This window comes from Fringilla coelebs, assembly GCF_963513975.1.
Source record: "Fringilla coelebs genome assembly, chromosome: 30".
Classification (NCBI taxonomy): Eukaryota; Metazoa; Chordata; class Aves; order Passeriformes; family Fringillidae; genus Fringilla; species Fringilla coelebs.
The window spans coordinates 2,946,853-3,051,996 of NC_140056.1; the positions used below are offsets into that span (position 1 = coordinate 2,946,853).

Below are 105,144 nucleotides of genomic sequence, written 5' to 3' on the forward strand. Positions count from 1 at the left end.
CCGCTGCAGATTGGTGATGTAGGACTGGAAGAAGTTGTTGATGTTTCTGCTCTCCTCCGGGCCAGAGCTTTGCTGCTGCAGAAGTTCCCACTTGGCCAAGAGTGCCTGATTCTGCCGCTCCAGACACTGAACCTGGAAGATGAAGCAGATCGAGAGGGGCTGCACGTCTCCAGTTGGCATCTCTGCCATGGAGATGGGCCAGGAGAGCTGGGGGTGCTCACCTGGAGAGGAGAAGGGAACGGCGACCCTGGACCCCCTTCCAGGGCTCCAGGAGAGCTGGGGACAAGGGATGGAGGGACAGGACACAGGGAATGGCCTCCCATTTCCAGAGGGCAGGGATAGATGCAATATGGGGAAGAAATTCCTGTCAGAAAGGGTGGTAAGGTCCTGGAATGGATTTCCCAGGATAAGCTCCATTCCTGGAAGTGTCCAAGGCCAGGCTGGATGGGGCATGGAGCAGAGTGGTCTAGTAGAACGTGTTCCTGCCCATGGCAGGAATTGGATGAGCTTTAAGGTCCCTCTCAACCCAAATCACTCCACAATTTCTATATATTGACCAGGTGATAACCTGGTCAATATATAGAACGCAAAAGTTTAGGAGGGAAAGAAGAGTCACAGACATGCTAATTTTCAGGACTACAGAATCTTAAACCTCCTCAGTGTAACCAGCACCTCCTGTCCAGTGAAACAGGAAACCCTGAAGACCCCACATGTAAAAGAGAGAAGCAGAGACAGAGAGACGTCCCAGATAACAGCAGGGTGGAAGAGCTTTTGTGGCTGGTTTGAGTAGAAGCAGAAGAGAAGACAAAGCTGGAGAGATGGAAAGTAATGAAAAGCTGAAGATGGACCACCTAGTAGAGGGCAGGGCTTCCAAACCAAGAAGTGATTTGTTTAAAAATTCAGAGAAATTGAATTCACTTGCAATTTCTGGTAAGTGCAAACCCCTGCAAGAAGAGGCACTAAAACAGCCTGTTCTTGCAAGGCTTGGCTTTGCTTGAGAAAAAAATACTAACTCATCAAGATGTCCAAGTCCCTCACCCATTTTTCCTGCTGGCATCAACAACCTCCACACATCAGAATATAGGAATATATATTCCCAGAAACCCCTTTCCTCAAAAGAGGAGTGAATCTACATGCTGGCGACATCTCATCATTTCACTGTCCCGCCACAAAAGACAGCTCTGAGATCCTTACCCCAAGGCAAAAAGTGATTCACCCAGTTTGCAGGGACCCATTGTGAGCTTCACAGCAGCCTGTGGGAATTCAGCCAATGCTGGGATTTTTGGGGAAGAAGATGGGACAGGAAGGTGTCCCCATGACTCACACCTACCTTATACCTCCCCCTTCCCAGATAACAGCACAGAGACCAGGACTCACCTTCTCGATGAATGATGCAAATTTGTCGTTGAGAGCTCTGATCTGCTCCCTCTCATCTGAGCGCACTCGCTGGAACTCGGGGTCCACCTGGAGCCGTATTGGCCTCAGCAGGTTGGTGTCCACATGGACTTCCTCAATGCCTCGGAGAACTCCAGCCTGTCCCAATCCCTGCCCAGTCCCTTGTTCCCCTATGCCTCCTCTGGGTACCTCCCTGCCTGAACCTCCTCTGTAGGTGCCACCAAGCCCTGTTCTACCACTTTGAAAACCTCCCACAAAATATCCTCTTCCGCCAAAGCCCCTCTCAGGTTGTCTCCAGCCACCAAACCCAAGGCATCTCCCATATCTTACTCCTTCACCTCCATAGCCTCCACCAGTATAGACATTCCTGAACCCTCCGAAGTTGTGGAGGCTCCTGCTGCCATACCCATGCCCAAACCCTCCGAAGCCCCCATCTCCACCACCCAAGGTCCCGCAGTGAGCAGAAGAAGAACTGAAACTCCTGTCCCCATATCCAGAGAAATATCGTCTCATGGCAGCACTTCCTGGTGGGAGAGCTGGTGGAGGAGGTGGTGAAACACGAGGAGAAATGAGAATGAAGGATCCTCAGCTACTCCAGAGGAGTATGGAAGTTCTCCTTTATACGTTCTGGAGGAGCTCATCTCCATTCCGTAGTAATTAGCAGGTCTCTAATGTTGTTATTGGGTTTGGTTCATCAGGCAGCAATTAATGGCTGCCCAGAGAGGTCAGATAAACACCAACACCAGCGGGGCAATTGTGAAATTCCCCAAATCCTGCCTGACTCATGAGCTTTGCTGACAGATCTCCTTATCTCGTTAACCTCCATCCGTAATTACAGTTACCCCTGCTCATCCTCACAGCTCATTCTCTCCCATATTTCCCCACCTCTTTTGGTATTTCAAGGGGCACAAGGCCTTGATGGTCCTTGGGGGTGTCTGACCCTTCACTGCATCACCAGGAGCACCTACTGCACCCTTTGTTTCCCATTCCTGTTCCTCTCTCATTCCCAGAATATCCCAGGAGCAACTTTTGCCTCTCACAGGGAGGATCCATCCCTCTCCCCATCTCTGTGCCAGACTCCACCTTTCCAATATTCAGTGGCTATGGACATATGGAAAAGCATTTGGGAGCCAAACCCCACTGCTGGCAGCACCACTCAGAGGCTCCAGCCTGGGTTAATTTCTTGAGAAGTCACCGAGATGTGGTTCCTCCAAAACCACCTCTGGAACCACATCCCCATGGGAAGAACCTCCTCTTTGACCCTTACATGACTTTAGGAGGAGCTGGACTTCACCTGGCAGGACTCTCTTCCTCCCAAAGGAGCTGGATGAAGCCAGAGTAAGAATTCACCTCACACTGAGGTTCTGTGGTCTGGGCTGTGCAATCCTGGCTCCATTTGGAAAGTGCCTCATAAATTCCCTAAATTAGGGGTTTGTAGCTAGAGGTTATTAAACAGCTGCAATATCTCAAGGTGGGCAAGATTTTGGATGCTCAAAGAGACTTTTCTCACCTGGATACAGTGTTTTTGCAGGAAAACAGCTGAGAAATCTACTTTTCTCTACCAAAATCCCCTACCTCACCTTACACAAGGAAAAGCCAAACAGGTATCTCAGATCTTCCTTCTGTGCAAATTTTGTAATTAAATTTTACTCATTATCAACATTTCCTGAAAAAATTCAACCAGATTTCCTGCTGATTTCGGCCTTTTTATAAACCTGTATGGAAATCTGACTTGGATTGAGAATTCTGTCTCCTGTCTCCTGCGGGAATTAATTACAGTGAACATTAAAAAATGGTGCAATTACCAGTATTTTAAAAACAGGGGATAGGGGAGGGAATACCCAAAGGACACTGGAAAGTTGGAGCCAGGTGGGGGTCTGACTCTTCTCCCGTGTTATGAGTGACAGAGTGAGAGGAAATGGCCTCAAATTGTGCCAGGTTTAGGTTGGAAATTGGGGAAAATTCCTTCCTGGAAAGGGTTGTCCGGCCCCAGCACAGCTACCCAGGACAGGGGTGGAGTCTTCATCCCTGGAAGTGTCCAAGAAATGTGTGGATGTGGCACCTGGGGACACAGTCCGTGGTGGCCTTGGCAGTGCCAAGGAAATCACTGGACCTGATGATCCCCACCTAAATGATTCTGTGATTCAGAAGGGCTGGTGCTGGCTCCAGTGCGATTCCCCCTCCACCCCTCCTCTTCCCACTTTGCAAGTGCCTCATCCGAGATCTGCACTGGGCAACACTCCAGGTAATCCCTATGGATCATGGAGGGAAGTGTTGTGACCCCAGACAGTGAGCAGCCACAGCTCCCTGTGGAACACCTGTGAGAGAGTGCCCATCCCAAAATCCTGCCCTGTGCAGCAGCTGAAGTGAACCAGGTGTGAATTGTGAGCTTTCTGTGGCAGCTGGAGCCCAGAGCCGAGTAAAGAGAGCAGCCATCCCACCCCACGTGCCATAAATCCAGAGTGTGGGCAGCTGTTGTGATCAGAGCTGACACCGGATCAGCCTTGGCAGCACATCCCAACCACACCTGGACCTGTCAAGCTGGCTCCAGAAACAGGGATGCATCCCAAGAGATGTCCACGCATCCTGTGGATGAAAGGGGAGCTTCCTGTCATTCCCTCCTCTTTCTGAGAGAGCTGGGACAAAGGGATCACAGGTTCATCCATCATCCTTCCCAGGGAGATGGATTTTCATGGGACCAGGGGGTTACAACCACAGGGTCAACCTGGCTCTTTGTCTTGGGATTTTAAGGGTAAGTTTAAATTGCATCCCAAAACTTGATCCATTAAAATTGCCCGCCTGGGCCACTTGTGCAGCTGTTGGAGCAGGCACTGAGGGCGCCTGTGATGTTCTGTCCACCCAAAGAAGTCTCTGGGGCAGGTGGGGAAGGTGGGGAAGTTCCTCCTACCTGGAAAAGCCTCTGAGACAGTGACATGAGTGTGCCTTTTTGTGGACAACAAGGGAACCAGAAGAGCACTGGGATGGACATGTTGGAAACATCCAGAAATTTAGAGACAGACCCAAACTGGAGATTTTTGAGTTGTGCCCCAGCACAACTGGGGCAGAAACCTGCCAAACTCCATCGCCCTCATCCACTTCTGTCCACGTTCAACTCAAACCCTAAATAGGACTAATAAATCCCAGTTCTCAGGCTGATGCTCAAGGAAATGCCTCAACATTCCCAGAGGATCATCTTAATCAGCTCAAAATAAGGTCATAGATTGGTCTGGGTTGGAGGGACCTTAAAGCTCATCCAGTTCTGCAATGGGCAGGGACAACTTCCACTGTCCCAGGGGGATCCAAGCCCTGTCCAGCCTGGCCTTGGATGCTTCCAGGAATGGAGCATCCCCTGGGAAATCCATTCCAGGGCCTCACCACCCTCTCTGAGAGGAATTTCTGCCCAATATTGCATCTATCCCTGCCCTCTGGAAGTGGGAAGCCATTCCCTCTTGTCTTTTCTCTCCAGGCTCTTGTCCCCAGTCCCTCTCCAGCTCTCCTGGAGCCCCTTTAGGCACTGGAAGGTGCTCCAGCGTCTCCCTTCCACCAGACCCGGTCTGTCCAAGGCCCATCCAACCTGTTCTTGAGCACCTCCAGAGATGAGGCAGCCATAAACTCTTCAGAAAATAGAAATAATAAGAACAAATAGAAGAGGGGGGAAAAAATATCTATGGAAAACACAAAACCTAAAATTACTAAAATCCTGAGGGTGTTTTGGAAAATTAGATCCTAAATACAAATGAAGGATCTTTGCAAGCCCCACTGGCAGAACAGTGTGAATATATAAGGATATCGATGCACTTCTGACTATTCAAGTAGTACTGCCAAGAGCCATACAGTAGCACATGAAGAAATACAGTCTTTAAATTTAATAACTGCCCCAATGAAGGAGATAAATGAGCACAAGAGAGATCTTGATCTCCAGCTGTCAAAGTTCCTGCATAATTAGGGCCCTCAGTCACTTGGAACTGGGGCTGGGATGACACAGACACACTCGTAAAAATGCCTGTAGCCCGCAGACTTTCCTTTTCTCCCCCCTCCCTCCCTGGAATAACCACAACCTCTCCCTGTGGTCAGCAAAGGCAGCAAGGACTTGGAGAAGAAAAAGAAAAGAGAGAAATGTCAAAAACCTTGTGTTTTTTGCAGAACAAGAGGTGAAACGTTGGTGCTCTCTCAAAGTTTATCTTATTTTAAGCCTGAGGTTTCCCAGCTGCAAGAATATATATATTGTCCTAATGATACAGATAATCCAAAGTGGATGCCACATTCGTCATTTAGGGGACAGGGAGACCAGATGAAGCTTCCCTCACACAGTCCTAGAGCTGGGTGAGACTGGAAGTTGCTAATAAACCACAGGACAAAATCCCTCTATCAGGGAATTTTTAGAATTCTATGAATTCTCAACACTTTGTGGTAAATAGTGAAGTTTTCTGGTGAGAAAACTGTAACTGGAGGGGGTCTGGGAAGGCTCTAAATAGGAGAGATTTATCCTGTGCAGAGCTCAGGGGGTTGGGAATGACTTTGGTGGGGGATATCTTCCTTTGCCTTTGTTGAACAGCAGTGTTTTATGGAAAAGCTGTTGGAACTGGTGGGATCCAGGGCAGGGAGTGCAGGGAGGGGAAGGAGCAGTGCTGGGTGCTCCAGACAGCGCAGGTAAGGAGGAACAGGACCCATCACTGGGCTACTCCATCAGGAGCTGCCCCCAAACACAAATGGAAGGAAGCGGCTGGGGAATTCCAGAGCAGGAGGAACAACTCTGCTACCACAGAGGAATTTTATTTGGAGAGGAAGGAGGACACGAGGAGATGAAGTGGAGATCAGGATCTCTGGGGCAGCACAGAATAACCTGGTAGAGGTTGGAATCAAGTCCAAGATCCAATGAGAGCGAGGGAAGCAAAGGAGATCAATCTGGGAAGGGCTGGAAAGCCCCCAAAGAGCAGGAAGAGCTTCCCCAGAGCCAGAAACATCCATGCAGGGAATGGCCACAACCGCTCCCTGTGCTCAGCAAAGGCAGGAAGGGAAATGTCAGAAACATGGTAATTTTTGCAGAAAAAAAAGGTGAAATGCCCTGGTGAGAACTTAGAATTGGAATTTTGACTTTGAGAAAGCTAGAGGGAGCTTGCAGGGTGGATTCCACCCAGAGATGGGAGGGAGATCACCACCTGCGGGGTCGGACAGTCCTGGCATTGTCCCTGAGGGAGGGGGTCTTTGGCAAGGGTCATTTAGGGACCGACGACCCAAACCCTGACTTTAATTTGCAATCCTGTTAACAAGGGTCAGATGGCTCTTTTAATCTCTTTTAATAAATGGTTCATGATTTGGGGTTGACAGGAAGGTAAGACAATAATGTCCTCAATAACACCCTTGATATTAAATCATCAATTTAGAAAATAACAACATAATTATGATATCATTTTTATGATTCAGTTAATCTCCTCTTTCCCTGACAATAATGTGAAAGTTTATTAATTAAATTTAATATGATTTGTGAATACACTGAAGTCAGTTTTCTATTGCTGTTATTATTAACAATGGTGGCGAGTGGACGAAGGACAAGCTCATTAATTTTTTTGCTTAACTGGTGAATGCCAAGTATCAGCCTCTGATCCCTGAGATCTCCAACAGGCTGAGCATGTCCGGGTGCCTGCACACACAGCTGATTCCCTTGGGCTCGGGCGGGAGGTGCTGGAACAAGGCAGAGATAAAATCTCCAAAGGGTTTCAGAAGGAGGAGGTGGAGGAGGAAAGTACAACCTGCAAAAAAAAAAAAAAAGATTAAAATAAGGGAAAATAAAAAGAGGAGGAAACTGGGTTGAACTCCAGGTTAAAAACACAGGGAGACATGAGATTTTTTTTATATGTGCACATGTTTCTCAGCAGAAAAATGGTCCACAGACATGGCAGGCATTATATAAATTTATTTTCATTTCTATTAGGGCAGGATTTTGAAGAGGATCTCCAGGTGACCCAACAATCAGGAATGGCCTCTCCAGGCATTTGAAACCTCGGGAACCTCTTCACTTGGTCCCCAAGGTAAAGAAGAGTCCGAGAGTGTTCAGCAGCTTCAGAAGCTGCTATGTGAGTTGAGGATGATTTTAATCACATCCTGTCCCACAGGAAGCTGAAGCAGCTGGAGTTAATTCTGGAAGATGTTCCAAATCCGGTAAACAAAGCGATTACCGACCTCCCAGCCAAGTGGGTCTGATGCTGCTCTCTGAGGGCAGCATCAGCAGCAGGAGGGTGACTACACCCAGCTCCACCTGGGCTGGAGTCCTAGCTCATAATTAGCCCAATCAAGGTCAGACTTTGCGATCAATTGAGTAAATCCCTCTATTGATGGATCCGAATGGCTGGGATTGCCTCTTCAGCAGCAGAAGGAGCAGCCACAGGACAATGAGGCTGGCACAGAAAAGGTAAAGCTGCACAAAAAGCACCAAAACCATGATGGTTCCAGAGGAAATCTCCTGCCTGCGGAGGGAAAGGCCTGAGGGTGGTCTGGGGAAGGCCAGTTTAAGAGCTTTGACAGGTATAGAATCCTGGAATATCTAGAGTTCCTGAAGGGACAGACAGGGATCATCAAGTCCAACTCCTGGCCTTGATCAGGAGAATCCCTACAAGCCTGAGAGTGTTGTTCAAATAGAGAGGATGAGGAGCTGCTGGAATGAGTCCAGAGGAGGCCAGGGAGATGCTCCAAAAGCTGAAGTCCCTCTGGAGCCAGGCTGGGAGAGCTGGGGGTGCTCACCTGGAGAGGAGAAGGGAAAGGAGACCTTGGAGCACCTTCCAGTGCCCCAAGGGACTGGAAGGTCAGCTGGAGAGGGACTGGGGACAAGGCCTGGAGTGCCAGAACAAGGGGAAATGGCTTTCCACTGCCAGAGGGCAGGGTTAGGTGGGGTATTGGGAAGAAATTCCTCTCTGTGAGGGCAGTGAGGCCCTCAAATGGATTTCCCAGAGAATACCCCATGGAAAGTAATTCTGGGTGAAGGGCTTGACTCCTTGGCTACCAGTCCAACCTTTACTCCAGGGGGTCACAAACACCTGCAGATCCCCCCCAAAAATGGAAGAATTCATTCAGTGAGAAGTTTTGTGGGGGTGGAGGGAGGCGGCTCCAAGGCCCCCAGGGCCAGAAGAGGTCCTTGTCCAAGGCTGACACACAGAACACTTCCCATTTCAGCTGATTCTGGCCCCAGATCAAATCCTGAATGGATCAGACTCAGCAGAGACCCCCCCCCCCCAGCCCAGAGATACCAACCACAAACATGGGCACAACCCACTTCTTCTCCTGTCACTTTCTTCCTGATTGTCAGCTGGAGTCATGACCTGGAACGGTGGTGGGTTTGTACCCAACCCGAAATTCCTGTCTCAGCCTGACCCATAACTTATGGGAAAGTTAATTTGTCATTGGCCTGGAGGACAGGGACAGGTTCTGGTGTCAGAGCAGCACCTGGAGGTCACTGTCAGGTTCAGTTGTCAGAGCAGGATGGAGGACAGTAACAGATTCAGGTATGTCAGAAGGTCTGGAGAACAATGGCAGGTTCAAATGTTTCACAGCAGGACCTGGAGGACAGTGACAGGTTCAGGTGTGTGAGAGGGGTCTTGAGGTCACTGACAGGTTTGGGTGTCACAGCAGCACCTGGAGGTCACCAGCAGATTCAGCTGTGTCAGAGAACTTGCCCTTGCACAGGCTCCAAACCTTCCAGTGACATTTTGTGACATTTTGTGGCTGTGTCCACCCCCACTAGACCAGCTGAGTCCCCAGGCCACGGGACAGGTAGAATTGATTCTACCACGCTCCGACAAAATTGGTCAGATAATGTGAGTTTTGGGGTCCTGCCTATAAACGCTGTGGATTATCATTCCACTCCAAGGACAGAACTAGGGAGTGTGGAAGGAGGATGAAGCTCAGGAAGCACCACCATCCCAAGGGTGGGAGGAGGAAGAGGAGGAATAGTCTCTGTCAGCAGCAGGTGAGGATGATGCAGTTGCCATAAGTTGTGCAAATCTGGCTCTACCCGTCCCAGCTGGAGCTGAGGCAGCCCTGGATGGAGCAGGGAGGGAGCAGGAGGCACTGCATTCCCAGGCAGCTCATCCAGGTCATGGGGCTGGGTGGCAGTAGCTGTTTTGTTCAGAGGAGGAACAGCATCCAACAGGGGCCAAGTCCAGCAGCAAAAGTGCTCAGATGTCAGTTCAACCTGTCCAAGCAAAGCTGGGGTGAATATTAATTAGATGAAAAGCCCAAATTTTTCTGCACAGCCACAGATGATGCTCTGGGACACAGATTTCTCTGGATGCCAGCACAAGTCAGCCCTGAAGCCTGGCAGTTGATTCACTCACAAGGAGCCCAAGGCAGGGTCGAAAGAGCAGGAAAGGAGGTGATGGAGTATTCAGGATTAAACATCAGGAGCCTAGTGTGGAAAGCAAAGGGAAGTTTCCCTTAGCTAAATTTCTTGGGAAGTTGCAGAGCTTTAGGTACCTTTGTAAATGTATTTGCCCACAGGAGCTTTAACCTCCTCCCAAGCCCAGATACTCTGTAGCTGTCACTGCTTCCATGAGCTGCTGATTTTGGTCTCTCTTGAGGAGGTCAGAGGGTTTTCTAGTGCACATCTGAGCTGTTTCTTTAGACCAGTCGAGTTGGAGGGGGACAAAACTGGGGGTGTTGCTGTTTGAAGTGCAGAGAGGGGACCAAAGGATGCTGATCCCCAATTTTAACCTCCTTTAACCTCTGCTTCTTAATTACTTCCTCTGAATGTCCAATCCTCCAGCTGCTCAGGAGAAGTGTGCCAGGTAAACACCAGTCTGGAGGATGCAGAGGGTGGTCTCCTTCCAGGTGACAAACCAGTGCTTTTCACAAAAGCAAATATTTCCTGCTCCCCAGCAAACCCAAATTGAGGGGAGTCTCCTCCATGTTTGCACAACGACCCACCCAGGGGAAAAAACATGGTGGCTCACAAGGCCCTCCCACCATAAACATGATTAGTAACAATTAAAAACTCATTACAGACCTAATTACAGCCAATTAAAAAAATCCCACTTGGGTTAACTTCCTAAGGAGCTCATAAAACACGGTACCAATTCAGTTTCTTCCCATGTTCTAATGTAAAAGATCCTGCACAGCCCTGATCCCAGAGAAGCAATGACTTTTCCCTGCTCTCCAACGCCAACCTGGTGGCACCCTCCTTTCAGGGAGTCCTGGAGAGTGAGAAGGTCTCCCCCAAGCCTCGTTCCCTCCAGTCTGAGCCTCCCCAGCTCCCTCAGCTGCTCCTCAGGATCTCTCCAGACGCTTCTCCTTGTGCTCCTGCCCTTCCCCAGCTCTGTTCCTGTCTCTGGACACGCTCCAGCCCCTCAGTGTCTTTCATGGCATCCCTGGATGAGATCCAGCAGCTCTCACAGTGCCTCACCGAGCAGGCAAAGGGGATCCCAACCCTTTCATCCCAGCACAATGCACTTGAGCAATTTCCTTCAACTCCCTTTTTCATGAGTGCAGCAGATGGGAATGATAAACCCCGGCACCTCTTGGCTCCTTTCCAGGAAAAACTCAGGGAACTCAGAAAAATCCCGTGGTTTTTGGCAGGATGGCGTCAGCACCTTTAGCTTCCTGGGCTTCAACAGGCTGGAGATCTCTGTCCTCTCTGCCACCTTCCCAAGGGTGTTCCCAGGACACTCCTGGGCTTTGAACCACCTGGGTCCATTTCTGTCCCTGGACTCTTCCCTGGGATGAGGAAGAAGGATATTATTTCAGACTCTTCCCTGGGATAAGGAAGAGGGCCATGACTTTTTGATCTTTCTCATCCCAACCTATGAATTTTAGAATCAGAAATGTTGATTTTGACTCAAACAGGAGGATAAGACACATTGCAGCCTGTTGTAAACATAATTCAGAAGTCTGGAGGGTGAACTGGAAGGAAATTTGGGGGTAAATAAGAAAAACAGCAGGAAAGTAACACTGGTTCAAATTAAAACAATCATTTCTTCCTTATTTTGTTCATTTAGATGACAAGGATTTGACAACATTGATCTCCATTTCCATATTTTTATCTGTGCCAGATCAATCATAGAATCATGGAATGGCTGAAGTAGGAAAGGACCTTAAATCCCATCTGGTCCCACTCCCCATAACACACACACTGCAGAGAAGTCAGGGCTGATTCACCTCTCACCCCTCCCAGAGCTACAGAAGAATCCAGTCAAGCGTTAATCAAATTAATTTGGTTGCAATGGGATGTAATTTGGAGAGGGCTAATGACTAAGCTGGCTGAGCAACCTGGAGCTCTGACGGCAGGTTCTGGGCCCTGGCTTATTCTTTCACGCTGTTGGGTTTTTTTCCTTTGTGAGTAATTTGTGTCCACTCAGAGTTGTCAGACCTTCCCACCACTCACAGGAACTGGTGTAAGAGCCTAGCCAGACAGGCAGAGGGTGCTGCTCATCCTTGTGCCAGCCCTGGGGAGGATTTATCCTCCTCACCCTGGCTCCAACCCCCCACTGGAGACTCGTCCGTGGCAGGAGCTGGAATGAGATGTTCACAGAATGTGGGAAGGGATCCTAAAGTCCATGCAGTTCCACTCCTGCCGTGGGCTGGTGCAGCATGGCAGGGTGGTAGAAATGCTGCAACCTTCTTTGAGTCATTTCCTTCAGAAGCTGCTCAGAGAAAGGCCACGAGAACAGCACACACATCCCACAGATAGCTCAACGGAGGAAAGGCAGAAAGGGCCTTTGTGTGATATATTCCAGAGAGAGTTTATTGCATCCACCACACCAAAAGGATCAGAGACAAAATCATGTGGTCTGCACGACTTCAGTGTGGGGTCAGTGACCAATGACCTGAGGGCACAGGGGCGGGCAAAGGGCAGCAACCTGTAGGGGCAATGAGGGATAAATAATTGGGGTGGGCAGTGTCAACTGGCCAATGGAGGAGGCAATCTAATGTAGATTGGCAGTAGTGCTGCAGAGCACCATGGGCTGAGTCCTCTCTATCAGCTTAGAATGGGAAAAACTCTATGGTATATTCTTCCAAGGCAAGGCCCTGGGGATTTCCCTGAGGAGGAGGATTCAGAGGATTCCACAATAGGCAGGAACACCTTCCATTAGACCAGGTTGCTCCAAGCTCCTGCCCACCTCCAGCCAGCCCAAGCCCCAAATGGGAATAATGAATCCTAGTTCTCACGGTGATGCCCGAGGAAACACCTTGACATTCCCACAAGATCATCTAAATCAGCTCAAAATAGGATTATGGAAGGGTTTGGGTTGGACAGGATCTTAAAGCTCATGCCATTCCACCCTCTGCTATAGACAGGAACAACTTCTTCCATCCCAGATTGCTCAAAGCCCCATCCAGCCTGGCCTTGGACACTTCCAGGGATGGGGCAATCTCATGGAAGTCCATTCCAGTGCCTCATCACTCTCACAGGGAGGAATTCCTTCCCAACATTCCATCTAACTCTCCTCTTTTCCAGTTTGAAGCCATCACCTCTTGTCCCATCACTCCCTTTCCAGGCCCCTCTCCAGCTCTCCTGGAGCCCCTTGGAAAGGGCTTAAAGGTCTCCTTTCCCTTCTCTGCAGGTGAGCACCCCCAGATCTTCCAGCCTGGCCCCAGAGGAGCTCCAGCCCTCGGAGCAGCCCTGTGGCCTCCTCTGGACTCTCTCCAGTACCTCCTCATGCTCCCTGTGCTGGACCCCCGGGCTGGAGCAGCTCTGCAGGTGGGGTCTCGCCTGAGCAGAGCAGAACAGCCCCTCCCCTGCTGCTCATGCTGGAGACTCAGCCCAGGCTCGGGGGTCTCTGGGATGGGGCTGATCCAGCTCTCCCCCATCAGTACCCCCAAGTCCTTCTCTCAGGCCTGCTCTCAATTCTTTCTCTGTTCAGTTTGTATTTGTCCTGCGATCACCCTGACCCAGGGCAAACCCGTGCTTCTCCCCTGCTGGGGAGCACCAAGTGATGAGACAACACAAAAATATCTTCAGCTCTCTGCAGTTTATTGGTACTGAAGGACCCTGGGGCCAGAGCACTGGCAGGAAGCAGCTGATTCACATGACAGAGGGGAGCAACAGGGCCACACATTCCAGGCAGGAAGGAGAGGAGGGAGAAGGATCCGTAAAAGATTAAAGCTGCCAAATTACTCCACCTTGGGGAAGGTGGACAACTCCAGAGACCTGTTTCTCACTCCTAAATCTGACTGTGGGGCATCATCTCCTTCCTTCTGTTCATGTGGGCTCCTGACACAGCTGGAGCAGGATGAGGGGGACCCATGAGGGGTGCAAGGGAAACACAGGCCTTAAAAAGTGACAGGAAAGAGCAGTTTTCCACAAGCTCTTCCTCAGCTGGTGCAGCAGCGCCGGGGAGCTCTGCAGGGCTGGGGACCCACGAGGGAGATGTTTCACCCAGTGGGGCTCAGTGAGAGCCAGGCTGGGCCAGAGGGATGTGTCTTGATTTCAACCTCACTTTGGGGAGATTTCCCCCAGACACAGTTTCTTTCCTCCTGAATACCAATGGGGATGGAAGGGGCTGTGCTGCTGGTGGGAGGAAGAGGAAGGTGCTGCTTTCCCTGGGAGGACGGACATGAGGGCTCAGTATTTGAGCCCGGAGGATTTGACCGTCGTGGTGGTGACGCATCTCCGCACAGAGGAGGAGCCCCCCCCAGCCATGAAGCTGCCACCTGCAGTGCTGCACATCCTCCCACTCCCAGAGGAGAAGCCTCCACTGAGGATCCCTCCTCCCACACCACAGCTGCCGCCAATGATGTTCCCACCACCGACTGTGCACACTGCTCCTCCGCTCAGGCCATTGCTGGCTCCGAAGCTGCCAGATCTGCCTCCGCACACGGTGGTTCTGCCCACCACAGCTGGAAGAGAGGGAGAGGCTCATTGAACACTAGGCAACATCCTGGGAATCTTTACAAAACCAAGGATAAAGGTAACTCGGCACAGAAAACAATGTGTGAATACTTACAGACATTCACATTGGAGGGGTTCTCTAAGCAGAGCCTGTGTAGGGAGAGGAACATCAGTTATAAATCTATATACAGTCAGAATCAAAACTCTTCCCCAAATATTCCATTTATATCTTGTTTCATATAAGATCAATCCAGCCCCCTGAGAAGTATTCCCTGTGGGAACCATGTTTCTGTTTGGGCTTCAAAATACAGAGGAAAAAAAGGAGAGTACCAAATTTTGATGTTAAATGTGTTGTGAGGGATGATTAAAGATGAATCTGTCCCAAGATGGGAGAGAACCCTGGCCCAGCCAATGATGGGAGGTCTCACCTGTTCTCCTCCCCCTCCAGCAGCTTCCTGTACATAGCAATCTCAACATCCAGTGCAATCTTGATGTTCAGCAGCTCCTGGTACTCCTTCAGCAAGCGAGCCAGCTCCTCCTTGTCCTTGCTCAGGGCACATTCCAGCTCTTCCAGCTTCCTCCTGGCATCCTTGGTGGCCATCTCCCCCCTCTCCTCAGCTTCAGCAATGGCTGACTGCAGATGATGGTTCTGTGGAGAAGAAAGTAAATTTCATAATTCCCTCTGCCCACCCTCTACTGGAGCATCCTCATGGCACAAACTGGAGGGAAAACAGAAAGAACCCATGAGACACTGGACAACCCCCACCTGCTTCTTCACATTCTCAATCTCTGTCCGCAGCCTTTGGACATTCCTGGACAGCTCCTGGATCTCAATCTTGGTGTTGCGGAGGCTGTCCCCGTGCCGGCCGGCTGTGCTCTGGAGCTCTTCATACTGTAAGAATGGGGACAAAGACACCCATCAGGAACAAAACTGACCAAAAGCTCAGGTGGTTCAAACTGCAGGGATTGTCCTAGGAGCCTCGAGCCCTTCCCACTCACCCGGCTCTGGTACCAGGCCTCGGCCTCAGCCCGGCTGTTTTGGGCAATCTGCTCGTACTGGCGCCGGACCTCCTCGATGATGCTGTCCAGGTCCAGGTGCCGGTTGTTGTCCATGGACACCACCACGGACAGGTCCCGGCTGATCGTCTGCATCTGAGCCAGCTCCTGCAAACAAGACATGAGTCACCATCTCAAGCCTAAATCCACCCAGACACCCTGTCCAACCTCAATGTTTGCCCTCCTCATTGCAACACCAGTCCCCCAGGAGAAGAGAGATCTCCTACCTCCTCGTAGATGCACCTCAGGAAGTTGATTTCATCTGTCAGAGCTCCCACCTTGGCTTCCAGCTCAACTTTGGTCATGTAGGCACAGTCCACATCCTAAAGGAAAGATCTCAGAATTGGACCAGGGCTTCCTTTCATCGCACAAGAACTGTTGTCTCTTCCTGTTGGGATCTGCCCATCTTGGAGCAGAGGCCTTCCCCTGTCTTTACCTCCTGTCCCCCCTCACCCTATCCCTGCTGGTGTCTTCCAGACTCACCTTCTTCAGCACCACAAACTCGTTCTCAGCAGCCGTGCGACGGTTGATCTCCTCTTCGTACCTGAGGCAGGGCAGAAGAAGGTGAGACTCTGAGACCCCTGGTCACTCCACCTGCGGGTTCTCCACATCATCTCCGCTCTCCTGGCTCGTCCCTCCCTGTCTGTCCCCTGCACTCACTTGGTCTTGAACTCCTCCACATATTGCCTCATGTTCTGCAGCTCCGATTCCAGCTGGCCCCGCTGCCCCAGCAGAGACTCCAGCCTCCTCCGGAGGTTCTGGATGTAATTCTCAAAGATCACATCCAGGTTCTTCCTTGGCCCCGAAGGCCCTTGCTGCTGGAGCAGCTCCCACTTGGTGGAGAGCACCTTGTTCTGCTGCTCCAGGAATCGGACCTATAGCCAACAAAGGGATGTGAGACATTAACCAGAGAGACATCTACTGCTGAAACCTCCTGGGAGCTTTGGAAAGCCATGGGAATCCTTCCCCAAAACCCTTCCCACTGCTTCCAAGGGGAAAATTCCTCCCTTCTTTCTCGTTTTTTTCCCCATTATCCTTAAATTCCTCTTTTCTCCTCCTGCATTTATGCATTTATGCTCTCTTTTTTTTTTCTTTTTTTTTTGTTTGGGGGGGGTGGTAGTTACTGAAATGCTTCCATTCCAATCCTACAAATTATTTCCAATACCAGTAGGGATTTTTTGACATTAATTTTCAGGAGCATCAGATCCTTTTTAACGTACCAGTGAATTAAATCCCTTTGGTCTCCGTATTCAAGAACGTTCCCCTTATCAGACACAGAAATTATTCCATATGCACATCATGTATTTAAAAGACATGGAGCACACTTATAACCAACATTCTCCCAGTTCAGATAATTAAAGGGAGCTCATCTCGCTTAAACTGAAAGAAGAAATGGTTGGGAAATTTTTAAAATTTCATTCCTTGATTTTAAGTTCCTTGAGAAAAAATTATCCCAGAGAAAGGACAGACTTAAAGAAACACTTTGGTCACTGAGTATATACCCATCCCTTTGGCTTGTCTGCGCTGGATTGAAAACCAGTGTGCATCCACCAAACCTGGAGAAAGTTGTTCAGTTTTTCTGTGGATGCTAAATTTTGACACTTCCTCAGGAGGAAACCAGATGGAAACCAAAGGAAACAATTACAGCCCAACACTGAGCTGAGAAGGACGATATTTCCTTCTCTAGAGCACAAGGAATTCCTGCAGTTTTCCCATTCCCAAGCAAATCCAGCTCCAACCTCTCACCTTGTCAATGAAGGAGGCAAACTGGTTGTTCAGAGTCTTGATCTGCTCCTTCTCCTGGCACTTCACTTGCTGGATCTGAGGGTCAATGTCAACATGGACTGGCCGCAGGAGGGTTGGGTCCACCTGCACCGGTTGGATGCCTCCAGGGAACCCAGGACCACCTCTGATGGGGCCACAAAAGCCACCCATTCCTCCACCAATGACACCTCCTCCAAAGCCACCAAATCCTCCTGGAAATCCTCCACCAAAGCCACCAATTCTACATCCGTAGCCATTGCCATAAGAGCTGCCCATGGAAATCCTTGTGCTGCCCCCCAGGTTGTGGAGGCTCCGGCTGCTGAATCCTCCGCAGCGTCCACTGCCACCTCCGATCCCCCTGGATGTGGAGAACGAGCTGTAGCTGATCCTGCTCCGGCTGCCGCCTCCAAAGCCACCACCAACAGCAGAGCAGGAGCTAAAGCCCCTTTTGCTCCCAACTCCGAAGCTCCTGCAGACAGACTGACGAGACATGACTGCTTCTCCTCCAAAGAGCCAAAACTGGGGAAGATGAGGAGATCCACAGAGCTGAGCTGGTGCTGAGGGCAGAGAGAAGTGCTCAGAGTCTTCTCTGTCTCCACAGCTCCAGGCATTCCCTTTTATCTGCTCCTGGAGGTGGGCTGGGACAGCTTGGGCGTGAAGAGGAAACAAATTTACTGTCTTCATCAGCTTGGTGCGGTTAACAGATTTTTTGCCAAATTGGTGACTCCACCCAGAAATCCGCTTCGCCATGCAGAGGGAAAAGCAGGAGCACTGAGGCAGGTCTCTGTGAGTAAGTGGACTCCCATATCTTTATGTCATCTGGAAAAATATATTTTACAGTGGTGTTGTCATGTTCTTCCCTCCTCCCACTTCCCTGCCTGCTCCTAACAACTCCACAGGTTGTCTGACTCCAGATTTTTTGCCTGACACTCCACACCAGGCAAGGATTTTGGTGAAACCCAGATAGAATGAGGCTTTCACAATTCCCCCAAGCAAACATTGCATCTCCTTGTTAAGCAGAAAATTCCCAATGGCTTTCCAAGTGGAAAAATGCCGCATCGTTAGCATTTAACAGGGGTCAGCATTTCTGGTTTTAACCGGAAAGGTGCTGCCTAGTTCCTTCCTAAGAGCATCATGTGGGATTTTTCCCTCTAAAGTGTGTCCCACAAAATCTGAGACAACCAGGTCCTGGGATTCTGAGCACCAGAGCAAGAGAACAAGGAAGCACTCTTTGCTTGTGCTTTTCCAGTGGCCACAGGGATTGTCAAACCACAGAGGATGGAAAGGACGCTCCAGGCAGTAGATGACTGTAATGTCAGACGGTAATGATGACTGACAATAATGTTCCATTTCATGCACCAGCTCCGCAGCAATGTGTTCGGACACTCACGTGAAGAACATCTTGTGATGTACCTTCTGAGCCTCACTAACCAGATAAATATTTTTGTTACATTTATTGATTTTATTGGTAAAAAACACCAACATTTCCTTTGTTTTTATTTCCGGAAAATCATGAATAAAAGTCAAGGGAAATACATATCTTGAAGCACTTCACCACTCAAAAAAAACCCTTTCTTTAAGCTTCCCAGGTGCATGTGTTGAGTTTCACATCAGAGAGATTTGGGCAGGTAAATGTGGTTTGAAAGCATCCCTAGGAACCAGCTGGTGGCCATGGACACAGCAAACACTTTGGATAAACAGCCCAGGAAAACACATCCAAAAGGCACTGGAGGAATCAGAAACAGGAATTTCATTGATTGTCACTGGGATGAGGCTTCTGGAGCCACATACTGTGTGGAATGGGAGGAAGGAGAGGATGTTACCCTTGATGGGGGATTCAAATGTTGGCCAAGATTATTCCACCCTTAAGGACTCAACAGCTGCCAGCAGTTATTCAGCAATTGAAGGATGCAACAGTTGGCCAAGGATCATCCCTCCATTAAGGGACTAAACAGTTGCCAAAGGGCTATCCCACCCTCGGGGGACACAAGTCATGGTTGGCCAAAGGTTACCCAGGTGTGTGTTCCTGCAGCTGGAGAGTGGACAGCACCCCCAAAGCACAGAGGGGACACCCTCCTTTCCAAAAGCAGCTGCAATCAAGATGGGCTGGTTTCTCCATGGTCATCTCCCAGATGGACATTTAAGCTCTCCAGACCATTCAGCAGCCCAGCCCACTTGCTCATGACGAGCAGCCCAGGGCAGCTGCAGAGTGGCTCAGGTTTAGGTGGAGAAAACAGGTTGTCCCTTCTCCTGGCCTCCCTCCCAGCTGCCAAACCCATGGGATGAAGGCACCAGCACTTCACTGGAATATCCCACGAGGAGGTTCCACAGTGAGGAGGAAGATCTGCAAAGTCAGCCAGATGCCTGGGTGCTGACCACACTCAGCTCCTGCAGATAAGACGCCCAGATTGAGTCACTCTGACGTCTTCAGACAAGATGTGCAGATTATTCCAAACCTGGAGTCACCCGAGTCTCCTCCAGGTAAAACTCGACAGGCAGCTGGGCTCCAGCCATGCCCTTAGATCTCTTGCGCAAGGAGCTGTGCACAGCAGAATCATCAACACCAAGGAAAATGTGAACTCGGCAGAAAACATGGATTGAGACCGAGCCACGCTTTGGCTTCTCATCTGACCCAGCCAGGAGCACGGAGGAGGTGTTGCAATGACTCTTCACAGCAGCGCTACAACGCCACGTAAAGTTTGTTGTAAAGTTTAGAAGAAACAGGCTCTTAAAATTATACACCGAAACAGGTGATTAAGTACCAAAACAGGTGACTCTTGCCCCAAGCCAAACCTCAAAGTGCTCCTGGCACAACACCAGCTTCGCACACGCATTGCCTACTCAGCATCTTTATTTGGGCCAAACCCAGCTACAAATCCAGCTTCAGCACCCTTCAACATGGGGAGAACTCCCTTTTCCAAGAGCCCACTGCCTTTCCTGGACCTCTTCCTCAGTCTGCAGGTTCCTGATCCACTCTGGGAACATCAGCAACTCCCAGAGGCTGTTGTGGGACTCCTGAACCACCACTGACAGCATTTTCTGCCTCTTTGATCTCTCCAGGTGGTGGAGGAACCACAGATCAAACACTCCGGACTCCCCTCCCAAACTCCCATGTAGGAAAGACATTTTTGTGCTGCTCCTGTGAGCCAGCAAAGGCTTCCTGAAGATAAGGAAAGCCCCGTATCTCTCTCAAGGAAGTTACCAAGGCTATCACCATGACAACATGAAGAAAGAGAGAAAGTGAAAAGATATGGACTTTATTTGGCTTACAGAGTGACATGGCTCCTTTTCACCTATTGTTTCTTTTTCATGACCAATGGGCAGTGTATGTGTTTGTTAAGCAAATGTAAATATCCTGTAAAACTATAAAGGCAACATGTTGCTTTAATAAACGGCCCTAAACAGCCTTCTGAGCCGTGTCACACTCTATAGTGACACCCCCACCTTGAGCTCCTCCAAATCTCTTCTGCTCCTGGAGCAAGGATGAGCCGCTGGGGACCTAATCAACTTCTCAGGGTCAGGATGGTACCTGAGCTCATGGATGGGGATGAATCACACCTTCCCAGCCCATCGTGTGTTCCCACGGCTGGTCAGGGATGGTACCTGGCTCTCCAGTGCTCCCCCTGCTCTCTGGGTGCCAAGCTGTGCATCCCACCTGGCTATCTCACAGCCCAGGTGTGCACCAGAGGCAGGTGCTTGACCAACATCCTGATCCATTGTTATCTGTGTTCACCAGCTCCCCCACCCAAGGGGCTCCTACCCTGCCACTCTCTCATCACAACCTAAAGACCATTCAGACACAGAAAACTCAGATGATTCTTATCCACTGTTGGCTCCCACCTGCTGCTGCTGATTCTCATCATCCATCAGCCCCTGTGGGTCTCTACTGATCTGGCAACGAGGCACTGGGAATGTTCATGACCAAATCTGAGGTTTCGGCAGACCCTTTGCAGAGCTTCCAAAATCCAAGAGGGACTGAGAAAGTCCCTCTCCTAGAGCTTCAGGAATTGGAGTGTTGCCACACATGGAGAGATGTGACATGGGCACTGAGGCACTGAGCGCCTCTGTGTGCCCAAAGGTGAGCCCAAAAAAACTGGGACAGGGCAGCTTATATTAGCTCAATGACTAGGAAGATACTGGAACTCTTTGTGCTGGAGGTTTCCAGACCCAACAATTGCAGAAATCTGGTGTGGGAATAACTCTACAGGATTCCAGAGAGGGACTAGATGATTCACTATGTCAGGAGATGCCTAAAAATTGAGCAGGCTCCTGTATTCCTCAGTTTGGTCTTCTGCTGGCTCAGTTACTGAGCATTGTGTGAACTGAGCATCCAGCATCCAGCACCTGGACATGTGCCCTCAGGTAAGAGTCATCACTTGAGCTGTGATGGATGTCCTGGTCCACTCCCACCTGTTCACCTCCATCAAAGCACAGGTACGAGACATTGAGCAAAGAATGACCCCCCCCCCCCCTCCCCCAGCTTCACAACGAGGTGCTCCCCCAAAGCATGAACCATCCTGCCCAGAGTGGCTCCCGAAACATCGACACAACAACATCGTGAATGTTCTCTGCAATTTATTGGGAATGGCAACATGCCAGGGAAGGAGGACAGGACACACACACAGAGGAAGGGAGGTGGGGACACAGACCAGGAAAGAGAGGAGGAAAGAGGAGTTTTATACATATTTGCCAAAAGAAATGTACAACGCAGCAAGGAAGGCAGAGCAACCCCTCCTGCCAGGCAGCTCCCAGTGCCAGGACACCCACGGCATCGCCACCAAACCGCCGGGTGGGACCAGGATCTGGGACAAGCTGGGTGGGAGGGACACAGTTCATCCCATTGCAGGACACCAGAGCTGGGCTTCAGGAGGCTGGGCTGCTGTCAGGAGGAGAGAGGAGGTGCTTCTTTCCTTGTCAACCTTCGGGGCTCAGAATCTCACTCCCGAAGATTTGACCGAGGTGGTGGTGACGCATCTCCGCACGGAGGAGGATCCCCCGCCAGAGCCGCACATCCTTCCGCTTCCAGAGGAGAAGCCGCCAGCGTACATTCCTCCCCCCATCCCACAGCTGCCGCCCATGCTGCCTCCTCCAAAGCTGCTGCCGCCTCCGCAGATGCCGCCTCCTCCCATTCCTCCTCCCATGCCGCTGCCGCCTCCGAATCCTCCTCCCATTCCACAGCTGCCGCCTCCGAATCCTCCTCCCATGCCGCTGCCTCCGAATCCTCCTCCCATGCCTCCTCTGCCTCCAGAGACAGTTGTCCTGCCTACCACAGCTGGAAGAGAAGCACAGGTTACTTACCTGTTGCCCAAAAGAACAAGTTCTACCACTTCTGAAGTACCCCAGTGCAGATACTTACAGACATTGACGTTGGACATGCTGTCGTTGCACAGCCTGTGAGGGAAAATTGGACCAGTTATTCCTCTGGGAAGGGCACGGCTCTTCCGCTGAGAATTTTCCTATCTTGTACAAGTTTATATTTCTCAAATATCCATTAAAAAAATTAGCAACCTATTCTTTTTTTTTTTTTTTTTAGAATTTTCCAATTATTCTTTAAAGAAACAAGCAACCTTTACCTTCACATTCTTTTAAGATGGAAAACCCACTTAAGTAGGTTTATGCTTAATATAATTAGTATATACTTAAGAATTAGAGCATGAATGACACAAAAACAATCTTTAGTGTAGATTCAAAGGTTTTACCCACACATCTTACAGTCTGTCGAGAATTTAGTCAAATAGATGCCAGTTAAGTACCTGTTCTCCTCCCCTTCCAGCAGCTTCCTGTACATAGCAATCTCAACATCCAATGCAATTTTGGTGTTCAGCAGCTCCTGGTACTCCTTCAGCAGGCGAGCCAGCTCCTCCTTGTCCTTGTTCAGGGCACATTCCAGCTCTTCCAGCTTCCTCCTGGCATCCTTGACAGCCATCTCCCCCCTCTCTTCAGCCTCAGCAATGGCTGCCTGGAGCTGCTGGTTCTGAGGAAGAGAAAACCAGTGTGTGAGATCCATTCTGTCCACCCTCTACTGGAGCGTCCTCATGGCCAGAACTAGAGGGAAAACAGAATCCATCTTCTCCAAAGGGTGGGAATTTTCATGATTGCTTTCCTTCTCAGCACCCACCCCATCCTGACCCAGCACACAGCTGTTAACCAATGAGACGCTGATGATCCCTTACCTGCTTCTTCACATTCTCAATCTCAGCCCGCAGCCTCTGGACATTCCTGGTCAGCTCCTGGATCTCAATCTTGGTGTTGCGGAGGCTGTCCCCGTGTTTTCCAGCAGTGTTCTGGAGCTCTTCATACTGTAAGAATGGGGACAAAGACACCCATCAGGAACAAAACTCACCAAAAGCTCAGGTGGTTCAAACTGCAGGGATTGTCCCAGGAGCCTCGAGCCCTTCCCACTCACCCGGCTCTGGTACCAGGCCTCGGCCTCAGCCCGGCTGCTCTGGGCAATCTGCTCGTACTGGCGCCGGACCTCCTCGATGATGCTGTCCAGGTCCAGGTGCCGGTTGTTGTCCATGGACACCACCACGGACAGGTCCCGGCTGATCGTCTGCATCTGAGACAGCTCCTGCAACCAAGACATGAGTCAAAGGCACCATCTCTTGAGGGGAGAGAAGAGCAGTAGCTCCAGGCAACCTCTCCAGATCAAACCCACAGACGCCCAGTCCAACCTCAGTGACTTTAGTCACCACACCCTCATTGAAACTTCACTGAGGAGAAGAGAGATCTCCTACCTCCTCATAGATGCACCTCAGGAAGTTGATTTCATCTGTCAGAGCTCCCACCTTGGCTTCCAGCTCAACTTTGGTCATGTAGGCACAGTCCACATCCTAAAGGAAAGATCTCAGAATTGGACCACGGCTTCCTTTCATCGCACAAGAACTGTTGTCTCTTCCTGTTGGGATCTGCCCATCTTGGAGCAGAGGCCTTCCCCTGTCTTTACCGCCTGTCCCCCCTCACCCTATCCCTGCTGGTGTCTTCCAGACTCACCTTCTTCAGCACCACAAACTCGTTCTCAGCAGCCGTGCGACGGTTGATCTCCTCTTCGTACCTGAGGCAGGGCAGAAGAAGGTGAGACTCTGAGACCCCTGGTCACTCCACCTGCAGGTTCTCCACATCATCTCCGCTCTCCTGGCTCGTCCCTCCCTGTCTGTCCCCTGCACTCACTTGGTCTTGAACTCCTCCACATATTGCCTCATGTTCTGCAGCTCCGATTCCAGCTGGCCCCGCTGCCCCAGGATTGATTCCAGCTGCCTCCGCAGGTTCTGGATGTAATTCTCAAAGATCACATCCAGGTTCTTCCTTGGCCCTGATGGCCCTTGCTGCTGGAGCAGCTCCCACTTGGTGGAGAGCACCTTGTTCTGCTGCTCCAGGAATCGGACCTATAGCCAACAAAGGGTGTGTGAGACATTCATCAAAGAGACATCCCACTGCTGGGAGATTTGCGAGCCCAGGGAATCATTCCTCATCTATGTCTCATTCAGGCACTCAAGCTCCTGAAGTACATGAGAAGCATTATTTAATTTATTTCTTATTAGACAATTAAGTTTTGAATCATTCTCAACTTCTCCCCTGGGGACAAAGCAATGTTCCCAGTAGAAAACATCATCCCAATTTTCCATAGCATCAGGGTTGGACTTTGCGATCATCTTTCCAGCACTGAAGTCAAGAAAGATGAAATTTTTATTCCTTAACTGCCCATGCATTCTCTTGGGAGGGATTCTCTATTTCTTTGGCTTCTATTTGAAATTAAAATAATCCAAGAGTATTGGAAAGGGATTTAATGCTCTGCAGTTTCTAGAATCAGACTTTCAGAAGAAAGTTTCTTCAAAAAGCAATCCCAGCAATGAGTACTCTTAGGACAATTAAATTTACAGTCATGACTTTGCCCTGAATCACCCAAAATGAGGCTGCAGAAGTTCCTTGGCTAGACAATCCCCAGAATACCCTGCAGATGTTCTCTTTAATCTTCCATTAGCACAAAACCTGCTCTATTGTTTAGTGTTACTTATTAAGTATACCTGACTAATTACAATTTGATGCTGAGGCGTTGGTCTGACAACTCCAACAACCGTTGGTAGGTGAAAAAATTCCCAGTCCATACCCCAAGAAAGTTGTTTGACATTCCTCCTCCAAAAAACCCCATCCTAAACTCTCACCTTGTCGATGAAGGAGGCAAACTGGTTGTTCAGGGTCTTGATTTGCTCCTTCTCCTGGTTTTTGACTTGCTGGATCTGGGGGTCAATCTCAACATGGACCGGACGCAGGAGGCTGGGATCAACTTGCACCGGCTGGATGCCTCCAGGGAAGCCTGGACCACCAAAGCCACCCATTCCACCCATTCCCCCACTGCCCATTCCACCACCAAAGCCACCCATTCCTGCCCCACCACCCATTCCACCACCCATTCCACCACACATTCCACCACCAAAGCCACCCATTCCCATTCCTCCACCACCCATTCCACCTCCACCCATTCCTCCACAGCTCATTCCTCCACCAAAGCCACCCATCCTGCCACCATATCCACCACCACCATAACATCCGCCCATGGCAATCCTTCTGCTGCCCCCCATGCTGTGGAGGCTCCGGCTACTGAACCCCCCACAGTGTCCTCCTCCACTTCCTCCCCGGGATGAGGAGTATGAGCTGTAGCTGATCTTGCTCCGGCCACCACCGCCTCCAAATCCACCACCGACAGCAGAGCAGGAGCTGAATCCCTTTCTTCCCCCAACTCCAAAGCTCCTGCAGACAGACTGACGAGACATGGCTGGTTTTTTCAAAGCAGAATCAAAATCCAGAAGAGCAGAAAGACCAACAGAGTTGATGAGGGCAGAAAGAAGTCTGCAGAGTCTTCTCTGGCTCCAGCAGCTTCGGGCATTCCCTTTTATCTGCTGCTGGAGGTGGGCTGGGACAGCTTGGGCGTGAAGGTGGAAAGCAATTTAGTATTTTCATCAGCACGGGGTTGTTGACAGATTCTCCATGAGCTTTGCCATATTTGGGGCTTCCCAGAAACACACCCTGTAATCTAGAGGTGAATAAAACAAGAGCTTCGAGACACGTTTCCATGACTAAGTGGACTCTCGTATCTTTATGACATCTTGGAAATCAATTTTATTCATAAACCCCTTTTCTGCAGCCCCTCATTGGCTATCCAGCCCTCATTAGTGACTCCCAATCATTCCAGATAGAGATCTCTATCAAAGCTCCACAGAAAGACAAAAGTTTTGATGAAATCCCAGCTATAATATGGCTTTCACAATTCCTTACACACACCCTTAATCTCCTTTTTATATGTTAAATTGCATTTGTGTTTCAGGAGATGTTTCCCAATCCTGAATGGGAATTCATGACACCAAAATTTGAGGAGACTCAGCATATTCTCCTTCTAGAGAGGAAAAATATCTCCTTGGAGCATGTGGTGTCACTACAATGGGAGTGTCTTCTGCCTGTAGACTAAATTCTCTCCACTTGCAACTCCACAAATCTGAGACAACCAGCTGGGGCATTGGATGATGCTGAAGCAGAGGGAAGAACATGACTGGAATCATCCCACTCTCCTCAATGTTCTGAGGGTGACAGGGAGTGACAACTTAAGGAAGAATGAAGGGACATATTGAGAACCATTTGGCAACAATGTCAGGGACAGACAGACAAACACTATGGAAGAGGAGCGACAGATGAGCAATTTGAAGTGGTAAGGGGTTCCTGCTACTTTGGTGAATCCCACAGCGTCTTAATTACCTTTTTTTTTTCCAAAAATGAAGTGACTGACATGGAAAAACCTGCTGAGAAATGGAGCTGTTACAACCCCCAAGGCACAGTATAACCTTTTGCTTCCAAATAATTTATTGGGAAAGGAATGTGGCTTAGGAATGTGGTTTAGAAATGTATTTTATAGAATGTCTCTGAAATAAACCCTTTTTTTTGGTGTTACATGTAAATGAAATTTAATTAACTACAGAAAATATAAATAATAACAATGTGTTCCAAAAAAATGTAGATTCTAGTTTAAAAGGAAGCCAAGTCTGTAAATACTATTTAAGAGGCATTCTAAAGGATTTATCTACCTGGATATTATCAATTAAATACCTAAATAATATAATTAATTAAATAGAAAATAAATGCTCACATTTTCCTAGAAAACAGCACAAGTAATGAAAAAAAATACAGAAAATGCGCATTCTATCCTTTGAAACATGAATTTAAGGCCATTCAAAAGACCTGTATATGAACACAGAACTTGAAAAGGAATTTTCAGAGTCCCCAATAAGATCTAGGCAACTAAATGTGGTTTGAAAGTAACTAGAGGCATCAAAAACTGAAATGTCACTGACTGTCACTGGGACAGGAGTACTGAGCCCCCCTGTCTGCACGGAACAGGGTGGGGAGAACATTCCCCTTGAGGGAAGGCAATCATTAGCTGAGGGTTATCCCACCCTTGGCAGACTCAACAGTTGGCCAAGAGTTATCTCACTCCTGGGGGCTCCGTAACACTTGAACACTAGCTCCTGGTTAGTCAAGAGTTATCCCGCTCTCAAGGGATTCAGGTAAGAGTTGGCCAAGGATTGTCCCATCCTTGAGGGACAAGGTTATCCAGATTTGAGGCAGACCAAAAGTTGGCCAAAGGTTACCCAGGTGTGTGTTCCTGCAGCTGGAGAGTGGACAGCACCCCAAAGCACAGAGGGACACCCTCCTTTCCAAAAGCAGCGGCAATCAAGATGGGCTGGTTTCTCCATGGTCATCTCCCAGATGGACATTTAAGCTCTCCAGACCATTCAGCAGCCCAGCCCACCTGCTCATGACGAGCAGCCCAGGGCAGCTGCAGAGTGGCTCAGGTTTAGGTGGAGAAAACAGGTTGTCCCTTCTCCTGGCCTCCCTCCCAGCTGCCAAACCCATGGGATGAAGGCACCAGCACTTCACTGGAATATCCCACGAGGAGGTTCCACAGTGAGGAGGAAGATCTGCAAAGTCAGCCAGATGCCTGGGTGCTGACCACACTCAGCTCCTGCAGATAAGACGCCCAGATTGAGTCACTCTGACATCTTCAGACAAGATGTGCAGATTATTCCAAACCTGGAGTCACTTCAGCCTCCTTCAGGTGAGACTCAACACCAAACTGATCCTTCAGATCTCTTACACAAGGAGTTGAACATGGTAAGATCAACACCAGGGAAAACGTGAACTCGGCAGAAAACATTGTTGGAGACCAAAGCCGTGCTCCGGCTTTGCATCTGACCCAGCCAAGAGCCTCCGTCATGGATCTGGCACAGAGGAGGTGTTGCAACAACTCCTCACATGGCACTACAATGCTCTGTTCTTGATTTTAAAGCTGAGAAGAAACAGACTCTTAAATTAAGCACCAAAACAGGTGACTCTTTCCCCAAGCCAAACCTCAAAATGCTCCTGGCGCAACACCAGCTTCTCAGAGCATTCTCAGCATCTTCTTGTTGGGCCAAACCCAGCCACGTTCCGAACCCTGGCACCCTCCTGCTAGGCTTCCAGTGGTATAATTGTCTCTTCCAAGAAGCCCGTAGTCATTCCCTGGTGCCTTTCCTGGACCTCTTCCTCAGTCTGCAGCTTCCTGATCCACTCTGGGAACATCAGCAACTCCCAGAGGCTGTTGTGGGACTCCTGAACCACCACTAACAGTGTTTTCTGCCTCTTTGATCTCTCCAGGTGGTGGAGGAACCACAGCACAGCTCAAGTGAAACACTCTGGACTCCCCTCCCAAACCCCTGCCTTGAGCTCCTCCAAATCTTTCCCTCCTGCCATAGGAGCAAGGATGAGCCGCTGGGGAACTACTCAGCTTCTCAGGGAGAGGATCGTACCTGAGCTCATGGATGGGGATGAATCACACCTTCCCAGCCTGTCGTGTTCCCACGCTGGAATTATGGCTCATCCTGGGGCAGATGAGTTTGTGGCTGACTGCAGCCAGTGGCAGGTGCTTCACCAACATCGTGATCCATATTCACCTGCCTTCCCACCACTGCACATGGCAACACTGGTGCCATCTCCTTCACCTAACACAGGTCAAAGTCTCCTGCACTTGGAGATGGTCCCACAGGAACCTTAGAAGCAGCAACTTAACTACATTGCTTGGTCCAAGGGGTGAGACACCTCCTTGGACCAAGCAATGTGGAAGGTGTCCCTGTTCATGGCAGGAGGTTGGAATTGGACAATCTTTATGGTCCCTTCCAATCCAAACCATCCCATTATTCAGGGATTCCAGATCTCCAACCTAGGCTCTTATTTCTCATTGTTCAGCCGGAGGATCTAGACCTCCACCATTCCAGATATAGGCTTGTGCCTCCAGGAAAGAGTCAAGAGCATCATCTGAGCTGGGGCACCTGCCCTGATCCATCCCCACCACTGACCTGCTCCCTCAAAACACGGGGATGGGCAGGAGAAAAACCCTCTCTCCCACCCTGCCCAGAGCAGCTCCCAAAGCAGCAACGCAATGACAACAAATTGTGAATATTCTCTGCAATTTATTGGAAATGGCAACATACAGAGGAAGGAGGGCAGCCCACAGGGGAGGGGGGAGGTGGGGACACTACATCTGCACTGTATCATGGCAGCTGGGCACTGAAGGACAATTTTGTTCTCCTTGGGAATACTCCAGGTGTGTGTGAGATGTCCCAGGTGTCACTGAAAGCCGGGACTAGTGGAGTGGAAGCTGGGACTAGTGGAACGGAAGCCGGAGCTCCAGGGAAGGTGCGTTGGCAACACGCCTGGGGCTCCCAAGTAAGCAAAGCTGCCCAGAAGCTCCACCCTGGGCCAGCTCCTCCTTCTAGCCACCGCCTGAGATGCCCCCTCCCCAAGGGATGAGCCCCACTTGCCCCACACCCACCCTGACCCCAAAGGCCTGCAAAGGGAATAGCAGGATGGACACACACAGAAGCACCCCAGGGACACAGAACAGGAGGAGAGAGGAGGAAAGAGAAGTTTTATACATATTTGCCAAAAGAAATGTACAACGCAGCAAGGAAGGCAGAGCAACCCCTCCTGCCAGGCAGCTCCCGGTGCCGGGACACCCATGGCATCGCCACCAAACCGCTGGGTGGGACCAGGATCTGGGACAAGCTGGGTGGGAGGGACACAGTTCATCCCATTGCAGGACACCAGAGCTGGGCTTCAGGAGGCTGGGCTGCTGTCAGGAGGAGAGAGGAGGTGCTTCTTTCCTTGTCAACCTTCGGGGCTCAGAATCTCACTCCCGAAGATTTGACCGAGGTGGTGGTGACGCATCTCCGCACGGAGGAGGATCCCCCGCCAGAGCCGCACATCCTTCCGCTTCCAGAGGAGAAGCCGCCAGCGTACATTCCTCCCCCCATCCCACAGCTGCCGCCCATGCTGCCTCCTCCAAAGCTGCTGCCGCCTCCGCAGATGCCGCCTCCTCCCATTCCTCCTCCCATGCCGCTGCCGCCTCCGAATCCTCCTCCCATTCCACAGCTGCCGCCTCCGAATCCTCCTCCCATGCCGCTGCCTCCGAATCCTCCTCCCATGCCTCCTCTGCCTCCAGAGACAGTTGTCCTGCCTATCACAGCTGGAAGAGAAGCACAGGTTATGTTCCCGTTGCCCAGTCACAGGCTCTGTCTCTGATAAAACAATCTGATGCTTTTTCTGAAGTACCCAAGGGCAGATACTTACAGACATTGACGTTGGACATGGTGTCATTGCACAGCCTGTGAAGGAAATTGGACATTTTAATTACCCAATAAAAGAGAGGCTGTGAAAACTTTAAACTGTGCCTCATCTATCAAATCATTTTCCTGGTTCACCCTCCTAAACCACTTTGGAATCACTAAAAGATTGGAGGAGGAAGGGAATGGCAATTCCTCTTTACAATGAAATTTCTCCAGATTTGCGATTCATTAAAAACTCATCAGTGACAGACCTGGGGCAGCAGCTCTGCCACCTCTAGGGAGCCACTTATGGGTCCTGACCCTCAGAATATCCCACAAAGTATCAATCACAACATCCACCCATTAGCCTGAATAATTGGTTCGGGATTTCAGGTGCAGATCACAGCACCCAGTGAGAGCTCAGTTGTTTACCTGTTCTCCTCCCCCTCCAGCAGCTTCCTGTACATGGCGATCTCAACATCCAGTGCAATCTTGACATTCAGCAGCTCCTGGTATTCCTTCAGCAGGCGAGCCAGCTCCTCCTTGTCCTTCTGCAGGGCACTCTCCAGCTCTTCCAGCTTCAACCTGGCATCCTTGAGAGCCATCTCCCCCCTCTCTTCAGCCTCAGCAATAGCTGCCTGCAGCTGCTGGTTCTGGGGAGCACAACAGGAGCTTTCTCAGACCTCATTTTGTCCCTAACAATCAGTCCTCAGACCCCCAGGAGGAGAAATCAGGAGGCAAATAAACATCTGCATGAAGTGAGCTTGGGTTGACAGTAGGTTTCTGCCCCACTCATGGTCTTTTGTGATGCAACCTACTGCCGCCCTCCCCTGAGACACCAACCAGCCCCTTCCTTTCTTCATGTCCTCGATCTCATCCCTGAGACATCAACCAATCCCCACCTGCTTCTTCACGTTCTCAATCTCAGCCCGCAGCCTCTGGACATTCCTGGTCAGCTCCTGGATCTCAATCTTGGTGTTGCGGAGGTTGTCCCCGTGCCGGCCGGCTGTGCTCTGGAGCTGCTCGTACTGATGGCACCCAAGACAGAACAACCCATCAGTGACACGTTCCTGGTGCCTCTAGGAGATTTGTCCCCAGTTTCCAGGCTGGGGTGACACTATGAGGACCCACTGCACTGCCAATGGATGCCGAGCTCAGTGGTCAAGGTGGCTCCGGGACTCATCATGGGGTTTGAGCTTTGAAATGGATCTAAGTGACAGTAAAAAGCATCTCTTGGCTTCTGAAAAGCCACTTGGGCTGGAATTTTATCATCAAGGTGCATTTTGGGGCATTTTTATTGAGAGGTTTTGATGCCTTAAGTTTTAGCATTCATATTACCCAGATTCTGTACTGCATTAGTATATAACTCTGAACTTCCTATAAAGTGTTAGCAAGTTCTCCTCACAGTTTAGTAAGATAAAACAATCTTTTTCCAGCCCAAAAGCCAAGCTCCAGGCCCAAAAAGGATAAACAACATAAACAACAGCAAATTGAGGAGGGCAGTCTGGAAGGATGGGACTTCATAACCTGAAGCTGAATTGGACAATTAACCTCAATATGTAAATGAACCAAAACCTATAAAAGTGAGAAAACTCATGACCCATTGTCCATCTTGGGCCCACCTTGGTAGCCCTGGCCCAGCTCTTGTACTGCCCAAGGTATATTGTTTGAAGGCCTTTTTAATAAATACCTACTTTACTCCTTTAACATTGTCTCGCCGCTGTTCTAGGCATCAGTTTGTGACGCACACCTCAGAGAGTTTGGGGCGCATTGGGAACAGTGAGTCAGATCCCTCAAAAGCAGTTCAGTCCCTCTCGACCTTCCTTGCACCACAAGCTCCAGCCCCGTTAGCTTGAAAAGGTGTCTCATCCAGACATAAATCACTCAGCCACACCCAGGAGTCTCGACTGCTCCCTGACTCACCTGACTCTGGTACCAGGCCTCGGCCTCAGCCCGGCTGCTCTGGGCAATCTGCTCGTACTGGCGCCGGACCTCCTCAATGATGCTGTCCAGGTCCAGGTGCCGGTTGTTGTCCATGGACACCACCACGGACAGGTCCCGGCTGATCGTCTGCATCTGAGCGAGCTCCTGCAAACAAGACATGAGTCAGCATCTCAAGCCTCAATCCACCCAGACACCCCATCCAACCTCAGTGTCCTTGGCCACCACACACCTGATGAAAATTTCAGCCCCCCTGGAGAAGACAGAGCTCCTACCTCCTCGTAGATGCACCTCAGGAAGTTGATTTCATCTGTCAGAGCTCCTACCCTGGCTTCCAGCTCAACTTTGGTCATGTAGGCACTGTCCACATCCTAAGGGAAAGATCCCACAGAAAATAATTTTTTTTCTCTTGGAAATCCTTCAGGCCTGTGGGAATCGCCGTCTGTGTTGAGGGTTTGATATTATTCACTGGGACATCATTATGTTTATATATAATTCAGTAATCATATATGTAAATAATTAAAAATAAATAATGTTAGGGTGTCATCCAGTTATGCAAATTGAATATAAGGGATTATGGATATCAGCTGGGACATCTTAAAAACTCCATAATTCCCATTCAAGCACAGATAAAGTGAAATATTGAGGGATTATTTTGTGATGCCTGTGACTCACCTTCTTCAGCACCACGAACTCGTTCTCAGCTGTTGTGCGCCTGTTGATCTCTTCCTCATACCTATGGAGAGGAAAAGTGCAAATTGCATTCCTGGACTTTCCTGCCTAAGGGCATTAGAAACAAACTAAAAGGGAAAAAAACACTAAATTAAAATATTTAGGCTAAAAAACTACCTCCACTATCACCATAAAAACAGTTGAGGAAAATTAAAGTGACCAAAAGGCTGTTTGAGCTGCTCCTGGCTCCACACTCACTTGGTTTTGTAATCCTCGACGTACTGCTGCATGTTCTGCAGCTCCGATTCCAGCTGGCCCCGCTGTGCCAGGATTGATTCCAGCTGCCTCCGCAGGTTCTGGATGTAATTCTCAAAGATCACATCCAGGTTCTTCCTTGGCCCTGATGGCCCTTGCTGCTGGAGCAGCTCCCACTTGGTGGAGAGCACCTTGTTCTGCTGCTCCAGGAATCGGACCTACAGCCAAGACATGGAGGACCCACCATCACACAGGAACAGTTCCCACCGAAACATCTCTTGCATCACTCACAAAGATTTGTGTGGTGATCAGAGAACCAACTAACTCTGATTTTTTAACTTTCTGTTGGTGCCTAAGCAGCAAAATCAGGAAAAGAAGGAAATTTCTAATATTTTTCTACTCAAAGGAGTTTTTACACATTGCCCTTCCTCCAAGTCTGTCCCCATCACAGGCAGTGTGGAAATCAGATCTCCAGCCTAGCTTTAAAAGCCTGGAGATTTGAAAGAGAAAGATATATAAATTAATACTTAAATGGGAGGTTGTTTGGGCAGAGAGTGGTGGAGGAGGGAGAATCTGTGCCCGAAACCTGCGGAGGTTGAAGGTGTTGAACCTGCTTGAGAGCGTAACCTCAGAGAAGAGCTTGGTGCAACAGGACAGATGAAAGCCCTGGAGACATTTCTTTGATCTTCTGTGGAGGAGAGATTCTCATCTCTTCCCTTAATGAAAAAGCTCTGCTCAAGCTTCTCTGCCTGCTGGGATTTAGCTCCAGAAGGACATTTCTGCACAACTGTAAAGTTCCTCCTAATTTTGGCCTTAATCAGGCACAATCCCACCCTCTCACCTTGTCGATGAAGGAGGCAAACTGGTTGTTCAGGGTCTTGATTTGCTCCTTCTCCTGGTTTTTGACTTGCTGGATCTGGGGATCAATCTCAACATGGACTGGACGCAGGAGGGTCGTGTCAATCTGCACTGGCTGGATCCCAGGGCCACCTCTCCCAGGGCCACCCATGCCAAAGCCTGGGCCACTAAAGCCACCCATTCCTCCACCACCCATCCCGCCACCAAAGCCACCCATGCCACCACCAAAGCCACCCATTCCTCCTCCACCCATTCCTCCAAAGCCACACATTCCTCCTCCTCCTCCTCCACCCATTCCGCCCCCAAAGCTGCCGAGACCCCCGTAGCTCCCGCCAAAGCCGCCCATCCTGCCGCCGTACCCGCCACCATAGCAGCCGCCCATGGACATCCTGGCGCTGCCCCCCATGTTGTGGAGGCTCCGGCTGCCGAAGCCCCCGCAGCGTCCTCCACCTCCGAATCCCCTGGACACGGAGTACGAGCTGTAGCTGCTCCTGCTCCGGCTGCCGCCTCCAAAGCCACCACCGATCGCAGAGCAGGAGCTAAAGCCCCTTCTGCTCCCCCCTCCGAAGCTCCTGCAGACAGACTGACGAGACATGGCTGGTTATCCTCAAAGGAGCCAAGAATGGAGAAGCTGAGGAACTCGATGGGGTTGTGGGTGAGGAGGTGGGTGGAAGAAGGGAAGTCAGTCCCTCTGGCTGGAGGGCAGCGGACGCTCCCTTTTATGTGTTTTTGGAGGTGGGCTGGGTCTGCATGGGCGTGAAGGAGGAGACAGGTCCTGTCTTCATCAGCGTGGCGTGGCTAAAGATTTCCATCTCCAATTTGCCAAACATTGACCCTACCCAGAAACACACCCTTTAATGCAGGAGAAAAGGCAAAAAAGATCCAAATGGGGCTCCCAGCACTCCATGACTAAGGAACCCTACACCTTGTGGAGCAGCAAGAGCCTCCCTGGGATACACCAGGCATTTTTTTTCCACCTTTCATCCACTGGGGTTGTTTCCCTGCTTGTGTTTATCTTTAAATCTCTCACTCCAAAGCCCCATTGCAGGCAGGCACTGCGCTTCATGCCAAGTTGTAGCCTGGCTTTCACAATTCCCAAAACACACCTAAGTTACACCCTCAGCCTTCTTTTTACTTGGAAAATTGCCTTTGGCTTGGAGAATTGAGTTTCTCAATCTACAGCCAGGGCTCAGCAAATTGCATTTTGATGAGGCTCTGCACCTTTTTGATAAATAAAACCTCATGGGTGACGAGACGCCGGTGCTGGCACTGGAAATTCATTTATTGTTGGACTAAAGCATGTCCCACTGTCTTCATGCCAAGATAATCTCGGCACTGGTGAGGAAATACCCTTCATGGGAAACCTGTGTAGGATTTTCTGAAAGCTTCAGGACCATGAGGAGACAGCAGGCTGCCATGGTGTGGGATGTACAGGAAAATGGAGGGACAGCCCCAGGAGCACAGTGGGAGGAGGGATCCCAAACCTTGCTTCCCACATTACATGCCCTGGAACAATTTAAATGCAATTCATAGAGCTCAACTCATTTATAGAGATGTGAAAATCCGGAGAGCACAGAGCTTGGAGGAATCACCATTCTTTTCAGCTGTTTCACTTATTTTGGTGTTTATATATCTTTGACAGATGTAGATTTTAGAAAGGCAGGAGTTTGTCAGAATGCTCCGGTGAGGGTGGATTCAGACTATGATCCATCACAGAATTCCAGAATGGTTTGGGTTGAAAAGGACCTTAAAGCCCATCTCATTCCACTGCCTGCCATGGGCAGCGACACCTTCCACTATCCCAGGTGGCTCCAAGCCCCTGTCCAACCTGGCCTTGGACATTTCCAGGGATTGGGCATGCACCACCCTTCATAGAATCATGGAATGATTCAGGCTGACTCTGTACGTCATTTAATCCAAAAATCCATCACAGATCCACCCCTTTGCCTTGCTAATCAAGCAGCAATTTCTCTCATTTTATTTTTTTATAGAAAAAATAGATTTTTTTATTACTTTTCAACATTTTAAAGCCACCTTGAAGGCCATATTGAAGTCCAAACCCACAGCTCTGGAGACACCTAACTGTGCTGGCAGCCATCTGGTGCAGGTTCAGAATTCTCACAGGACACATGTTAATTAAGAGCTTCTGGAAAATCCACACCAGCAACTTCTGGTATCATCAGATGTTTAAGTACCTCTAAAAATATTGCCCAGACACCCATTTCCAAAAGTGCCTTGGGACCCGGATATGCAGCTAAACTGGCATTTCCACTGGAAACATGACATTCCCTGTGTTTATCCCACCTTCAGGACCTGTGTGGGTCTGGGAGGACTCAAGGAGGTGGATTAGGAGGGGTAGATAAGGTTAAGAAAAATCAGGGAATCATAGAATTGTTAAGACTGGAAAAGACCTTCAAGATCACCCTACTTTTGAAAAAATAAATATATATAATATCAAAATGTCACCGTCACAGCAAAGGAAAGGAGGGGTTGGGGGTTGGACAGAAGTTTGTATAGGCAATAAATCAAAACATAGACAAGAAATCAATATACAGACAATAAAAATGGGGACTGAGGCACTGCACAGCCAAGACCCACCTCCCTCAGGGTTATCAAACCTTTGGTTACAATTTTCTGGGGGATTTTTGTTGGGATTTTTTTCTCCTTCTGTGGGCGGGATGACACGATCTGAAAGTTCTCCTGTTCCCAGGGAAGGAGAGTTCCCCAGTCAGCAAACGGCAGAGCCCCGAGCACCCGTGGAGAGATAACACAGAGCCGTGAGTCATGGCCCTGGCTCCAGCCAAGCTTAGGAAATCAAACAGGGATTTGGGTATTGATATCACCTCCTGCTTCAGAGCTGCAATGGCTTGGTGGAAAAGGACTGGAAAGATCATCCCATCATACCCCTGCCATGGGACTCCTTCCAGTAGACCGCACTGCTCCAAGTCCCCTCCAGCCGGGACTTGGGCACTTTCAGGGATGCAGCAGCCACAGCTTTTCCAGAAAATCCATTCCATGACCTCACCACCCTCACAGGGAGGAATTCCTTCCAGATATCCCATCTAATCCTGCCCTCTTCCAGCTGAAAGCCATCACCCCTTAGCCCATCATTTCAGGCCCTTTCCAAGTCCCTCTACAGCTCTTGGAGCCCCCAGTGCAGGGAAAATGAACTTCAGAGGTTACTTCCCACCCAAACTGTTCCATGACGCTGTGAAAATAAACAGGCCTTGAATAACTGAGAGGAAACCATGAAATCACAGAATCATGGAATGGTTTGGGCTGGAAAGGACCTTAAAGTTCATCCTGGTCCATCCCCTGCCATGGGCAGGGACAAACCCTGAAGAATCCAATCCTGTTTTCAGACCATGGACCTCTCCTCCAACCAGAGGCAGGAATTGTATCACCTATGTGTCCAGCCTGGGATAATTTTTCCCTAATTACTGGCACAATCCCAGGAACAAAAAGGGAGGGACTTGTAAGTATGCTTGTTGTAGCGACAACCTTTGAAAGTGCTCCTGGAGAAGCCCTTTGTTTCTCCTCGGGCAGGAGCCACTGCTGGAAGCGAGTTTGGATTGGGGTGACTCCGAGGGAAGTCAATGCCTTTTCATTCAACACCACTTCAGGTCACTCTTACAACTCCCTGAATGTTTAACCACCGCTCAAACCATGTCCCCACCCAAGCAGTGACAAGCCCGTGCTGGCAGAATTGTGACATTCCATTGTGACATTCCGCCTGTCACTGCTGGTACTGGATGTCTTCAGCCTTTACCAGCTCAGAATGGAACATGGGAGAAATGGGATGAGTCACCCCAAGCACAGTTTGTGGTTGGCCAGGGATGTGATTCAAGGTCTCCTGAGCAAGAGGTCAAATGACAACAGGAGTCTGGGGATCAAAATTTATCCAAATACTTTGGTTTTGGGGAGAGGTGGGGTTTGAGGGAGTAGGGGGGGGAAGGTCTTGCTCTTCCCACGGTCTCAGTTACCTTTTGGAGATGCCTTAAGAGCAATCCATGGATCCTTGGTGAGTGCAGACAGTAGGAAAAGCTGCAGGGCTGGCTCCAAAATAATGTATACCAAGGAATTAACTCCAAATTATTAGGAAGGGTGATGACTGCTCTTCCTTCTCCCACACCAACCATGGTAGGATACTCCTAAAGCACCTAGAGTGCACAAAGAGTGTCCTGGGAGCTCCAGCTGTGGCACCGCAGTCCTGGGGCCACCTCAGAAGACAGGGTGGGCAGTTGTCTGGTCAGGCACAGTGGCCAGGGGGAGGTGGGATAGCTGGGGAACATCCCAAATTGGCTAACTGGAAGGGGCTTAGGAAGAGAAGGAGGAAGGGAAGAGTCTCCTAAAATCCGCAGAGTCTGAAAGTCTGCTCAGACCTGGTGGGGACAATGGTGGAACAACAGTCTCTGCCACATCCGGAGATCCTGCAGGACACACTGGAGGATCCAGGGGCTGCCTCTTTCTCTCTGCTAGGAGTGGGCTCATTCCTAGGGCTGTCACCAAAGACACCCCCAACTGTGTCACTGTCACTCTGCACCAACATCCCTTCAGCCTCCCCGGTGAGACTCTCCTTATTCTGCAAAACTACAAACTCCCCACATTTTGGGAGACAGAGAGGGGTGAGAGGAGACCCGGTTGCCCCTTCACCCGAGTTCCTTTAAATTCAGACTTCAAAGGGAAGGAAAAAGTCAGGAAATATTTTCAGATCTCATCAGAAGATGAGACTTGTTACAACATGAAACTCTTTGGTCGGGGAGAAAACCACACCAGGTTTCTGCCTCTCATGTTTATTGGGGGATGGCACCTGCCAAGGAGAAAGGCTTAAGCAAACACACGTGATTGTTCCCATGGTCCCAAGGAAAAGGTGAACCCTGAGTAAAAATAAACATTTTACAACAGCACGAGTGAAACTTGGGGGGAAAAGCAAACTAAAAGTCATTTGGGTGAGAAACATCTTCAGCCAAGGCACCAGGAGGAAATTCCTGTTTTGGAGCTCGAGCTGCGGCTGATGAGCGACACTGATTAAAGTTGCACCATGGCTGGATCCAGCATAAGAGCTTGAGAGAAGCCAAGGCTCCCCTGCACACTTGGAGCTGCGCTCGGATCCATCCCCGCTCCAGCCTCTGGTTGGGTGCCTCTTGCTTGGAGGGTGCTGGGCTCGTCCCAGCCAGGTTTGGGGCTCCCCATGAATGGGTGGATCCTACTCCCAAAGGAGAGCTGGGCACCTTGATGTCCAGCAGCTGGATGGGAGCACGAGGGATTGAGCTGTTCTCGGCTGCTGTTGGGAATCTCAGTCCTTACCAGGTGGTCACTGGGGGGTCATCGTGCAATTCACTCCCTTTCTCCTCTGGCTGTCGTGGTCAGGGGGTTGATGTCTTTCCTATGCCCTCCGGGTGGGGCCACTGTTCTTCAGGATGGTGCCAGATCCCCCCACCACCACCGAGTTAGATCCCCCACCCAGGGAGCAAAATCCACCCCCAGCACCAAATCCACCCCCTCCCAGGCTGAAGCATAAACCAGCACCGCCTGTGTTGCAGCTGCCTTTCCCGCTTCCAAAGCCAATTCCTCCTCCTCCAAGGCACAGTCCACTGCCATATCCACCTCCCACGGAGCTGCTGCCGCCCACCACAGCTGCAGAGAGGAACAAAAGGCACCAGGTTACCTCTGATGCCACCAAGAAGTTTGGGAGCACTAATCCCAGCCCACCACACTCCTGTGGGAACAGTACTTACAGATGCTGACAGAGCTCTGGCACTCTCCAGACATCCTGCAAGGAAACCAGATGGAGTGTGAAATCCAGCCAGAGCATCTGGAGTGGTCCAACTCCATGAAGTCAGGATTGGTCCACCAACACAGCCACAGGACCATGGTCCAAGGTTCAAGACAACAGCATTGATGTTTATGATGGTACACATTTTTCCTATAGATTGATCAGGATACAATGGAATTCTTGCTGTATCCCACCCACCTGCACTCCTCGCCCTCCAGCAGCTTCCTGTAGGTCGCAATCTCGATGTCCAGGGCCAGTTTGACGTTCATGAGCTCCTGGTACTCCCGGAGCTGCCGGGCTAGGTCGGCCTTGGCTTTCTGCAGGGCTGTCTCCAGCTCGGCCAGTTTGTCCCTGGCATCCTTGAGAGCCACCTCCCCACGCTGCTCCGCATCCGCAATCGACGTCTGAATGGTCTCACACTGGAGGGCAAGGCATGGGCAGGATGAGTGGGGTGGGGGCAGCCAGTGAGAGATGAAGCCATAATCCCAGATCAGGGAAACATATAATGGTTTGGGTTGGACAAGACCTTAAAGATTATCAGGAGCATGCACAGGGACACATTCCACTATCCCAGCCACATCCTACCTGGCCTTGGACACTTCCATGGATGGAGCATCCAAACTTCTCTGGGCAACACATGCCAGAGCCACTCAGGCTCAGCTATTCCCAGGTCCCTCCCACACCCAACAATTCCTACCACACTTATTTCCCTTCAGGGAAGTTCTAAAATGCATGACCAAGAGGTCCTCCCCATTGCTCAAAAAAATGCAACCCCCACCTGCTTCTTCACACTGTCAATCTCAGCCCGGATCCTCTGGATCATGCGGTTGAGCTCTGAGATCTCGGTCTTGGTGTCCTTGAGGCTGTCTCCATGCTTGCCTGCGCTTGCCTGCAGCTCCTCATACTGGTGGGATGAAGCAGGAGGAACATGTTGTGACCTCACAGCTGCTCCCACATCACCGCAGGGAAGCCAAGGAGAGCAAATCTGTGCCAGGTCCACTCTGGATGGACCACCACCAGCAATGTTCCAGGTCTTGCTGTGGCCTGAGCTGCCACCAGTAGCTCTCCCACCCCCTTGGACACTGGAGAACCCCAGCAGAGTGTGCCAGCCTCACCTTGCACCGGTACCAGGACTCGGCCTCGGCGCGGCTGCGGTTGGCGATCTCCTCGTACTGCGCCTTGACCTCGGCGATGATGCTGTCCAGGTCCAGGTTCCGGTTGTTGTCCATGGACAGCACCACCGAGGTGTCGGACACAGTCTTCTGCATCTGTGACAGCTCCTGCAGGTGATGTCCAATCCAGATTTAGCCCTTCCAGAGCTTCCTTATGGTGTCACAACCCTCCCTGATCCTGGTGCCCCACAGTACTCACTGCCTCATAAAGACACTTGAGGAAGTTGATCTCATCCAACAGAGAATCCAGTTTTCCCTGGAGTTCCACCTTGGCCATGTAGACTCCATCCACATCCTGCAGCAGAGATGGGATGAGAAAAGCTGCTCAGCGCACACCAGTTAATCTAAAATTTCATGGAATCATGGAACAGTCTGGGTTGAAAAGGACTTTAAATGCAATTCCACCCCCTTCCATGGACAGGGACACCTTCCACTCTCCCAGGCAGCTCCAAGTCTCATCCAACCTGGCCTGGGACACTTCCAGGGGTCAGGCAGCCACGGCTTCTCTTGGAAATCCATTCCAGGGCCTCCCCACCCTCACAGAGAAGAATTCCTGCCCAATATCCCATCTATCCCTATCCTCTGGCAGTGGGAAGCCATTCCCTGTGTCCTGTCACTCCAGGCCATTGTCCAAAGTCCCTCTCCAGCTCTCCTGGAGTCCCTTTATGTAAAAAGCAAGGACTTGACCTTCTTCAGGAGCACAAATTCGTTCTCAGCTGCTGTCCTTTTGTTTATCTCCTCCTCGTACCTGTGGATGGAAAGGAGGGAGATGGAATCTGGCTGCTTGTTTTGGCTCCGGCTCAGGCTAATGAACGTTGTTGGCCTCAGACTCATAAACCCAGCAAAAATAAATCTGCCATGAGGGAGATTTATGGACAGGGAATTGCACTTCGCCTTTCAGGACAAGCCCTGGCTCCTGCACTTCCAGTGCCTGGGTGAGGAAAGCCTGGAAAGAGGAATTCTGGCTCTGCTGAAGGAAGTCCTGGTGCTTGCGGCCAATCCAAGCTCCTTCTACAAGATCCAAGAACCTTCAGCTCCTCACAGCCACCATGGAATCTCCTGATTTGGAAGGGCCTTACAGGGATCATCGAGTTCAGCTCCTGGCCCTGCACAGGACACCTCAGAATCCCAAATGGATTCAAATTTTCCAGATGCTTGTCTCCAAATATAAAGTCCATTTTCACCCAGCAGCCTCTGGTTGATCCCAGGTCATGTGGATTCCCAGACTTCTTTGCCCACTGTTTTTTCTAGTTCCTCAAGTGGATTCATTTCTCCAGTCTTTGTTCTACTTTTTCCAACTGGACACATTTTATGTTCATATTTATAGACTAAAATAAATTATATATTATAATAGATAACAGTAGGAAAATAGTCTTTACTTTTCCTTTCTTTTTTTTTTTTACTTCATGTCAGACTTCCACAGAAATCCTCAAATCCTGAATGATATTGTGTGAAAGAATCATGAGGAAATCCATAAGGAAATTAGAGCTGGGTTTAGCAACTGATTAATTAATTAAATCATAATGTCACTGATTCTTAAGGAATTCCTTCTTGAGGAAGACAAGGAGTGGAGGATCCTCCTTCAGGAAGAAGAACAATTTGAGCAATATATTGAGAAAATCTGAGAAAAGTTGAGAAACCTTGAAAAAGCACCTTTTTACATCCAAATTCACTTTTCCCAAAACATTTTACATTTTCTAACCATTGGGGAAAAAAATCAATATTGATAATTATTATCAATATTTCTCCTTTTTTGGCTGTTTGAAGTGAGTTTTTCTCTCTGATTATTCACCCCAAGGATTATTAGACACCCCAAGGAACTTACTTTGTCTTGAAGTCCTCCACCATGTCCTGGAAGCTCTTCAGCTCTGTGTCCAGCTGGTGCTTCTCACTGGAGAGAGAATCCAGCTGCTTCCTCAGCCCACTGATGTAGGTCTCAAAGAAAGGGTCCAGGTTCCTGCCCCCCGTTCCTGCACCACCCTGTTCCTGCAGCAGCTTCCACTTGGTTTCCAGGACTCGGTTCTGCTGCTCCAGGAACCGCACCTGAAAGGGTGGGGAAGGAGTCAGATTCTCCCTTCAAAACCTCATCTTTTTATTGATTTTTCCCCCATGTGCTTTCCATATTTTATTCCCATTTAATGTGTGATAACTCCCCAGTCCTACAAGACAGGTAGGACCTCAGTGGATGGGGCAAGTGGGCAAAAGGGGGTCATGGTCCCCTTCCCAATTCTGGAGCCTCTAAACAGGAGAAACACAATGAACTTCATGGGTTTGGCATCTTCTTGTTCAAAATAGCCAAAAAAGTCCCAATATCTTCAAAATAGACCAAAACATCCAAAAAGTCCAATAATCTCCTTAAAAATAGCCTAAATCACTACGTATCCCATCTTCTCCTTAAAAATTGTCCAAAACATCCCAAATCCCAACATCCCCATAAAAATACTCCAAAAAAAATCCCATCTTCTGCTTTAAAATTGCTCAAGTCACCCAAATTCTCATCTTCTCCTCAAAAGTAGCCTAAAGGACACAAAATCCCATTAAAAATAGCCCAAACACCCAAAAAAATTCACCTGCTCCTTCGAAGTAGCCCAATGTTCCCCTTAAATTTTAGTAGCCCATTTTCCCCTTAAAAACAGCCCCAAACACCTTCAGTTTATGGTGATCTGGGCAACTGCAGCTCTGGGTGCCCCTGGATGAGCATCTTCTGGTCATTCCCACCCTCCAGAGCCCATCCTGGAGTGAAGCCCCTCCAAACCTTGTCGATGAAGGAGGCGAATTTGTCGTTGAGTTTCTTGATCTCCTCCCGCTCCTGTGTCCGAACCTTCTGGATCTCAGGGTCAATCTCCAGATTGAGGGGGGCCAGCAGGCTCTGGTTGATGGTCACCTCCCTGATGCCGCCCGGGGGGCATGGGGGGAAGCCCTGGCCCCCCATCCCACCATCAAATCCTCCACCAAAGCCACCAAAGCCACTGCTAGGGCCTCCACCAAAGCACCCTGTGCCATAGCCACCCCCAAATCCTGCTCCGGCCCCAAAGCCAAAGCCTCCTTGGCTACCAAAGCCTCTGCAGGCACCACCAGCCCCCCCAAATCCTCCCAGGGAGGTGCTTTTACTGCCCCCCAGGGAATAGAGGCTCCTGCTGCTGAAGCCACCGGCAGGTCCCCGGCATCCTCCGCGGGGCATGGAGCCAAACGTGACCTTGTTCTTGCTCCCAAAGCACACAGAGCTGGAGCTGAACCCCTTGCCAAGAGCGCAGGACTGGCGAGACATGGTGAAGGGTCCCCAAAATTTTGAGCAGGAGGCTGAGGCTGGAGCTTGAGAGGCGAGAGAAGCCAAGTCCTGTGGGAGCAGCTGCTGGGTCCCCCTTTTTATGGGCACAGGGAGTTGGTCGGTGCCAGGGGGGAGTGGAGATGTCACTTTTTGGGGATTGTTTCATTCTCTTCATTGTTTTCAGGTTTGAAAGGACGCCCTCCTCACTTTGGCACAACCATGACCTGCCTGCAAACACTCCCCAGAGTGCAAAGAAAAACAAAAGTATTGTTGGTTTTGGAGCCAAACTCCAACCCAAATTCCCTGGGCTGCGGCCAAAGCCCCATCACACCCTCAAGGGAAACCCTAGTTTTAGCTTAATCTATCACTTTCGGCCTGACTCCACTGGCTGGGTTCACTGAATTCCAACAAAAACCCAGGCTCCCAGGCACACCCTCAGATGCACTCAGTTTCAACCTCCTGCTCCGAGGAGGGGTGATGTGGGTTGTCCAAAGTGTTTCACAACTGGGAGCATTAGTGTTGGGCAGGGTTCTAAAACTACTTTTATGTCAATAAAAGTGATTTTAAAACTTCCTTAAACCTCCTGAAAGCATTCTGAAGTCATTCTAGATCCCTCTGAGTGATGGGTTGAGCCGGGCGGGACATACTGGGATTTGCAGAGACTGAAATATCCTGAATATATATCTGTGTTGGGCACACCCCAGCAGGACCAAGACTGTTCCCTGACCCACAGCTTTGACAGGGGATCACATCCCTCCTCTGAGGAACCTTCCAGGGATTTTGTGATGTTTCCTGAGAGTCCCTGTGGGTCTCCAGTCCCTCCACAGCATGCCAGCACGTGGTATTCAGCAAAGCCACTCCCAGCCTACCCCATTGTTAAAACAACACAATTTAATTGCTTAATTGCTTTAAATTTCTATTTAAATGAGGTGTTGAGCTGCCTCCATTGAGGATCCCGGTTTATCCCACTGTTAAAACAAATAAAGAGCCTCAAAACTTCCCCCCAACCCCACAGTGCTAATAAAATCCAGCTCTGGAGTATCCCATTCACTGGGAGGGGTTTGTGGAACCAGTTTTAGCTCCAAGACTGTTTACCCCAGCTTTTTTTTCATTTTAAACATGTAAATCTAGCTATGGGTGCATGGCCCGGTGTTTCCTCCTGAATCTCATTGGGGATTCCTGAAGCTCCAGGATTTTCAGCCCCAGGGAATTCACAGTGCAGGGAACAGGGAAGTTGATGCTCCCCTTGGACAATGCCCGTCCTGCACGCCCCAATCCCACCTGGAAGCCCCCTCCCACCCCCCGGGGTTCCCCAGTTTTCCAGCTGGAGAAGAGAAGTGGTTTGAACTGACGGAAAAAGGCGGCGGCTGCATCTCCTCACCTTACGCAACCGGCAGATCAGCCCCAAAACCGAATGAACCTGTTGGAGCCCGGGCGGAGAGCATTCCTGCCAGGAGTTCCCAGGGTGGCTCCAGCAGCAGCTCCTGGCCCAGCTGCTGCCCTGGGGCCAGCCCAGCACTTGCCCAAGCAGCTGCTGGGCCAGCAAAGCCCTGCCCCACCCTGCCACCAAGGGGTGAAGACACCTCACTGGGACACGGGATCAGTGCCCAAATCCCTCCTGAACTCCAAGGTGGAGCGTCTCAGATGCTCCAGCACTTGCTGGGATGGGAATGCATCAGGAGCAAAGCTGAGGGCCCAAGGTTGGCCCCTGTCACCCAGCCAGCGTTGGCCACCATCATTCACCCAATGCTGGGCAACATCACCACCCAACATTGGCCACCATCCACCCAACCAGTGTTGGCCACCATCATCCACTGAACACACTGGCTCCCATCCACCCTAACATGGAGGGCCATCCCCCACTCAGTGTTGGCCACCACCACCTACCCAGCGTTGGACACCACCCTCTGCTCAGTCTTGGCCACTGTCACCCATCCAACACTGGCCACCATCACCCACCCAGCACCCCAACCTCCCACCTTCCCAGGGTATCCCGTGGGACCACCAGCACGGGTGCCCAGCAACGAGGGCGATGTGTAGCAGAACCAGAGCCTAAATACAGCAATTTTCACCCCAGAACTGTGCTGGGACTGGGTTCAACTGGAAAACCTCAGATCCGGAAACTCCTGGCTGCTCTGTTGGCAGCCACCGAGCTGGGAAATTGCAGGGCTGGGAGCAGGAGTGGTGGCGGCTGGAACAACAAGATGGATTCCCGGGAGATCAAAGCAGGTGTTGCAGAAGACGGGCGGCACCTGGGACTGCCGAGAGCCCCGGGCACGCCAGGATCCACGGCAGGAGCAGAGCTGGCAGCAGGAGCTCATGGCACCCCCAGTCCCAGGAGTCAGAGCCCCCAGGGGTAGATGGCTCATTCCCGTTGTGGTGCCATTGGTGTCACCTCTCCCGCTGTCCCACTGCCAGGGGTGGGACCCCACACCATGCCCAGCCAGAGGGAAAGCTCATCTGAACCCCAGCAGCGGCAAACAGATCCCAGGGAAGGAGGATTGGGATCATCGGGGAGGCAGCCCCAGAATGGAGCACCCCTTGGACTTGACAGCCCCCCATGATCCCCATGGGGGGGTGAGGACCCTTCTGGTGGGGGGTGGGCCTGAGGCAGGGGTAGGGCTGACCCTGGAGGTCCCACAGGAATCCATGTGAATATCCGATGGGAATAAAGACCCACTGGACACCCAGGTCCCCCTGCTTCTTCCCACATGGGGGGCAAACAAGGACACCAAAACGGGGTGAATTCAGTGTTAAAAGAGTCAGGGCGGGTGCTTAAGGTGGGGGGAATGTTCCCATGTTTTTGAGGGAAAACCATTGGGATTGGGGGGGTTGAACCCAGTAGGCCCCCCAGGTGCAGCCTCACCCCCTCCCCAAATTCCTTGGGGTGGGAAACAGGTGGGCTGCACCCCAGGGTATCCCTGCATGCATCCCTCCCCCACCCTCCTCCATCCCTCCCTCCCCAGACCCTTGGGATCCCAAATCCAGAACGCCCCCTAAAGGGTCGGAACCTGCCCCAAAGCCCAACCAGGGTCCCAAAAATGAGACCACACCCCAAGCCACCCCAGCCCCTCCAGGCCCCCTTCCTGGGGGTTCCGCAGCTCCAGGGTCACTGCACATCTCCCCCCAGTTAAAAAGGCAACACTGACTCCACATGTGCTGGGTCTGGGGGTGCAGGGTCTCGGGGCTGCGGGGGATGTTGGGGAGGGGAGAGGAGGAGATTTGGGGTGCCGGGAGGGGAGGAGTGCAGGGGTGTGCGTGTGAAAGTACCGAGAGTTTGGGCGGCTCCTCCCGACGCTAATTATGCAGTTAATTGCCCCGACAGGCCCCAGCTTGTCACTGCACCCCAAAACCCCACCCGGGTGGCAGCCAAGGGATCAGCCCCCAATAGAGGACAGGGATACCCTGCTGTGGGGCAGAGACCCCCCCAGAAACACCCTGGACACATCTGTGTGAGCAGGTGCCCACCTGAGCACCTGGATTTTGGTGGTCCCCTCTATGGGGATGTGGGGTTTGAGGAGAAGGAGCCCATTCAGGAGGTGGATTTGGGGGTCTGAGCTTGGATGGACCCTCAAGGGTGGAAATGGGGGTTCAGGTTCCCTAGCAGAAAAATCGGGGGGGGGCACAAAGCCCCAAGTCGCCCGGGCCTGACCTCATCCTCAGACACAGGGGGCTCCGAAGGGCAGGGTCCCCCACATTTCCTCCATCACCCCTCATGAGGCCCCAGAACCATCCCCAATGGTTCAGCACCCCCAATCCCCTCACCCCACTCCCCCATCCCAAGAGGAACACAAGTGACCCCAGAAGGAGGAGGGACCCCCCCAAAGCTGTGAAACCCAAACGCCCTGAACTCGACCCCAGCCCCAGACACCGGAGGACTCCCATTTCCCCCAGCACCCCAAACCCCTCAAAGGCCCCCAGAAGGGACCCAAAGGGACCCCAGGGTCCTGGTCCCCTCTCCGGGCTCCCTCTCAATGCCCCAAAAGGCTCAGGGACCCCCCCCAACCTGCGGCCCTCAAAGGAGGCCCCGCCGGGCAGCTGAGTCACGGCCCCACCCGTGGGATGAGCTGGGGCAGGTGTCAGCCTGCCCCCTGCCCCAGCCCTGGGGGTCCTGAGGCCCCGGACATGAACCCCCAGGGTGAGTTCGGGGTCAAATCCAGCGTGGGGAGGGATCCCCGAGATGTCCCCGTGCCTCAGTTTCCCTCTCCGGGCACCCGCAGCTCCAGTGCTGGCAGGTTTGGGTGATGGGGTTTAAACTCCCTCCCGGGACCCTGTGGGTGCCCCGGGACCTCCGAGGTCCCCCCGCAGTGTCCCAAGGGGGTGGGTGAGACCCCCTGACCCCAGAAACCCGCCCATGGTTGTAATTTGGGGTGCCTCCCCGTGGGGAAGGGGGCGAAGCGAGCAGGGGCTGCTCGCACTGAGGGGATACTGGGAGGGGTCCTCTCCCACCCCCCGGAGTCCAGATGGCACTGAGGGTGACAGGGAGTGACATCCCGAGGGTTCCACCGAGCTTGAGGGCTCTAGCTCCCCCCACAAACAATCCCTTCCTCAGTTTTCCTGCAGGGTCTCCGTGACCCCCAATTTCCAACCAGGAGGGTCCGTGGGGCTCAACCCCCCCAGAACCACCCAGATCCCCCCACACCCCCGAGGCCAAGCTCCTGAGACCCCAGACGCCCCTGCTCGGCCACACCCCCCACAGCCCCCCGACCCCCACATCTACTTCTAGACCACCGCAGACACCCCCAGACCCCACCCCCGACCCCCCAGAGACCCCCAGCCTTCCCCAGACCCCTCAGCCCTCCCACAGCCCCGCAGCCCCCAACACCCAAACTCCTCCAGACACCCCAAACTCGCCCCCTTCCCTCCCCGGAACCTCCAGATCCACCCCCAGACCCTCTGCCCACCCTTCCCGACCCCCCCTAAACCCATCAGACCCCCACGCCCCCAGATCCACCCCCCGATACCATATCCCCTGCCCCCCAGCCCCCAAATTCTCCGTGAGCCGCACCCGGGCGGGGTCCCCCCCATTCCCGACTCACCCCACCCGAAATCGGGGGCCCCCAAGTCCCGGCTCCCCCCTCGCCCCCCGCCTCCCCCCGCCCCGCCGCTCCATTCCCGCTCCTTTGCCGCCCTCCAGCGTCCGCAAACCCCAAAATCACCGGGCCGGGAGGGCCGGGAGCTCTGAGGGGTGCGGGGGAGACCTCGGGGGGTCCCCAAACCCCTCCAGCCCCTCCCCCCACCAAAGAACCCTGTGAGCCCCCAAACCATCCCCCGCCCCCCCAAAAATGAGAGGGATCCCCTGGGAAGACCCCCCCCCCAAAAACCGGACATGGGGTCGGGGGAGTTGAAATGGGGGGGCAGGACGGGTTTGCAGGGAGGTGACCCCAATTTAACCCTCTCGGGGGGGGCACCGCTGATCCCACCCCGTTTTTTAAGGGGGGGCTGTGTCAACCCCCCGCGAGCTCCCTCCTTCACCCCAAAGGCCCCCCAAAAACTCAGGGCCCCCCCGAATCCTCCCCGAGGGCCCGACCCTCGGACTCCCCAAATTTGAGAGGCTCGCGGTGGCTCTGAGGGAGCCCCCCCAGTTTGGGACCACCCCTTCCCTCCCCCCCAAATCGGGGAAGGGTCCCCAAAACCCCTGGGGTGCGACCTGGGGAGCGCTGAGGGCTCCGTGTGCTGCGGGACTGCAGCGCCCTCCCGGCTCCTTAATGAATTAGTGATTAATTAATTAACCCTCTGCTGGCACTAAGTACGGACACCGCGGGGTGTCACCGCCCGGCCCGCGGATGGAACTGGGGGGGGGGGACACCCCAAAACCTGCAAAGCGCCCAGACCCTGTGGACACTACCCGCCCCCAAGCCATGGAGGGACCCCCAAATCTGCTCCCAGCCCCAAATCCTCCCTCCCTCCCGGGCCCTGAGGGGTTCGTGATTAACAGGGGGTCCCCTTCCCCCCGTAGGGACCCTCCAGGTCGGTTCCGAGCCCCCCAAAACAGCTCTGAGCCCCTGCCATGCCCCACCCCCAAATCTCTACCAGCACCAGCCCAAACGCCCAGGGCACCCACCGACACCCCCAAACCAACTGGGGGGGCCAGACCCCCAAACAAGGCTGCTGCCCCCCTTCCTTACCGCTCCAAAATGGGAGGGGGTGGGGGGCGGAGAGCAGACAGGGGTTTTGGGGTGTGGTAGCACCCCGAGAGACAAGGGTCCCTCCACCCCCCGGGAGGGACACGGGCACCCCAAAACAGACCCTGGTACCCCTGGATAAGCCCAGGAAGGGACCCAGGCACCCCAAAATAGATTCTGATGTCCCAAAAGGGGTCCTGGCACCCCAAAACAAACCCTGGCATTCCAAAACAGACCTGGGCACCCCAAAATGAGCTCTGACGCCCCAGGGTGGGTGTTTGTACCCCCGCACTGACCCAGGTACCCTGGAACTGGTTCTGGCACCCCAGAGGGTATCCAGGATCCCCAAAACAGACCCTGAGATGGGCCCTGGCACCCCCTAAGGGAACCGGCCACCCCAAAGAGGCCCTGGCACTCCAGGATGGGTCCTGGAACCCCAGAAGGGACCTTGGCCCCCAAAACTGGGATGGCTCCTGGTATGCCCAGAACAGTCCCAGGCAGCCCAGGATGGGCACAGACATCCTAAAACTGCTCTGGGCATCCAACCCAGGCACCCCAAAACAGGGATTGCTACCCCAAAACAACGCCTGGAAGGCTCCTGACACCCCAGGGGGGACCCTTGTACCCCCAAACAGATATTGACAGCCCAGCATGGGTCCTGGCACCCCAAAACACAGCCAGACATCCAAAAAGGGACCTGGGCACGTTGGCACAGTCACAGGAACCCCAGGAGGGACCCTGCTGCCCCAGGATGAGTCCTGGTACCCCAAAACAAACCCAGGCACCCACAGATGTGTTCTGGCACCTGGGAGAGATCCAGGCAACCCAAAACAGGTATTGGCACCCTGGGATGGGTCCTGGCACCCCAAAACTGGTCCTGGCACCCCAGGAAGGGAGCCAGTCACCCCAAGATTGGTCCTGGCAGGGACACGTGGGTCCTGGCACTCTAAAACAGACCCAGACCCCCAAACAGACCCAGACACCCAAAAACTGATCTGGGAACACCAAGGCTGGTCCCAGTTCCCCAAGCAAGTCTCAGGAACCACAAAACAACACCAGGCACCCCAAGATGGATCCCACCACACCCAGACTGATCCGAGCACCCCAAGATCGTCCTGGCACCCCAAAACACCGCAGGCAGCCTGGGATGAGCCCTCCCACACCCCTCCCCCCCTAGTTATCAATGCTCCCAAATTTCCAAGGTTTTATTCCAGCAGCAAGCGGAACACCCAGGGGAGGCTCAGACCCCCCAGTTCCCACCCCCCCATCTGGGAGGGGACAGTGGGGGGGTTGGAGCCCCCCAAGGGAGACTGGCACTGGCACTGGCTCAGATTGTCAGCAGAGGGTGCCTGGTGTCCTGTCGGGAGCTGGGGTCCCCCAGGGAAGGGGGCCAGGATGGAGGGGGGACACACCAAGGGGGGGGCTCAGCAGGTGAGGACATGGGGGACCCCCACGGGAATGGGGGGAAGGGAATGGGCTCGGCTGGCCTGGACAAGGGGACTCCTCCCCTAAAGATCCCCCCAGGACATGGACAGGACCCCCAGGAAAGGTGACTCAGGGGGCTCAGGTGTCCTGGACTTGGGGGGACACCCCGGGTGGGAAAGAGGGGACTTGGGGGGGGCTCAGAATGTGAGAACATGAGGGACCCTCCCCCCCACCTCAGAAAAGGGGGTTCAGCTTGGGAGGATATGGGGGGACACCGTGAGAAGGGGAGGCCCAGGGGGGCTCAGCTGGGCTGGACATGAGGGACTCCCCAAGACACAGAGTGACCCCCAGGAAAGGGGGAGGGCTCATCTGGACTGGACATGGGGACCCCCTCAGGAAAGGGGGTTCATCTGGCCAGGACCTAGGGGGACACCCTGTGGGGGCAGGGAACATGGAGGAGCCCCCTGGGAAAGAGGGGGTTCAGTTTGTGTGGGCATGGGGGACACCCCAGAAAGTGGGGGCTGGGGGGGGCTCAGCAGGTCAGGATTTAGGGTTTGCTCAGGGAAGAGGGGGGCTCAGCTCAGCCGGCCGAGCCAAGGACTGGGGTCCCCCAGGAAAGGGGGTTCAGCTTTCCAGGACGTCGGAGGACTCGGACACGAGTTTCCCGTCGCGGGTCTCGATCTTCTTGATGACGATGGCCCGGGATTTGAGGGGGGCCGTGCTCTCGGGCGGTGGGGGTGGCACCGAGTACCCTGAGCTGACCACGGCCCCCCCGAACACCCCCCCAAATCCCCCCCCAAAACCTCCCCCGAGTCCACCTGTGGGGAAGAGGGAGCAGCTGTGAGGAGGGGCACATGGAGGGGGCACCCAAAATCGGGGTGTTCCGGGGCCCCCCCCAAACTCACCGAGGTACCCCGAAGGCTTGGTGTGGATGCTCAGGTTCTGCACAGCAGCCTCCAGCCTGGGGGGATTGGGGGGGTCCCCCAAATAGGACCATCAGTGATGGGGTGGGGGATAAAGGACATGGCCTGGGGGGAAATCTGGGGGGGTTTGTCCCCCAAAACTTTCCCCTAAAGAGGAGCAGTGATGGGGGGGTATTTAAGGGACATAGCTGAAGTGGGGGGGGTTGGAGGGGGTCCCCAAACTGAGTGTTTTTAGGGGGAGATGAATAAGGGACATGGTCAAGTAGGGGGGATTTGGGACATTCATGGGATATAAGACATTGGATATGGGATATGGGATAGCCATAGGGTATGGGATGTGGAACATGGGATGTCCACGGGATAGGGGGTATGGAACATGGGATGCCCATGGCATATGGGATCCTTGCAGGATATGGGACACAGAGTATGGGATGTTTATGGTATCCAGGATGAAGGGCATGGCAAATGGGATGCCCATGGGATATGGGATGGAGCATGGGACACCGGGTATGAGATATGGATGCCCAGAGGTTATGGGATGTGGGATGCCCATGGGATCTGGGATCTGGGATTTGGGATTGGGGCTTCCCACCTGCTCTCCTCGCCCTCCAGCAGCTTCCTGTAGGTTGCAATCTCAATGTCCAGGGCCAGCTTGACGTTCATGAGCTCCTGGTACTCCCGGAGCTGCCGGGCCAGGTCCTGCTTGGCCTGGGCCAGGGCCCCCTCCAGGTCTGCCAGCTTGGCCCGGGCATCCCTCAGTGCCAGCTCCCCACGCTCCTCGGCCTCGGCCACGGCCGCCTCCAGTCCAGAGCGCTGCAGGATGGGACACTGAGCCCAGGATCCCCCCGGACCCCATGACCCAAAATCCCCAGTATCCCAATATCCCTCACCCCCTCAGAGTCCCCCTGTCCCAGTATACCCAGTGTCCCAGTATTCCATGTCCTATCATCCTCTTTGGTCCAGTGTCCCCATGTCCCAGTACTCCTCACTCCCCAGTATCCCTTATATCCCAGTATCCCTCACCCCCTTCTTCCCACCAGTATTCCCAGCCCCCCAAAATCCCCCTCATCTCTAAGCCATCGCTCTCTCCTCCTGTTTTCCAGATGACATCCCAAGAGATCCTCAGGAATCCAGTGTGGGGGTTCCCAGAGGGTGCTGGGGGATATGTGGGGGAGGGGCAGGGAGTATGCTTCCAAATTTCCAACCGAGTTTGAGCCCAAACCTGATTTTTCAGAGCCTCAATCTCTGCCTGGATGCGCTGGATGCACCGGTTCAGCTCCTGGATCTGGCTGCGGGTCTGACGCAGGTCGTCCCCCTGCTTCCCAGCTGCCGTCTTCAGCTCCTCATACTGGACACACCAGACAAGGGGGGCAATGTGGGGCGTCCCCCAAACCCACCAGTGCCCCAAAACTGGTAGGAAAAAGCTGGGATGTGGCCAAACTTGGAGGGATAGTCCAGGGTGGGATGTGGTAGGTCTAGTTGGATTTGGGGCTGGGATCTTGGGGGGATGGAGATGGGGGGACCCCCCTTTTTCACCAGCACCCAAAATTTGGGATGGAAGAGCTGGGATGCGGTGGAGGCAGGAGGGATGCCCTGACAAGAATGTGGTAGCTCCAGTTGGAATTTGGGGGGTCTATCTGGGTTTGGAACTGGGATCCTGGGGGAATGGCAATTGGAGGGACCCCTCTTTTCCCCCAGCACACCAAAATTTGGGATGGAAGAGCTGGGATTTTCCTGTATCAAGAAGGATGTTCCAGCTGGGATCTGGGATCTCAGGGGGATGGAGATGAGGGGACCCCTCTCTTGCCCAGCACACCAAAACCAGGGAGGAAAGAGCTGGGATGTGGCCATGCCAAGAGGGATGCTCCAGCTGGGATGCCGTGGGTCGGGTTTGGAGTCAGGGTCTTGGTGGGATGGGGAGGGTGAAACCTAATTTTTCTACCAGCAGCCCAAAAATTCAGAGGAAAGAGTCGGGATGCAGCTGCTGGGAGGGCTGATCCAGCTGGGATATGGCAGCTCTCATTGGTGGGTCTGGTTGGGTTTGAATCTGGGATCCCAGTGGGATGAGGCCCCCCGCTTTCCACCATCATCCCAAAACAGGGGATGAAAGAGCCTGGGAAGTTCTGGCACTGGGATCTGCACCAGCAATGGAGATGGGGGCCCCTCCCTGCCCTGTGGCTCCCTGGGACTGGGGTGAGCCCACGCCAGGGGGAACACTCCAGGCTGGGATGTGGCAGCTCTGGTTGGATTTCAAGCCAGAATTTCTCCCACACAGCAGCTGCTCCCTCCAGGGCAGGGAGGAAGATGAGGAGGACGAGGAGGAGGAAGAGGAGGAGGAGAAGGAGGAGGAGGAAGGATTTGGGGCAGGATGGAGGAAGAGAAAGAAATTTCAGGAAGCAGGAAGGAGGAGGAGGATGGGGCAGGGAGGAGGAGGAAGATGCAGCAAGGAGGAGGAGGAAGGTTCAGCGAGCAGGGAGGAGGCGACAAGGAGGAAGAAGGATTGAGGCACAGGGAGGAGGAGGACAGGGAGGACAAGGACAGGGCAGGGAGGGAGGAGGATGAAGGCTTGGGAACTAGGAGTAGGTTCGGGGAGCAAGGAAGAGGATGAAGACTTGAGAGGCAGGGAGGAGGAGAATTCAGAAGAAGAGGGGATGAGGCAGGGAGGAGGATGAAGGCTAAGGGTGTGGAAAAGGAGGAGGAAGTTTTAGAGAGCAGGAAGGAGAAAGAGTCAGGGGGAGGAAGAGTAGGAGGAAGGATTAGGCAGAAAAGAGGAGGAAGATGAAGGTTTGGGGAGCAGGTGGAGAGGAGGAGGATTGTGGGGTAAGTGAGGAGGAGGAAGAAGGTTTGGGGAACAGGGAGGAGGAAGAAGAGGAAAAGGAGGAGGAAGATGAAGGTTTGGGCAGCAGCAGGGGGTGCTCTCCTGACCTTGACCTGGTAGAGGCCTTCAGCCTCAGCACGGCTGCGGCCAGCGATGTCCTCGTACTGTGCCCGCACGTCCGCCAGCACCCCGGCCATGTCCAGCTGGCGGCTGTTGTCCATGGACACCACCACGGCCGTGTCCGACACCTGTGCCTGCAGCTCCTGCAGCTCCTGTGCACATGGGGGCAGGCTTCAGAAGAGGGGCACCCCTCGAATCCAGGTACCCCAAATGCCAGGCACCCCCAAACCTCCTCGTAGAGCTGCCGCAGGAAGTTTATCTCGTCCGTGAGGCTCTCCAGGCGTGATTCCAGCTCTACCTTGGACATGTAAGCTTCATCCACGTCCTGTGGGAACACCCCTGTCACCCTCTGTTCCCAGCACCCCCAGGGGCCCCCCAGCAACCCCTTGGTCTCAGGGACTCCCCCCATGTCGGGGTCCCCCCTCAGTGTTGGGGTTCCCCCACCTTTTTGAGCAGGACAAACTCATTCTCCTTCTCTGTGCGGTGGTTGATCTCCTCCTCGTACCTGGGCAGGGGGACACAAGGATGGGGGGGACAGGGGCACATGGAGAAATGGGCATGGGGGACACAGGGACAGGGGGAGTATGGGGATGGGAGCTGGGGGGATGGGGGACATGGGAATGGGGTGACATGGGGATGTGGGAATGGGGGACATGGGGACATGGGAATGAGTGACATGGGGATGGGGATATGGAGAGAGTAGGGAGGGGACGTGGCGACAGGGGAGACATGGGTCTATGGGGACATTGGGACAGGGAGGGATATGAGGATGGGTGACATGGGGACCCAAGGGGATGGGAGGACATGGGGCGGTGGGGACAGGGGGCAAAGGGACAAGGTGATGGGAGGATGTGGGAACATAGACAGGACCAGGGTTGTGGGGATATGAGGATACAGGGACACCCAGGGACATGGTGGGGACATCGAGGGCCATGGGGACAGGGGGACACGGGGATGAAGGGACATGTGGGTGAGGGCACACAGAATGGGGACACAGGGGTATGTGGGGGAACACTCAGGGACACAGACATGCCCTTGAATTCCTCCAGGAGGCTGCAGGCGTGGCCTGGGCGGCATCAGCAGCCACAGGGGGGCTACAGGGTGGCACTGGGGGGCTGTGGAAGGGTCTGGGGAGACATGGGAGTACCCGAGAGATTTGGGGGACATTTGGGGACACTGACTTGGCCTTGAACTCCTCGACCAGCCCCCGGACGTGGCCGAGCTCTGCGCGCAGCCGCTGCCGCTCCTGCCCGAGCGCCTCCAGCTGCCGCCGCAGGGTCCCCGCGTAGCCCTCGAGGAGCCCCCCCAGGCTGCTGCGGGGGGGGGGCTGCGCCCGCAGGAGCCCCCACTTGGTCTCCAGGAGTTTGTTCTGCTGCTCCAGGAACCGCACCTGCGGAGAGGGGACAGCACCCCAAAACCAGCCAAAATCACACCTGGGGGAAGGCAGGGTCATGGGCACTCCCATACCTCAAAATCACCCCAAAATCCCACCTGGGGCAAAGCAGGGTCATGGGCACTCCCATACCTCAAAATCACCCCAAAATCCCACCTGGGGGAAAGCAGGGTCAGGGGCACTCCCATACCTCAAAATCACCCCAAAAACACCTCCACCCCCAAAGTCACACCTGGGGGGAAAGGGGGAAAAGGGAGTCAGAACCCCAAAATTACCCCCAAATCACCCCCGGGGGAAGGGGTTGGGCTGGAGGGGGGCATGGAGTGGAAGGGGGGGGCAGGGGGGAGATTTGGGGTCCCAGGGCAAGCTGGAGTCTGTGTGTCCTTGGGGAACTCAGGAGGGGGTCAGGGTGTCCCAAAAGGGGGTGTCAATGTCTCTGAGGGTCTCAGAAAGTCCCCACAGGTGCTCAGGGAGTGCCAGGGGGTTCCTGAAGGGTACCTGGGAAGGGCTTCTCAGTGAGCCCAGGGGTCTCAGGAGGTCCCCAAAGGTGGTTGGGATGTTCCATCTGAGGCTCAGGGGGTCCCAGAGAAGGTCTCAATGTCCCCAAGAGTACAGAAGTCCCCAAAGATGTTCAGGAGGTCCCAGGGTGGGTCTCAACGTCCTCAGGTGTCCCAAGATGTCCCAGGTGCCCGAGGAGTTCCCAGAAGCCAGTCCCCAGGGTGGTCCCACCCCTCCTCGGGGTCCCCCCAGCCCCACCTTGTCGATGAAGGCAGCGAATTTATCGTTGAGGGTCTTGATCTGCTCCTTCTCTTCCCGGCGCAGCTCCTGCAGCTCGGGATCCACGGCCACGTCCATCGGCGCCAGGAGACTCCGGTTGATGGTGACGGCCGTGATGCCCGCCCCCGGCACCCACGAGGGTCCCCCGAGCCCCCCGGAGCCGCCCCGGAGCCCCCCGTAAGGGCCGAGGGCCGGGGCCGTGCTCATCCTCAGCGCCGGAGCGGCCGTGAAGGAGCGGGACGAGAAGGAACGGCCCGGAACGGCTGAGCTGCTCCGCAGCGGCTGCCGGGGGATGGAGACAGACATCTGGGAGGGCAGAGTGGGAACAGAGGCTGGAGAGAGCCTGCCAAGTGCTCGGGAGGTGCGAAATGAGGGCGGCTGGAGGATGAGGAAGCTGGAGAAGGTTGGTAGTTGGGAAAGGAGATAGGAGGGAGTTAGGAAAGAGGCTGGAAAGTGGATGAAGGTCCGGGAGGGTTGAAAGAGGGTTGGAGGAGGTTGAGGGGGATGAGGAGGTTGCAGGGAGGATGGAGAAGGTTAGACGGAGGATGAGCAGACTGGTGCAGGTTTGGAAGAGGGTTGGAGAAGGTCCTCAGCTGAGGAGGATGAGGACGACTGGAAGAGGCTGAGGACGGCTGGAAGAGGCTGAAGAGGCTCAGGAGGATGAGGACGGCTGGAGCAGGTTGGAGACGGCTGAGGAGGACGAGGCCGAAGGCCGCGCTCGGGGCAGGGAGGCTCCGGCGGCAGCCCCGGCAGGACCGGCCGGACGGGTCGGGACGGGACGGGCTGGGCCGGGCGGAGCGGCCGGGCGGGTTCCGGGCGCATTCCCGGTTTGGTTCCTGGGTTGGTTCTCGGGCTTATCCCAGAGCCGGGGGAGGAGAAGCGGGGGGAGGGACCGGAGCTTTAACCCCTTCGGGACATGGGATTGGCGGGATCACCGGGATCCGCCGGATCACCGGGATCTGCCGGCATCGGGACGGGAGGATACGCAGGGGTGGGCTTACCCCAAAATGCGGGTCCCTGTGCTCCCCACCCCCCTCCGCGCCCCCTCCCGGAGGAGGAGACCTACCGACACTCCCTAAGGACTGTCCCCAGCCCTGTCCCCACCGTGTCCCCAAACCTGAGTCTCCCAGTCTGAGTCCCTGACTGCATGTCACCAAGTCCTGTCACTCAGTTTGGGCCCCCAACCCCCGATCCCAGTCCAGATCCCCCCGGTCTCAGCCCCCAACCCCTGACCTAAGCCCATGTCCCAGTTTGACCCCCATTCTGGGTCTCCAGACCACTGTCCCTACCCTGTGTCCCCCAGTCTGTGTCCCCAGCACCACATCCCCAATCTGTGACCTCAAACCATTCCCCCGGCCCATGTCCCCAACCCCTGTCCCCCATTCTTTGTCCCTGCCCATGTCCCCATCCTAGGATCCCAAACTGTGTCCCTATGGCATGTCCCAAGTCCCTGACCCCATCCCCATGTCCCCCATCCCTGACCCCATCATTTGGTGGGCCACCAAACTGTGTCCCTAGCCCCATGTCCCTCAATGCAGGACCCCAGTCCCTGTCCCCTGCTCTGTGTCCTCAGCCCATGTCCCCAGATCCAAGACCCCAAGCCCTGACCCCAGCCCTCCATCCCCAGCCCTGTCCCCAAATTACAGCTCAAACCTGTGTTCCAAACTCTGTTCCCCAGCCCCAAAACCTCAAACCCTGTGTCCCCAACATCTGACTCCCAGTCTTTGCCCCCAGCACCATGTTCCCCAACCCCTGACCCCAGCCCCTGTCCCCAAATCACAACGTGGGACTCCAGCCACATCAGTCCAAATCTGGCCCCAGACCTGTCCCCAGCCCTGTCCCAGGCCTCACCAGGGCCTGTCCCCAGTGCCAGTCAGCAGCAAAATAGGGAAAACTTCCCCAAAAAGGCATGGGATGGATGGATGGATGGATGGATGGATGGATGGATGGATGGATGGATGGATGGATGGATGGATGGATGGATGGAGGTGAGTTCAGGTGAGTTCAGGTGTGTGCAGGTGGTTCTGACAGGTGCCAGTGTGTGCGGTGATGTCTCCAGCCCAGACTTGCCCGGCACGAGGGCGGCACACGCTGGGCACTGGGAGGGCGACACCCACGGGTTTGGAATCCTGCAGCTGGGATCTAGAGCTTCCTTCCTTCCTTCCTTCCTGGAGTCCTCCCAGGAATCCTTCCTTCCTTCCTGGAATCCTTCCTTCCTGGAATCCTTCCCTTCCTTCCTCCCTTCCCAAATCCATCCAGATTCCACCCGTGAGGGGTCACATAGGTCTGAGGAGCCCCCCCAAAGCTGCGACACCTGGGAGGAGACACAATCTGCTCCCACCTCTACCCCCCCAAGAGGCTCCCACCACTTCCAGCTCCCTCCCTAAATCCCTCCCATCTTATCAGGAAGGAATTTCCAGAGATAACCCTGGAAGGGGGTAGGGTGGGTCCCAGATCCTGCAGGACACCCCCCCAGACCCCCAAGACCACCCAAGGAGCAGTGGGGAACCCCCTAAGCCCTGGACAGCCCCAGCTGAGCCCCCCCTCGTCATCAGATGGGGACACTGAGGCATGGGGGAACACAGGGGGGACATGGGGGGGACATGGGGTGGCCGTGAGGTGGCGGCAGCATGGGGGACATTATGGGGATGAGGGAGACTCGGGGGGACACGAGATGTGGACACTGGGGGACACCAGGTGACACGGGAGGAACACACCGGGGGCTCACAGGGACATGGGGGACATTTGGGGAGCGGGGGACACAGGGGCAAGGCGGGAGGGGGAACACGGGGGGGGGACACGTCACCCACCGGGAACGCCCGGAATGTTCCCGATAAGGCCCAGGGTGGGAGCAGCCCCTACACCCCCGCCCCTCCCCCCGCGCCCTTCAGGGGGTCCCAGGGGGTCCCCAAAGAGGGACGAGGCCACTGGACCCTGGGTGGGACCCCCTGGGACCCTCGGTCTGGCACCTCGGGGACCCCACGGGGAAAAGGGAGAAAAAGGGGGGGAAAGGGGGGCAAAAAGGAGGGGAAGGAGGAGACGGGGTAGAACAGGATAAAATTGGGCATAAGTGGGGGAAAATAGGGGAAAATTGGGCAGGAACGGGGAAAAATGAAGGGAATGGAAAGGGAAGGAATGGGGCAAAGTAGAGAAAAATGTGGGGGGAAAGGGAAATGGGAGAAAAGGGGGAAGGAATGGGGCAAAATGGGCAGAAATGGCAAAAAAAAGGGGGGGGGGAACCAGCAAAACTGGACAGAGATGGGGCAAAATGGGGCGAAAAGGGATAAATGGGACATGAATGGGATAAAACAGGGCAAAATCAAGCAAAAAGGGTTAAAGTGGGACAAGAATGGGATAAAATGACAAAATAGGGCAAAAATGAGTAAAATGGGATAGGAATGGGGTAAGACAGCAAAATTAGGCAAAACAGCAAAATGGGAAGGTTTTGCATAAATGGAGTAAAATGGAGCAAAAAGACAGGAATGGGGGAAATGGGGAAAATGAGAATTGGGCAAAAATGGGACAAAAATGAGATAAAGCAAGGCAGTGATGCTGCAAATGTGGACAAAAATGAGTAAATAAGACATGAACAGGGCAAAATGGGGCAAAATTAAGAAAACTGAGCAAAACATGGCAGGAACAGGGTAAAACAGGGGGTCTCAGGTCAGGAAGCGGCTGCAGAAGTGCAAAGGTCAGTAGGGTGATATGGGGCTGGCTATGGGGACCAGAAAATGTGTGGGGCTGACCCTGCCCACATCCCACAGTTCTGGGGCTGACTCCTATTCCTTTGTCCTCCACCCCACAGTTATGGGGTCGATGCCATCCTTCTGAACACACACCACAAGTTCTGGGTCAGACACCCATCCCTCCAACCCTCACCCTGGGTTGATTCTGGAGTTGATTCCTTTCCCTCTGCCCTGCACCCCACAGTTCTGGGTATGAAAGGGGTATGACCCCTTTCCACCCACTTCGCACCCCACAAGTTTTGGGGTTGATTCCCTTTCCCCTGCCCTGCATTCCAAGTTCTGGGTAAGACTCCCACACCTCCGCCTCACATCCCACGAGTTTTGGGGCTGATTCTTTTCTCTCACACCCCACTCCTCAGGTTTTGGGGCCGGTCCCCGCAGGAACAAAGGCCTGGGCCGGCTCCAGCCGCACCTTCCCTTCCCGGGAGCGAGGCCGTGGGGAGGTGCCGTGGGGCCGCTCCCGGCTATAAATTCCGGCCAGAATTCCCGCCCGGAATTCCATCCGTGCGTCCGTCCGTGCGACTCTCGGGCTCTCGCCGTCGTGTCACCGTTCCCATGAGCTTCTCCCGCCGCACCGTCTATTCCGGCTCTGTCCGCTCCGGCGGCATCGGGACCCTCGGGACACCCGGGATCGCCCCCGGCCGCCGCTTCGCCCCCCTGGGCAGCGCCGCCAGCGTGTACGCGGGGGCGGGGGGCGCGGGGTCCCGGATCTCCGTCACCCGCACCCTGAGCAGCGCCGGGGGCGCCTTTGGGGCCGGTTATGGGGCCAGTTATGGGGCCGGCCTGGGGGGCAGCGTCCTCCTGGGGGGCTCCGGGGCCGTGGCCAACGAGAAGGAGGCGATGCAGGACCTCAACGACCGCCTGGCCACGTACCTGGAGCAGGTGCGGAGACTGGAGCGGGAGAACCGGCGCCTGGAGACCCAAATCCGGGAGTTTATGACCCAAAAGGGACCCAGCGCCAAGGACTGGAGCCCCCAGTGGGAGCTGATAGAGGAGCTACGGGACAAGGTAGGGGCGCGGGGCGGCTTGGGGTTAAACATTAACGGGGGAATTCAAACATGAACTTTGTATCTGTGGGAGGTCTGCAAGTCCCTGGGGGGCGTAGGGAGGCTTGGGGGAGGTCTGTAAGTCCCGTGGGTGGGGGGCGCAGGGGGGTTTCTCCCCACGGGGTGAGCGAAGGGACGTGACCAAGGCCACCGGGGTGGGGCAGTGTCGAAGGAGCCCTCCCTCCATTCTTACCCCGATTTGGGGGTAAATTAGACACCCCCCCCCCTCCCGTCCCCCCAAAGCCCCTCCTGGAACCTCCTCAAGGTGACCGGCACCCCTCCCCCCACACACACCTAGGCCCCCCCCGCCCCGCCCCCACCCTGGGTTATCGCAGCTTTTCCGGGGCGAGGCCCTGCAGGGAAGGGGGGCCGGGGGAAGTCATCCTGCCACGGCGATGGTGACACGTGTCCCTGTGTCCCTGCGTCCGTGTGTGTGCCTGTGTCTGCCTGTCCATGTGTCCCCCTCACCTGTCCCTCCCATCCATGTGTTCACCCGTGTCCGTGTGTCTCCATGTCTGTGTCCACCCGTGTCCCCTCACGTCCGTGTGTCCCTCCACATGTCCCCATCCGTGCATCCCCATGTCCATGTGTGTCCCCCTGTCCACATCTCCCCATGCCCCCTCCATGAGTCCCTATTTCCCTGTGTCCACTCGTGTCCATGTCCCCATGCGTCCATCTGTCCCTACATGTCCCCATATCTGCACGTGTCCCCGTGTGCCCATGTCCATCTGTCCCCTGTATCCACGGGTGTCCTCGTGTCCCCATCCCAGATCTTGGAGAGCACGGTGGAGAACGCACGCACCGTGCTGCAGATCGACAACGCTCGGCTGGCAGCCGACGACTTCCGGGTCAAGTGAGGGCAGGATACTGGGAATACTGGGAATAACGGGGGTGGGAACGTGGCAGGGGTGACATGGGAATGAGGATGGAGTGGGAATGGGGAGGAAATGGGGGTGGGAATATGATGGAAAAGATGGTGGAGATGGGGTGGGAATAGGGGTGGGAATGGGGATGGGGAGGAAATGGAGTTGAAGACAAGATGGGAATGGAGATGGGAATAGGGGTGGGATTGGGTAGGAATGGGGAAGAAAAGGGAGTGGGGATGAGGGTGAGGATGGGGGTGGTAAATGGGATGAGGATGGGGATGGAGACAAAATGGGGATGAAGACAAAGATGAAAACAGTGGGGAGGGGAATGGGGATACAGATGGTGAGGGAGATGGGATGGAGACCAGCATGGAAACAGGAGTGGGAATGGGAATTTGGTGGGTGGGGATGGGGACTAGGGGGAGAACAGGTGGCAATGGGAGTGAGGATGAGGATGGGATGGAGACTGAATGGGGATGGGTGGGAAGGAGGTGGGTACAGGGATGGAAATGGGGTGGAGATAGGACAGGGATGTGCACAAGGATAAGGGTGGAAATAGAAGTGGGAATGGAGACCAGATGTGGACAGGGACAGGGATGGGCTGAGGATGGAAATCAGGATGAGGACAAGGTCAAAGATGGAAACAGGAGTTGGAATGGGGATGGGAAACTGGATAGGGACAGGGAAAAGGACAAGGATGGGGACAGCTGTAGGTGAGAGTTGGGATGGGACAAGAATAGGAACATGGATGGAAACAGAGATGGGACAGAACTGGAGATGAGGATAAGGAATAGGATGAGACAGGAATGGGGAAGGAACAGGGGATGAAAATGGGGATGAAAACATGGAAAAGGATGAGAATGAGGATGAGGACAGGTACAAAGATAAAATAAGTGGAGGTAGCAGAGGAGATGAGACAGGGATAAGAACATGGATGGAGACAGCAATGGGATGAGGTCAGGTGGGGCTGGAAATGGAAATGAGATGAGGGTGGGACAAGGAGATGGGATGGAATTGAAATGAAGATGAGGACGAGGATGAGAATGAGACTGAGGATGAGAATGATGGGAATGGGATGGGGATGGGACAGGGGTGGGGAAAGGGATGTGATGGGGATGGAAATGGAGATGAAGATGAGGATGGATATGAGTGAGGATGAGAATGATGAGAATGGGATGGGGATAGGACAGGGATGGGAGAAGGATGTGTTGGGGATGGAAATAAGGCTGAGGATGATGGGGATTGAACGAGGATAAGGAAAAGGCTGTGTTGGGCTGGGGATAGAAATGGGGCTGCCAATACGGGCAGGGGACAAGGATACATCAGGGACAGAAACAGGGCCAAGGACAAGGACAAAGTAATGAACAGGCACAAGGCTGGCTCGGCTCCGTGTCCCACCCTGGCTCTCCGTTCCTGCGGCATGTCCAGGTTCGAGGCAGAGCTGGCCATCCGCCTGTCAGTGGACAGCGACATCGCCGGGCTGCGCAAGGTCCTGGACGACACCAACATGACGCGGCTGCAGCTCGAGGGGGACATCGAGGCCCTGCGCGAGGAGCTGATCCTGCTGCGCAAGGACCATGACCAGGTGGGTCCAGAGGACTTGGGGGGGCTCGGGAGGGGCTGTGGAACCCCAAACTGACCCATGCTGCCTCCAGGAAGTGCAGGACCTGCGGGCGCAGGCATCACAGTCAGCGCTGACAGTGGAGGTGGACGCTCCGCAGTCGCAGGATTTAGGGAAGGTCCTGGGAGAGCTGCGGGCTCAGTATGATGCCCTGGCCCAGAAAAATCTGGAGGACCTGGAGAAGCAGTGGGGGCAGCAGGTAGGGAACCTGAAAAAACCTCAAATCCCACCCAAAACCAGCCCCGAAATGATTCTGGGGGAGCTGCGGGTCCAGGACAATGGCCCTGGAAGACCTGGAGAAGCAGAGGGGGTGGGAGTTGGAGACCCCAAACCCCCACCAATCTACACCCAAGGGTCCCCAATGATGCTCCATAGGGGTGTTCCCAATGGGGGGCCACCGGGGGGTCCCAAAACAGGAGAAGCGCCTTTTAGGGGGTGTCCCCAGGCTGGCATGGGAGGTCCCCAAAGAAGCCCCACAAAGCCAGGGGGGAGAGGGGTGGAGGACCCAGGGGGGTCCTGGGTGGACACTCAGGACGGTTTTAGGGGGAGTCATGGGGCGAACTGCTCCAGGAGGTTCCTGGTCCAACCTTGAGGACACTTTTGGGATAGCCTCTGTCCAAGGGGGTGCAAGTTTGGAGCCCCTCCTAGGGCACCCCCACGATGTGGGACCCCCATTAGGGTCCCATGCCTGAGTCTGGTTCTTCTTGGGATGGCCTCACTCCCCCACATTGCCTGAAGGACTTGGGGTGCCCATGGTGGGTGGGACCGAGGCTGCTGCCCCCCAGACCCCAAGGTTGTCACCAGGCCCCCCCAGACTCCTCCTTTCCCTCCCAGATCACGGAGACCACCCTGGAGGTGACACAGAGCACAAAGGACCTGGACGTGGCACGAGGTACCGTCGGGGCCCTGCGTCGCTCACTACAAACCCTCGAGATTGACCTTGAGGCCCTGCGCAACCAGGTACCCCAAAATTCCCCAAACTCCTCCAAAAAACCCCACCCACCCCCCCAAATCCCTCAATCCACAGCCTCACACCCCCAACTTCCCCCTCAAAAAACCTAGCTCCCTTTAATCCATCGCTCCAGAGCCCCAAAACCCTTCCAATCCCCAACCCATAACTCCGGACCCACAAAGGCCATTTTTGAGGTCCTGACCCCCCCACCCCCTAAACCCTCCGAATCCCCCAGAACTCAGGGCTGGAGGTGGCAGTGCCTGAGGCTGAGGATCGGGGCAGGATGAACCCCCACAAGACTCCCTAATCCTCTCCTGATGCCTCCAGAACACGGGTTTGGGGTCTGCATTGACCAAAGCTCAGGGTGAACCCCAAATTTTTGGAGTAAACCCCTGCAAAACTCCTACATTTCCCCAGAATGCGGGTCTGGAGTCACTGGCTGAGCCCGAGGTGACTCCCCACGCCCCCCATTTTCTTGGTGCAGATCCCCCAAAGCCCCTTTTTTAGGGGTACTGGCCCCCCCAAAACCCCCTAATTCCCCCACGAACACCCCAGAACATGGATTTAGAGGCTGCCATGGTCGAGGCTGAGGCTCAGATCAGAGTGAACCCACCCAAAACCCCCTTAACCCCCCAGTCCCTCCAGAATGTGGATCTGGAGCTGGTGCTGGTAGAGGCTGAAGCTTGGGATGAACCCCCTCAACCCCAATTTTCCGGGTGCTGACTCCCCCAAAGCCCCCTAATCGCCCGGATCCCCCCAGAACGCGGGTCTGGAGGCGGCACTGGCCGAGGCCGAGGCACGGGCCGGGGCTCACCTGGCGCAGGTGCAGCTCCAGGTGAGCGCAGCCGAGGCAGAGCTGCGGGACGTGCGGGCGCAGCTCCAGCGGCAGAACGAGGAGCACCGGGCGCTGCTCGGCCTCAAGGACCGGCTCGAGGCCGAGATCGCGACATATCGGCAGCTGCTGGAGGGCGGAGACGGCTTCAGGTTAGCGGGGGGGGGGACTGGGGAGGGGATCAGGTACGGGGGTTCAGGGCAGGAGGAGAAGGAAATCAGATAGTGCTGGAGTGGAAGTTCAGGTGAGAGGGGAAATTCAGGTACGGGGGATGAGTTCAGGTGAGGGGGGAGTCCAGGTCAGGGGAAGTTTAGGTGAAGGGGAGGCGTTCCGGGGGGTTCAGGTGAGAGGGAAGTTCAGGTATGAGAAGGTTCAGGGGGGAGTTTGGTGAAGAGGGAATGAATCCAGGTACAGGGTGTTAGAAGTTCAGGTGAGGGGGGAATTTGGGGGTGTAGTTCAGATATGGGCTGTTCGCGTGAGAAGGGAAAGGAAGGCAGGTATAGGGGGTGGGAGTTCAAATTGGGGGGGAGTTCAGGTACAGGGAGAGAATGTGGGATGGGCATTCAGGTACAGTGGCTCAGGTGAGCGGGGGAAATTCAGGTTTTGGGGGAAGGTGAGCACAGAGAGCTCTGGTGAGGAAGTTTGGGGGGTGAGTTCAGGTATAAGGGCTCGGGGGGGCAGGAAATTCAGAGGGGTGGAAATTGAGGTGAGGGGGAAATGGAGACAGAGGAGGGGGGGATATGGGATGGGAAGGGATAATTCCAGGAATTGAGTGTCCAGGTGCCATCCCTGGCATGAGGAGGGGACACCCAGGGCAGATGAGACCCCTGTGATGAGGTGTCCAGGTCCCCCCAGTTACAAGATTTTGGGGACAGCCAGAGGACAGCAGTGACATCCAGGGGGATGATCCCAGGAGATCACATATCCCAGCCCTGTCCTTCAGGATAGCCTGGGGATGGAGACAATGATGACATCAGAGGGGATGAACCCCAGGGGTCCAAGTGTCCCGGTCCCAGCAGTTACAAGATTTTGGGAACAGCCAGGGGACAGTGGTGACACCCAGAGGGGACAATCTCCAGGGTGTTGGGACACCCCAGCCCATCCCACTGGACATGCCATCACTATCACCTGTTGAGTCACACTGAGGGGGGGACACTACTGGCATGGGGAGGGGACCCCTGGGTGCCCCCACCCCTAACCCCCCCCTCCCCACAGCCTGAGGGATGCCCTGGACAAGGAGACCACGGCCACCACGGCAGGGACAGGGCCCACCCAGCGCGTGGTCACTGAGACCAGGGAGGTGAAGGTCCGCACCTACTGAGGGGGTCACGGCCCCCAAAACCCGGGGGCGTCCCCGAGCCCCCCGCAGATCCAAATAAAGTGCTGATTCCCATGAATGGGAGATGGGATGTGTTGGTGTGTCCTTCCGGGGGCAAGCGGGGGTGGGAACACTGGGGGGCTGAGACCGGGAGGAAACTGAGGCACAGGGTGTGGGGAGAAGTCAGGGGAGGGATGGATTCTTGTACCCCCTCCTCGTCACCATCCCGACAACGACCCCCAGACACCCACGTTCCCCCCAGGACGCCCCTTTCACCCCCCGCTCATGTCGGGGTCCCTGGGGCATCGACCTCCCAGAACCAGCTGGGAGGACCCCAAAACGTCCCTGTCCCAGCCGGCCCTGGGATCAGCCCCGAGCTCCGGGCGCCGTCGTCCTGAACCGCTCCAGGGGGACACGGGGATCGCCGGAGCGGGGGTCCCACCGCAGTACCCAGGGGTCCCGGTGCAGTTCTCGGGGGTCCCGGTGCAGTGCTCGGGGGTCCCGGTGCAGTGCTCGGGGGTCGCGGGCATCCTCGTGGCTGGGAGTCCCGGTGTCGGGAGTTCCTCGAGCGTCGGTGCGCGGAAGTGTCGGTGCCCGGGGATCCCGGCGCAGATGCCTGGGAGTGTCAGTGCCCGGGGTCGCGGTGTCCGGGAGTCCCCGGGGTGTCAGCAGACTGGGGGTGTTGGCGCCCAGGGGGTGACGTGCCCGGGGGTGCCGGGATCGGGGCTCTCGGGTGCCACGGGTGTCGGTGTGCGGGGCATCGCGGTGCCTGGGGCTGTCGGTGTGGGGAGGAGCCTGTGTGCGGGGCTCCTGGTGCCGAGGGTCCCAGTGACCGGGAATCCCGGGGGTGTCAGTTCCCAGGGGTCCCAGTGTCCCGGGCTCTGGGGAGTGACGGGGTTGGCGCGTCTCGGTGTCCGGGGTGTCGGTGTCCGGGAGTTCCGAGCAGCCCGGGTGGTGCCTGGGGCGCCGGGGGCTGTCGGTGTCGGCCGGTGCCCGGGGCTGTCAGTGCCGGGGGTCCCCTCCCCTCCGGCCCCTCCCCCGCAGAACCATCCGGCCCTAGGCCCCGCCCCCGGACCGGACCCCGCCCCCGATATTTGCCCCGCCCCCTGAGAGGGCGCGACGCTCGTGGTCACGTGACGCCGCCATCCGGGTCCTTTGCCTTCTCTGCCTCGTCCCAACATGGCGGCCCCAGGTGAGCGCTGCGCCGCGGGCCCGGGCCCCGCCGGCCCGCGTGGAGCTCCGCGGGCACTGATGGCGGCACGGATGGCGGCCCCCGGGCTGCTCCGAGCACCGCCGCTTCCGGAGATGGTGCTGGGGGGGAGGCGGTGGCGTGAAAAGCGGGGGAAGCGGCGGGAAAACTGAACCCCCCCTTCCTCCTCCGCCGCGTCCCCTCAGGGCGGGCGCGCGCCCTTCCCCCCCCCCCCCCCCGCTCCCGCCGGTTCCTATTGGCGGGGGTGCGCGCGCGGCCTATGATTGACGTGCGCGCGCCGGGCCCCCCCACCACCCCCCCGTCTCCCATTGGCGGGGGCGCGCGCGCCCGGCTGGTGATTGACGTGCGTGCGCCCAGCCGGTGATTGACGTGCGCGCGCCGGGCGCGGCCCGGCGCGTGCGCGCGGAAAGGGGGGAGGGGGCGACGCGCCCACGTGGCCGCGAACGGGGTGGGGGGGAGGTCGGAGGGGCCCCGGTACCGGGAGTTTGGGAGGAGAGGGGATCCGTCCCCTCCTCCCCGCCCCATTTGCCTGCAGGGCCCTCACCGGGACCCCCTTCCCGGGCTCGCTGTGCCCTTGAGGCTCCTTGGGGTCAGTAACGGGGGAGGCGGGGCAGGATGTGACCCCTCCCAGCCCCTCCAGGGGTCGGTCCCGGCGTGGGGGGCACGCCAGACGTCCCCCAGTTCCAGCCCGGCTCTCCCCTCCATTCGAGATCCCGTAGCATCTCCTGGAATCTCTGGCTCTGCTTGGAGCAGGAGGGGGAGGTGCCGGTACCGGGGTGAGCACGGGGGGCCTGGAAGGTGCCTCCCACCGCACCTGGATCTATCCCTGTCCCGGCTTTCCCTGGGCCTCAGGTGCTTCCTGCATTCCCAGCAGTTTCCGGGGCTGGTTTCCTGGGGGAGGTCGGGTCACCCTGGGGCAGCTCTGAGGGTCTTGGGGCTCCTGCATCCCTTGGGGCTCCTGCATCCCTTGGGGCTGGGATTCCCACAGGATTCCAGGAGCGGCCCCACACTTCCCTGAAATCCATAGTGGGGAGGGAAGGGATGGATTGGGAGAAGATGGAGCCATCCCAGGGGTTTCACACACCACCACCCCCTCCCAGTTCCTATGGGAAAACACCGGTGGTATTTCTCTTCATGCTGGATTTCCATGGAATAGCACATTTCCAGGCCATTCCATGAGCAATCCGACCTCCATCCTTTTTATCCTCATTAAAGCCCTTTGGTTGATACATTAATTATTATTATCTCTGGTCAGGGATATCTGACTAGAAGCTCTGGCCATCTAAAAATGCATGATCGCTCCCTAAAAACAAAAAGAGGGAAATGTTTTTCCAAGCCTTTCTCTTTCATGTCCTTGAAACCCATCAGTTTTCCTTCCCCTGGGACCACAATTGACCTCCCCAAAACCTGAAAGGGGAAGGAGGGAACTCCACCATTTCTCTGGGGCTCAAAGCCCCCCTGGCTCCACCCAGAGGAATTTTTCCTGGCAAATGCAGCAGTTTTGCCAGGAAAGGTCCCAGATTCAGCGGTAGAGCCACATGAGGGCAGCGGTTCCTGCTGGAGGGAATTGTGAATCCAAAGACATCTTCCAGGAAATACCCCGGTTTTCCAGGGGTGTCACAGCATGTGCCTGGGTGTGTCCCTGCAGGGGGTGGATGGGCACAGTTTTTCCAGTAGGAATAACGAACAAAGAGGGCTGGGGGGTGGCTCAGCGGCTCCTGACCCCCTGCCCCCCGTATGTCCCCTCCCAGTGGTTCCTGTCCAATTCTGGTGTCCCATGTCCCAGTCTGGAGCCCCATCCATCCTGTGTCTCCCATCCCTATCCTGGGTCCTCATGTCCAGATCCTCATATCCCATCCCAGTGCCCCATGTCCCATCTTGTGCCCCAACCTGGTGAGTCGTGTCCCATTCCAGTGACTGGTGTCACATCTTGGTGTCTCCTGTCCCCTCTCGACTCCTCGTGTCCTATCCTGACACCTCTTGACTCCTCCTGCCCCATCCCAGTGGCTGCTGTCCCATCCTGGTGCTCTGTATTCCATCCCAGCACTTCCTGTCTCATCCTGGTGCCTTGTGTCCCATCTCATGTCCCCTCCTGGCACCTCATGTCCGATCCCAGGGCCTCCTGTCCCATCCTCCATGTCCTCCTGTACTGTTTGCTCCTGCTGTCCTGTCTCATGTCCCTTCCTAGTGGCTCCTGTCCCATCCCAGCTCCTCCCATTCCATCCCAGTGTCCCATCCTGTCACCTTGTGCTCCATCCCAAGGCCTCGTGTCCCATCCTCGTGTCTTCTGTCCCAGCCCAGTGTCTTGTGTCCTATATCCTGGTGCCTCACGTTCCATGTCAGCTCCTCGTGTCCCATCCCCATGTCCCATCCTGGTGTCCCCAGTCCCATTCCAGTGTCTTGTGTCCTATATCCTGGTGCCTCACGTTCCATGTCAGCTCCTCTTGTCCCATGTCCTGTCCCTGTGTCCCATGTCCCACCCTGCTTTCCCCAGTCCCATTCCAGTATCCTGTGTCCCACCCCAGTGTCTCCAGTCCCCTCTGTTCCCTGTGTCCCTGCTCTCATTCCACCTATTCCCACTCTCCTTCCCTCCCATTCCCTCTTTTTCCGACCCATTCTTGCTGTCATTCCCACCTGTCCCAGCTCTCGTTCCTGCGCATTCCCGCTCCCATTCCCACCATTTCTGTTCTCATTCCCTCTCAGTGCTGCCCATCCCTGCTCCCATTCCCACCATTCCCACTGTGATTCCATTCTCATTCCCACTCTCATTCCCACCCATTCCCTGTTTAGATCCCCCTGTCCCTGCTCCCGTTCCCTCTTTGATCCATGTCTCTTCTTGCTCCTGCAGCGGCAGCGAAGAAGAAGCCAAAGAAGGGGAAGACGCTGACACTCACGGATTTCCTGGCCGAGGATGGGGGGGGCGGGGGGGGCCCCACCTACATCCCCAAACCTGTGAGCTGGGCCGACGAGACCGACGACCTGGAAGGTGAGCATGGCATTCCTGGAGCCAGGACAGCATTCCCAGCTCTGGGATTGGCATTCCCAGCCCCCAGAGCAGCATCCCCAGAACCAGGATGGCATTTTCAGCTCTGGGGTTGGCATTCCCAGCTCCCAGAGCAGCATTTCTGTAGCATTCCTAGTTCCCAGAGTGGCATTTCCAGCTCTGGGGTTGGCGTTCCCAGTCCTAGGAGCAGTATTCCCAGAGCTGGAACAGCATTCTCAATCCCTGGGCACCATTCTGAGCTCTGAGATTGGCATTCCCAGCTTGCAGACTGTCATTCCCAGCTCCTGGAACATAATTCCTGCCTTCTAGATTGGAAGGCTCCAGGACTGGCATTCCTAGTTGCCAGTGGCATCCATAACCACTGGCTATTCGTTTTTTGGGGAATAATGACGCTGGGAGAGCCATGTGAGTTTTCCTTAGGGATGAGACTCAGTGTCCAGCCAAGTGGGGGAGCAGCAATGGGGTATTGAGGGTTTTGGGGACTGGATTCACCAAGCTTCCCACGCAGCCAGGCTGGAATTTAAGCTGGAATGAATCCTGGAAAGCCATCCCATGGAATTGCCTGTCCCTGCCTTGACTGCTCTGGATGGCTTCAGGGCAGCTTTTCCACAGATATACTAGTGCTGCCAGCAGTTGCCTCCAGGTGCCTCTGTATGACTCTAGTTTCTTCCCACTGCGTCCAGTTCAGCTGCCTCCATCTGGGTGGGCTGTGGGATGATTTGCTGAGTCCCACTGACCTGGCCGGCTCTGGATGGCTCCAGTCAGCTCCAGCTGGCTCTGGCCGGGTGTGTCTGTGCCCACATCCCAGGTTTCTCCGCAGTCTCCACCACGTGGCACAGCAATGACGACGACATTTACCGGGCGCCTCCGATCGACCGCTCCATCCTTCCCACGGCCCCGCGCGCTGCCCGCGAGCCCAACATTGACAGAAGCCGCCTCCCCAAATCCCCTCCGTACACGGCATTCCTGGGAAACCTGCCCTACGATGTCACGGAAGAGTCCATCAAGGATTTCTTCCGAGGACTTAATGTGAGTGACATTCCAGAGGGCAGGAATGCTGCGGGAACCTGGGATGCAGCTCTGCTCTCTCCATCGGGCACCCATATCCATTGCCACGGGTGTTTTCCTGGATGTGGGTGTCTGTAGGTTGATCCTGAGAGAATCCCTTTGATTCCCCAGCCATGGATCAGCCATTTCCGCTCCTCCAGTGGGATTGAGGAGCCTCCAGTGGGGGGTTTCCCTGTGGAATCAGGTGGTGGTTAGACTGGGGGGTGGGACAGGGTAGGGCAGCTGGCTTGCTCCCAGGTGGAAAGAAAACAGCATCCGGAAGCTCATGGATCAGACAGAGATGTTGAAAACCACAAATTGGGAAAAACTGTGTTTATTCTCATTTGAACCTATCCTGCTCTTCCCTCTCCAGCTCCGCACCTGACCTTGGCCTTCCTCATTCCTTTTCCCTATTTCTTGGCATTTTTCATTCTTTAAATATAATTTAATGGATGTGTTGTGGATTCTCCTTTGGTTCAAGCAAGATTCTGGCTTTGCAAGAGGTTTCCCATCAGGAAATCCATCCCAGGAAAATCTAAGGGATGCTTTGGGGACCCCATGACCCCTAAGATGTCATTTAGGAATGTGTCTCCTGACATTTCCCAAGGCTCTGATCAGGAATGAGCAAGAAGCTCCCATACTTTAGGAGCCAAAATCCAGGGAGAGGAGGTTGTGGGCTACCCTCTGTCTATGTGTGACTTGTGCTGGAAACATCCAGGGTTGGTTTTCCACTGGGATGAGCTTTGAGGCAGCTCCAGCTTCCCTGAGCCCGGGTAGGAGCCTGCAGAGCATACCCAGCCCTTCCCACTGCTCCCAGTACAGCTGCTGGAGCTGGGATTCTCTTCCCGGTCCCTCAATCCAAAGATGTTGGAAAGATCTGCAGTGTTTGGGATGGGACCCCTCTTCCTCCTCATGCACGAGGATCCCCCTCAATCCCGGTATCCATACATTGCTCCATCCCAGATCCCGCAACCCTTCTGCATTCCCCTTTGGAATCCCCAAGATCCTGAGGGGAGCTTCCCTGCCTTCCCTCCCTTCACAGATCAGCGCCGTGCGGCTCCCAAGGGAACCCACCAATCCCGAAAGGTTGAAAGGTTTCGGATATGCAGAATTCGAGGATATTGATTCCCTGTTCCAGGCCCTGAGCCTCAACGAAGAGGTGAGTCCAATCCCAGCTTCCAAGAGCATATCCCAGGGCCTAAATGGGCTCCAAGGACCTGGAGAAGGATTTGGACATGGGCCTGGGGTGATGGGAAAAGGGCAAATGCTTCCACCTGGAAGAGGGGAGGGTCAGGTGGGATGTGGGCAGGGAATTCCCAGCCCAGCACTCACTTCCCATGGTTGTTCCCAGTCTTTAGGAAACAGAAGGATACGAGTGGATGTGGCAGATCAAGCTCAGGATAAAGGTGAGCGTCCAGCTGAGGACATGGATCAGGCAGGGTAGGGATTCAGGGAGAGTGGCCAAGGCCCAGCCCTGACCCTGCCCTGTTTCCTTCATTTCCTTTCCCTCTCCCTTTGCCTCCCCTTGTCCCTGTGCGTGTCCCTGGCTCCCAGCAGACCGGGATGATCGCTGCTTCGGCAGAGACCGGGATCGCTTCCGGGACTCAGAGCGGTTCGAGAGCGACTGGCGCGCGCGTCCGGCTGCTCCCGACACCTTCGATGACTTCCCCCCGCGCCGGAGCGACGATGGATTTGGGGACAGTGAGTGAAGAAAACGGGCCCAGCATTCCAGGCACTCCTTCCTTCCCTGTGTCCTGGGAACTAGTGTTGTCCTGAGATCTAGGGGTACCTGACACTGCCGGAGATTAGGAGCCACCTGAGCTCATTGCCACCCTGAGCTTGTTCATTCCCTCTGGTCCTCATTAATTCTCAGAACTCAGTCCTGCCTGGAGCTAATGGATTCCCAGAACTCATTCCCACCCTGAGCTTGTTCATTCCCCATTTGGAGCTCATTTGTTCTCAGCTCTCTTTCCTACTCCAAGCTCATTCATTCCCAAAACTCTTCATTCCCACCTGAGCTCATTTCCAGTTTGTAGGGATAAATGTGGCCTCCTCATTTCCCACATGAAGCAGTACTGGGATTTTCCTCCTTCCTCGTGGAATCTGTGCCTATCCCAGTAAAACCCCATCCTGCTTCCAGGATATCGTGATCGCTACGACGACCGGTATCGGGACGGGCCACGGCGGGACATGGATCGTGGTTTTGGGAGCCGGGATCGCTACGATGACCGCAGCAGGGATTACGACCGAGGTGGGAATTCCCAAGGGTTTTCAGGGACAGAGAGAGTGGGAGCGAGACCCTCCCATGGCCAGTGAGTGACTGGGAGTCCCCCAAATTCCCAAACTGTTGTCACTGGGAATCTGGGCTGCGTTATCCCCAGTGACTCTCAGATGATCCATCTCCCTCCCCAGGCTACGATTCCCGGATAGGCAGTGGCCGGAGAGCCTTTGGAAGCGGGTACCGCCGGGACGATGACTACCGTGGCTATGAGGATCGTTATGACCGGCGGGATGACCGGATGGATCGGTGGAATTCCCGGGATGATTATGGCCGGGATGATTTCCGCCGCGAGGACAGAGGTGGGGTGGGACCGGGGCTGTTCCTTTGGGAAAGGTTGGATAGAATGGGAATGATCCCATGGAAAAGATGGGAGCAATAGGGAATGATCCCTTGGGAAGGGTGGGCTGGGGAACGGGATGATTCCTTCTGAATGGTGGGATGGAACAGGGATTATCCTGTCAGTCCCAGCACTGTTCCAGGTGGGATCAGTGCCCACCAGGATCTCCTGGCTTGTTCCCAGGTCCCACCCAGAGACCGAAGCTCAACCTGAAGCCCCGGAGCGCTCCCAAGGAAGAGGAAACTTCAGCAGCTCCCGCTGCCCAGTCCAGCAGGGCTGCTTCCATCTTCGGGGGAGCCAAGCCTGTGGATACAGCAGCTCGGGAGCGGGAGGTGGAGGAGCGGCTCCAGAAGGAGCAGGAAAAACTCCAACGGCAGCTGGAGGACGACAAGAGGATCGACAGACGGCCCCGGGAAAGGTGGGAATGGTGCCTTGGGAAAGACGGAGTTGGATGGGGATGGTCCCTTGGGAAAGGTGGGAAGGGCTAGAAGCGGTCTCTTGGGAAATGTGGTATGGGTAAGGAATGATGGCTTGGTAGTGGTGGGATGGACAAAGAATGATCCCACCCAAAAGGTGAGGGGATATGGAATGGTCTCTTGGGAAAGGGAGTATTGGCTAGGAATGATCCAGTGGCAAAGGGGGGGATGGTCAGGGAGTGATCGCCACAGGGGGGTGGGATGGGATGGAAATGATTCCTCAGGAAATTGGGGGCTGATCCCCACAGAGACATGGGAGGGACAGGGAGTGGTCCCCATGGAAAAGTGGGATGGGTGGCAATGATCCCTTGGGAGTGGTTCAGGTGGGATGGTGTTCATCCTATGGGAAAGGCGGGATACCGCAGCCCTTTCCCAGTCCCCTGATCCTGTTTCCACCCTATCCCAGGCATCCAAGCTGGCGAAGCGAGGAGAACCAGGAGCGATCCCGGACAGGCAGCGAATCCTCCCAGAGTGGCCCCGCAGGACCCCCGGGAACGTCCACGGGCTCCGGCCCCACCGGCCGGAGTGAGTCGGGATCCAGGGTGGCTGCAGCCTTCCAGCCCAGGGCGGCCAGCAGCTGCCACACGGGTTTGTGTCCCCCCAGCCACACGGAGGAGGGAGAGCGAGAAATCCCTGGAAAATGAGTCCCTAGGAAAAGAGGAGGAGCCACCCTCACCGCCCCCCAAATCCCGGGAGGAGAAGCCAAAGGTGATGCCGGCGCCACCTCCCAAGGAAAACGCCTGGATGAAGCGGAGCAGCCAGAACCCCCCCGGCAATTCCCAGGGCTCTGACTCGGAGCAAATCTCCCCGACCAGGTGGGTGTCCCAGGAAGGAGTGGCCTGGGGGGGCTTTTCCACCCCAAATCATTCCATGGGCCCCTGCTTTTCCCTAGTGGAGGACCCCAAGGGTGGGGAGAAGGGGACCCTGACATTCCCAGGGATGATCTGTACTGCATCCCAACATTTCTGCTGCCCATGCCAACCTTTCAAAGGCCCATGCCAGCATCCCTGTAACAGAGATGTTCCTGTTCACCATCCCAGTGTTCGTATGGCCCATTGCATGGAGTCACTGGCATATCCCAGCATTCCTGTGGCCTGGGGATGCTCCTGCCACACATCCTGATATTACCGTGCCCCATCCCAGTGTTCTGTGGCACATCCCAACACTCCTGCAGCCCATGGAGGCTTTTCTGCTCATCCCAACCTTCCTGTGCCCCCTCCCACCGTTCTCATGTGTGTTCCTGGGCATGTTCCAGCATTCTTGTGCCTGATCCCAACTTTCCTGTGGCTCAGATGTTCCTGTGCCTCATCCCAACATTCCCAGGGCCCAGGGATATTCCAGTGCCCCATCCCAACATTGCCAGGAATTCCCTGTGGACCATTCTAGTAGTCCTGTGCTCCACCCCAACATTCCCAGGGCCCATCAGACGGGTCCTAGGAATGGTGCCATTCCGGGGACCCTGCCTGATGCCCCTCCTCCCTTTTCTGTCTCCCCAGTGGGGGCCCTCCTGGCCCCTCCCCCCCTGGAGATGATGGGGGCCCCCCCAGGACCCCCCAGAGGAGAGGTGAGAATGGGCAGGGGGAATTGGGAAGGCTCAGGCTGGGTTTTGGGGGAGCTCAGGGCTTTGGGGCAGGCTCAGGGGGAGGTTGGGATCAGAGGATCTGGGAGGGTTGAGGGATTTTGTGGGGGGGGGGTTTAAAAGGGGTTGGGGGGTTCCAGGGATGTTGAGGCCTTGCTGGGAGATTCAGGAGGGCTTGGGGCGCTCAGGGGGCTTTCTCGATGGTGACCCCCCCACCCTTTCCCAGCAGAGGAACTGAAGCCGGAGGGGGGTCGGGAGAGTGGCTCCAAGGGCCGGAGCTGCAGCCGTGGCCCTTCAGGAATGGGGGACCCTGAGAGGTGAGACCTCCCCAAAATCCCCTCAGAAACACCCACCCACCCCCCCCGCCCCAGGCACCTGGAATTTCCCAGGAATTCACCTCTGACCTCTGCTCCCCAGGAGGGACCCCCGGAAGGAGCACGAGCCAAAGAAACTGGAGGAGAACCCCCCCTCTGTAAGGATCCAGGGGGACCCAGAACGGGGGGAGGGACCCCCTCAGATCCTGGGTTTGGGGGGTTTAGGGGAATTGTCACCATAACTGATGCCCCATGCCTCCCGGTAGCAGTGGGGGCTGTGACCCCTCTTTGGGGTGAGTGAACCCCCAGGGGACTTTAACCCCTTAAATCTCTTTTTTTGGGGTATTTTGGGAATTTTCTGCTTCACTGTCCCCCTCCCTCTGCCCACCCCTCACAGTTCAGCCTTGGGCAGTCTGAAAACCCCTTGGGGGGGGGCTGTGAATCCCCCTTTTTGGGGTGCATGACCCCCTGGGGGTCATCACCCCATTCAAATCTTGTTTTTTTGGGGGCTTTGGGAATTCTTTTTTCAACATTGACTCCCCTGGCCCTCCCAGCACAACCACCCCAGCAGTTTTGGATTTCTCAGGCCCCTTTTGGGAGGCTGTGACCCCCTGGTTTTGGGATGTGTGAGCCCCTGGGGGTTTTTATCTCTCTCAAATCCCACTTTTGGAAATTTGTTCTGGTTTTCCCTGCAGTTCAGCCATGCCAGCAAATATGCCGCGCTCTCCATGGATGGGGAGGATGAAGGTGATGATGAAGAAGGAGCTGAGTAAAAGCTTCCTCCCCCTCCTCCTCCTCCTCAGCTGCCACGGGAACCTCCAGAGATTCCCAAAAATCCCAACCTTGATCCAGGCGAGACGGAAATAAAGCCTAAAACTCATCAATTCCTTCAGCTACAGCTTCTTAAATCCTGAAAACAAACCCCACCCTGAATGCACGGGAGTCACCCCAAAATCAGCACAGGGGGCGGGAGGGGTAATTCCAAGTGTTTTCTTGAAAGACAAGCAGCCCCCCCCCCCCCCCCCTTCCCTCCCCATGTTTTCCATGGAATAAGGGGTGAGGAAGAGCTGGCCTTCCTCCCACCCCCTCCTCGCTGGAGCCCCTCCGAAACTCTGCCCCCTGTTTTCCTCACCTCTGGAATGTTGATTTCCCCCTGGACACCTTCATCATCTTCCTGCTCACAGGTGTCCCCCCAGTTCCCCCGCCCAATTTTTGGGATGCAAACCCTGCTCTTTACACAGGAAAACCTGGATTTCCACCCCAGAACCTCAAGATATTCCAAGATTTTGGGATTTGGGGTGGGCTGTAAAAATGTGTAAAAAGAACCTTCCAGAGGTTTTGGGAGGTCCTGGGGGAGTTTTGGGGTCCCCAGGGGTGTTTTGGGGTTCTCCCCCAGGTTGGGGGCTGTTTTGTTTTCTCCAATAAAATGAGCTGAAAAAGATCCAGAAAGGCCCCAAATCCTTCTGCCCTTCTCCTCCCCACCTTGGAGGGGAACGGAGCAGTTCCCAAAGCCCCCCAGGGGGAATTTCCTGTACTGACATTGGCCTTCCTTTCCCCTGGGCTTCCTTTTTCTTTCTTGCATCCTTCTCTTTCCTCATTCCATCTTTCCTCCTCTTACCTCATTCCTTCTTTATTCCTGCCTTTCCTCCTTCATCCTCCTCCTTCCTTCCATCCTCCCTTGTCTTTCCCTCCCCCTTCCTCTTCCTTATTTCTTCCTCTCCATCATTCCATCTCCTGCATCGCCTTCACCTTCCTCTTTCCACCTCATTTTCTTCCTCCTCTTTCCTTCTTTTTTTCCTTCTCCTTCCCTGTCGTTCCTCCCATTCTTCCTTCTCCTTCCTCCTTTGCTTTCCTCCTTCTTCCATATTCTTCCTCCTTTTTCATTTTTCCTCCTTCACCTTCATCCTGATCTTTCCTCCTCTGCGTCCTTCCATTCCTCCACCCCCGCTGAATAACGGTAATGAATTGGGGGCACGGGCACAGCACCGAGCCCCGGGATGCCGCCCCCCCCCCCTTCCTCTTTCCCGGCTTTTCCCAACCGCTGGAATGCTGGAACCGCCTCCCCCACCGCTGGAATGCGGGCCCCCCCCGCGGCGGCTCCGGCCCCACAAAGGGGGAGTCTGTCCTGGCCGGGGTTGGGGGGGGGAGGACCCCAAGGCCCGGGAGTAGGGGACCCTGCCCACCCCAACCGGGAGGAGACCTGATCAGGGCCCTCAATCCCCTCTGCGCCTCGAAACCCTCAAACCCGAATCCTCCTCCTGCACCCCAAAAAGCCCCTCCCCAATTCCCTCCCTGCGCCCCAACCCGCCCTGCATAATAACCCACACCCAAAACCGGCCCTGCACCACAAAACCCTCCTTGCACCCTAATTCCCCCCTCCGCTTCAATAACCCCCCTCCCAACGCCCCCAAAACGCCCTGTGCCCCAATTCCCCCCCTTGAACCGAGCTTCCCCCCCCCCAGGGGCCTCGCAAGGGAGGGGTTTGGGGTCCCTGCGCCCCCTGCGGAGCCCATCCCGGGACTCTCTGGGGTCCCTCGAGCCCCTCCAAACCAACATCCCCCGCCCCGAGTTTGGGGGTCGCATGGGCTGAGGATCCCTTTTCCCACCTAATCTGGGGGTCCCATGGAGGGGGGGGTCTCAGCCTCCCCCTTCTCCTTGACCCTGGGAGTCCCTATGGGGTGGGTCCAACCCCTCCTTTCCCCACGAGTTTGGGGGTCCCAGGGGCCCGCGGGAGTGGGCTAACGGAGGAGCGGTGGGAGGAGGAGGAGGATGAAGAGGGGGCGGGGGCAGCGCCTGGAAGGTGCCGGGAGGGCTCGGGAGGAATTTTGGGGGATCCTGGATGTGAGAAAGGGGGAAATTGAGGCAGCGTCAGCAGAGGGAGGTGTCACCCCGCGTGTCCCCTGTGTATCCCCCCTGTGTCCCTCCCCTTGTGTCCCCTGTGATCCTCCCCGTGTCCCGTGCCCGTGTCCCCCCGTGTCCGCCCCGTGTGCCTCCTCTGTGTGTCCCCCGTGTCCCCTCCCTGTCTCCCCTATGTCCCTCCCGGTGTCCCCTCCCCGTGGCCACACGTGTCGTTCCCGTGTCGTCCCCCCCGTGTCCCCCCCGTGTCCGCGTCCCCCCCCGGCACGGGAAGCGGCTCCGGGCTCGCGGAAACGGCCCCTCCCCGAGCGCCTTTGGCCACGGAGCCGCTCGCGGGACTCGCGGGGAGCCCAGAGACGACCCCCAGGAGCGCCTGGGACCCCCCGAGGTCCCCGCGGAGCCCCCTCATGAAGCCCCCCGGGGCCGTGGGGACGCTGCTGCGCGCGTTCGGCCGCCGCGATGGCCCTGACACGGTAGGAGCGGGGGGAGGTCACCGTGGGGGTGGGGGTCCCGCGTAGGGTGGGGAACCCCCGTGGGGAAGGGGGGGACTGGGTGCGGGGGGAGAAGCGGCGGGACCCCCCCCCCGTGACGCCCCCGCGGGGTTCCCGCTCCAGCCGCCCCCTCCCCACTCGTGACGCTGGGTGACTGGGGTGGGGGAAGCGAGTCTGACCCTCCCCCCGCCGCCCCTGCCCATATTTTCCCACGCTCACCCCTCGCCTCCACTTTCCCTTTTCCCCCATTTTCCCACTTTTTCCCGTTTTTCCCATGCCCCTCCCTCCCCGTCCCACGCTCCCCCCCCCCCGCTGCCCCCTCCCCCCGCACACGCTCCCACGCCCCTCCCCCTCCGTGAGAACGGCGGGGTCGTCCCAGGGGTCGCCGTTTCCTGGGCTGGTTCTGCCCCGCTTCCTGCGGGACGCGCTGTCCGTGGCCGGAGGCCAGAGGGGCCGGCGGGGACACGGGGGGGACACGCGGGACGACACGGGGGGCGGGGTACACGGGGAGGGGAACGAGGGGACACTGGGGGACACGGGTGGGACGTGAGCGACATGGGGGGCACACGGGGGAACAGGAGAGAGAGCGGGGCTGCCGCGGGTGGGACCGGGAATTCCGGGAGACACAACCGGGGGGGGACACGGGGACACGGGGGACCTGTAGGACCCGGGGGTGGCACGGAGTGACATGTGGGACACGAGGGGTCACGGAGGGGACATGGGGGACACGGAGGTGACGCAGGGACGACATGGCGGGGACAGGAGCGGGACCCGAGAGGGGACACAGGGGAGGATGGGGGGGGGGCGGGACACGGGGGAATACTGGGGGTGACAAGAGGGCGACGTGGTGGGGACACATGCGGGGACACTTGTGGCGCCATGGAGGGGACACGGGTGACACGGAGGAGACGCAGAGCGGTCAGTGAGGAGTCATGGAGGGAACATGGGGTACACAAGGAGGGACACGGAGTCACAAGGGTGACACCGAGGGGAGTAGGGGGTTACACTTGGGGATGTGTGAGGGGTCAGAGGATGACGGGGAATATGCAGCGGGGGGACACGAGGGGACACGGAGGTGACACGATGAGAACTGGGTGGGACTGGGGGCCGTCACGGGGGGGGTCAGCGAGGGGACCCGGGGAGGACACGGGGAGTTCACAAAAGAGACACAGAGGGTGACGGGGGGGGGACATGGGGGGGACACGAGAGGTCACATCGGGGTGGACATGAGGGGACATGAGAGGCGACATCGGGGAGGACATGGCGGGGACACAAATGGGAGACAGGGGGGTCGTGGGGGTGATACAGAAGTGACGCGAGAGGTCGTGGCAGTGGCACGGGGAGGACACAGGGGACAAGCGGTGACCCCCCCATGTCCCCCTAGCCGAGGCCGTCGCCAGCCGCCCCCCACGCGTTCCGCGAGCGGAGCCTGCGCCGGGGAGCGACCTGCGGGGGCTGCGGGACCCCCCTGGGACCCCACGGGCTCGTGTGCAGAGGTGACATCCCCGGGACAGCCCCGGGTCACACCCGGGACACACCGGGACAGCCCCGGGGCACACCGGGGGGGCTGGATAGGGTGGCGGGGGGAGGCGGTTACTGGGTACAGTGGAGGTACCGGGCAGTTACTGGGGGCACTGGGAGGGCACTGGGCAGTCACTGGGAGCACTGAGGGGGTACTGGGAGGGCGCTGGGAGGGCACTGGGAGGGCACTGGGCAGTTATTGGGGGCACTGGGGAGGTACTGGGCAGTCACTGGGGGCACTGGGGGGGTACTGGGAGGGCACTGGGCAGTTATTGGGGGCACTGGGGAGGTACTGGGCAGTTACTGGGGGCACTGGGGGGGTTCCTTGAGTGGTTACTGGGGGCACTGGGGAATTCACTGGAAGCAGTGAGTGGTCACTGGGGATACTGTGGGGTTGCTGGGGGCAGCGGAAGGGTGCGGGGGGGTACTGGGGGTCCCTGGGGGGACCCCGGGGGTTCCTGATGTCGCCCTTGTCCCCCCCAGTTTGCAAAGTCGCCGCCCACAAGAAATGTGAGAGCAAGGTAGGACGGAGGGCAAGGCCGTCACCCAAGGGCGGAGGGGCCCATTTGGAGCTGGGGTCCAATTTGGGGCTGGGGTCCCATTTGGGATGATCCCCGTGTCCTCCTCCAGGTGACGTCACCATGCCAACCTCTGCCCCCGCCTGAGCTGGTGAGTGGGGGAGGGGCGCGACCTCCCCGAAGCCGGCGGGCAGGACCCGAGACCCCCCAAATCCCCCTCGAGACCCCCAAACTCCTCATGCACGACCCGAACTCCCGAAGCACTCCCGGGCAGGACCACCCAAACTCCCCTCGGGACCCCCAAACTCCCCGAGCCGGATCAGGGACTCCACGGAAGGGGTGAAACCACCCCAAGCCCCCCGAGCAGGAGACGGGACCCTCCCCTCAGGACCCGTGTTAGGACCCGGCACCCCCGATATTCCCGCTGGAACCTGAACCCCCCAAATTCCCCTCGGGACCCCCCCGGGCAGGACGCTGCTCCCTCCCCGGTGGTCGGGCCCCCCCCCCAGACATTGCTGTGCCCCTGCAGAGGCGGAACACGGCCCCGGTGAGGCGCAGCGAGCGCGTGGTGAGACCCCCGAAACCCCGGAACCCCAAAACCCCGGAACCCCAAAACCCCCTCGACTCACTGACCCCCGTGACCCCTAACCCCTCCCCGGTATCTCTAACCCCCCCTCCCGGGAACCCTCTAAAGTCCCCTCCCGGGGCTCCCAAAACCCCCCTGACCCTCCCAGGAATTGGGGACCCCCCGCCCCGCCCCCACACCCCTGACATCCCCGTGACCCTGCGATGTTTTGGGGACCCCTCTGACACCCCCCTTGGCCCCCCCCACCCATCCCTGGCTCCCCTCTTTACCCCCCCTCCCCTCTCCCGACCCCCCTCATGTTTTGGGGATCTCCCTGCCCCTCCCCCTGTTATGGGGATACCCCAAGTCCCCCCCACATTCCCTTGACCCCCTCGACTCCTCGACACTTCCCTGTTTTGGGGACCCCTCCCACCCCCTCCTTTGCCCCCCCTGCCTCGGCCCCTTCCCCTCCCCCGTGTTTGGGGCCAGCCCTTAACTCTCCCCATGTTTGGGGACCCCCCGACCCCCTTCTGCCCCCCCCTCGTTTTTGGGGCTCCCCCGGGACCCTCCAGGGCTCCTCACTCGACAGCGCCCCCCAGCGGAGCACCCTGCCCAGGTACGGGGGCTTTGGGGCGCTGGGGGGGTCTCGGGGAATTTGGGGCGATCCCCAGAGGTTTTGGGGCGCTAGGGGAGCGGAGGAATCTGGGGGAGAGCCCAGGAGGTTTTGGGGTACTGGGGGGTCTCGGAGAACTTGGGGAGATCCCAAGAGGTATTGGGGTGCTGGGGGCTTCTGTGGGGGTCTCGGGGAATTTGGGGGAGGTCCCCAGAGGTTTTGGGGTGCTGGAGGATGCCGGGGGAGGGTTGGGGTGCTGGGGGGAAGGGTGGGGTTAGGGTGCTGAGGGTCAAATTACCCCCGGCGGCTTCATGGATTCTGGGGATGCCCCCCCCCAGTTCTGAGCCCCCCCTTTCCCCCCAGGACCCCCCGCGCCCCCAGCCCCGAGGCCGCGCCCCTCCCCCCGCTGGACCTGGCGTTCGTCACCGAGCGGATCCTGAGCGTGGCCCTGCCGGGAGGCGAGGGGGGTCCCGGGGGGCACCTGCGGCACCTGGCCCGGCTGCTGGGGGCGCGGCACGGCCCCAACTACACGGTGAGCCTGGGGGGCAACTGGGGCTGCTGGGGCAACAGCTGGGGCAACTGGGGAAACAACTGGGGCAAAAGCTGGGGTAACTGGGGCAAAAGCTGGGGCTGCTGGGGCAACTGGGGAAACAACTGGGGCAAAAGCTGGGGTAACTGGAGCGGGTCTAGGAGGGCTCTGGGGGGTACTGGGGGAGCTGCTGGGAGCAATGCGGGGGGCCGCGGGGGGCACGGGGGGGCACTGGGAGCCCAGTGGGGAGTGGGGAGGGGGGGGGGGGGGCGGATAACACACGGGGGAGCCGGGGGTGGCGGGGGCTGGAATCTGGGGGTTCCAGGGCAGTTTTGGGCGGCTCCCGGTGGACCCGGGCTCCCCACGACCCCGCGGTGCCCCCGCAGATCTTCAACCTGGCCGAGAAGCGCCGCGACCTCCCGCGCCTGAACCCCAAAGTGAGGGGGGCACCAGGGGGGGTGTGAGGGTCGCCCCGGGGGATTTGGGGCTCCCGGGGGGGGGGGTTCCGGGGCAAGTCCCGCGGGTTTGGGGGGTCCCGGGGCGAGTCCCGCGGGGTTGGAGGGCGTGGGGGATGGGTGGGGGTGTCCAGGGGGTTGCGGTAGCCTCGGGGGGTGCGCGGGGTCTTGGGGGAGTCCCTGAGGAGTTGCGGGAACTTCGGGGGGTGCGGGGGTCCCTGAGGGGTCGGGAGTGCCTCGGAGGTGCTGGGGGATGTCCGGGGCGGGGGGGGTTGGGGGTCTCGGGAGCCTCCCAGGAGGTTTGGGGTGTCCCGGTGGGTTTGGGGTCCCCGCGGTGTTTGGGGTGCCGGCTCTGAGCCCCCCCCCCAGGTGCTGGATTTCGGGTGGCCGGAGCTGCTCGCCCCCCCTCTGGAGCTGCTCTGCTCCGTCTGCAAAGCGCTCGAGGGGTGTCTGGGGGGGCACCCCCGCAACGTGGCCGTGCTGCTCTGCAAGGTGGGCCCGGGGGAAGCGGGGGCTCGGGGGGCTTCTCGTGGGGTTGGGGGGCTGCGGACAGCGGGGAGGGGTCTGGGAGGCGATTGAGAGGTATTGAGAGGTACTGGGGGGCACTGGGAGGTACTGGGGGGCGGGGAGGGGCGCTGGGTGGTGCTGGGAGGTACTGGGTGGTACTGGGGAGTTGTGAAGGTTCTCACCCGTCCCGTCCTCTCCCCCAGGGCAGCAAGGCCCCGGTCGGGGTGGTCGTGGGGGCGTTTCTGCACTACAGCGACGTGTGGGGAAGGTGAGGGTGGCCGGGGGGGGCTTTGGGGGTGGGGGGGGGCTTGGAGGCTTATGGGGATAATGGGGGGGCTGGTGGGGGTTTATAGGAGGTTGTGGGGGGTTGGGGTCAGGGCGGGGGTCCAAAGGAGGGTTCTCAGGTTCATGGGAGGGTGAGGGGTGTCCTGGGGGGCGGGTTAAAGGGACCGTGGGAGGATTGGGGCTATGGAGAAATCGGGTTTGGGGGAGTCGCGGGGGTCCCGGGAGGTCGTGGGGGCTTCGGGGGTACCTCACCCCCCTTTCCCCCCCCAGCCCCGAGCAGGCGCTGAACGCGCTGAGCATGAGGAGATTCTGCGAGGAGAAACTGGGGGGGGTCCTGCAGCCCTCCCAGCGCAGGTAGGGGGGTGGGGCCGGGGCTGGGGGGCTCCAGGGGTCCTGAAGGGTGGGGGAGGCTGTGGGGTCCGGGGAGTCAGGAGGGGTCACGGCGGGATTTGGGGTGTTCTGGGGATGATTTGGGGGAATGGTTTTTGGGGTGGTTTTGAGGGGTCTTGGGGGATGATTTGGCGTGATTTTTGGGGTGTTTCTTCGGGTGATTTTTGAGTGCTTTTGGGATGGGGTTTAGTGTTCTAGGGGTAACTTCTGGTGTGGTTTAGGGTGATTTTTTGTGATTGTTTTTGGCTGATTCTTAGGGCTGGTTTTGGGGCGGTTTTAAGGTGACTTTTGGCATAGTTTCAGTTGGTGTTTGGGGTCGTTCCGAGGGGATTTTTGGCACTGTTTTGGTGTGGTTTTGGGGCGGTTTTGGGGTTCCACCGGTGCCCCTCCAGGTACACGGAGGATTTTGGGGCGCTGCTCTCGGGGCAGCTCCGCCTGAACAGCTCCCCCCAGTTCCTGCACCACGTCCTGCTGCCCCCCCTGCCCGCCTACGACCCCCCCGACGGTCAGTTTGGGGTGGGGGGAGGGACCCCGGCAGCCCCCAGGGCCCCCCAATAATTCCCCCGTGTCCCCCTCCAGGTTGCCGCCCTTTCCTCAAGATCTACCAATCGCTGCAACTCGTCTACACCTCGGGGGTCTAGTGAGTGACCCCCCCATCCCCCCAAACCTGACCTCCCCTGCACCTCGGTGTGTCCCGGAGCCTCCCAAACCTCCCCCCCATCCTGCTGTGCCTCCTGGGGGCGTCCCGGCCCCTCCCCCACGCCTCACATCCCCCACTGTGCCCATTTGGGGGTCCCAGGGTGCCCCCAAAGCTCACAGCCCCGCCCCCTAACCTGGCATGCACATCCGATCCCCTCTTTGAGGGATGCAGGGGCTCCCCCCAATTTTCCCCAGTGCTGTGTGGGTGCTGAGGTTTCAGGGGGTACCCCCAATCCTGACACCCCACCCAAAAATGATTGCCCCAAACGTGCTCCCCCGAACCCTAACCCCCCCAATGCCCCCCCTTTTCCCAGCAGCCCTCCCCAAACCCTGACCCCCCCTTTCCCCGCAGCCCCCCAGCCTCGCAGTCTCTCTGTGTCACCCTGGAACCGGCGCTGCTGCTCAAGGGGGACGTGATGGTGAGAGGGGGGCGCGGGGAGGGGGAACCCCCCGACCTTTGTGTGTGACCCCAGCTCACCTGTGCGAGCCCCTGGTTCACCTGTGCCCCTCCTCCCCTCCAGGTGCGCTGTTACCACCGGCGACGGGGGGGGCGCGAGGTGGTTTTTGGGGTTCAGTTCCACACGGGGACCCTGCGCGGGCCCCGCCTGAGGCTGCGCCGGGACGAGCTGGACCTGGCCTGGCAAGGTGGGGGCACGGGCCGGGGGAGCCGGGGGGGCTGCGGGACTGGGAGGGCACGGGAGGACGGGGGGGGTTGGGGATGCTCAGGGGGCTGGGGGGCTCGGGATTAGGGTTAGGGTTGGGGTAGGGGTAGGGTTGGGTTAGGATTGGGGTTAGGGTTAGGGTGACCTGGACAGTGCTCCGAGGGTGGCACGGGTGGATTTGTGGGCACAGATAACGGGGATGTCCCCAGTTCCCTCTTGCCCTTCCAGTCACGAAGAAGCAGGGCGGTGCTGCAGGAATTGGATGTGCCCGACTTGGGGCGGCGAGTGGTGGGAATGGGGATACAGGGATTTGGGGTCTCAGGTTATGGGGCACTCCCCTGCCCCACCAAACTCCCCTGCTGAAATCCTCAGATCAGCGCTTCCCTCCTGACGCCACCGTTGAGTTTGTCTTCTCCTCAGGCCCCGAGCGTGTTGAAGGTGGGTTTTGGGGTTAGTTAGTGGGGATATTCTGCCGGCCCCCCCTGACCACCCACCCCTCCTGCATCTTCCCCAGGCTGGGTCGCCCCCCGCGGCCCCCCCGCCGCCCCCATCGATTACGGGGTGCGGGACCCTGCAGTGCGGCGTGACTCCTTCGAGGGGCCCTGGGACAGCCCCGAGGGTAAGGGGGGGTGGTCCGGCAGTAAATGGGGTACGGCGGGGTCCACGGGGTGGGGAGGGGAGGAGGGAATCCGTGACAGGGGATTGGGGGGTGCGAGGGGGTCTCAGAATGCTGCGGTCACCTGGAGTGTCAGGGTTTGGTGCCTTGGGGAGTTTGGAGGTCCGAGAGGACTTTGGGGTGTTCAGGGTTTTGGGGGAGGCCGAGGGGGTCCCCCCTTCAACGGGGGGAGTTGAAGGACTGGAGAAAATGCCAATGGGAACTGAGGGTGCCGGGGGGCTTTGGGAGGCTACATGGGCGTATGGGGGGGGGGGGGGGGGGGCGTGGGTCCCCATGGCCTTAAGGGGTGGGGGAGAACACGAGGGGTACCAGGGGTGTTCCGGGGGTCCCGTGGGGCTTGGGGGTGCGGGGGGAGGGGGGTTTGACTGCCTTTCTCCTGCCCAGAGCCCTCTCACACCTGGGGTCCCCTGGACGGCAGCCCCTATGCCCGCGTGCAGAAGAAGGGGGGTCCCTCCCCCCACTCGAGGGACTCTGACTCCCCGCCCCCACCCGGAGCGCCCCCCGGCCGTCCCCCGCCCCCCACGGCCGCCGAGCGCCGGGAGCTGGAGCAGCTCCTGGGGGGATTCGGGGTGCGAGGAGGCCGTGACAGCCCCGGCCCGGCGGAGGAGCCCCCCGACACTCCCGAGCCGCTTGGGACCCCCACAGCCTATGGGAGCCCCGAACCACTGGGGAGCCCGGCACCCTACGGGAATCCAACACCCTACAGGACCCCGATATCTCACGGGAACCCCCCCTTCCATGAGACCCCCGTATCCCACGGCACCCCCCCATCCCACGGCACCCCCACATCCCACGGGACGCTGCTGTCCTATGGGACCCCAATATCCCATAAGACGCCCGTATCCCACGGGACCCCCCCATTCCATGGGACCCCCGCTCCCCACAGCCCCCCTGGGACCCTGACACCCCACGGCTTCCCCACGTCCTGTGGGGCCCCCAAATCCCAGGGGTCCCCCACGCGCTATGACCCCTCAAAGCCCTACGGGACCCTGACACCCCATGGCCCCCCAGCATCCCCCGGGACCCCAATATCCCACGGGGTCCCAGCGCCCTATGGCACCCCGATATCCCACAGGACCCCAATATCTCGTGGGTCCCCGACATTCCACGGGACCCCGCTGTCCCAGGACACCCTGGTGCCCAACAGCACCTCAGGATCCCAGGGGACCTTCACATTCCAGGGCTCACTGCTGCCCTACAGCCCCCCAGCATCCCACGGCACCCCAACATCCCTGGAGACCCTGACTTCGTACGGCACCCCAACATCCCAGGGGTCCCCATCACCCTATGGGACCCCAAAATCCTACGGGACCCCCCCATCTCATGGATCCCCAACACCCCAGGGCCCCCACACTCCCCAGAGCCCCCCACAAGCCCAGAAGTCCCCCGTGTCCTACAGCCCCCCAATACCCCACGGGACCCCGCTGATCCACGAGACCCTGACACCCTATGGGACCCCGACATCCCAGGAGAGCCCAGCCCCCCACAGCCCCCCAACATCCTACAGCCCCCCAAAACCCCACGGCCCCCCAGCATCCCCCGGGCTCCCCGTCTCCCACATCAGCCCAATATCCGAGGGACTCCCAGCCTCCCACGGGACTCCCATGTCGCACGGCCCCCCCGCATCCCTCAGCCCCCCGGGAGCCCACGGGACCCCGTCACTGCACAGCCCCCCTGCATCCCACGGGATCCCAGTCCCCCAGAGCCCCCCCGCCGCTCACAGCCTCCCGGTGTCCCCCAACCCCCCGAGTCTTTGGGCCCCCCCCAGCGCCTGGTCCCCCCCGTGCCCCCCCCTGTGCCGCCGGGCCAGCCTGGCCTCCTCCCGGGATCCCCCAAAACGAGGGGTGCAGCGCTCGCTCTCCGAGGGGTTCCCCCCGTGGGGGGCCTATGGGCGCCCCGTGGCGGGGGGGTACCTGCTTTTGGGGGGGCTTCCGCCCCTCTGCCCCTGCCAGGACTGCCAGGGCTGGGGGGGCATCTCCCCGCTCCCCACCCGCCCAATTTACGGCGGGCATGGCTGGGGGGGCCCCCCCTCGCCGCCTCCGGAGCCCCAAAATTGCCCCCACTGTGGCCGTCCGGGGCTGGGACCGGAGCGGGACCCCCCTCCCGGAAAAGGGGGCTACGACCCCCCCGCCGTGGGGGAGCCCCAGGAGCCGACAGGTAACGATGGGGGCGCGAAGGGGTTAATGGGCGCGCTGGGGGAGGGGGGTATTTGGGCTTTGGGGGGATGTGAAAGGGCTGGGGGGGTTATGGGGCATTAAAGGGAGGGCGGGGGGTCCTGGGGGGGATCGTGGGAGGTCAAAGGGTCCGTGGGGGGGGATCTGGAGGGGTCACGGGGGGATTGAGGGAGGTATGAAGGGGCTGGGGGCGTTCTGGGGAGGGGCAGTGGCTACAGAGGGGCTGGGAGGGGAGGGGGGGCTTGGGGGAGCTGAGGGGTAAACTGAGGGAGGTTGGGGGGGTTAAAGGGGTACCTGGGGGGCCCGGGGGTGTTGGGCAGTGGCGGGGGCAAAGGAGCCACCGGGGATAGGTCTCTGGAGCCCCCCCCAGAGGTTTTTGGGAGGGTCTCCCCTCTCTATGTGCCCCCCCAGGACGGCGCAGCCCCATTGAGGGGACCCCTTGGTCGGGCCCCCCCCGCGCCCCCTCCCCCGGCAGCGGCACCCCCGGCTCCCCCCCGCCCCCGCAGCCGCCGCTGCCCGAGAAGAGGCACCCCCCGGCCCCAGGGGGACCCCGGGACCCCTCCTCACCCCAGCGCAGCCCGGGGGGGGCCCAGGGACCCCCCTCGGCGGGGGCGGGGCCTGGCGGGACCCCCCTCGGGGGCACCTTCGTGCAGGACACGAGCAAGTTCTGGTACAAACCGGCTCTGTCCCGAGAGGAAGGTACGGGGGGCAGGGGGAACGGGGCGCGGGGACCCCCGGGGGGCAGGGGAGGGGGCGTGGGGAAGGGGAACTCCCGGGGGCTTGGAAGGGATGGGTTTGGGGGGGGTCTTGTGGGTTGTGAGGGGAATTGAGGGGCTGGGGGACTTGAGGGGGATCGGGAGAGCGTGGAGGGGTCAGTGAGGGGGGGGTCAGTGGGGGGGGGGTCGGTGGGTGCTATGGGGGCCTGGGGGGGCTGGGGGGAAGACGGGGGGATCTAAAGGGGGAGTCATGGGTGAGGTCTGTGGGTGGCTTGGAGGGTTAAAGGGGGGGGTCGGTGGGGTCCCACCTGTGTGCCCCCTCCCCCTGTGTGATCCCCTCCGTGTCTCCCCAGCCGTGGCGCTGCTCAAGGCGGCCCCTCCCGGCTCGTTCCTCGTCCGCCGCAGCAGCAGCTTCCCGGGGGCCTTCGGGCTCGCGCTCAGGGTGGGGGTCCCACCCCCCCGCGCCACCCCCAGAGCGGGTATGGACCCCCTCGGACCCCATAGACGCCCCCCCGCACGCCTCAAATCCACCTCCCCCCTGTGGAATATTGGGGGTCGAGGGGGTTCTCGGGCATCTCCCAGGGCTCTGACACCCCCAACACCCCAGGTACCCCTGAAAATCACCCCAAATTCCCCACCAGCACCCCCAAATCCACCCAGAGACCCCCCCTCCTGCAGTTTTGGGGGGCCGTGGGGGGTTGGATACCCCCAGCACCCCCTGAAGCCTCCCGGACACCCCCATGGACACCCCCGGATGCCCCAGAGAAAACACTGGGTGGGCGGGGGGTACTGGGGGGCGGGGGGGTCTCGGGGGTCTCGCTGGCGTCTAAACCCCCCCCCGGCCCCCCCAGGGGACCCCCAGGAGCAGCTGGTCCGGCACTTCCTGATCGAGACGGGCCCGCGAGGGGTCAAAATCCGGGGGTGCCCGGAGGAGCCGTACTTTGGTGAGGGGGGCGGGTGGCCTCGGGGGGAGCAGTGGGGGGTCTGGGAGGGTCTGGGGGCGGGGAGGGATTGGTGGGGTCGGTGGGAGTGGTTGTGGAGTCAGTTGGGTCTCAAGGGGAACTCGGGGGGGGGGCTCAGGGGGGTCGGGGAGGGGGGGAGGAGTTGGGGTGCGAGGGAATCTGTGGGAGCTTTTGGCAGTCGGGGGGGGTTTTGGGGTGCCCTGACCCTTCTTTCTCCCAGGGAGCCTCCCAGCACTGGTGCTGCAGCACTCCATCACCCCCATCTCGCTGCCCTGCACCCTCCGCATCCCCCACGCAGGTGGGCACCCCAAAAACTGCGGGAACACCCCAAAACACTCCGGGCGCCCCAAAACCCCCACAGGGACCCCCCCCTCCCACCTCCAGCTGCTGGTACACCACCCGAACCCCTTTCCGGGACACACCAAAACCCCCTGGGAGAAACCCAAAGCCATGGGATGCCCCAAAAACCCCGCGGGGACCCCCCAAAACCCCCGTTTGGACCCCCTGAACATCGGCTGCAACACCCCCAAACCGCGGGAGCCCCAAAACCTCGCGTTGTCCCCCAAAACCGCAGGAGCCCCAACACCACGGGTCATCCCCCAAAACTGCGGGAGCCCACTAAAGCGCGGGGACACCCCCAAACAGCGGGCACCGCCCCGAAAAGCTGTTGGGACCCAACAGAGTCCCCCCAAACTCCCCTGGCCCCTCAGTTTCTTCTGCCGAGAAGGCTCCTGGGGGGCACCAGGGGTCCGGCCGCCACCCCCCCACCCTGAGCCTTTCTCCCCAGAGCTGCAGGAGGAGCCCCCGGAGCCGCCGGGACCCCCCAATGTCAGCACGGCCGGAGCCCTCCTGAGGCAGGGGGCAGGTGGGGCTGGGCACTGGGGGCACTGGGGGGCCCCGAGGATACTGGAGTGGGAGGCTCTGGCATGGGGAGGTCACTGGGGCGGTGCAGGACCGGGAGTTGGGTCACTGTGTGGGGTTGGCATCGGGGCACTGTGGGGGCAGGTTCCGGTTTTCGGGAGGTTGGGCTCGGTTTTGGGGTGCTGGCCCCGGTTTTGGGGTGCTGGTCCCGGTTTTGGGGCTCTGGTCCCAGTTTGGGCAGCTCCCCCGTTGCCCCCCAGCCTGCTCCGTGCTGTTCCTGGGCTCGGTGGGCACCGAGGCCCTGACAGGGCCCCAGGCCGTGGCCAAGGCCGTGGGGTCCCTCCTGGAGGAGGCCCTGAGCGCAGGGGAGACCCCCCGGCCCCCTCCCAGCCCCGTGCACTTCAAGGTGTCAGTGCAGGGGATCACCCTGACGGACCGGCAGCGCAAGTGAGGCACCCCCAAACCCCCCCCCCCCAAACCCAGACCCCGCTAGCCCTCCCCACCCCAAACCCAGACCCCGCTAGCCCCCCCAACCCCCAAACTCTGACCCCTCTAACTTCCCCTCCCCACCCCAAACCCCGACCCTCCCCAAACTTCCCAACCCCCACACCCCGGACACCTTCAAACCGAGATCCCCCCAAACACTAACCCCCCAAACTACTGAACACCCCAAAACCACTGCCCCCCCAAACCTCCCAACCCCCCAAACCTCCCATCTCCCCAAACACCAACCCCCCAAACTACTGAATCCCCAAAACCGACCCCCCCAAACCTCCCAGCCCCCCAAACCCCGACACCTCAAACCCTCTCCAATGGCCCAAACCCCAGTCCTTAACCACCAACCCCAGTAAACCCCAAATCCACCAAACCACTAATCCCCCAATCCCCGACACTCCCCAAAACCAACCCCGGCCTCCCCCCAAACCCCTCGGTACCCACCGACCCTGCCCTGCCCCCCACACCTCACCCCGTGCCCCCCCCCCCGGTGCCCCCAGACTCTTTTTCCGCCGGCACTACCCCGTGAGCAGCGTCACCTACTGCGGCACTGACCCCCAGGAGCGCAGGTGAGGGGGGGGCACGGGGGGGGGACAGGGGGGACCCCCAACCTCCCAAACTTTCCCTGACCTCCCAATCCCACCAACCCCCCCAGGTGGGCGAACCCCGACGGGACCACAGCCAGGTAGGTGGGGAGACCCCCAGAACGGGAGCCCCGGGAAGGAGGGGGGGCAGAGCTCTGACTCTGGCCTCACTCCTCCCCCCCTCGCCGGTCCCCCCAGGATTTTCGGGTTCGTGGCGAAGCAGGCGGGGGCCCTGGGGGGAGGCAACGCGTGCCACGTGTTCGCGGAGCTGGACCCCGAGCAGCCAGCAGGGGCCATCGTCACCTTCGTCACCAAAGTCCTGCTGGGGACGCGGCACTGAGAGACACCGGGGACTCCCCGCACACCCCAAAAACCACCTTGGGACTCCCAAATCCCCCGAGGCAGGGGGGGCTCGGGGGCACCCTCCAAACCCAGTGGGACTCCCCCCCCCCCCCCCCCCCCTCACCAAGGTCCTGCTGGGGACACAACACTGAGGGACCCCCAGAACCCCCTGGGACCCCCAGGGCCCCCTGGAGTCCCCCCTGCCAAGGCAGGGACAGGGGGACACACATAACCAACGCCCCCCCATCATCACCTTCATCACCAAGGTCATTAACACCACCAAACCCCCCAAAAGCACCCCCAGACCCCCCAAACACCCCCAATTCGAGGGAGCACAAGGGCACGCCCATAATCACCCTTCCCCCCAACTTCAGCACCAAAGTCCTACTGGGGCCCCCAAACTTCCCCTAAGACCCCCCCAGACCTCTCCAAATACTCCCCAGACCCTCCAACTGCCCCTGAAGGTCCCCCAAAACCTCCTACAGCCCCCCCCGACCACCCCCTCAAGTGAAGAAGGGGAGATTGGTAGAACAGGGGGCACAAGGATGCCCCCTGCAATTTGGGGGGTCCTGGAGGAACCCAAATAAATCCACATTTATTTTGGTGTAAGAAATGGGTTTATTTGGGGGGGTGGGTGGCATGGGGACCCCCACCCGCCATGTGCAAACGTCAAAGGGGACCCCAAAACCAGCCCAGCCCCCAGCACAGAGCTGAGGACTCTGGGGGTTCCATGGAATTGGAAGGGTCTGGTTTACATTCATGATGGGGAGACCCCAAATTCTGCCCCCTGGAACCACCCTAGAAGGGGGAGCGCTGGAAGAGATGAGGGGGCGTAGGTGTGATTGGGGGGCACTGGAGGTCAGTGGAGTGGGACGGCTTGGGTGGGCTGGGGAGAGTCAAGGGAGTGATTTGGGGGGCTCTGAGGGGGGCACGAGGGTCGTCCATTGTGGAAGGGGCAGGACTGAGACCCCCAAATCGACCTGGGGGGGGCTCACTGGGCTGACTGGGGGGGGCAGGATTGAGTCCCCCAAAAACACAGGGGTGGGGCAGGAATGGGTCCCCCAAAAATGGGGGGGGCATGGCTGAGACCCCCAAAAACCACCCAGGGGGGCAGCAGTGGGGTACTTTTGAGGGGAGATTCAATTAGGTGAAACACTGCCCCCCCCCCCCCCCACCCAAAGAGGCCCTATAAGAGTGAAATTATGGGGGTGGGGGCAGGAGTGAACCCCCTAAAAACCACCTTGGGGGGGTCTCCACTGTTGTGGAAACCCCCTAAAGTGCACTGGGAGGGCCCGGGGGGCACCAGGAGCACCGCAGGGTTTCAGGTTTTGGGGGGCCCCACGCGGGCCCCCCCTTTATCCACTCAGGGGGTGCAGATCCACCTTGACCCTCTCGCCAGTGCTGAGCATTCCTACGGTGGGGAAGAGCCCCCCGGGGGGGACCCCAACCTCCCTGCGCCCCACGACCATCCCGTTCCGTGTGAAGAACACCTGGGGGAGCACAAACCATGGGGGTCACCCCGAGACTGGGGGCCAGGGGGATGCCCCACCCACCCCCCCAAAAAAAACAGGGGTAAAGGGGGGAGTAAGGCAAGGAAAGTCGAGCCAAAAGAGGGGTGTAGAGGGATTTTTGGGGTGAGGGGGCACAAACACATGGAGGGGGTTCAGGGACACAAGGCAGAGTCACCCCAGAATATGAGGGGAGGGCGGGGAGACCCCAGTCTCCAAGAAAGTGGGGGCAAAGGGGGTGACCCCAGGGTGAGTCACTCTAAAGGGAACCCAAGGGGGCTGCAGGGGGGATTTATGGGGGGATGGAGGGTTCAGGGGTGGGGATCATAGTCAAATGGGGGGTCACCCTAAAATATTAAGGGAGCAAGACAGCCCAACCCTCCCAAAATCCAGGTGTTGAATCGGCCCCCAGACTGATTCAAAAGGCTCCCAATGATGCAAAGGAGAATTCTGGGGTGAAGGAGGAGCTTTTTGGAGGTGGGGCCTTTTTAGGGCACAGATTTTTTTTTTTTTTTTTGCGGGGCTCCCCCACTCTTACCACGACCTTCCTGCCTTCCTGCTCCTGCTCCATGTCCTCCCCATCCTCTTCTTCCTCCTCCTCTTCCTCTTCCTCCTCTTCCTCCTCTTCCTCCAGGTACATCACGTTGCGCACCTTCACCTTCACTTCGGGGGGCTCCAAGGCATCATCACTGTCACCTGGGGCAGGGAAAAGGGTGAGGGAGCCGCCCCGAGCCCGCCCAGCCTTGGGGGGCCCCAGCCCAGCGGTACCTTCGCTGTCCCGGCCGTAGTCCCGAGGGAACATGATCCCACAGCCCATCACGTCGCCCTTGTAGCAGCGGGGTCCAAAGGGATCACCAACCCCGCTGCCATGGAACAGCTTTCCATCATCTGGGGGGAGACCCCGAATTAGGGGGACCCCCCCCGAGTTCGTGGGGGAAATCCCAAGATACCTTCCATGGGGGTACACCCCAAAGAAAGGGGGAGAAATGGGCAGAGAACAGGGAGGAGGAGGGGAAACGGAGAAGGGGACAACTGGAGACGGGGGTGCACAGAGGGATCCCAAAATCCTGTCATGAGGAGGAGCCCTCCCATGGGGCTGCATCCCAAAAATAGGAGAGAAATAGGCAGAAAGGAAAAAGGGAAAGGGAAAGGAGAGTGAAGGAGGTGAAAAGGAAAAGGCGGAGAAAGGAGCTAAAAGGGTGGAAAAGGGGGAGGAAGAAGCAGTAGGGACCCCCTCCTCCCGACTGCCCCTCAGACCTCCCCATAGAAGTGCACCCCAAAAAAGGAAAGATACTGGGTTGGGAAAGGAAGAGGACGAAGAAGAAAAAGATGGAGGAAGGCAGAAAGGAGGAACCATGGGGACCCCCCAAATTAGGGGGGACCCTCAAGATCATGGGGGAGACCCCCAGACCCTCATTATAGAGATGCAAGCCAAAATAGGGAGGAAAAATGGGAAAGCAGCTTTCAGAGGCAGAAAGAGCAGGAGAAGGTTCCATTATTGGGGTCCCGTGTTCGGGGGGTTCTAGCATCTGGGGGGGGTCCCGCCCATTTTGGGGGTTCCCCCCACTTTTGGGGGGCTTACCTGCGTGGTAGGCCACCGAGCCCCTGCTCCAGCCAGGGTGACGATTTTTGGGGTAATCCTGAGAGGGGGCACAGGAGAGGGAGAGAGGTGAAGGCAGTGTGGGGGACCAAGCCCCCCCCAACTCATAGACCCCAATTTTTTGCCCCAAACCCTCATTTTGACACCCCCGCCACCCCACCTTTCAGCCCAGCCCCAGCCCAGTGGAGAGGTCCAGCCCCCCGTAACCCAAACCTGAGCCCCCTCCCCTCCTTCCTTGACCACTCCCAGCCTTGGAGGAGGCTTCAGCCCCCCTTTACTCCCTGTATAACCCCCCGACCCCCGTTTTTGAGCCACGTCACCCCCACTTCCCTGCCCTCCCCAGCTCCTCAGGTGTCTCACACCCCCGCCCCGCCCCGCGCACCTTCCTGGCTACGCCCAGGGCGATGTAGCACTTCTCGCCCGGGTCCAGGATCTCCAGCTCGAAGTAGTGGCTGCGGGGGCTGAGCGGCCGCCGGGCCTGGGCCAGCCCCACATCCACGATGCTCTTCCCCTTCCCCACGTACTCCAACACCTAGGGAGGAGGCACGGGGGGGCTCAGACAGGGGGGAAAGGGGGCACCCCCCAACCCGGACCAGCCCCAGATCTGCGAAATTCATCCCCTTCCCCACCTAAAAACAGCACCTAGGAGAGTTTGAGGGGTTCCAGGGGAGTTGGGGGAATCACAGGGGCTGCAGGAGGGAGTCACAGACGGTCGGGGGGGCACGCACAGGGGATCTGAGGGTCACCCGAGAACCCCCAGACTCCCAGTGTTGCTGCTGGGACCCCCTTACCCCAGCCCCGTGTCACAGCCCCCCTTTCCGCCCTCCCCAGGACTGGGGACCCCTCTTGTCCCATCCCCAAAACTGTCCTGACCCAAACTCCCAGAGCCCAATTCTTCTCACCCCATGACCTCAATTTCTGACCTCCCAGCCCAGGGAGGGGCTCCACCCTCTTCCAACTCTGCCCCCCTGCACCCTCATTCTGAGCCCCCTCCCCACTTCCCTGGGCCATCCCCAGTACTGGGGGAGGCTCCAGTCCCTTCCCCCTCCGGGTTCCCGGGTGCTCACGGAGCCGTAGAGCCGCACGTCGTGGAGCCTCCCCCACTCCTCCTCCAGGCTGTCCACCAGCATGGCCCCCCCCTCATCCTCGGGGGGCCCGGGGGGGGGCAGGTGCAGCCGAACCTCCTCGCCCAGCGAGTGCAGCCCCACGGCTGGGAACAGCCCTGGGGGTGACAGTGGCACCCCCAGACCACCCACCTGCAATTGAGGGAGTCAGGGGCTGAGGGGGGGCTCAGGGGCACCCCCAGGCCCCCCATCTGGGATTTAGGGAAACTCCAAAGTAGGAAGTGGGGGAGCTCTGGAAGCTCTGGGGTTTCAGAAGATTTGGGGTTCCCCCCATCCTCTGTCCATTCTTTGTAAAGAGCAGCTGGGGGAGGGGTAGAAGGATCCCAATTCAGGGGGTTCTGGAAGGTTTGGGGGTGCCCTGGTGAGTTCTGAGGGTGCTCTGGGGCAAGGTGGAGATCCCCTCACCCTCTGGCCGTTCTTGGTGAAGAAAACCTGGGCTGGGGGCGCTCCGAACGAGCCCCTCTCGACACCGCAGCCAATCCGGTCCCCAGAGCTGCACTTGGAGCCAAACTGGCGCCCCTTGGCCCGGCCACTGTAGAGCCTGGGGCACCCCAAAACCGGGGGGACCCCGAAAAGGGAGGGTCAGAATGGGGGGAGTGTCACTAATGGGGGACCTCAAACCTGGAGCAGACCCCAAATGTCATGACAAGCCTCAGTGTCCCCCAACACATCCCAGTCCTGCTGCCCCCTGGGCTCCCCCCATACTCAACACCCCCGAGGTCAGGTCCCAACCACTCCCCAATATCTGACACCCCCAAGGTCCCAACACTCCCCAGTATCCAATATCCCCAGTATCTGACATCCCAAAAGTCCCAGCACTCCCCAATATACAACACTCCTCAATACCCAACACCCTCAAGGTCACAACACTCCCCAACAACCCAACATCCCCCTGCTATCCCAATACCCCTCACATCCCAAATCATCTCATTCTTCACCTCACATGCCAACATCAACCAACATCATGAAATTCCTTACTATCCCAACACCGGCAATTATCCCAACACTTCCCCACCAGCTATTGCAACATCCCCACTACGAGAACAATCCCCGCCTTCCCGGCCCCGGCCCCCGCTATCGCGACACTAACTTTCCATCATCGGCGTGGTAGGCGACGGAGCCGGGCCCCCATCCCGGGGGGTGCTCGAGGCTGTGGCAGTGCGGGACCAGCCCCACGGCGATGGTGCCGCGGACGCCGCTGTCCACGATGGACACCTGGGCACGGCCCGGCGGGGTCAGGGCTCCGTGCCCCCCGGCACCGCCCCTCGGGACAGCTCCCCGGCACAGCCCCCCGGGCCGGCCCGCGCCCCCCGCACCCTCGGCTCACCTCGAAGTAGTTGCTGTCGCGGGTCAGCGGCCGCGGGGCCACGTAACAGCCGACCTCGCCCGAGGGGCCGCGGTAGCTGCGGGGAGAGGTGGGGCTGAGACAGCGCCGGGGACTGAGACAGCCCCCGACACCCCCTGGGCCTCCTCAGCACCCCCCCCCCACGTCTGTGGGTACCCCCAGCCGCCTCCCACCCCCCTGGGTGCATCCCCCCCACCCCCTCCTTGGGCCTCCTCAGCCCCTTTTTGTGGGTCCCTCTAGCCCCCTTCCACCCCCGCGCCCCCCGGAGCCCCCAGCCCCTCCTGGGGCTCCCCGGAGTACCTGAGGGTGTCCCCGTCCACCAGGATGTGCCGGGCCCGTTCCTGGCAGCGCAGGCCCCGATCTCGGTCCCGATCCCGGTCCCGGTCCCGGTCCCGGCCCTCCCGCACCTCCCGGATCTCTCGGATCCGCCGGCGCCAGTTGAGGAACCTGAAGTGCAGGTTCAGGTCATCCATGGCGGGGGGGCTCCTGCGGGGAGGCAACGCTGGGACCCCCGAAAGGACGGGCGGGACCGACACAACCGAAACTGACACCCCGAATCGGACAGGAACCCCAGAACCCGAGATCCCCCAAAACCGCACTCCAAACGCACACCTGACACCCAAAATCAGACCCCCAAACGCACACCTGACACCCCAAATCAGACCCCCAAACGCACACCTGACACCCCAAATCAGACCCCCAAACATACACCTGACACCCCAAAACCGCCCCCCACACACCTGACACCCCAAACACACACCGGACACCCCAAAACCGCCCCCCAAATACACACCTGACACCCCAAAATTGCCCCCACAAAACTTCCCCCCAAACACACCCAATCCTCCAAATCACATCTGAAACCCTTACACACACCTGACTCCCCAAGCCACACCTGAGCTCTCAAAATCAATCCCCAAACACACCTGAGATCCCTAAACACACCTGGCTCCCTAAAATACACGTAACCCCCCAAAACCCATCTTGCTCTCTAAACACAGCCGGACCCCCAAAACACACCTGAACCCAAAAAACCCACTGGAAAGCCCCCAAAACTGTCGTAAACACTCACCTGAGACCCCAAACCCACACCTGACACACCCAAATCACACCTGACCCCCCCGAAACCCACACCTGGCACATACAAATCACACCTGAGAGCCCCCAAAACTGCCCCTCAACACACCTGACCACCCAAATCACACCTGACCCCCCCAAAACCCACACCTGGCACATACAAATCCCACCTGAGAGCCCCCAAAACTGCCCCTCAACACACCTGACCACCCAAATCACACCTTACCCCTCCCAAACCCACATCTGCACCCCCCGAACCACACCTGCCAGCCCAACCCCGACCCCCGCCCCACAGCAAGGTCCCCCCATGCCGGGGGTCTCCCTTCCCCAGCATCCCCCCATTCCCCCCGCACCCCGGCCGCCCCATGCGACCCCCCAGACGCCCCCAGTTCCGCCCTGGACCCCCAAATGCGACCCCCCAGACCTCCCCAGTTCCGCCCAGGACCCCCAAATCCCTACCGTACTCCCCACCCCGGGCTCTCCCCGTCTCCCCAGAGCTCCTCAGGACCCCTCCCCATCGACCCCAGAGCCCCCCGGCCCCAGCGCCCCTTACCGGGGGTCCCGCCCCCTCCATGGGCCGCGCTCACATCCGGGACCCGCTCGCTTCCTCCTCCCTGTGCCCGCCCACTGTGTCCCGCGAACCAATCGTCACGCGCTGCGCCGCGACTGACGGCTCTCTTAGCCAATCGGAGGACGAAGAGGGCGGAAGGCGGAGCCTACCGGGGAAAGCAGGGAGTGCGCGTCATGGTCACGTGACGCTGCAGACATGGGGCAAGAGGCGTAAGGGCGCCCCCTGGAGGACGGGGGGAACTGGGGGGGACTGGGGAGAATTGGGGGCAACGGGGGGGCTGGGGGGGACTGGGGAGAATTGGGGGGAACTGGGGAGGACTGGGAGGGACTGGGGGGGGGCTGTGAAGAACTGGAGGGGACTGGGAGGGATTGGGGAGAACTGGGGGGAACTGGAGGGGACTGCGAGGGACTGGGGAGAACTGGGGGGAACTGGAGGGGACTGGGAGGGACTGGGGAGAACTGGGGGGAACTGGGGGGGACTGTGGAGAACTGGGGGGGGTGTGAAGAACTGGAGGGGACTGGGAGGGACTGGGGGGAACTGGAGGGGACTGGGAGGGGCTGGGGAGAATTGGTGGGAACTGGAGGGGACTGGGGGGAATTGGTGGGAACTGGAGGGGACTGGGGAGAATTGGTGGGAACTGGAGGGGACTGGGGAGAACTGGGGGGAACTGGAGGGGACTGGGGAGAACTGGGGGGAACTGGAGGGGACTGGGGAGAACCGGCGGGGACTGGGGAGAATTGGGGGGAACTGGGGAGGACTGGGAGGGACTGGGGAGAACTGGGGGGAACTGGGGGGGGCTGAGGAGAACTGGAGGGGACTGGGGAGAACTGGGGGGAACTGGAGGGGGCTGGGAGGGACTGGGGAGAACTGGGGGGGGACTGGGGAGAACTGGAGGGGACTGGGAGGGACTGGGGGGGACTGGGGGGGGGCTGGGGAGAACTGGGGGGAACTGGAGGGGACTGGGGAGAATTGGGGGGGGCTGGGGAGAACTGGGGGGAACTGGAGGGGACTGGGAGGGACTGGGGAGAACTGGGGGGGGACTGTGGAGAACTGGGGGGAACTGGAGGGGACTGGGGAGAATTGGGGGGAACTGGAGGACTGGGGAGAACTGGGGGGGGCTGTGGGGAATGGAGGGAACTGGGGACACAGGTGGGAACTGGGAAAAGTGGGAGGATGGGGGGGGTACTGGGAGGACTGCAGGATACTGGGGTCACTGAGGAGTTCAGCTTGGGGACAAACCAGTGCTGCACTCACACTGGAGACGTGGCTGGACTGGGAGTCATTCTGGGGGGGTTTCAGAGTCCCCCAGACTCAGGATTGGGGGGCGGGGGGAGGAGGAGGACTTCACAAACACCTCTACTGGGTGGGTTTATTAGAAATTAATTAAGAAATTCATACACCCCCACGCCCATGACACCACATAGGGTCAGTCACAGGCCACACATGGCCTGGTGTCCCCCTGTCCCCTCTGCTGTGCCGTGGGGGAGGTGGCACTGTGACTGTCACAGCCAAGGGGTCACCTGGGGGTGTACCTGTGTCCCCATCACCTCATTATGGGGGTGACACCGTGATCTGTCCCAGCGCAGTGTCACCTCGGGCTGTCCCCATGTTGCCACCCAGAGCTCGTTGTGAGGGTGGCACTGGTAATGGGTCACCAGAAGAGCTCTGTGTCACCATCGAGGTGTCCCAGTGTCACTGTCACCTACATTTCATTATGGAGGTGACACTGTGACCTGTCACAGCTTAATATGTCCTAGTGTCACTGTTATCCATAGCTCAGCCATGGGGGTGACACTGTGACCTGTCACAGTTCCTTGTCATGATCAGGGTGTCCCAGTATCATTGTCACCCAAAGTCCATCGTGGGGTGCACTGTGACCCCTCACTGCTCAGTGTCCCCATGGGGTGTCTCAATGTTTCTGTCACTCACAGCTCAGCACAGGGGTCACACTGTGACCCCATCACTGCCTGGTGACCCCATGGGCTCATCCTGTGTCCCTGACCTTGTCACATTCTGGTGTCCCTGTTGAGCTGTCCCACTGTTCCTGTCCCAGCCAGGTGTTACTGTCTTTGTCCCTGTCAAATCCCAGTGCTCCATCGAGCTGTCCCTGTGTCCCTGGTGTCCCCATAGAGCTGTCCTGGTGACATCCCAGTGTCTCTGTCCTTGTCATATCTCCATGTCCCTGTCACACCTTGGTATCCCCACT

The 105,144-nt window shown here is 57.3% G+C and overlaps 8 protein-coding genes across 11 annotated transcripts; 3 read left to right on the forward strand and 5 right to left on the reverse strand.

The window, feature by feature from the left end:
- Positions 1-13,945: 13,945 nt before the first annotated feature.
- On the reverse strand, positions 13,946-17,524 carry LOC311164262 (keratin, type II cytoskeletal 6A-like; the record flags this gene model as incomplete). Its single annotated transcript, XM_084223644.1, has 9 exons — positions 13,946-14,220; positions 14,328-14,362; positions 14,641-14,861; positions 14,979-15,104; positions 15,212-15,376; positions 15,496-15,591; positions 15,752-15,812; positions 15,929-16,143; positions 17,015-17,524. The coding sequence occupies 9 exons, from the start codon at positions 17,522-17,524 to the stop codon at positions 13,946-13,948; spliced, it is 1,704 nt and encodes a 567-aa protein (XP_084079770.1).
- Positions 17,525-21,960: 4,436 nt separating this feature from the next.
- On the reverse strand, positions 21,961-25,803 carry LOC311164261 (keratin, type II cytoskeletal cochleal-like; the record flags this gene model as incomplete). The annotated part of the gene is made up of 9 exons (XM_084223643.1): positions 21,961-22,304; positions 22,389-22,423; positions 22,786-23,006; positions 23,206-23,331; positions 23,439-23,603; positions 23,770-23,865; positions 24,026-24,086; positions 24,203-24,417; positions 25,195-25,803. The coding sequence occupies 9 exons, from the start codon at positions 25,801-25,803 to the stop codon at positions 21,961-21,963; spliced, it is 1,872 nt and encodes a 623-aa protein (XP_084079769.1).
- A 4,434-nt stretch (positions 25,804-30,237) lies between these two features.
- Positions 30,238-44,602, reverse strand: LOC311164159 (uncharacterized protein; the record flags this gene model as incomplete). Its single annotated transcript, XM_084223494.1, has 19 exons — positions 30,238-30,581; positions 30,686-30,720; positions 31,093-31,313; positions 31,563-31,688; positions 32,584-32,748; positions 32,877-32,972; positions 33,277-33,337; positions 33,532-33,746; positions 34,370-34,958; positions 39,694-39,743; positions 39,827-40,023; positions 40,125-40,159; positions 40,361-40,581; positions 40,941-41,066; positions 41,278-41,442; positions 41,534-41,629; positions 42,022-42,082; positions 43,160-43,377; positions 44,090-44,602. 19 exons carry the CDS (start codon positions 44,600-44,602, stop codon positions 30,238-30,240), a joined length of 3,534 nt encoding a protein of 1,177 aa, XP_084079620.1.
- A 7,436-nt stretch (positions 44,603-52,038) lies between these two features.
- LOC311164264 (keratin, type II cytoskeletal 8-like) lies at positions 52,039-62,848 on the reverse strand. The gene is made up of 10 exons (XM_084223646.1): positions 62,803-62,848; positions 58,163-58,489; positions 57,195-57,403; positions 56,458-56,518; positions 56,243-56,338; positions 56,001-56,165; positions 54,298-54,423; positions 53,668-53,888; positions 53,058-53,113; positions 52,039-52,970 (listed from the first exon to the last, which is right to left on the reverse strand). Exons 2-10 carry the CDS (start codon positions 58,487-58,489, stop codon positions 52,777-52,779), a joined length of 1,455 nt encoding a protein of 484 aa, XP_084079772.1. The 5' UTR covers positions 62,803-62,848; the 3' UTR covers positions 52,039-52,776.
- Positions 62,462-68,573, forward strand: KRT18 (keratin 18). Its single transcript, XM_084223648.1, has 7 exons — positions 62,462-62,937; positions 63,746-63,828; positions 65,270-65,426; positions 65,497-65,661; positions 66,297-66,422; positions 67,175-67,398; positions 68,462-68,573. Exons 1-7 carry the CDS (start codon positions 62,485-62,487, stop codon positions 68,565-68,567), a joined length of 1,314 nt encoding a protein of 437 aa, XP_084079774.1. The 5' UTR covers positions 62,462-62,484; the 3' UTR covers positions 68,568-68,573.
- A 1,107-nt stretch (positions 68,574-69,680) lies between these two features.
- On the forward strand, positions 69,681-80,229 carry EIF4B (eukaryotic translation initiation factor 4B). 3 transcript variants are annotated; one of them, XM_084223638.1, is made up of 15 exons: positions 69,681-69,756; positions 72,623-72,760; positions 73,587-73,807; positions 74,868-74,984; positions 75,177-75,231; positions 75,383-75,526; positions 75,966-76,076; positions 76,238-76,405; positions 76,627-76,861; positions 77,326-77,444; positions 77,524-77,734; positions 78,416-78,483; positions 78,725-78,815; positions 78,916-78,970; positions 79,508-80,229. In XM_084223638.1, the coding sequence occupies exons 1-15, from the start codon at positions 69,744-69,746 to the stop codon at positions 79,583-79,585; spliced, it is 1,824 nt and encodes a 607-aa protein (XP_084079764.1). In that variant the 5' UTR covers positions 69,681-69,743; the 3' UTR covers positions 79,586-80,229. The 3 variants fall into 3 exon arrangements, with proteins under 3 accessions (XP_084079764.1, XP_084079765.1, XP_084079766.1); XM_084223639.1 differs by having other exon boundaries at positions 78,728-78,815; XM_084223640.1 differs by having other exon boundaries at positions 73,599-73,807; positions 79,508-80,228.
- A 1,712-nt stretch (positions 80,230-81,941) lies between these two features.
- TNS2 (tensin 2) lies at positions 81,942-96,310 on the forward strand. 2 transcript variants are annotated; one of them, XM_084223636.1, is made up of 27 exons: positions 81,942-82,141; positions 83,544-83,655; positions 84,164-84,201; positions 84,311-84,349; positions 84,728-84,766; positions 85,336-85,379; positions 85,740-85,908; positions 86,292-86,342; positions 86,730-86,852; positions 87,071-87,135; positions 87,423-87,506; positions 87,935-88,047; positions 88,122-88,182; positions 88,594-88,660; positions 88,763-88,886; positions 89,276-89,341; positions 89,418-89,522; positions 89,964-91,736; positions 92,165-92,452; positions 92,823-92,948; positions 93,321-93,413; positions 93,652-93,729; positions 94,219-94,296; positions 94,553-94,739; positions 95,288-95,356; positions 95,443-95,472; positions 95,570-96,310. In XM_084223636.1, exons 1-27 carry the CDS (start codon positions 82,076-82,078, stop codon positions 95,709-95,711), a joined length of 4,230 nt encoding a protein of 1,409 aa, XP_084079762.1. In that variant the 5' UTR covers positions 81,942-82,075; the 3' UTR covers positions 95,712-96,310. The 2 variants fall into 2 exon arrangements, with proteins under 2 accessions (XP_084079762.1, XP_084079763.1); XM_084223637.1 differs by having other exon boundaries at positions 92,260-92,452; positions 95,570-95,678.
- On the reverse strand, positions 96,308-102,976 carry SPRYD3 (SPRY domain containing 3). The gene is made up of 11 exons (XM_084223647.1): positions 102,921-102,976; positions 101,591-101,776; positions 101,273-101,348; positions 101,036-101,160; positions 100,351-100,486; positions 99,889-100,077; positions 99,204-99,353; positions 98,804-98,861; positions 97,990-98,109; positions 97,760-97,917; positions 96,308-97,203 (listed from the first exon to the last, which is right to left on the reverse strand). Exons 2-11 carry the CDS (start codon positions 101,761-101,763, stop codon positions 97,069-97,071), a joined length of 1,320 nt encoding a protein of 439 aa, XP_084079773.1. The 5' UTR covers positions 101,764-101,776; positions 102,921-102,976; the 3' UTR covers positions 96,308-97,068.
- Positions 102,977-105,144: the final 2,168 nt, after the last annotated feature.

Coding starts and splice junctions, on each gene's coding strand:
- LOC311164264 (XM_084223646.1), bottom strand. CDS start 58,489: ATGTCTGTCTCCATCCCCCGGCAGCCGCTGCGGAGCAGCTCAGCCGTT. Junction 54,424..56,000: donor AAGGCCTCTACCAGGTCAAG/GTCAGGAGAGCA, acceptor TGGTGTGTCCAG/TATGAGGAGCTGAAGACGGC. Junction 52,971..53,057: donor CAAGCCTTCGGGGTACCTCG/GTGAGTTTGGGG, acceptor TCTTCCCCACAG/GTGGACTCGGGGGAGGTTTT.
- KRT18 (XM_084223648.1), top strand. CDS start 62,485: ATGAGCTTCTCCCGCCGCACCGTCTATTCCGGCTCTGTCCGCTCCGGC. Junction 63,829..65,269: donor GCCGACGACTTCCGGGTCAA/GTGAGGGCAGGA, acceptor CGGCATGTCCAG/GTTCGAGGCAGAGCTGGCCA. Junction 65,427..65,496: donor TGCGCAAGGACCATGACCAG/GTGGGTCCAGAG, acceptor TGCTGCCTCCAG/GAAGTGCAGGACCTGCGGGC.
- EIF4B (XM_084223638.1), top strand. Junction 73,808..74,867: donor ATTTCTTCCGAGGACTTAAT/GTGAGTGACATT, acceptor CTCCCTTCACAG/ATCAGCGCCGTGCGGCTCCC. Junction 75,232..75,382: donor AGATCAAGCTCAGGATAAAG/GTGAGCGTCCAG, acceptor GGCTCCCAGCAG/ACCGGGATGATCGCTGCTTC.
- TNS2 (XM_084223636.1), top strand. CDS start 82,076: ATGAAGCCCCCCGGGGCCGTGGGGACGCTGCTGCGCGCGTTCGGCCGC. Junction 92,453..92,822: donor GGCTCTGTCCCGAGAGGAAG/GTACGGGGGGCA, acceptor GTGTCTCCCCAG/CCGTGGCGCTGCTCAAGGCG. Junction 94,740..95,287: donor CTGACGGACCGGCAGCGCAA/GTGAGGCACCCC, acceptor CGGTGCCCCCAG/ACTCTTTTTCCGCCGGCACT.
- SPRYD3 (XM_084223647.1), bottom strand. CDS start 101,763: ATGGATGACCTGAACCTGCACTTCAGGTTCCTCAACTGGCGCCGGCGG. Junction 99,354..99,888: donor ACGTGCGGCTCTACGGCTCC/GTGAGCACCCGG, acceptor CCTCCTCCCTAG/GTGTTGGAGTACGTGGGGAA. Junction 97,918..97,989: donor CTACGGCCGGGACAGCGAAG/GTACCGCTGGGC, acceptor TCCCTGCCCCAG/GTGACAGTGATGATGCCTTG.